At 36.4% G+C, this 144,179-nt stretch overlaps 4 protein-coding genes and 5 non-coding genes across 14 annotated transcripts; 2 read left to right on the forward strand and 7 right to left on the reverse strand.

Annotated features, from left to right (window-relative positions):
* Window positions 1–23,929: 23,929 nt before the first annotated feature.
* LOC120577781 (small nucleolar RNA R71) lies at window positions 23,930–24,036 on the reverse strand. Its single transcript, XR_005643763.1, has one exon. It is a non-coding gene; the product is annotated as a small nucleolar RNA R71 (small nucleolar RNA).
* A 5,742-nt stretch (window positions 24,037–29,778) lies between these two features.
* Window positions 29,779–29,885, reverse strand: LOC120577782 (small nucleolar RNA R71). The gene has a single exon (XR_005643764.1). It is a non-coding gene; the product is annotated as a small nucleolar RNA R71 (small nucleolar RNA).
* A 5,741-nt stretch (window positions 29,886–35,626) lies between these two features.
* LOC120577783 (small nucleolar RNA R71) lies at window positions 35,627–35,733 on the reverse strand. Its single transcript, XR_005643765.1, has one exon. It is a non-coding gene; the product is annotated as a small nucleolar RNA R71 (small nucleolar RNA).
* A 5,736-nt stretch (window positions 35,734–41,469) lies between these two features.
* Window positions 41,470–41,576, reverse strand: LOC120577784 (small nucleolar RNA R71). Its single transcript, XR_005643766.1, has one exon. It is a non-coding gene; the product is annotated as a small nucleolar RNA R71 (small nucleolar RNA).
* Window positions 41,577–57,968: 16,392 nt separating this feature from the next.
* LOC120577498 (pre-mRNA-splicing factor ATP-dependent RNA helicase DEAH10) lies at window positions 57,969–60,502 on the reverse strand. Its single transcript, XM_039829054.1, has 5 exons — window positions 60,426–60,502; window positions 59,565–59,611; window positions 59,397–59,477; window positions 58,774–58,990; window positions 57,969–58,463 (listed from the first exon to the last, which is right to left on the reverse strand). The coding sequence occupies exons 1-5, from the start codon at window positions 60,500–60,502 to the stop codon at window positions 57,971–57,973; spliced, it is 915 nt and encodes a 304-aa protein (XP_039684988.1). The 3' UTR covers window positions 57,969–57,970.
* Window positions 60,503–60,902: 400 nt separating this feature from the next.
* LOC25493504 (F-box protein At4g02760) lies at window positions 60,903–77,348 on the forward strand. The gene is given in 12 exon segments (XM_039829055.1): window positions 60,903–60,920; window positions 62,633–62,823; window positions 62,903–63,013; window positions 63,501–63,586; window positions 74,614–74,735; window positions 75,751–75,815; window positions 75,894–75,966; window positions 76,048–76,110; window positions 76,208–76,272; window positions 76,374–76,448; window positions 76,544–76,756; window positions 77,167–77,348. Coding segments are annotated over 11 exon segments (1,071 nt in total). The 3' UTR covers window positions 76,746–76,756; window positions 77,167–77,348.
* Window positions 77,349–79,500: 2,152 nt separating this feature from the next.
* Window positions 79,501–80,767, reverse strand: LOC120577299 (ubiquinone biosynthesis protein COQ4 homolog, mitochondrial). The gene is made up of 2 exons (XM_039828420.1): window positions 80,483–80,767; window positions 79,501–80,298 (listed from the first exon to the last, which is right to left on the reverse strand). Exons 1-2 carry the CDS (start codon window positions 80,667–80,669, stop codon window positions 79,811–79,813), a joined length of 675 nt encoding a protein of 224 aa, XP_039684354.1. The 5' UTR covers window positions 80,670–80,767; the 3' UTR covers window positions 79,501–79,810.
* A 2,874-nt stretch (window positions 80,768–83,641) lies between these two features.
* Window positions 83,642–95,970, reverse strand: LOC112419119 (pre-mRNA-splicing factor ATP-dependent RNA helicase DEAH10). 6 transcript variants are annotated; one of them, XR_005643525.1, is made up of 16 exons: window positions 95,631–95,970; window positions 95,450–95,496; window positions 95,282–95,362; window positions 94,642–94,858; window positions 93,911–94,331; window positions 93,436–93,639; window positions 92,058–92,218; window positions 91,068–91,253; window positions 89,813–90,044; window positions 89,345–89,544; window positions 89,119–89,253; window positions 88,731–88,893; window positions 86,963–87,006; window positions 85,481–85,977; window positions 84,641–85,347; window positions 83,642–84,538 (listed from the first exon to the last, which is right to left on the reverse strand). XR_005643525.1 is itself a non-coding variant. In XM_039828844.1 (13 exons), the coding sequence occupies exons 1-12, from the start codon at window positions 95,738–95,740 to the stop codon at window positions 88,710–88,712; spliced, it is 2,178 nt and encodes a 725-aa protein (XP_039684778.1). In that variant the 5' UTR covers window positions 95,741–95,969; the 3' UTR covers window positions 87,021–87,383; window positions 88,687–88,709. The 6 variants fall into 6 exon arrangements, 4 of the variants coding, with proteins under 4 accessions (XP_039684778.1, XP_039684776.1, XP_039684779.1 ...); XR_005643524.1 differs by lacking the exon at window positions 86,963–87,006 and having other exon boundaries at window positions 88,687–88,893; window positions 95,631–95,969; XM_039828844.1 differs by lacking the exons at window positions 83,642–84,538; window positions 84,641–85,347; window positions 85,481–85,977; window positions 86,963–87,006 and adding an exon at window positions 87,021–87,383 and having other exon boundaries at window positions 88,687–88,893; window positions 95,631–95,969.
* A 26,714-nt stretch (window positions 95,971–122,684) lies between these two features.
* On the forward strand, window positions 122,685–122,791 carry LOC112419593 (small nucleolar RNA R71). The gene has a single exon (XR_003009718.2). It is a non-coding gene; the product is annotated as a small nucleolar RNA R71 (small nucleolar RNA).
* Window positions 122,792–144,179: the final 21,388 nt, after the last annotated feature.

Genomic DNA, 144,179 nt, shown 5'->3' on the forward strand with positions numbered 1-144,179 from the left:
TTTGTTTTGAATTCCGTTTGACGTCGGTTTAATTAAACCACGTTGTTCCGATTTGTATGACTTTGTTAATCGATGCTAATACAAGAAAACATGCTTTTGATATATATATGTGATATATTTATTAAAGAGAATTTGTTTTGCAAATTCTTACGGCATATACTCAAGAGATATCATGACATTATTTTGAATTTTAAATTCAAGTTAATTTCCTTTTGAATTTGATTCAAGAGGATAATTTGGAATGCAAATATGATAACAATATTTTATTATTTAAATAATAAGAATTAATTAAAATTGATTGATCAAGATCATATATGTGATATATGATTCTGATACGACATCAATATATGTGATATATTGATGATGTCATTCGTTCAATATGTTTTATGAAATTGATTTTGAATTTGTAGACAACTCGTGAGATTGAGCTTCGATATCCGAATATCTGATTCTGGTGAAGCATCAAAGATCCGGTTGTCCATACTGAACAAACAATTGTTAAAACTATTGATGTGTGATTGTCGTATTAGGGTACGTAACTATACAAGAGTTGTATTATTATGGTTGATCAATTATTTTCAAGAAGATTGTTGTGACTTTGAACAATTCGTGAGATTGAGCTTCGATATCCGAATCTGGTGAAGCATCAAAGATCCGGTTGTTCATGCTAAACAAACAATCCTAGAAACTATTTATGTTTAATTTATTTATTCAATTGGAGAAAGGTAGTAAATTTAAAATATGATGATTTTGAAAGAGTTTCAATATCATATATGATTTTGAATTTAGTAATAAAATATTTGCTTAATTTTGGCACCATAATTTGTTTTGGAAACAAATTGGTCACCCAAATAATGCATATTTAATTATAATAATTATTGAGTGTCAATGTTACTATAATTAAGTAAATAAAAATTCTACTTTTTGATTGTTTTTCAAAAGTTGTTTGAAAAGGTAATAAACGATCCCAATGTGATATTGAATTTAGAAGATCATGATTTGAAATAGTTTCAATATCAGATTTGATCTTTTGAATTTATTTAAAAGATTTGCATGATATTAATATAATTTGTTTCTAATTTAAATGTATCATGATTTTGAAAAAGTTTCAAAATCAGATATGATCTTTTAGATTTGGTCCTAATATTTGCATATTTTAATTTTATTTATGACTTGATTGATTTTGAAAATAGTTTCAAAAGGAATATATATATACATATATATGAATCAATTTTATATGACGTATATCTCGGTCAAAATATTATTTTCGAATTTTGACTAATTCTAAAATTGTTTAAATAATTATAAATAGTTATTATTATTTATTTTATGGTATATGGTTATGACCTTAGTTTTCGGCGTTTGTTCATTTATTTAAATATGACCTGCGTGTCATGATTTATTTTATTTAAATATGACCTGCGTGTCGTGATTTGCTTTTATTTATTTTATTTAAATGTTAAATAATGTAAATGCTCAAGTTGAAGAGAAGACAACGCAAAAAGATGATTTTGATGGAGAAACTTTTGAAACTTGCTCGTGGGTCAAAGAATTGTAATAAAGTAGTTTATTTAATTTTTACACGTTAGGAGGTCATAACCATACTACCTAGTTTATTATTTTATGTATGTGATGCATGAAATGTGTGTTTAGATTAGTGCATGTATATTTTAAATATTTTATATATACTTGCTATCTATGAACATGAATGTCATGTATAATATTAGATGTGTGTATAAGATACACATGTCAGTGAGATCAACTTAATTAAAATCCTTCAAATAGAATATGAAGTAAATTATTTTCCAAAGTATAACACACTTCAAGACTAATATCGAAATGTGTAGGTTTCGCCTCCGCGAGGTGCACTTTCTATACTAGTAAGTTGTGGTGCGGTAATTCTATTTACCGACTGTTATTTTGGATCTAACTTAACGTAATTATTTTAATAAGATTAAAATATATATATTTACTTCAAAAGAATATTAAGTTAATTGCTTTCCAAAGGATGACACCCTTCAAGACTAATATCGAAATGTGTAGGTTTCGCCTCCGCGAGATGCACTTTCTATACTAGTAAGTTGCGGTGCGGTAATTTCATTTACCCGACGGTTATTCTTTGGGTCCAACTTAACTAAATTATTTTAATATGATTAAAATAAATTTAGAAGAAATGTTTGGGAACATCTATATGATAGATTAGAGTAAAGAGTTATTCACTCAAATGATTTGAAAATTGTATGAGATACAATTGGAAGGAGTTCCTACCTAAATAACTGAGTTTTGAGTACAGCCCCCGTTGACTTAAAGCAAGGTGAGATATGGATTTCAATCCACTAGAAAATCTTCCAATAAGATTTTCCGATTCAAATGTTGAAGGTCATTTGTTTTGAGTAAAATAGTGGGAGCATATTTAATTAAAGACCTAATTAATTATGTTTTTATATCATGATATAATTTTATTTATTTTTGTATTTAAAATTTCTTCGGCACATACATTTTTTATTATACTGTTAAATGTTCTTATGAAGAACAAAATCTTCAGAAAGAAGTTTCTGAATTGGTACAAAATTAAGAATTATTCTTAAGAATGAGAAAAACTGTTAATGTTATGTAAGAGTCAAAATAGAAGTAAGACTTCTTATTTGCCCATATAGTTATAGAAAGTTAAATTTCCACTTCTGCATCATAAGTATATGATACTTGATGGTTAATCTCATATTTGTTGAAATATAGAGAGTTTTAAAGAAGCGGGACATTAACTATAAGCGAAGTCCACTTACGTCTAGAATGAGACAAATTGTTTCATTGACATAGGAGCTAATGCTTGGACTTAAATTAAACTTAATATGGAACAAAATAATTGTTATTAAATTCCATATAAAATAGAAGCATTAAATCATAAATCTTGTATTGACAAGAGAATGATTGTATAGTTGAATAAAAAGATAAATGTTGTCCTATTATCCAAATAATGTTTTCTATACAAGTGTGCTAATCAAGTAATGGAATTGAGTTTCATGATCTTGATAAGCTGGTCTATAACTTATGAGAAAATAATCAAATGAGATTAGAACCTTTTATATATCATTGGCATTAGTGTTTAGTACAAACAAGTGTGATTCACATTTCCAAAATCCATGGATATGGACTATTGGACTCATTTGATTTTATATCATTTGAAGGATGTGATTCCCACCTTTCAAAATAGATTAGTATACCGGTCACCAAAAAAGGTGAAAGGACACGTAATTTATTTGAGTTTATATACATATGAGATGTATACGGAGAACTAAACATATTTGCTAGATATTGTTTCTATTACTTCATCTGACATTACTAAATCATTTAGTAGATAAGAAAAGTGTATTTGACACGATTCATGAAAAACTTTGAAATTGTTCAAAGATTTCAACAATGAAGTAAAAGGAATAAGTTTGAAAAGTATAAATACTATACGAGTAAGTCGTGATGGTAAATGCTTGATAAATGAGTACAAATAATGATTATTTATATCGTTTTATTTTTGACATGACTCGATCTAAAATAGTTTGATTATAACTCAAAGACTCTTGAAATTAATTAAATTACAGTTATTCTTCACCCACAACAAGTTCTAATTGAGTAATCATAAATGCACCATATTAGATATGCAGGTAAGAGTACCTATTTTTGATTTTATGATAATTTGAGGTTATATGGTTTACTAGATAAACTAAACTTCAAATTAAATGAATGTATACTTGTGGAGGTTCCCTTAGGAAACTAAAGGATACTATTTCTACATCTTCTTCCTTGACAAAAGTTGTTTGTCGCTAGTACTGGAGTATTCCTTTTCAAGGAGTATAACTTTGCAAGAGCTAGTGGGAGTGATGTAGAACTTGAATTAAGTCAAGTACCACAAAATACATGTTTCTCAATGGAACATGAACTAATTCAACAAAGGGTTGTTGGTAAATTGGTAGTTCTAGTAGCACATGATCTAGATGAGTCTGATATGTCATAACACTAGGATGAGAAACATGATTTTGTCATGACTCAACAAGGTGATATGATGCTCATGGAAGATGAGCACCTGACTTACTAGAAGTTCACAAATGACCTGATTTTTGAGAAGTGGCTAGTTGCCATAGGATCTTATAAAGAATCCATGTACACAAACCATATATGGATATTGGTTATATCATCCAAATGAGTATGACTCATAAGATGAATGTGAGTTTTCTTGTAGAAAACTGACATGGATGGTATTATGAATACCTTTAAGATGTGATTGATTGTAGAAAGTTTCATGCAACTCATGATGCAAATCATGACGAAACTATTACATCATCGTAATACTTAAATCTAACGATCCCAATTTGTCATTGTTGTATAATACGAATTCTAGGAGATGGATAACGATGTTGCATTCTTTAATTAGAATGACCTTATATATGTATTTGACATATATGTAGGGTTTCGTTAATCCAAAGGATACTATAAAGGTAAATGTATTACAAAATTTATTTATTAGAGAAATCTTCTCGAAGTTAAAATTTTTATTTTATTAACAAAGTTTTATGAAAACTTTGATTAATAAAGAAATCTTGTGCACATAAGGAGATTAGTGGGAGCATTGAAATTAGTTTGGTGGAGTATGTAGATGACATACTAGTCACCAAAATAATTTATCTACACATGTAAGACATGGTTAGAAAATTATTTTCGATACGTACCAAAATTGATTATAGTGTTCGACACTATGATACCTTCAAGAATATCCTTGGATGTCTTAAAAGACTATAGATTGTTTCTTGAACACAGATGAAAGAAAAATTGTAAATGTGTTACAATGATGTTGACTTTCATATCAGTGTACAGTATATCCAGATCGTAATTTGGAATAAATGTTATGCTAGGATATCAACTATGAAATTTGTAAAAGTACAAGCTTCAAATAGTTGTTGTTTCTATTACAGATGTCAAATATATATGATTTGGATTGTTTAGCTCATAACTGAGTGAACACATGTGTTTCTTGCGTTGCGGATTCCATTGATCTCGTATGAGGTAAAACTGGTTTAAATCTTGCGAGCAGTGAAAACTTGATCTCACCAATGATCCAAATGTATATTTTGACAATTCAATTTCTTTTCTATAGAAGATCGAAAGTGGAAATTGAAAGAAGTATAACCTACCAACATAGGAAAGAGTTCCTTATCTGCTAGTATAGTATCTTGTCAAGAGTGTGCTTGATGCTAACACTTGACAAATAGATATTGAGTTAATATTTGATTGGCTTTTAGTGCTAGTGGGAGATTGCTGGAATAAGCCCTAATAGCCAATCTATATTGATTGGTTTTGGCTTTGTATCATGATATTGATATAAATATATATTGTGAATATATAATAACAAGGCATTTCTTTATTGATTTTGTTTTGTTTCAAAATAATAAAGTCCCTGGAATAGTTAGTCCTTTTAATGGAACATTAAGTATAACTTAATTGTGAGAGCCCATTAAACATAAGGAAACTATTCTCAAAGTATCCGTAGTCAAGCTTTATTGAGAAGTGGGATATCATTAAAGCATAGAGACTATTATGTAGGTAGACTGATGATCACATCTCACAGATCATGGATAAAGAGTTATCAAGTCTTCACATAGATATAAATATTAGGAGTAATATTTATATTGGATTGATCCGCCATGAGAATAGTACATAGTAAAAGTTATGAAAAGTGTCATAAGATATTCTCATAGTGATAGTGGTGTATTCCACCCTTCGACCTGAAACCACTATGTACCCTAGATGTTGGAGTCGAGTGCTTTGTCACCATTCAAACGTTGTCCGTAACAGGATAAATATAAAGTTGGTTGATGGGTACTCCATGAATCATGTTGAGGGACATGAGTGACCTAGATGGAATTTGCCCCTCCTACATAACAGGAGAAATGTCTACGGGCCCAATATTGAACTAGACAAGGATGACACGGTCTATCCCTTGTGTTCAATATAGACATGAGGGCAAAAGGGTAATTATACACATGATCATTATCATAGAAAGGTTTCGTCAGATCACATGACATTCTAGTCACTTGGGTAGTAGTGATGTGTTGCTAGATACCGCTCACTGTTTATAATATTAAATATGTGATTTAATATTATTGCCAACGTTACGGGAACCTATAGGGTCACACACAAAGGACAGATAGATGAGAGAAATAAATAAGTAAGACTTATTTATAAAATAATAAGTGAGACCTATTTATAAAATAATAAGTGAGACTTATTATTAATTAAATAATTAAATATGATTTTATTATTTAATTTACGAAAAATAGAGAAACGCGGTTCACCGTAAGGTACGGTGTATTTAAGTGTTGTCTTGTTGTCCACACAAGTGATTCTATAAATAGAACCCTTGTGTTGAAACATTACTAACCTTTTGTGAGTGCTTAACCTAATTCACAAAAGTTGTGAAACCCTAGCCGCCGCTCGCTAAACATAGTTCTCTCTAAATCTCCGTTGGAATTGGCTAGCACCGGTCATCGGAGAAGTTCTGTTCGTGTGGACTGAGTAGAGGCATCGCTGCTTTGCTTTGCTCGTGATCAGAAATATTTCTTCTACAAAGGTTCTGCTCTTCAAGAGGTAAACACATGAATCTTAAAGTGTTTAAGTTTCTATTTGATTTGTGATTAATGATTTAATCAAGATCCGTTTCAATGGGATTTCTTTCGCAAAGAGAATTAAATTTGAAAAACCCCTCTTAAAATCCCTTCACCCAGTTGGCATTAAGACCTAATGATGACGTTTAATGCAGTCTGTAGAGTTGTTTAAGTTATGTTGATATTAAATGGACATGAACTAATGTATTGTATATTCATGCAAGATATGAAAACTTGATAATGATGCAATTTATGTGCTATTGATATAATGATATCATTTTGTTTATGTGATCTGTTTATGCTGCTTCCGTTATTTAACTTAGTGCATAAGTTTATGATGAAGTTAGCTCCAAATTATTGGATGCATGTTGATATGTTGATTACGATGTCTTTGTTCATAAGTGTCCATGCATAGCATCTCATTGAGCTTAGTCCTCACCACGAATAATAGGAGCTTTGTCCTCCGCACGTTTTTTACGAGCTTTGTCCTCCGCACGATTAAAGTATATTAATACTTATGATGACGATTGGTACCACATGCATATAAGGAGTCTAAGAGCATTGTCGCATTGTCATGATTAAGATGCCTTGTTGATAATGATTGATTACGTGATTATGTGATAGGTGATTATCGAATATGTTATGTTGTTCATGATAATTGGATATATGATTATGTTATAACTGTTTAGCAAATATGCAATGTTGTTAAAGGAATGATTATGATGTTAATTTATGATTCGCAATTACATTGATTAATGTTATTTGATTATGAAATCTCACCCCTTCTGCTTGAAAATGTTGCCCTTCGTATGGGTAACTTGCAGGTGATCGTGCTTAGTGTGCAGTTTGCTTTCGTGAGTTGGCCTTGCCTTCACTGTGTCGTCTAGGTCGCTCTGATACGTAACGGGATGGGGTTATATGCTATAACATGCTTCATTCTTTTACGTGAACTGCTATGATAATTTCGGTGTTGATTAACTCTTTTGAGATACTTTATTGGGGCCTGCGTGCCAAACTGATTTATGACTTATGAACTAATATTCCGCTGCTATGTTAAGATATTATGTGGAAGTCAAATTATTATTTAACTGTTTTGGATTACGTTTTATGTGATATCCCGTTTAAGGTTTTTACTCTGATAAATGTTTAAGAAATTTGTATATTGGGAAAACGGGGTGTTACACTCGGCTATGTAAAATTAGCTTCGACAACATATGTTTAATGATATCAAAATGGGAATACACATAAACGTGAAAAGGCTTTATATAATGCTTGAGTTTTGTACATGAGAAGAATAAACACAAACAAAGTTTTTCACTAGGATGGTATCTTGTTTCAACATCGTTAAGTACTCGACTTAAATAATAAATGGCCCTTTCTGTGCCATATTCATCCTCTTGTGCTAACATACTTCCGATAGTGCCATCTGTCGTTGCTATATATAACTTCATTCTTCTACTCTTCAACAAAGGAGAAAGGACCAGAGGATTTACCAAATAAGACTTGATTTCATCGAAAGCTTTTTGGTGCTCAGGTTCCCATTTGAAAATATCATCTTTCTTCAATCGAAGCAGTGGTGAGAAAGCTTGTGTCTTGCCACTTAGATTTGATATAAATCTTCGGAGAAAGTTGATTTTTCCTAATAGAGACAGTAATTCTTTCTTTGTAGAAGGAGCCTTGGTCTCAATTATTGCTTTGGTTTTGTTCTGGTTGATCTCGATTCCTTTTTTGTGCACAACGAAACCTAAGAAATCACCTGCACAAACCCCAAATGCACATTTTAATGGATTCATTTTCAATCCATATTGCCTCATCCTTTCGAATGATTGGCGCAAATGTTCCAAGTGTCTCTCTTCCGAAGAAGATTTCACTACAATGTCATCTATGTAAACCTGCATAAAATTCTCTATGAAGTCATAGAACATTAAATTCATCGCCCTCTGGTATGTAGCACCAGCATTTTTCAGACCAAATGGCATCACTATCCATTCATAACATCCTAATGCCCCTGGGCATCGAAATGCGGTCTTAGCGATATCTTCTTCGGCAATAAAGATTTGATTATAACCAAAGTACCCATCTAGCATACTCAAGTAATCGAAACCCGCCGCTGAATCTACTAGCATTTCTGCTACCGGCATTGGGTATTCGTCTTTGGGGGTAGCGAGATTTAGATCTCTAAAATCTATGCATACCCTTATGGTTCCATTTTTTTTTTAACTAGAACTAAATTTGCTAGCCAATCCACATACCTCGCAGGCCTGATGAAGCCGCATTTCAACAATCGATCTATTTCTTCTTTGATCTTTGGTAGGATTTGTGGAGCGAACCTACGCGGAATCTGTTTGACTGGCTTTTTATCTTGTCGAATTGGTAATTTTAACTCCACCACTTCTCGTTTCAAACCAGGTATCTCGTTGTAATCCCATGCAAAGCAATCTTTGTATTTTCTCAATAGCTCTGCCATTTGACATTTAAATTTTTCAGGGATTTTGGCACTTACATAAGTAGGTCTTTTAACCGTTCCGTCACCCAAATCAATTTCTTCGAGGGGATCTTGTGCCTTCATTTTCGTGGTGGATCCCATAGGATCCTCTTCGAAGCCCAACGGTTCATCATCATAAATGCAATCCAGTTTCTGGTCTTCGACCTCAATATCTGTTGATCCGTCTTCTAACTTCTCAGTGTTCTTTGACTTTGAAGATTCGGCCTCTCTGGCCGTATGTATCTCTTTTTCGGCCAAGTAGGCCGTAATTTTCTCCCACATATTGGGACCAGACATAATTTCACTTTCTTGCGTCCCCCCCAAGTGGTGAGGTAGCATACTCTGAAGCATTAGGGACAAGGCCATCAGTAACCTTTTTGTATGCTTGGGCTCTAGTTACCAGCGAACCTTCATTATCCAACTGAGCTTCTTGTTGATTGACCATTACAAAATCATGGTCTCTGAATTCTTTTTCCCACACGAACCCTGCCTCTGGTTGCAGCTTCATTGAGTACATTTCATCATTCGAAGCCATCTGTTTGGGTCCTGGAGATATGACTGGGGCTATATGTGCCAGCTGTTTATCGAAATTTCTCTTGGTGATAGTGTTTACTTCAGCCAAGAAATAACTTTGATCAGCTTCGACATTTTCAACTAGCCCATCTTCTTTCCATATGGCAATCCTTTGATGCACCGTAGAGGGAACTGCACCCACACCATGTATCCATTCCATACCCAACAGTACATTGAAGTTTGCTTTCGATGGGACCACCATAAACGTCGTTATTCTTTTGGTGCTGTCCACCATTAATTATAGTTCGATGGCGCCCAAAGAATTTCCTGAAGTGCCTTCATAGTTGGTGAGAATGACATTATGAGGCTTCAAGTCAGAGTCATAGAGTCCAATTTTTCCCAGAAAAGATTGAGGCAGCAAGTTGACGGTGGCTCCACCATCTACTAGTACTTTATTTACCCCTACGCCATTGATCTTGGCCTGAATAAATAAAGGCTTGAGATGCGATTTCATCGAAATATCCGGCTTCTCGAAAACCGCATGTTGTTCTTCTACACAACCATTATTCATGACATAATAGCATAGTGGCTTGTGAGTTGCCATTTCATCGAAAAAGTCACTTTCCACTTCATTAATCTCTGACTGGACATCGTATTCCACATGCAGCATTGAAACCACATTGCAAACTATGTCGAGGCTCGGGTCAGATTCCGTGAAATTTGAAGTCATCTCCTCATCCTCTTTGGAACAATCTTTCTTCAAAATTGACAATGGGGGTGAAATTCTTTCTGTTGCTGGTTTCTTAACCATTTCGAACACAGCTTTCTGCTTATCCTCCGTTTTGTCAATGTTGGTAATGTCTTGTAGAGCTGTTGCTTTTTTCTGGCGCTGATACCTACGCCATTGAGTTCGTGTCATAGGTCGCTTACCTTTGTAATTATTATTATAAGAATACCTGGTAGGCAATTCTGGCACATCGAGTCGAGGAGCAGGAACTTTTCTCTTCTCCCATTTGGTTGGAGGGGCAGAGTAGCCAGACTTTCTTCCTCTTGAAAAGACCCAAGTGTCTGTGTGAGAATTAGCAGACGGATTGAAAGTTCCTCTCCAATTTCTCTTTTGAGAATTTTCAGCAGCGTGGTCTTTGTAAGGGACACCCTTTTTGTTGAAATTAAATTTAGGGCGGTTATCCTTCTTCTTCCCTTTCCACTTTGCCTGTGGCTGAGCACCTTCTATGGCTTTAGCAGCCTCTTTATCGAAGACTGCGCTGCATCTTGGGCAAAGCATGGCATTGGTGTTTGAAATTTTGCAACGATTCAGAAAATCAATTAGATCTTCTTCAGCTTTAGGATATGCCTTTTCAACATTCTTTTGGAGTTGGTCCTCAGTAACCAGGCTGGCATTTTGAACATGGCCTTCAGTAACCATTTCAGTGTCATTAAACACAGCCTCTCTCGATAATAGTTTGCCATCGCTTGGCGCTGCTACATCCACCATGTTTATACCTACTACTTCAGCGTACATAGATTCGGCCTTTTTGGAAGATTTGACATCAGGCTTGCTTGTTGCTTTAGCCTTTTCTCCGAATTTCAGTCTTCCTTCATCGAGAGCCTTCTGCACAGAATCCCTGAAACGAGTACAACGGGATAAGTTATGGCCCAAAAAACCATGAAATTTGCAAAAACCCCTTTTCTTCCTCTGATCCAGAGGGGGAATTTTCATATTATCTGGCACTAAAATTATGCCATCAGCAACTAAAAGATCAAATATTTCTTCACATTTAGACACATCAAAAGTATAAGTTTTTGGGGGATATTTATCATTTTTGGGCTCTTCTGCGTTTTTTCCGTTTGATGGCCTTAACAATTTACAAGTGTAAGGCGGCCCATCTTTTAATTCCGCAAGATTTATTTCGCTATCTTCGACAGAATCGAAACCCCAATCGAATTCTGGTTCACTATCCCCAATTTCGATATAAGCAACTTTTTCTTTCTTAGGGAACCTATATGTCCTGGCTTTTTCAGCCTTGAGTCTTTCCACTTGGCGGACTCTATCTGCTAATTGCGCCATGTCCCTAAGATATTGTGTATCCAATTTCTTTTGGACGGAATAATCTAAGCCACCTGCAGCCATTTCGACCAGTTCGTGTTCTGGCACGGCGGTAAAACATCGGGCTTTGAGGAGTCGAAATCTGTTCAGATAGTCATCTATCGAATCGTGCGTTTTCCGTCTAACATTGGCCAATTCTTTCAAACTAATCTTAGATTGGCCCATGTAAACTTGCTCATGAAACGCTTTCTCCAATTGATTCCAGCTAACTATGGAGTGTGGGGGCAATGTTGTGAACCATGTGAATGCATTCTTCGTCAGAGAACTTGGGAAATATTTCAATTTCAAATTCTCATTATTTGCCAAATCACCGGCCTCCATAATATATCGAGCAACATCCTCAACGGTGGACTCATTCGTTTCCCCAGCAAATTTAGTAAATTTTGGGATTTTATGGTTTCTTGGCATCTCCGTTTCTAAAACGAAATCGGCTAACACGGAAACGAAATTTGGACGGTGTATTCCAGTGTTGAAACCGTTTTGGGCCATCAATGTTTCGACTATATCGGCTATGTTATTATGGCGTCCATAATTATTTCGACGGGCCTGCATAACCACTTGGTCAGCATTTTGGTTTCTATTTACCACTACAGGAATCCTAACGGGCTCTTCTGGTGTTTCAGGCTGTTCATTTTGTGCCTGGTTTTCGAGCACTTGATTAGTCTGTTCTTCGACGGGTGCTTCTCTTGGCCTGGCATTCGCATTTCGCGTAGCCGGCGTAGCGCGCACTTGGGGTGCGCCCAGAAAATCCGCTATCCGCCCCATGTGTCATGACAGGGCTTGGTAACTGCTATTCGTCTCCTGAATCAAAGGGCTAATAACAGTCGCAACTTCTTGTGTCACCATATTAACCATATCATGGTTAGTTTCTGCCATGGTTTGCCTTAACGCATTCATCGAAGCGTTGGTCAACGATTGTTGAGGCGAACTGAATGGGATAAACGCTTGTTGGGTTCTGCCAAACGCTACAGTTTCCCCTTGGTTAGAAAAGGGTGGCGTGATCGTGGTAGTGTGTGAAGTTTGGGTCGAGGAGGTTGGGATACCATAAGACCCTCTTCCATTGTTTCCCAAATTGAGAGACCTCTGAGAAAACATATTTCCCGCAGACTGGGTAGTCTGAGCGGCCGTTATAGCCACCGGGATACTTCTTGAAGTATTATTAGCCATTGTATTCGACGCATTGGCTTGTGATGTTTGCGAGACTACGTTTTCTTCAAGTACGGTCTCTACACGCTCTAACACAGGACCCATATTGCTATTTTGGCCAAGTTGTGTAGACCCTACAGGAATTGCCTGATTGGTCGTTGTTCCTGAAGTAGAAGCAGTGTTTGCTGCTGTTGTGCCAGAAACTATAGAAGGGCGCGTCATTTCAGGAAGTATTTTGTTATTCCTTAAACGCATACACAGTACAGACCAATAAAAAATTTAGAATTGAAAATTTTCAAAATTAAAAACACAAAAGGTCCCACTGGGCGTGCCAATTTGTTTACACTGATTTTTGGTAAACAATCACTGGTTTCAATGATGTTTACTTGCAAGATCGACCAGTAAATCTTAGGAGCATATTGTGTTTTTGTTGTTTGAAAATAAGAGTAATACTTGTTCGTAAAGTATTTTCGATAACGTAAAGACAAGAACAAAAATGTAAAGGAATCGAATTCAATCCATGTTGAATTCAATCGAAGTTCTGTAAATAACAATAATGAAAAGAAGTACCTTGAAAAGACTTGGTAAAACAAGACTTAAATTGCAAAAGTGTTTAAAAGATTGTATTGAATTTGTAAAGACTTAATGAAAGTTGGTACACATATTCATACTTTGCAACTTGTAACTCGTTTGTCGCTTCCATACGGACAGTATTGAGTGTAAGTTTTTAGTATGATTGAATTGTGACCCCTTTTTCCTAAGAAAAACTACTATTTATACAGATAGTCCTATAACTACCTAATCACATCCTTTCGATTCAAAATCGAAACTAGCCGTTCACAAAACTAGTCGTTTGCTAACTGCTTGGTCTTATCCGCAAGACCTGAAAAGCGCGTCGACAACTTCTTTCATCCGTCGAACTAGAAACAACGTCTTTGATTCCTGCTGAAGCACATTTGTATTTTTCGATGGATTTCTTTCTCAAAGCTTCGCCAAAACGGCATGTCACACTACTATACAAAATTTCTTAAATAGGATAAAACAATTTAATAACATCCTTCATAAAACTTCATTAATTTGCAGCGGAATATTCTTCAAAATTAAACTCCATTATCCAACAATAAATCTTGGCACTAGGCCTCAACAATAAACAAAGGCTACATTAACTTGTTCCAAAAATTGATACATAGATAGAAATTAAACTATAAATCCCATCCCACGTATCAGAGTCCTAGACACTTTGAGCCACCACCAACTACTCAGGATCACCTGCAAGTTACCCATAGGAAGGGCAACATTTTCAAGCAGAAGGGGTGAGATTCACAACAAAATATAGGTAAAGAATGCATCAATTGAATCTAACACCCTATCAGATACTTCATCAACAATATTATATAAATATCATCATTTTCCCATATCATCAACAATATTAATTTATAACCCTCTCAACAACATATGCAACCCATCAACACTCCACTAAGACTCCTCTAAACACCCATGCATGTGGTACCAAAAATCAGGGTCGTGACCCACACCGCTGTCGAATGGTTAAAGCATTCTCATCAGGACATAAGTCCTCACCACTAACACCACTTTGAGTAACTAGTACTCCACCACTTTGAACGACCGAGCGTTCCAGAGCCGAAGCTCTCCCACTGTTATGTTTATGCAACTAATCCCCTTGAGTATATCTACATACCAACCAATCTAACATATACATATATATGATTCACCACCCAATTTACATCAGGACATCCAGGGAAGTATATATCAACATACAAGCCATGCTTAATTCAACAATATAAACCATCCAAACAACAACAGAAATCAAACCAACAAAATACTGGGCAGCTCGCCTCGCGAGCACATCTGCTCGCTATGGCGAGCTCAGGAAATCAGGTACTCGCCATGGCGAGTTCGAGGCGAACTCGAGGCGAACAGAAATATGGTGCTCTCGGGAAAAATGATATTTTTCTCACTAAACCAACCATTCTAAGCTCCCTAGTTATCTTTTTAACCTAAAACTTACTCCAGTCACCCTTATAATCATCTAGGTACATAGTACTACCCAAATTACGGCTTATAACAACATTTTAAAAATCCAGATTTTCACAAGGTTACTCGCCATGGCGAGTTGTACCACTCGCGAGGCGAGCTATGAAGTTATTCACTCGCTATGGCGAGCATAGGCTACTCGCGAGGCGAGCGATGAACTTCTGTACGGACAGAATGCAGTTTTTTTCCAAAAATCCCATTTTTCCTCAATTCACTCCCCAAATTAGTTTACAGATATGCAAAGAAAGGTTTTATGCCCTCAGAACCCATTTCTAACCCCAATTCAACGATTCCTAGACTCATAACCCATTAATCAACAAAAACCTAACTTCTCCCAATTCTCACATAAACCTGTTAGAACAAAATCAGAATTCAGAACCTATAAGATTGCGGTAAACCTCACCCTTACCTTAGAATTGCAGAAATAACACAGCAGAAATCGGTTCCTAAGTTCCTCTCCCTTGCTCTTGGCTTTCTCCCAAACTTGTCTGTTTTCACGTAAAACGTTTCTCTGGTTTTTCCTTTCTTAACTCCCAACTTGTAACTCCCCTAATTAGCAAATAACTCCCCACTAACTATATTAATTATAACATAACCCCCCAAACTCTAATTAATTATATTCTCCACTTATTCTAATTATTTAATAAAATAAATCATATAATAAATATATATACACCACATAAATCACCAAAAACCATATAAATGACACCACATAATTAAAATAATTAAATAATGATTAGAGCGTTACAGTTACGGGAAGGTGTTAGGCACCCGCAATGACTATAGTACTCTATAGGAACCGTTTTCCTAGTTTTATGTCTACGCTTTATTTTTAATGTTATTTATTAAAAAAGGAAATTGTTTATGTTAAGAATGGGGGGAGGAGTGTTTGGATTTTTATTTTATTGGACTTGGAGAGGTTTTGACCTCTTGCCTACATACCCTTTTAAGGGATCAAAATTCCATGTAGTTCTCTTTCACAAGTGTTTTTGTGTGCTTCAATTGATTTTAAGTTTTGGAAAATGGTTTTGAAGAAGGGAAAGAGGCCGTAAAGGCATGAGAGGAGAAAATGATGAATGGTTGGTTCAATTATTATTAAAAAAGGTCTAAGTTGGAATTAGAGTTCATTTGAGTTTTTCTTAAGAAAATAAAGGGAAAATTCAATGGAGTTTTGACTCCAAGGTTTATTAGGAAAAAAATTTCAAGTGATGGGATTTACTTATTTTGGAAAATTGATATTTTTCTAAGTATCGCGTTTCCTAAGCATACATCTAAAGCGGTAAATCAACATACAACGTGTGTGCGTGTCGGTGCTTGTGTCGGTGTACATCATTAGAGTCCATTGTCTGTTACATTGGCCCTAGTTTACATTCTATGGTCTTGCAAGAAATTAAAAAGGAAATTGAAACTACCAAAATTTACATGCCAATTTTAACATAGAAATGAATGGTAAAATACCTAAACTATAAGAAATGGAGATGAAATGATAGAATGCTTATGAGGTGAATGAAACAAGAAATAAAATGTTAGTAAAATAAGGTGTAAAATGGTAAGAAAAGTAAGCAAAGAATTACGAGGCGAAACGGTAAAAAATGACAACAATAACCAAAACATGAAAAAAAATACAATACTTGCGACACAAGAAACTAACAAATCACATCAAAAACAGTAAAGTAATTACACAAACAGTAGCATATTCAACACAAAATTGCATATCAATCATCCATGTCATATATCAAAATATTATGAACAAAAATGTGGTAAAAATTGCACAAAATTCCACTAAAAAAAAAAAAAAAACTATCAAAAAAATACACATATATTTCTATCAATTTTTGACATGTAAAAACATCACAAAATTTTAAAAATACATCAAGAAACATATAGGAATTTTTTAGGAATTTTTTGCAAGAAAATTGGACAAGCAGGGGGTTCAGATAGCAAGACAGCAAGGTGCAAATAGCAAGAAATTGACAAGAAACAAAAGGATCTGCGCAGAAGGAGGCCCAAGCCCAAAACCTAAGGCCTGGATACACAGGGAGCGTTGGATTGATCCAGGGGGAAAAACCCTAGATCCAACGCTCAGGATTGCAAGGGATTGGACCGGTCTTGAACCGGTCCGGTCTAGGGGTCTATAAAAGCATGCTAACACCGGTTTAATCATTCTTCTATGTTCTTTATCTCTCTTCTCTCATCCTAGTGAGAGAAGCTCTCGCCTCTCTCTTCCTTTCCTCCGCCGGCTTCTGGATTGAGTGGCCGGAGATGATGAAGTTCGGCCGGAATCTTCATAGATCCGCCGGAAACTTCATCTTCTCCGGCGAGATCTCCAGGTTTCCGGCAACCTCTAATCTCACCAGAACTTCGAAAATTTTACATCAAACTCTTCGTTTCTTTATTCTAAGCACGAATCTGGCATTGGTTTTCACAAATAGAGCTTGAATCAACGTAGATCTAAAAAACTCTTTTACGGTTTTGAAAATATTTTTTAGGTTTTTAGTTTTTTTCGAACGAAACTCTTTGAAACTTTAAAGATCTACATTGATTCGTTCTTGTTATTGTTCTTAAGCAAGAAAGAGGAAGTTTGTGTGTTTACCTGTGGTTTCAATTGGAGATTTTGAGCGAAGATCTCCGGAAACACTTGAACTTGATTCTGTTCGTTGATTTTTTGGATTTGAATCCGAAAATAAATCGGTTCTTCTTCTTCTTCGCTGGTTCAATCTTCTTCGTCTTCTTTCTCTTCTTCTTCTCACTGATTCCTTCGTGATCGGTGCTTGAGTTTGCCAATGGCGAATTCGCACCTTGAATTGCGAAGGAAACCGATTCGATGATGAAGATTCAGTGATGAATCTCTGAGAATTGCGAAAGATTCACTGAATTTGGTATTGAATTGTGGTTCTAGAAATTTAGGGTTTGAGTTTTGTTCTTCACGTTCTTGGTGATTTTATGAGTTTTTGATCTAACTGAATGAAGAGAGAAAACTGTGATTCTGTTTGTTGAGGTGGCGTGTGATGTATGGGTCTATGTGGATTTGTGCACCTTTTATAGGCTGCCATGTGTGATTCCGGATCAATGAGATGGTGACACCTGTTTTTAAACTTACGGACCTTTCTGCAAAATAAGAAAATTGAAGGACTGGACTGCAATTTACAAAAAAGGACCAAAAAATGCAATTTTAAAAAGTGTTGGACTAAAATGCAATTTTAGAAACTGTTTCAGGGACTAAAATGCAATTAAAATAAAATTGGACTAAAATTGGTAAATTGGACAAAACGTAAAGTGAAACCAAAAAATAAAATCAATCAAAAGGACTAAAATGAACCAATTACAAAAATGAGGTATTTTAAAATACATCTCTGTCGAAATTTTGACAGGAAAAGACCAAAATGCCCCTAGGGACTAAACTGACTCAAGCTGACTCAGATGCAATTTTTGAAATGATTTTTAAACAGAAATTCAACAGTGATTTGTACAGACAAGTTAAAAAGGCTCAGAGACAGTTACAAGGACAAAAATGAGTTCCACTGCAGGAAATGACCAAAATACCCTTTTTGTATGATTTTTGAAATAAAATGCAAGAAAAGTAATGCAATGATTCAGAGAGTTTTTCAAATGACTTGTAAGGCAAGAAAGACACTTTGGATAGTTTTACGCAAGAAAATCATGATTGAACATATTTTGAGACAGAGACAGTAAAATAGGCAGATGAAAAGAGAGTAAAGATTCAGAGTAAAACAACAGTAAATTGACAATTATTAGTAGTAGAAAATAAATTTGAATGAGTAGTTTTAGGTCCAAAATCAGGGTATAACAGCTGCCCCTATTTAAGTTTCTTTGTCCGGTGGGTCAAGAGACGGAGTCTTTGGCTTGACGGGACGAAGACACTTAAATATCAACATTTGCACTGTTTTTGGACGTAAAAATACGCTTGCACATTTTCAAATATCATGAACGCCATGCAACATTTGGATTATGAATGCAAGACAAACGAGAGTTGGAACTAACAAAAGATGTCATATCCATTGCGGGACTGATAGACATTGACAAGATAACAGATAACAAGGTAGACAGGAAACTAGAAGCAAATTGACGGGTACAAGCTGCTCTCGGATTGAGCTAGGCACTTAACCGGGAATAAAGGCAGACAGACAGGTGTGAGTTGTTCTTGGATCGAACTGGTCACTCGACCGAAAGCAAAGGCAAATAGACAGGTGCGAGCTTGTTCTTGGATACGAACTGGTTACTCCACCGGAGACAAAAACAAACAAACAGGTGCAAGCTGCTCTTGGATTTGAACTAGCCACTTGACCGAACAGAAACAGATAGACAGGTACAAGCTGTTCCTAGACTTGAACCAGCCACTTGACCGAACAGAAACAAATTCACTAGGGATTAGTTTTTGACAAAATATAGATTGAAACTGACTTGACGTCGATTTGATTTGAAAGGTATAGATTGACCAATATTATTGGCTCACAAGATTTTGACAGAGAACCTGACATGAGTATTGAATTGAGACTTGTTGATATTGGAAATGCAATATGCACGGATGATATAACAGTTTTATTAAATGTATGGGCACGTAATATGCATGATTATGCATGTATGAATGCTTGTAATGCATGACTGTTGGCAGTTTGTAGACACAGTTTCGCAGAGACAGACAAGACATTGGAGTATTGGGCACGTAGTGGCTCGTGCTATATTACACATTCCTGGAAATTCTCTTTGGAGATAACGTCGTTGGGAGACGTATCGGGGCCATGGCTGAGGGCAGGTAGCTATGCAACTTGCTGGGGATAGAATCTCGGAAGACTCTGCTGGGGATAATGTCGTCATTGCTGGGCATTTCAGTGTTGGGTGTACTGTGGATGTCGCATCTGTGGTCAATGCTTTTTGCATGTCATTTTCTCAATTTTTCATTTTTGTTGCATCCCATTTTTGCCTGGATCGCCCTTTCGGGTTTTCGATCCACCGGGGAAATAAATTTTTATCTTTGCCCCATTTTTGCCTGAACCATCCTTTTGGGTTGTCAATCCAGCGGGGTGCTCATTTTTGCCTAAGTCGCCCTTTCGGGTTTTCAACTTAGCGAGCCCATTCATTTTCATGCATTTTCATTCTGTTTTTTCATTCTTGCCATTGACCAAAGACTATCCTGGGGAAGAACCTGCTTGTAACACATATTGAAATAGACATCAACATACACTCGCTCATGCAAGTTTCGTTTGAATGTACCCTGTTGCTTAGGTTTGCTTTCAAAATAGACAAAAACTTTTCAATTTTCAGGATGTTTGTTTCAAGTATTGTCATTATCAAGATAGAAAGAAAATTTTTGTACATAGCTTTGAAAGTAGAAAGAAAGTAGAGTTTCAAACAAAAGCAAAGGCTCAAATTGATGTATAAGACTGGTGGTCAGCCGAAGGCGTGACTCCACGGATTTACAAAGCTTGGAAAATGGTAATTTTATTGGTTGGTGGTACATTGGACATAGTAACCACTACATTTCCTAGAAACTTTGAATTCGCAAGCACCGAAGCTTCTGATGAAGATGGTCATTAACAGCTGCAGATGCCCCAAGGGGATGGTGGTTGGCCAGATATAGTTACTTGCCTTTTGTTTCAATCTCATTTTTGCATGAACCGCCCTTCCGGGTTTTCGGCTCATCGAGACGCTCATTCTTGCCTGAGTTGCGTACAATCTCAGCGAGCTTTTCATATTTTTTTTTTTTTTGTGTCCCTTATTATGCCTGGACCGCCCTTTCGGGTTTTCGATCCACCGGGAAGCGCATTTTTGCCTAGGCCGCCCTTTCGGGTTTTCGACCTACCACGCTGTTCTTTTCATATATCTAGGCAAAGTATTTCTTGACTATATCAGCATTCACAGGATTTGGAAGTTCTACACCATCCATGTGTGTAAGAATTAAAGCACCACCGGAGAAGGCCTTCTTGACAACATAAGGACCTTCGTAGTTAGGTGTCCACTTGCCCCTTGGGTCGGGTTGCTGGCTTATCCTCCTTTTCAATACAAGTTCTCCTTCCTTGAATTCTCGAGGACGGACTTTCTTGTCAAAGGCAGTCTTCATTCTTGCTTGATATGACTGTCCACGAGCCATGGCATCCATACGTTTTTCCTCAATCAAGTTCAACTGATCATACCGGCTTTGGCACCATTCAGCCTCGGATAACTTTGCTTCCATGATCACACGGAGAGATGGGATCTCCACTTCCAAAGGAAGAACTGCTTCCATACCATATACAAGAGAGAAAGGGGTTGCCCCGGTTGAACTGCGCACTGTAGTACGGTAGCCATGCAGAGCATAGGGCAACATCTCATGCCAACCTTTGTAGGTAGTTACCATTTTCTGGACAATCTTCTTGATATTCTTATTGGCTGCCTCTACTGCACCATTCATCTGAGGCCTATAAGGAGAAGAATTATGATGCTCAATTTTGAATTCTTCGCAGAGAGCTTGCACCACATTGTTGTTCAAGTTAGTACCATTGTTGGTAATGATCTTGCTGGGAACACCATATCGACAGATGATGTTGTTCCTGATGAACTTGGCTACCACTTGCTTAGTTACATTGGTATAAGATGCCGCTTCAACCCATTTGGTGAAGTAGTCAATTGCCACTAAGAGGAAACGATGACCGTTTGAACCCTTCGGTTCAATTCTTCCAATCATGTCGATGCCCCACATGGAGAACGGCCATGGGGATGAAATAACATTGAGGGCATGCGGAGGCACATGAATCTTATCAGCATAGATTTGACATTTGTGGCACTTTCTGGCGTGCTGGTAGCAATCATGCTCCATGGTCATCCAGTAGTAACCTGCTCGTAACAACTTCCTTGACATAGTGTGCCCCGTAGCGTGGGTCCCGAAGGTACCGTCATGTACATCATGCATTAACTGCTTGATGAGTCATTTATATACTATTTTAATATGCTTTTTAGTTTAGTTTTATTTAGATTTTATATATTTATATATTAGTATTATTTCCTTTTTAGGATAGTTTACTTTAAATTGCAATTTATTATATTTCAGGGAAGAATATTGGATGGATTGAGTCTTGGAGCAAAAGAAAGGGATTTGGAGCAGATTGGACACGAAAATATGAAGATTGGGAAACAAAATATGTCTCCCACAAGTCAGAAGCCTGGCACGGCCCGTGCTAGCCTTGGCACGGCCGTGCCACCCTCCATAAGACCTTTTGCTGCTTTTGCTTGGGCTCTAAGCTATTCTATTTTAGCGCACAATCTACCGTGGAATATTCTTGGATTATACTTGCTTAGATTTTAAGTCAATTGTGTACTATAAATAGAGTAGCTAGCCATCACAAATATTCATCTTTTCTTGGAATACAATATGTGACAATTGTCTTTCTAATAAAAGTTCATTTTACTTTATTGTTATTTACTTTTATGCTTTCTCTCTTCTTCCCCTTGTCTACGATGAACATTAGTGAGTAGACTTCTCTTGTATTGGGATTGTTGGATAAGTCTAATGACATAATCCTAATCAAACCAAGCTTTAAACCTTAATCTTATGTAACCCTAATTCCTTATCTAAATTCACCGCTTTAACATGGATCAACCATTATCAAACTGTGGAAACGAAAGTGGAGGGTTTGATAATTGTTTATCCATCATCTCAAATATCAATTCATAAAACGAAAGTGGAGCTTTGATATTCGAACAAGTGAATTTAGACAAGGATTGCAAAGTCAGCGAAATAGGCTTTGCAATCTTTGAGACATATAGTTTCGATCTTCAAGGGAACTAATAACAATCAAGTCAGCGAAATAGGCTTGGTTGTTAGAGGAACCAAAATCTAATAGTAATCAAGTCAGCGAAATAGGCTTGGTTGCTAGAGGAACAAAAGAGAAACTGTCTTGAGAAATTAGGTCTAACATAAAGTTATAAGTTTAATAGTTTGGTTTGAGAAGGACTTGTCGTTAGGATGAACCAATAACCCCAAGGCTTTTATCTTTTATTATTATTTTCTTTTAAATATATAAAAATACAACTTTCTACCTTATAAACCTTTAGTCTAATCATTATCTAAAGTTAATTGAATTCATAACTCCCTGTCGGAACGATACTCTTTTCATACTACTTCGGTAAGACCGTGCACTTGCGGTTTTATCCCATCAAGTTTTTGGCGCCGCTGCCGGGGAGTTATTGTAATTTGATTAACTTTTCAATAGTGTTTAGTCTTAAAAAAAAAAAAAAAAAAAGTTATATAAGTAAATAAAATATATTTATATATAAAAAAAATTATTTCTTTTTCTTATCTTTTTATTTTTTATATATTTATCTCTCTCTCTCTATATATATATATAAAAAACAAAAAACAAAAAAATATATATATATATATATATTTATATATAAAATATATCTCTCTCTCTCTCTCTCCATAAATAAAAAAAAAACATATATATATATATTTTCTTTCCTTTTCTTATCTCTTTATTTTTTTATATATATATATAAAATATCTCTCCCTCCCTTTCTACTTATTTATTTTTTTTATTATTATTATTATTTTTTATTTTCTATCTTTAACCGTTTTGATTTCAGGCATGACTTAAAGAAGATAATAATGATATGGATGAGAAACGTGCTCTTAAAGAGTATGGAATCACATCTTCAGATGAGCCGTACGATGCTATTGTATACCCAACGGTTGAGGATATTAAATTTGAAATAAAGCCTGCACTTATTTACCTGGTGCAGCAAAATCAATTTTTCGGATCACCCACTGAGGATCCGAATTTTCATATTTCAACTTTTCTAAGACTCAGTGGAACTTTGAAGGCAAACCAAGAGGCCGTAAGGCTGCACCTCTTTCCTTTCTCTTTGAGGGATAGAGCTAGTGCTTGGTTTCATTCATTGAAAATTGGTTCTATAATTTCATGGGACCAAATGAGAAAGGCATTCCTTTCCCAATTCTTTCCCCATAGTAAAACTGCTCAATTAAGGAGTCAAATCACACAATTCACTCAAAAAGATGGTGAATCTCTTTACAATGCGTGGGAGAGTTTCAAAGAAATGCTTAGGCTTTGCCCCCATCATGGTTTTGAGAATTGGCTTATTATCCACACTTTTTATAATGGTCTTTTGTTTTCCACAAAAATGAATGTTGATGCAGCTGCAGGTGGAGCTTTGATGAATAAAACTTACACAGGAGCCTATGATTTGATCGAGAACATGACATACAACCACTATCAGTGGACAAGTGAGAGAGTTATCACTGAAGGTACTCCTCCACCCGCTAAAAAAGAGGCAGGTATGTGCCAAGTTTCTACCCTTGATCATCTATCTGCTAAGGTGGACACACTTCTTCAAAAATTTGATAAATTAACTGTAAGTGTCGTCACACCTGCTCTTGTTTCACCACCTTGTGAATTTTGTGGAATACTTGACCATACTGGTGTTGAATGCCAACTAGGTAGTGTTGCTAAAAGTCCCGAGCAAAATTTTTATACCTTTGGACAACAAACAACACCACCCGTTTATGCAAGCAACGAAAGAGTCCCTCAGAAATCCAGCTTGGAAATTTTACTAGAAAAACATGCTATGGAGCAATCCAAGCAATTTCAAGAACTTAAAAATCAAACTGGATCTTTGAATGACTCTTTTGTCAAGCTTACATCTAAAGTGGACTCCATTGCTACTCACACTAGAATGCTAGAAACTCAAATCTCTCAAGTAGCCCAAAAAGCAGCTACTTCATCTCAAACCCCCGAAGTCTTTCCAGGTCAAACTGAAGCCAACCCCAAAGACCTTATAAATGCTATTCAACTTAGGGACGGTAAGCAGTTAGAGGACCCCATTATGAAAACTAAGACAATTGAGGGTGAGATAGAGAGTGAAAAGCAACAAGGTGAGGAAGTCATAGGAGAGAGTGATAAGCCAATCGTTTCACCACCTTATAAACTCAAAATCCATGTCCCACAAAGGCTTGTTAAGCCTAACCTCATAGTGAATGAGAGTTTTTCCACCCCTTGTGTGATTGTTGAGAGTGAAACCATTGAAAAAGCTATGTGTAATTTGGGAGAGAATCTTAGGTTGATGCCACTATCCCTTTGGGAAAGATTGGGTATTGGGTAGAGAAACCTTCTAATCGTCAAGCTAATGACTCTAAAAGAGCGCTTCGTGGGAGGCAACCCACGGGTTTAATTGCTTTTATTTTGTTTGTTTTTTTGTTGTTTTAATTTATTTTGTAGGTATTTGTCCAAAAATGATGCGAAAAATGAAGAAAATTGAGCCTTGCATGTCCAGAAGCTTGGCACGGCCAGTGCCAGTGATGGCACCGCCGTGCCTGTAACCTAGCCATACTTCATCAACTTCCAGAGAGTTGGCACGGCCCGTGCCTGTACTGGCACGGCCGTGCCATGGTCCCAGACCCTCTTTTACCATTTTTTTTCACTTTTCTTCTTCTTCCTTCATTCTCAAACACAAACTACCCTCATCCTTCAAATTCCCTCTCTAAACCTCCATAACATCAACATTTAAACCTCCATATCTATCTCCATTCATCATTCCAAACATTTACCACCAATCAAAACCAACAATCATCCATTCAAACACCAAATTCTACACTATTTAACCCTAACCCAAAAACCAAAAAAAAATTCTTCACCAATCTCCATCATTAAACTCATCAACCTCACTTAAACCCCAACCCATCACTAAACCAACCTTTCCAAACCAAAACCTTACCAAACCATAACCTTCCCTAAAACCCAAACCAAGTTAACTAGGTCAATGACATAAAAAAGGCAAGGAGATTGAAAGCTCTAGAAGTGGTGCAAAGAAAGAGAAAGCAACATCCAAGAACCATGGCATCCATTTTAAAGATGACAAGCAAAGGAGTAGGTCTAAAGCTCTTATCTCTCAATCTATTTATGCTTGACGATACACTGATAATAATGCTATGGATAGACTAGGAAAGAGGTAGGGACTGATGAGGAATGATGAGCTATTTATGAGAAATGCTTTATAACCACCATGTTAACATTTGCTATTACTTGCTTGATTATCTTGTTTCAATTGATAAAAAGAAAACCGGATGATAAGGGTAATATAATGGTAGATGGAATCATCACTTTTATTGCTAAGAAGTTTGGGGTGAGTATGAATCAAGGGATCAAGAGGATATATGAGAACTATTATCTAAACTTTTATACTACTTTGTCATTCCTTAAAACCCATGACCCTACTCACAATTACCAATATGCATGGAGAATCATTAGAGCTAATTGTTTGATTATTCTACCTAATTCGGACATTACTAATCCGGAGGTGGTGGAAAATTTGCTTTATGTTGGTACTAACCCACAGGTACAAAATGATGGTGATGATGGTGGTGATGAAGAGGAGGTAGGTGCAAACTTGCACCATTAACAAGAAGCCAGTGGAAACTATAATGATGAATGGTAGGCATTGATGCAAACCGAAGTTCAAAGAACATGCACCGAGCAACAAAGACAAGGTGTTGAAATGATCGGGCTAAGAAAAGATGTCCTAAGGGGCAATCAAATAAATGAATAAAACAATCAAATGTTCCGATACATGATGCAACATCTTCACCTCCAAGGTCCACCTTAAGGACTTCAATAAAATTGTGAGCTCTCCTCTTCCTTTACTCTTCTCTACTTCTCTTCTTTCTTCATCCTCTTCTTCTTTTTCTTCTTCTTCTTCTTCTTCTTTTGAATCATTGAGGACAATGCTTCTCCTAAGTGTGGGGGGAGCCTAATAAAGTGTCTTTAGTCGTAGTGTTTCCAAACTCCCTTGAACTTTATTCTTTTGTTTTGTTTTATTGTAAAAGGCATGGTTAAGTAGCTAATTTTTATTGAAAATATCATGACACAAAAATTTTCATTGTCTCCTCTTATTTTGTTGATTCTTGTACATGAAAGCAAACTCTTGTGTTTTAAGTCTTCTTGATATACCCACATATTGTTTTAAAGTGAATAAAATTCTCCAATGAGAAAAACAGAAAGTTGCTTCCCTTGAGTAAATGTATGAATAGGTATTTTAAGGAAACGCGTTTTAATCTTAGTGGTGCATTAACCTTTAAAGATTCTCAAAATGCCAGTAGTATAAGTTAGTATAAGGGAGTTCATAAAAAGCCAAAAAGCCAAATAAATTCCAAGATCTCATCATTGAATCTAGATTGGGGAAGGAGGTAGGCCCTCCGACTTCCTACGTGAAGATGATTGTTATCTTGAGGAAAAACTTTAAAACGCATCATTGAATCTAGATTGGGGAAGGGGGTAGGCCCTCCGACTTCCTAGGTGAAAATGATGTTTTAAGGGATACCATTGAATCTAGATTGGGGAAGGGGGTAGGCCCTCCGACCTCCTACGTGAAGATGTTGTTCCTTAAATAAAGAACTTAAAATGTGCAAATGGCAAAGAACAAAGATTCTCAAATACTCCCATCTCTCTTATATGAATTATAGAAGGAATCTTTCTTGGTTGGTTTAGTGCTAAGATTAGACCATGTTTCCTCATAATGCCTATCTTATACAGGAGCAAGAAAAGGGTTGGACTTCACACACACACTCACTTGAAACTTGATCGTTGGGTTGAATAAAAATTACAAGAAATGCTTGAGTTTGTGATTAGTGTACATTTGGGATTTCAGCCCTTGAGGAGACATGTGCTTTAATTGAATTGTCATTTGATATAACTGTTGGTGCTACTATGTTTATGCCTTTTGCTTGAGGACAAGCAAAGATTCAAGTGTGGGGGAGTTTGATGAGTCATTTATATACTATTTTAATATGCTTTTTAGTTTAGTTTTATTTAGATTTTATATATTTTTATATTAGTATTATTTCCTTTTTAGGATAGTTTACTTTAAATTGCAATTTATTATATTTCAGGGAAGAATATTGGATGGATTGAGTCTTGGAGCAAAAGAAAGGGATTTGGAGCAGATTGGACACGAAAATATGAAGATTGGGAAACAAAATATGTCTCCCACAAGTCAGAAGCCTGGCACGGCCCGTGCTAGCCTTGGCACGGCCGTGCCACCCTCCATAAGACCTTTTGCTGCTTTTGCTTGGGCTCTAAGCTATTCTATTTTAGCGCACAATCTACCGTGGAATATTCTTGGATTATACTTGCTTAGATTTTAAGTCAATTGTGTACTATAAATAGAGTAGCTAGCCATCACAAATATTCATCTTTTCTTGGAATACAATATGTGACAATTGTCTTTCTAATAAAAGTTCATTTTACTTTATTGTTATTTACTTTTATGCTTTCTCTCTTCTTCCCCTTGTCTACGATGAACATTAGTGAGTAGACTTCTCTTGTATTGGGATTGTTGGATAAGTCTAATGACATAATCCTAATCAAACCAAGCTTTAAACCTTAATCTTATGTAACCCTAATTCCTTATCTAAATTCACCGCTTTAACATGGATCAACCATTATCAAACTGTGGAAACGAAAGTGGAGGGTTTGATAATTGTTTATCCATCATCTCAAATATCAATTCATAAAACGAAAGTGGAGCTTTGATATTCGAACAAGTGAATTTAGACAAGGATTGCAAAGTCAGCGAAATAGGCTTTGCAATCTTTGAGACATATAGTTTCGATCTTCAAGGGAACTAATAACAATCAAGTCAGCGAAATAGGCTTGGTTGTTAGAGGAACCAAAATCTAATAGTAATCAAGTCAGCGAAATAGGCTTGGTTGCTAGAGGAACAAAAGAGAAACTGTCTTGAGAAATTAGGTCTAACATAAAGTTATAAGTTTAATAGTTTGGTTTGAGAAGGACTTGTCGTTAGGATGAACCAATAACCCCAAGGCTTTTATCTTTTATTATTATTTTCTTTTAAATATATAAAAATACAACTTTCTACCTTATAAACCTTTAGTCTAATCATTATCTAAAGTTAATTGAATTCATAACTCCCTGTCGGAACGATACTCTTTTCATACTACTTCGGTAAGACCGTGCACTTGCGGTTTTATCCCATCAAGTTTTTGGCGCCGCTGCCGGGGAGTTATTGTAATTTGATTAACTTTTCAATAGTGTTTAGTCTTAAAAAAAAAAAAAAAAAGTTATATAAGTAAATAAAATATATTTATATATAAAAAAAAAATTATTTCTTTTTCTTATCTTTTTATTTTTTATATATTTATCTCTCTCTCTCTCTATATATATATAAAAAAAACAAAAAACAAAAAATATATATATATATATATTTATATATAAAATATATCTCTCTCTCTCTCTCTCCATAAATAAAAAAAAAACATATATATATATATTTTCTTTCCTTTTCTTATCTCTTTATTTTTTTATATATATATATAAAATATCTCTCCCTCCCTTTCTACTTATTTATTTTTTTTATTATTATTATTATTTTTTATTTTCTATCTTTAACCGTTTTGATTTCAGGCATGACTTAAAGAAGATAATAATGATATGGATGAGAAACGTGCTCTTAAAGAGTATGGAATCACATCTTCAGATGAGCCGTACGATGCTATTGTATACCCAACGGTTGAGGATATTAAATTTGAAATAAAGCCTGCACTTATTTACCTGGTGCAGCAAAATCAATTTTTCGGATCACCCACTGAGGATCCGAATTTTCATATTTCAACTTTTCTAAGACTCAGTGGAACTTTGAAGGCAAACCAAGAGGCCGTAAGGCTGCACCTCTTTCCTTTCTCTTTGAGGGATAGAGCTAGTGCTTGGTTTCATTCATTGAAAATTGGTTCTATAATTTCATGGGACCAAATGAGAAAGGCATTCCTTTCCCAATTCTTTCCCCATAGTAAAACTGCTCAATTAAGGAGTCAAATCACACAATTCACTCAAAAAGATGGTGAATCTCTTTACAATGCGTGGGAGAGTTTCAAAGAAATGCTTAGGCTTTGCCCCCATCATGGTTTTGAGAATTGGCTTATTATCCACACTTTTTATAATGGTCTTTTGTTTTCCACAAAAATGAATGTTGATGCAGCTGCAGGTGGAGCTTTGATGAATAAAACTTACACAGGAGCCTATGATTTGATCGAGAACATGACATACAACCACTATCAGTGGACAAGTGAGAGAGTTATCACTGAAGGTACTCCTCCACCCGCTAAAAAAGAGGCAGGTATGTGCCAAGTTTCTACCCTTGATCATCTATCTGCTAAGGTGGACACACTTCTTCAAAAATTTGATAAATTAACTGTAAGTGTCGTCACACCTGCTCTTGTTTCACCACCTTGTGAATTTTGTGGAATACTTGACCATACTGGTGTTGAATGCCAACTAGGTAGTGTTGCTAAAAGTCCCGAGCAAAATTTTTATACCTTTGGACAACAAACAACACCACCCGTTTATGCAAGCAACGAAAGAGTCCCTCAGAAATCCAGCTTGGAAATTTTACTAGAAAAACATGCTATGGAGCAATCCAAGCAATTTCAAGAACTTAAAAATCAAACTGGATCTTTGAATGACTCTTTTGTCAAGCTTACATCTAAAGTGGACTCCATTGCTACTCACACTAGAATGCTAGAAACTCAAATCTCTCAAGTAGCCCAAAAAGTAGCTACTTCATCTCAAACCCCCGAAGTCTTTCCAGGTCAAACTGAAGCCAACCCCAAAGACCTTATAAATGCTATTCAACTTAGGGACGGTAAGCAGTTAGAGGACCCCATTATGAAAACTAAGACAATTGAGGGTGAGATAGAGAGTGAAAAGCAACAAGGTGAGGAAGTCATAGGAGAGAGTGATAAGCCAATCGTTTCACCACCTTATAAACTCAAAATCCATGTCCCACAAAGGCTTGTTAAGCCTAACCTCATAGTGAATGAGAGTTTTTCCACCCCTTGTGTGATTGTTGAGAGTGAAACCATTGAAAAAGCTATGTGTAATTTGGGAGAGAATCTTAGGTTGATGCCACTATCCCTTTGGGAAAGATTGGGTATTGGGTAGAGAAACCTTCTAATCGTCAAGCTAATGACTCTAAAAGAGCGCTTCGTGGGAGGCAACCCACGGGTTTAATTGCTTTTATTTTGTTTGTTTTTTTGTTGTTTTAATTTATTTTGTAGGTATTTGTCCAAAAATGATGCGAAAAATGAAGAAAATTGAGCCTTGCATGTCCAGAAGCTTGGCACGGCCAGTGCCAGTGATGGCACCGCCGTGCCTGTAACCTAGCCATACTTCATCAACTTCCAGAGAGTTGGCACGGCCCGTGCCTGTACTGGCACGGCCGTGCCATGGTCCCAGACCCTCTTTTACCATTTTTTTTCACTTTTCTTCTTCTTCCTTCATTCTCAAACACAAACTACCCTCATCCTTCAAATTCCCTCTCTAAACCTCCATAACATCAACATTTAAACCTCCATATCTATCTCCATTCATCATTCCAAACATTTACCACCAATCAAAACCAACAATCATCCATTCAAACACCAAATTCTACACTATTTAACCCTAACCCAAAAACCAAAAAAAAATTCTTCACCAATCTCCATCATTAAACTCATCAACCTCACTTAAACCCCAACCCATCACTAAACCAACCTTTCCAAACCAAAACCTTACCAAACCATAACCTTCCCTAAAACCCAAACCAAGTTAACTAGGTCAATGACATAAAAAAGGCAAGGAGATTGAAAGCTCTAGAAGTGGTGCAAAGAAAGAGAAAGCAACATCCAAGAACCATGGCATCCATTTTAAAGATGACAAGCAAAGGAGTAGGTCTAAAGCTCTTATCTCTCAATCTATTTATGCTTGACGATACACTGATAATAATGCTATGGATAGACTAGGAAAGAGGTAGGGACTGATGAGGAATGATGAGCTATTTATGAGAAATGCTTTATAACCACCATGTTAACATTTGCTATTACTTGCTTGATTATCTTGTTTCAATTGATAAAAAGAAAACCGGATGATAAGGGTAATATAATGGTAGATGGAATCATCACTTTTATTGCTAAGAAGTTTGGGGTGAGTATGAATCAAGGGATCAAGAGGATAGATGAGAACTATTATCTAAACTTTTATACTACTTTGTCATTCCTTAAAACCCATGACCCTACTCACAATTACCAATATGCATGGAGAATCATTAGAGCTAATTGTTTGATTATTCTACCTAATTCGGACATTACTAATCCGGAGGTGGTGGAAAATTTGCTTTATGTTGGTACTAACCCACAGGTACAAAATGATGGTGATGATGGTGGTGATGAAGAGGAGGTAGGTGCAAACTTGCACCATTAACAAGAAGCCAGTGGAAACTATAATGATGAATGGTAGGCATTGATGCAAACCGAAGTTCAAAGAACATGCACCGAGCAACAAAGACAAGGTGTTGAAATGATCGGGCTAAGAAAAGATGTCCTAAGGGGCAATCAAATAAATGAATAAAACAATCAAATGTTCCGATACATGATGCAACATCTTCACCTCCAAGGTCCACCTTAAGGACTTCAATAAAATTGTGAGCTCTCCTCTTCCTTTACTCTTCTCTACTTCTCTTCTTTCTTCATCCTCTTCTTCTTTTTCTTCTTCTTCTTCTTCTTCTTTTGAATCATTGAGGACAATGCTTCTCCTAAGTGTGGGGGGAGCCTAATAAAGTGTCTTTAGTCGTAGTGTTTCCAAACTCCCTTGAACTTTATTCTTTTGTTTTGTTTTATTGTAAAAGGCATGGTTAAGTAGCTAATTTTTATTGAAAATATCATGACACAAAAATTTTCATTGTCTCCTCTTATTTTGTTGATTCTTGTACATGAAAGCAAACTCTTGTGTTTTAAGTCTTCTTGATATACCCACATATTGTTTTAAAGTGAATAAAATTCTCCAATGAGAAAAACACAAAGTTGCTTCCCTTGAGTAAATGTATGAATAGGTATTTTAAGGAAACGCGTTTTAATCTTAGTGGTGCATTAACCTTTAAAGATTCTCAAAATGCCAGTAGTATAAGTTAGTATAAGGGAGTTCATAAAAAGCCAAAAAGCCAAATAAATTCCAAGATCTCATCATTGAATCTAGATTGGGGAAGGAGGTAGGCCCTCCGACTTCCTACGTGAAGATGATTGTTATCTTGAGGAAAAACTTTAAAACGCATCATTGAATCTAGATTGGGGAAGGGGGTAGGCCCTCCGACTTCCTAGGTGAAAATGATGTTTTAAGGGATACCATTGAATCTAGATTGGGGAAGGGGGTAGGCCCTCCGACCTCCTACGTGAAGATGTTGTTCCTTAAATAAAGAACTTAAAATGTGCAAATGGCAAAGAACAAAGATTCTCAAATACTCCCATCTCTCTTATATGAATTATAGAAGGAATCTTTCTTGGTTGGTTTAGTGCTAAGATTAGACCATGTTTCCTCATAATGCCTATCTTATACAGGAGCAAGAAAAGGGTTGGACTTCACACACACACTCACTTGAAACTTGATCGTTGGGTTGAATAAAAATTACAAGAAATGCTTGAGTTTGTGATTAGTGTACATTTGGGATTTCAGCCCTTGAGGAGACATGTGCTTTAATTGAATTGTCATTTGATATAACTGTTGGTGCTACTATGTTTATGCCTTTTGCTTGAGGACAAGCAAAGATTCAAGTGTGGGGGAGTTTGATGAGTCATTTATATACTATTTTAATATGCTTTTTAGTTTAGTTTTATTTAGATTTTATATATTTTTATATTAGTATTATTTCCTTTTTAGGATAGTTTACTTTAAATTGCAATTTATTATATTTCAGGGAAGAATATTGGATGGATTGAGTCTTGGAGCAAAAGAAAGGGATTTGGAGCAGATTGGACACGAAAATATGAAGATTGGGAAACAAAATATGTCTCCCACAAGTCAGAAGCCTGGCACGGCCCGTGCTAGCCTTGGCACGGCCGTGCCACCCTCCATAAGACCTTTTGCTGCTTTTGCTTGGGCTCTAAGCTATTCTATTTTAGCGCACAATCTACCGTGGAATATTCTTGGATTATACTTGCTTAGATTTTAAGTCAATTGTGTACTATAAATAGAGTAGCTAGCCATCACAAATATTCATCTTTTCTTGGAATACAATATGTGATAATTGTCTTTCTAATAAAAGTTCATTTTACTTTATTGTTATTTACTTTTATGCTTTCTCTCTTCTTCCCCTTGTCTACGATGAACATTAGTGAGTAGACTTCTCTTGTATTGGGATTGTTGGATAAGTCTAATGACATAATCCTAATCAAACCAAGCTTTAAACCTTAATCTTATGTAACCCTAATTCCTTATCTAAATTCACCGCTTTAACATGGATCAACCATTATCAAACTGTGGAAACGAAAGTGGAGGGTTTGATAATTGTTTATCCATCATCTCAAATATCAATTCATAAAACGAAAGTGGAGCTTTGATATTCGAACAAGTGAATTTAGACAAGGATTGCAAAGTCAGCGAAATAGGCTTTGCAATCTTTGAGACATATAGTTTTGATCTTCAAGGGAACTAATAACAATCAAGTCAGCGAAATAGGCTTGGTTGTTAGAGGAACCAAAATCTAATAGTAATCAAGTCAGCGAAATAGGCTTGGTTGCTAGAGGAACAAAAGAGAAACTGTCTTGAGAAATTAGGTCTAACATAAAGTTATAAGTTTAATAGTTTGGTTTGAGAAGGACTTGTCGTTAGGATGAACCAATAACCCCAAGGCTTTTATCTTTTATTATTATTTTCTTTTAAATATATAAAAATACAACTTTCTACCTTATAAACCTTTAGTCTAATCATTATCTAAAGTTAATTGAATTCATAACTCCCTGTCGGAACGATACTCTTTTCATACTACTTCGGTAAGACCGTGCACTTGCGGTTTTATCCCATCAAGTTTTTGGCGCCGCTGCCGGGGAGTTATTGTAATTTGATTAACTTTTCAATAGTGTTTAGTCTTAAAAAAAAAAAAAAAAAAGTTATATAAGTAAATAAAATATATTTATATATAAAAAAAAATTATTTCTTTTTCTTATCTTTTTATTTTTTATATATTTATCTCTCTCTCTCTATATATATATATAAAAAACAAAAAACAAAAAAATATATATATATATATATTTATATATAAAATATATCTCTCTCTCTCTCTCTCCATAAATAAAAAAAAAACATATATATATATATTTTCTTTCCTTTTCTTATCTCTTTATTTTTTTATATATATATATAAAATATCTCTCCCTCCCTTTCTACTTATTTATTTTTTTTATTATTATTATTATTTTTTATTTTCTATCTTTAACCGTTTTGATTTCAGGCATGACTTAAAGAAGATAATAATGATATGGATGAGAAACGTGCTCTTAAAGAGTATGGAATCACATCTTCAGATGAGCCGTACGATGCTATTGTATACCCAACGGTTGAGGATATTAAATTTGAAATAAAGCCTGCACTTATTTACCTGGTGCAGCAAAATCAATTTTTCGGATCACCCACTGAGGATCCGAATTTTCATATTTCAACTTTTCTAAGACTCAGTGGAACTTTGAAGGCAAACCAAGAGGCCGTAAGGCTGCACCTCTTTCCTTTCTCTTTGAGGGATAGAGCTAGTGCTTGGTTTCATTCATTGAAAATTGGTTCTATAATTTCATGGGACCAAATGAGAAAGGCATTCCTTTCCCAATTCTTTCCCCATAGTAAAACTGCTCAATTAAGGAGTCAAATCACACAATTCACTCAAAAAGATGGTGAATCTCTTTACAATGCGTGGGAGAGTTTCAAAGAAATGCTTAGGCTTTGCCCCCATCATGGTTTTGAGAATTGGCTTATTATCCACACTTTTTATAATGGTCTTTTGTTTTCCACAAAAATGAATGTTGATGCAGCTGCAGGTGGAGCTTTGATGAATAAAACTTACACAGGAGCCTATGATTTGATCGAGAACATGACATACAACCACTATCAGTGGACAAGTGAGAGAGTTATCACTGAAGGTACTCCTCCACCCGCTAAAAAAGAGGCAGGTATGTGCCAAGTTTCTACCCTTGATCATCTATCTGCTAAGGTGGACACACTTCTTCAAAAATTTGATAAATTAACTGTAAGTGTCGTCACACCTGCTCTTGTTTCACCACCTTGTGAATTTTGTGGAATACTTGACCATACTGGTGTTGAATGCCAACTAGGTAGTGTTGCTAAAAGTCCCGAGCAAAATTTTTATACCTTTGGACAACAAACAACACCACCCGTTTATGCAAGCAACGAAAGAGTCCCTCAGAAATCCAGCTTGGAAATTTTACTAGAAAAACATGCTATGGAGCAATCCAAGCAATTTCAAGAACTTAAAAATCAAACTGGATCTTTGAATGACTCTTTTGTCAAGCTTACATCTAAAGTGGACTCCATTGCTACTCACACTAGAATGCTAGAAACTCAAATCTCTCAAGTAGCCCAAAAAGTAGCTACTTCATCTCAAACCCCCGAAGTCTTTCCAGGTCAAACTGAAGCCAACCCCAAAGACCTTATAAATGCTATTCAACTTAGGGACGGTAAGCAGTTAGAGGACCCCATTATGAAAACTAAGACAATTGAGGGTGAGATAGAGAGTGAAAAGCAACAAGGTGAGGAAGTCATAGGAGAGAGTGATAAGCCAATCGTTTCACCACCTTATAAACTCAAAATCCATGTCCCACAAAGGCTTGTTAAGCCTAACCTCATAGTGAATGAGAGTTTTTCCACCCCTTGTGTGATTGTTGAGAGTGAAACCATTGAAAAAGCTATGTGTAATTTGGGAGAGAATCTTAGGTTGATGCCACTATCCCTTTGGGAAAGATTGGGTATTGGGTAGAGAAACCTTCTAATCGTCAAGCTAATGACTCTAAAAGAGCGCTTCGTGGGAGGCAACCCACGGGTTTAATTGCTTTTATTTTGTTTGTTTTTTTGTTGTTTTAATTTATTTTGTAGGTATTTGTCCAAAAATGATGCGAAAAATGAAGAAAATTGAGCCTTGCATGTCCAGAAGCTTGGCACGGCCAGTGCCAGTGATGGCACCGCCGTGCCTGTAACCTAGCCATACTTCATCAACTTCCAGAGAGTTGGCACGGCCCGTGCCTGTACTGGCACGGCCGTGCCATGGTCCCAGACCCTCTTTTACCATTTTTTTTCACTTTTCTTCTTCTTCCTTCATTCTCAAACACAAACTACCCTCATCCTTCAAATTCCCTCTCTAAACCTCCATAACATCAACATTTAAACCTCCATATCTATCTCCATTCATCATTCCAAACATTTACCACCAATCAAAACCAACAATCATCCATTCAAACACCAAATTCTACACTATTTAACCCTAACCCAAAAACCAAAAAAAAATTCTTCACCAATCTCCATCATTAAACTCATCAACCTCACTTAAACCCCAACCCATCACTAAACCAACCTTTCCAAACCAAAACCTTACCAAACCATAACCTTCCCTAAAACCCAAACCAAGTTAACTAGGTCAATGACATAAAAAAGGCAAGGAGATTGAAAGCTCTAGAAGTGGTGCAAAGAAAGAGAAAGCAACATCCAAGAACCATGGCATCCATTTTAAAGATGACAAGCAAAGGAGTAGGTCTAAAGCTCTTATCTCTCAATCTATTTATGCTTGACGATACACTGATAATAATGCTATGGATAGACTAGGAAAGAGGTAGGGACTGATGAGGAATGATGAGCTATTTATGAGAAATGCTTTATAACCACCATGTTAACATTTGCTATTACTTGCTTGATTATCTTGTTTCAATTGATAAAAAGAAAACCGGATGATAAGGGTAATATAATGGTAGATGGAATCATCACTTTTATTGCTAAGAAGTTTGGGGTGAGTATGAATCAAGGGATCAAGAGGATAGATGAGAACTATTATCTAAACTTTTATACTACTTTGTCATTCCTTAAAACCCATGACCCTACTCACAATTACCAATATGCATGGAGAATCATTAGAGCTAATTGTTTGATTATTCTACCTAATTCGGACATTACTAATCCGGAGGTGGTGGAAAATTTGCTTTATGTTGGTACTAACCCACAGGTACAAAATGATGGTGATGATGGTGGTGATGAAGAGGAGGTAGGTGCAAACTTGCACCATTAACAAGAAGCCAGTGGAAACTATAATGATGAATGGTAGGCATTGATGCAAACCGAAGTTCAAAGAACATGCACCGAGCAACAAAGACAAGGTGTTGAAATGATCGGGCTAAGAAAAGATGTCCTAAGGGGCAATCAAATAAATGAATAAAACAATCAAATGTTCCGATACATGATGCAACATCTTCACCTCCAAGGTCCACCTTAAGGACTTCAATAAAATTGTGAGCTCTCCTCTTCCTTTACTCTTCTCTACTTCTCTTCTTTCTTCATCCTCTTCTTCTTTTTCTTCTTCTTCTTCTTCTTCTTTTGAATCATTGAGGACAATGCTTCTCCTAAGTGTGGGGGGAGCCTAATAAAGTGTCTTTAGTCGTAGTGTTTCCAAACTCCCTTGAACTTTATTCTTTTGTTTTGTTTTATTGTAAAAGGCATGGTTAAGTAGCTAATTTTTATTGAAAATATCATGACACAAAAATTTTCATTGTCTCCTCTTATTTTGTTGATTCTTGTACATGAAAGCAAACTCTTGTGTTTTAAGTCTTCTTGATATACCCACATATTGTTTTAAAGTGAATAAAATTCTCCAATGAGAAAAACACAAAGTTGCTTCCCTTGAGTAAATGTATGAATAGGTATTTTAAGGAAACGCGTTTTAATCTTAGTGGTGCATTAACCTTTAAAGATTCTCAAAATGCCAGTAGTATAAGTTAGTATAAGGGAGTTCATAAAAAGCCAAAAAGCCAAATAAATTCCAAGATCTCATCATTGAATCTAGATTGGGGAAGGAGGTAGGCCCTCCGACTTCCTACGTGAAGATGATTGTTATCTTGAGGAAAAACTTTAAAACGCATCATTGAATCTAGATTGGGGAAGGGGGTAGGCCCTCCGACTTCCTAGGTGAAAATGATGTTTTAAGGGATACCATTGAATCTAGATTGGGGAAGGGGGTAGGCCCTCCGACCTCCTACGTGAAGATGTTGTTCCTTAAATAAAGAACTTAAAATGTGCAAATGGCAAAGAACAAAGATTCTCAAATACTCCCATCTCTCTTATATGAATTATAGAAGGAATCTTTCTTGGTTGGTTTAGTGCTAAGATTAGACCATGTTTCCTCATAATGCCTATCTTATACAGGAGCAAGAAAAGGGTTGGACTTCACACACACACTCACTTGAAACTTGATCGTTGGGTTGAATAAAAATTACAAGAAATGCTTGAGTTTGTGATTAGTGTACATTTGGGATTTCAGCCCTTGAGGAGACATGTGCTTTAATTGAATTGTCATTTGATATAACTGTTGGTGCTACTATGTTTATGCCTTTTGCTTGAGGACAAGCAAAGATTCAAGTGTGGGGGAGTTTGATGAGTCATTTATATACTATTTTAATATGCTTTTTAGTTTAGTTTTATTTAGATTTTATATATTTTTATATTAGTATTATTTCCTTTTTAGGATAGTTTACTTTAAATTGCAATTTATTATATTTCAGGGAAGAATATTGGATGGATTGAGTCTTGGAGCAAAAGAAAGGGATTTGGAGCAGATTGGACACGAAAATATGAAGATTGGGAAACAAAATATGTCTCCCACAAGTCAGAAGCCTGGCACGGCCCGTGCTAGCCTTGGCACGGCCGTGCCACCCTCCATAAGACCTTTTGCTGCTTTTGCTTGGGCTCTAAGCTATTCTATTTTAGCGCACAATCTACCGTGGAATATTCTTGGATTATACTTGCTTAGATTTTAAGTCAATTGTGTACTATAAATAGAGTAGCTAGCCATCACAAATATTCATCTTTTCTTGGAATACAATATGTGATAATTGTCTTTCTAATAAAAGTTCATTTTACTTTATTGTTATTTACTTTTATGCTTTCTCTCTTCTTCCCCTTGTCTACGATGAACATTAGTGAGTAGACTTCTCTTGTATTGGGATTGTTGGATAAGTCTAATGACATAATCCTAATCAAACCAAGCTTTAAACCTTAATCTTATGTAACCCTAATTCCTTATCTAAATTCACCGCTTTAACATGGATCAACCATTATCAAACTGTGGAAACGAAAGTGGAGGGTTTGATAATTGTTTATCCATCATCTCAAATATCAATTCATAAAACGAAAGTGGAGCTTTGATATTCGAACAAGTGAATTTAGACAAGGATTGCAAAGTCAGCGAAATAGGCTTTGCAATCTTTGAGACATATAGTTTTGATCTTCAAGGGAACTAATAACAATCAAGTCAGCGAAATAGGCTTGGTTGTTAGAGGAACCAAAATCTAATAGTAATCAAGTCAGCGAAATAGGCTTGGTTGCTAGAGGAACAAAAGAGAAACTGTCTTGAGAAATTAGGTCTAACATAAAGTTATAAGTTTAATAGTTTGGTTTGAGAAGGACTTGTCGTTAGGATGAACCAATAACCCCAAGGCTTTTATCTTTTATTATTATTTTCTTTTAAATATATAAAAATACAACTTTCTACCTTATAAACCTTTAGTCTAATCATTATCTAAAGTTAATTGAATTCATAACTCCCTGTCGGAACGATACTCTTTTCATACTACTTCGGTAAGACCGTGCACTTGCGGTTTTATCCCATCAAGTTTTTGGCGCCGCTGCCGGGGAGTTATTGTAATTTGATTAACTTTTCAATAGTGTTTAGTCTTAAAAAAAAAAAAAAAAAAAGTTATATAAGTAAATAAAATATATTTATATATAAAAAAAATTATTTCTTTTCTTATCTTTTTATTTTTATATATTTATCTCTCTCTCTCTATATATATATATAAAAAACAAAAAACAAAAAATATATATATATATATTTATATATAAAATATATCTCTCTCTCTCTCTCTCCATAAATAAAAAAAAAACATATATATATATATTTTCTTTCCTTTTCTTATCTCTTTATTTTTTTATATATATATATAAAATATCTCTCCCTCCCTTTCTACTTATTTATTTTTTTTATTATTATTATTATTTTTTATTTTCTATCTTTAACCGTTTTGATTTCAGGCATGACTTAAAGAAGATAATAATGATATGGATGAGAAACGTGCTCTTAAAGAGTATGGAATCACATCTTCAGATGAGCCGTACGATGCTATTGTATACCCAACGGTTGAGGATATTAAATTTGAAATAAAGCCTGCACTTATTTACCTGGTGCAGCAAAATCAATTTTTCGGATCACCCACTGAGGATCCGAATTTTCATATTTCAACTTTTCTAAGACTCAGTGGAACTTTGAAGGCAAACCAAGAGGCCGTAAGGCTGCACCTCTTTCCTTTCTCTTTGAGGGATAGAGCTAGTGCTTGGTTTCATTCATTGAAAATTGGTTCTATAATTTCATGGGACCAAATGAGAAAGGCATTCCTTTCCCAATTCTTTCCCCATAGTAAAACTGCTCAATTAAGGAGTCAAATCACACAATTCACTCAAAAAGATGGTGAATCTCTTTACAATGCGTGGGAGAGTTTCAAAGAAATGCTTAGGCTTTGCCCCCATCATGGTTTTGAGAATTGGCTTATTATCCACACTTTTTATAATGGTCTTTTGTTTTCCACAAAAATGAATGTTGATGCAGCTGCAGGTGGAGCTTTGATGAATAAAACTTACACAGGAGCCTATGATTTGATCGAGAACATGACATACAACCACTATCAGTGGACAAGTGAGAGAGTTATCACTGAAGGTACTCCTCCACCCGCTAAAAAAGAGGCAGGTATGTGCCAAGTTTCTACCCTTGATCATCTATCTGCTAAGGTGGACACACTTCTTCAAAAATTTGATAAATTAACTGTAAGTGTCGTCACACCTGCTCTTGTTTCACCACCTTGTGAATTTTGTGGAATACTTGACCATACTGGTGTTGAATGCCAACTAGGTAGTGTTGCTAAAAGTCCCGAGCAAAATTTTTATACCTTTGGACAACAAACAACACCACCCGTTTATGCAAGCAACGAAAGAGTCCCTCAGAAATCCAGCTTGGAAATTTTACTAGAAAAACATGCTATGGAGCAATCCAAGCAATTTCAAGAACTTAAAAATCAAACTGGATCTTTGAATGACTCTATTGTCAAGCTTACATCTAAAGTGGACTCCATTGCTACTCACACTAGAATGCTAGAAACTCAAATCTCTCAAGTAGCCCAAAAAGTAGCTACTTCATCTCAAACCCCCGAAGTCTTTCCAGGTCAAACTGAAGCCAACCCCAAAGACCTTATAAATGCTATTCAACTTAGGGACGGTAAGCAGTTAGAGGACCCCATTATGAAAACTAAGACAATTGAGGGTGAGATAGAGAGTGAAAAGCAACAAGGTGAGGAAGTCATAGGAGAGAGTGATAAGCCAATCGTTTCACCACCTTATAAACTCAAAATCCATGTCCCACAAAGGCTTGTTAAGCCTAACCTCATAGGGAATGAGAGTTTTTCCACCCCTTGTGTGATTGTTGAGAGTGAAACCATTGAAAAAGCTATGTGTAATTTGGGAGAGAATCTTAGGTTGATGCCACTATCCCTTTGGGAAAGATTGGGTATTGGGTAGAGAAACCTTCTAATCGTCAAGCTAATGACTCTAAAAGAGCGCTTCGTGGGAGGCAACCCACGGGTTTAATTGCTTTTATTTTGTTTGTTTTTTTGTTGTTTTAATTTATTTTGTAGGTATTTGTCCAAAAATGATGCGAAAAATGAAGAAAATTGAGCCTTGCATGTCCAGAAGCTTGGCACGGCCAGTGCCAGTGATGGCACCGCCGTGCCTGTAACCTAGCCATACTTCATCAACTTCCAGAGAGTTGGCACGGCCCGTGCCTGTACTGGCACGGCCGTGCCATGGTCCCAGACCCTCTTTTACCATTTTTTTTCACTTTTCTTCTTCTTCCTTCATTCTCAAACACAAACTACCCTCATCCTTCAAATTCCCTCTCTAAACCTCCATAACATCAACATTTAAACCTCCATATCTATCTCCATTCATCATTCCAAACATTTACCACCAATCAAAACCAACAATCATCCATTCAAACACCAAATTCTACACTATTTAACCCTAACCCAAAAACCAAAAAAAAATTCTTCACCAATCTCCATCATTAAACTCATCAACCTCACTTAAACCCCAACCCATCACTAAACCAACCTTTCCAAACCAAAACCTTACCAAACCATAACCTTCCCTAAAACCCAAACCAAGTTAACTAGGTCAATGACATAAAAAAGGCAAGGAGATTGAAAGCTCTAGAAGTGGTGCAAAGAAAGAGAAAGCAACATCCAAGAACCATGGCATCCATTTTAAAGATGACAAGCAAAGGAGTAGGTCTAAAGCTCTTATCTCTCAATCTATTTATGCTTGACGATACACTGATAATAATGCTATGGATAGACTAGGAAAGAGGTAGGGACTGATGAGGAATGATGAGCTATTTATGAGAAATGCTTTATAACCACCATGTTAACATTTGCTATTACTTGCTTGATTATCTTGTTTCAATTGATAAAAAGAAAACCGGATGATAAGGGTAATATAATGGTAGATGGAATCATCACTTTTATTGCTAAGAAGTTTGGGGTGAGTATGAATCAAGGGATCAAGAGGATAGATGAGAACTATTATCTAAACTTTTATACTACTTTGTCATTCCTTAAAACCCATGACCCTACTCACAATTACCAATATGCATGGAGAATCATTAGAGCTAATTGTTTGATTATTCTACCTAATTCGGACATTACTAATCCGGAGGTGGTGGAAAATTTGCTTTATGTTGGTACTAACCCACAGGTACAAAATGATGGTGATGATGGTGGTGATGAAGAGGAGGTAGGTGCAAACTTGCACCATTAACAAGAAGCCAGTGGAAACTATAATGATGAATGGTAGGCATTGATGCAAACCGAAGTTCAAAGAACATGCACCGAGCAACAAAGACAAGGTGTTGAAATGATCGGGCTAAGAAAAGATGTCCTAAGGGGCAATCAAATAAATGAATAAAACAATCAAATGTTCCGATACATGATGCAACATCTTCACCTCCAAGGTCCACCTTAAGGACTTCAATAAAATTGTGAGCTCTCCTCTTCCTTTACTCTTCTCTACTTCTCTTCTTTCTTCATCCTCTTCTTCTTCTTCTTCTTCTTCTTCTTCTTCTTTTGAATCATTGAGGACAATGCTTCTCCTAAGTGTGGGGGGAGCCTAATAAAGTGTCTTTAGTCGTAGTGTTTCCAAACTCCCTTGAACTTTATTCTTTTGTTTTGTTTTATTGTAAAAGGCATGGTTAAGTAGCTAATTTTTATTGAAAATATCATGACACAAAAATTTTCATTGTCTCCTCTTATTTTGTTGATTCTTGTACATGAAAGCAAACTCTTGTGTTTTAAGTCTTCTTGATATACCCACATATTGTTTTAAAGTGAATAAAATTCTCCAATGAGAAAAACACAAAGTTGCTTCCCTTGAGTAAATGTATGAATAGGTATTTTAAGGAAACGCGTTTTAATCTTAGTGGTGCATTAACCTTTAAAGATTCTCAAAATGCCAGTAGTATAAGTTAGTATAAGGGAGTTCATAAAAAGCCAAAAAGCCAAATAAATTCCAAGATCTCATCATTGAATCTAGATTGGGGAAGGAGGTAGGCCCTCCGACTTCCTACGTGAAGATGATTGTTATCTTGAGGAAAAACTTTAAAACGCATCATTGAATCTAGATTGGGGAAGGGGGTAGGCCCTCCGACTTCCTAGGTGAAAATGATGTTTTAAGGGATACCATTGAATCTAGATTGGGGAAGGGGGTAGGCCCTCCGACCTCCTACGTGAAGATGTTGTTCCTTAAATAAAGAACTTAAAATGTGCAAATGGCAAAGAACAAAGATTCTCAAATACTCCCATCTCTCTTATATGAATTATAGAAGGAATCTTTCTTGGTTGGTTTAGTGCTAAGATTAGACCATGTTTCCTCATAATGCCTATCTTATACAGGAGCAAGAAAAGGGTTGGACTTCACACACACACTCACTTGAAACTTGATCGTTGGGTTGAATAAAAATTACAAGAAATGCTTGAGTTTGTGATTAGTGTACATTTGGGATTTCAGCCCTTGAGGAGACATGTGCTTTAATTGAATTGTCATTTGATATAACTGTTGGTGCTACTATGTTTATGCCTTTTGCTTGAGGACAAGCAAAGATTCAAGTGTGGGGGAGTTTGATGAGTCATTTATATACTATTTTAATATGCTTTTTAGTTTAGTTTTATTTAGATTTTATATATTTTTATATTAGTATTATTTCCTTTTTAGGATAGTTTACTTTAAATTGCAATTTATTATATTTCAGGGAAGAATATTGGATGGATTGAGTCTTGGAGCAAAAGAAAGGGATTTGGAGCAGATTGGACACGAAAATATGAAGATTGGGAAACAAAATATGTCTCCCACAAGTCAGAAGCCTGGCACGGCCCGTGCTAGCCTTGGCACGGCCGTGCCACCCTCCATAAGACCTTTTGCTGCTTTTGCTTGGGCTCTAAGCTATTCTATTTTAGCGCACAATCTACCGTGGAATATTCTTGGATTATACTTGCTTAGATTTTAAGTCAATTGTGTACTATAAATAGAGTAGCTAGCCATCACAAATATTCATCTTTTCTTGGAATACAATATGTGACAATTGTCTTTCTAATAAAAGTTCATTTTACTTTATTGTTATTTACTTTTATGCTTTCTCTCTTCTTCCCCTTGTCTACGATGAACATTAGTGAGTAGACTTCTCTTGTATTGGGATTGTTGGATAAGTCTAATGACATAATCCTAATCAAACCAAGCTTTAAACCTTAATCTTATGTAACCCTAATTCCTTATCTAAATTCACCGCTTTAACATGGATCAACCATTATCAAACTGTGGAAACGAAAGTGGAGGGTTTGATAATTGTTTATCCATCATCTCAAATATCAATTCATAAAACGAAAGTGGAGCTTCGATATTCGAACAAGTGAATTTAGACAAGGATTGCAAAGTCAGCGAAATAGGCTTTGCAATCTTTGAGACATATAGTTTCGATCTTCAAGGGAACTAATAACAATCAAGTCAGCGAAATAGGCTTGGTTGTTAGAGGAACCAAAATCTAATAGTAATCAAGTCAGCGAAATAGGCTTGGTTGCTAGAGGAACAAAAGAGAAACTGTCTTGAGAAATTAGGTCTAACATAAAGTTATAAGTTTAATAGTTTGGTTTGAGAAGGACTTGTCGTTAGGATGAACCAATAACCCCAAGGCTTTTATCTTTTATTATTATTTTCTTTTAAATATATAAAAATACAACTTTCTACCTTATAAACCTTTAGTCTAATCATTATCTAAAGTTAATTGAATTCATAACTCCCTGTCGGAACGATACTCTTTTCATACTACTTCGGTAAGACCGTGCACTTGCGGTTTTATCCCATCACTGCTCTGCTTCGTGTTCATCAACACATCTTAACAATACCATGTCGTAGTTTCTCTTGTACAAAATGTCCCCATCTAATAAGAACCTACTAGCCAATCTTCTCAGAGTCTTCTTGTCTTTGTTGGAAGCACCCGGTGGATACTCACGGCTTAGCAAGAACTGCTTGATGTCGTAATACTAGGGTTTATTGTCAACCACATTTTCGTCAGCCCGACTGATCATATCTTCAATAGTAAACACATGAGAAGGTCTTTCTAGGCGTTGCACTTTGATTATTGGCACATCATTCCAATGGTTTACTCGAAACATAGAGGATAGAGTAGCGAGAGCATCAGCCATTTGATTCTCATCCCGAGGGATATGGTGCAATTCGACCTTTGTAAAATATGTCAGCAAACGTCTCGCGTAATCACGTTAAGGAATCAGCTTGGCATGGTGGGTCTCCCATTCACCCTTTATCTGGTTGATGACAAGTGCAGAATCTCCATAGATGTCGAGGTGTTTGATTCTCATGTCAATTGCTTCCTCGATCCCAAAGATACATGCTTCCTACTCAGCCATATTGTTTGTACATTCGAACAGGATCCGGGCGGTAAAAGGAATATGATGCCCCTGCGGAGATACAATGACTGCCCCGATTCCTTTACCATAAGCATTCACAGCACCATCAAAGACTAATCCCCACTTGCTATTGGGATTTGGACCTTCACCAATCAACGGTTCATCGCAATCTTTTGATTTCAAATACATGATCTCTTCATTGGGGAAATCGAACTTAGTCGGCTGATACTCATCGAGCGGTTGATAGGCAAGGTGATCAGCAAGGATGCTACCTTTGATTGCCTTTTGAATTTTGAACACAATATCATATTCAGACAAGAGCATCTGCCAGCGTGCAATCTTCCCAGTAACAGCAGCTTTCTCAAAGATATACTTTATCGGATCCATTCTGGATATCAACCAAGTTGTATGATTCACCAAATAATGACGCAGGTGTTTGGCGGCCCAGGCCAGAGCACAACAAGTCTTTTCAAGCATCGTATACCGAGTTTCACAGTCGGTGAACTTCTTGCTCAGATAGTAGATAGCATGTTCTTTCTTTCCAGTCTCATCTTGTTGACCAAGTACGCATCCCACAGATTCATTAAACACTGACAAATACATAATCAAAGGCCTTCCTTCCACGGGTGGGACAAGGATAGGTGGTTCCAGCAGGTAATTCTTGATGCTATCAAAAGATCCTTGGCATTCATCGTTCCATACAATAGGCTGATTCTTCCTGAGTAGCTTGAAGAACGGCCCGCAGGTTGCGGTCATATGAGATATGAATCGGGAGATGTAATTCAATCGCCCGAGGAAACCTCTGACTTGTTTCTCGGTCAGTGGAGCTGGCATTTCTCGGATGGCCCGGACTTTATCAGGGTCGACTTCAATGCCCTTTTGGCTGACAATGAAGCCTAGTAACTTTCTAGATCTGACGCCGAACGTACATTTGTTAGGGTTCAATCGAAGCTTGTACTTTTTCAACCTTTCGAACATTTTTGTCAAGTATTCGACATGTTGCTCCTCATCTTTTGACTTCACAATCATATCGTCCACATATATTTCGACTTCTTTGTGAATCATGTCATGAAACAGAGTAGTCATTCCTCTTTGGTAGGTAGCACCAGCATTTATTAGGCCGAACGGCATCACTTTGTAGCAGAAAGTACCCATGGGGTGATAAAAGACGTCTTTTCTCTATCTTCAGGGGACATTTTGATCTGATTGTAACCGGAGAAGCCATCCATGAAGGAGAACACCTTGGACTGAGCAGTATTGTCAACAATCACATCAATATGAGGTAATGGGAAGTTGTCTTTTGGACTGGCTTTGTTCAGGTCTCTGAAGTCAACACACATCCGGACTTTTCCATCCTTTTTTGGCACAGGTACAATATTGGCAATCCATTCAGGATACTCGACTGTCATGAGAAACCCGCATCAATCTACTTTTGAACCTCACTCTTAATCTTGAGAGCCATATCTGGATGAGTCCTTCTCAATTTCTGCCTGACGGGAGGACATTCAGGCTTCGTTGGGATCCGATGTTCCACAATCTTAGGATCTAGACCTGGCATATCTTCGTACGACCATGCAAAAATATTCGGGTATTCTTGGAGGAGCTGGATGATCTTCTTTTTAACCCCTTCCTCTAGAGCAGCACCGACCTTGATCTCTCGCTTGTTCTCCTCGGTACCTAGGTTGATAAACTCAATCTCTTCCTAGTGAGGCTGAATGGCTTTCTTTTCTTGCTCGAGCAGTCGAGTGATCTCATATGGTATGTCATCATCTTTCTCATCCTCGGCTTCATACACCGGGAATTCAAAATTCGGAGGAAACGTAGGGTTACTGTGTCCAACGGGTTTAACATGGCTTAATCTGCGTAAAATGGTTGGACGATTTTAGAAAGAGGTTTTTTATGCAGATTTTTGAAATTAATAAGAAAATACAGATGTTTTGGTTTTTTCTGGCATTACCATTATTTCCAAGGAAAAAGCACTAAAAATAAAAGTCGTGAAAGAAACGACGATTTTTATTAATAACGGCGATGCCGAAACAAACATGCCCTTACAGAAAATATCACTTTCGCTTTGGGCAGAGCGAGAGGATTGTTATTTTGAAAAACAAAACACTTAAGCAACAAGACACATTACTCGAAAACATGCATGATTGAAGGAATGTCGATGGCATCCCAATCTCTCGCAATGCCTCCTGGTATAACAAACACAGGCCTAGGGCCAAATCCAGTCGCCTCTTCAGTAATTGCATTGAGAAACCTAGCACTATGGAAAGTTCCTGTGGAGGCACCTGAAGTTGGGGAAAACCCGAGACCTTCTTTGTGCTTATTCTCGCGGAGTTGTATTAACTTGCCCCAGCCAGCAGCCTGTCCTTCCTGAACAGCCTTCTGAGCGTCTTTTAAAGAAGCCATAGCAGTCCCAGTCTTCTTAGGCTCTGTACCTTCAATAGTCAAACCTTGAAAGGCAGTTCCTTCAGCAAATCCAGCTTCAATGCAAGAGAAAGATGACAGCTGGCTAACCAAATATGCCTCTTTTCCATGGACTGTAACAAGCTTTCCATTCTTTACAAACTTCAATTTCTGATGCAGGGTAGAGGTTACTGCGCCAGCATCGTGTATCCATGGTCTTCCCAGGAGACAGCTATAAGAAGCATTGATGTCCATGACCTGGAATATGATCAGAAAGGTTTCAGGACCGATAGTCATTGGCAGATCTATCTCCCCAAGAACATTCTTACGGGATCCGTCAAAGGCTTTTACCAGAAAAGTACTTCTCCTCAAAAGAGTCTTCCGATAGCTCAACTGATCCAGAGTCGATTTAGGCATCACATTCAGGGATGAGCCGGTGTCCACCAACACGTTTGCTAGCATGTCGGATATGCAATTCCCAGAGATATGTAAAGCCAGTTTGTGATATTTTCCTACTTCAGGCAGCTCCTCCTCACTGAACCACAGGTTATTGCAAGCAGTAATATTTCCAACTATGCTGCCGAAGCGATCCACGGTGACCTCATGATCAACATAGGCTTGTTCCAACACTTTTAACAGAGTATTCCTATGGGCTTCGGAACTCAGGAGTAGTGACAGGACAGATATCTTTGATGCGGTTTGCAGCAGCTGATCCACAATCTTGTAGTCACTTCTCTTGATTAACCTCAAGATCTCATCCAGATTGGACTCCTCTATAGACTGGCTTGGTAGGCTCGCATCCTTAGTAACAGGAGAAACATCGGTCAAAGTTGCTTTGTCAATGGGTGGGGTGGTAGGTGTAGCTGTTTTCTTTTGGAACAACGGTGGACGGACCCTTCCGCTTCTCAGCGCTGCTGTAGTTCCTTCGGCGATGTTGCTCACCATGGCCAAGGATGCCAGAGGCACTTCTACTCCGTTCTCAATCATGGTAGCATTGTACTTGTAAGGGATAGCCTTTTCTGAAGTATAAGGTACTGGTCCGGGCAGCCTTATCACTAGAGGCTCAACATTCTCTTTCGAAGGCATGCTCTTGACGGGCGGATCAAGAAAGACTGGCACAATCACACAGACATCGCTGACAGTCAAATAATTTTCGTTCATCAAGCTCTGGATGTCATTTCGAACAACGTGGCAACCTAAAGGATTACGGAAGCATTCCGGGCAACTGGCATGATCATGGTCAAACAAAGAGGCTTGGCATAGCTTGATGTGTAGTGGCACCAGAGGAGTTGCAACATTACGAACATTAAGTCTGGGAGCTTCCTCATATACCTCAATCATGTTCATAGCAGCGTGATTCGGAAGAGGATTGTCGAGGACATGAGGGACATTATTCTCAAAGGTCAACTTTCCCTGATCAATGAGCTTTTTCACAATGTACTTGAAAGCATAGCATCCTTCAACATCATGACCCAGAGCACCTTGATGGAAATCACACTTGAGGTCGGAACGGAACCTAGGAGGCAACGGATCAGGTAGAGGCTTGCCCTGTCTGGTTGTGCAGTGCCCTCTGAGAAGTTGAGTCGGGAGTAACTCTGCATATAGCATTGGTATCGGAGGAAAGGTAGGTCTAGCTTGTTGCTGCTGTTGCTGTTGAGCTGGTGGCTGTTGTTGCATTTGCTGAACGACGGCATTAACGGGTACCTGAGGTTGACCCGACGGCAAAGGATACTGATGATAGAATGGTGGAAAGAAGGGATGCTGAGAGTATTGCGTATACGGGTACGGCGGAGGTAACTGGGCACATTAATAGGGGCAACAGTAGCCATGGATTGACCAGCTCCGGCAGATACCATCCCTACTTCTGTTTCTTTCTTCTTATGATGACCGTTACCGTACCTCTTTGATGCATTTACGGAGGATTCAACTTTCTCGAATACAATAATGCCTTATCTGACAGCTTCTTCTAGACGAGTCCCCATGGTGACCATCTCAGAGAAGTTATTTGGAGCAGCAATGATCATTCTTTCGACATAATCCTTTTTCAAAGTCTTCAGGAATGTCTGAGTCATCTCTTCTTCATCAAGAGCGGGAGTGATGCGGGCAGCTTCCCCCCTCCATCTCTGTGCATACTCGCGGAAGCTTTCATCTTTCTTTTGGGAGAGGGATCTGAGAAATTCCCTGTTTGGTTTCAACCTGGTATTAAACCCAAAGTGGCTTTTGGAAGCAGCGGCTAATTCATCAAAGGTATGAACGTCATCTTTGCTCAAGCTAGTATACCATTCTGCAGCGTCTTCCATTAAGCTATCTTGGAAGCAGTGAATCATGAGCGAATCATTGTCTGAGTAGTTACCCATCTTTCGGACATACTTGATAATGTGGTTCTGGGGACAAGTCAGCCCATTGTATCGGTCGAACTCTAGGACCTTGAACTTCTTGGGGACGTCCACCTTTGGTACCAAGCAAAGATCATGAGTGTTAACAATATCACTACTTCCCCGGTTAGCTTTGATTTCACGACGGAGTTCTTTAGCAAGTTCCTCCATCCTTTCTTCCATGGTTCTAATCACGGGGATGCTTCCGTGATGCGCGTTGATGTTAACACCTTGAGATATGGCATGCATAATGGGCTTAGTGACAGTGGCCGTTGCTTGAGTCAAAGTAGTATTGACAGAGGCCAAGTTCGCCCCAAGAATCGGGCCACTGTTAGCGGTACCAGAAGTGCCTGCTGCAGTACTAGGAGTGAAAAACGGTGGAAGTCCATAAGGAAACCCAGTTGGCATAGCGAAGCGAGCGTCAGTAGATGCAGTTGGGATCACACTTGTAGCTATAGGGATAGCTTTGGCTACAGGGATAGCTGTGGCTGATTGTTCTTGGGCGGCTAGCAGAGCAGTCATGGTGTCGTTGGCCTTGGCCAATTCCTCCCTCAGAGAAGGTAACTCGGTACGGAGCTGAGCATTTTCTTCTTCCATAGCTACCAAATTCTTCTTTCTGTATGATCTAGTCCGATGGATTCTGTCAGGTTCGTAGACTTTCCGAGCACGAGCCACCTTTCAAACTGTGGCAGAAGAACCAGGAGGCAGTGAGCACTTGGAAACCTTTTGTGACTGATGAATGATGCATATGATGCATGATATGTACAAATGCAAATGCAAAAAGCTTTTTTTTTTTGTCATCGAAGGGTTTTTCAGACAAATTAGGAACTTTGTAAACAATATTAAACAAGCAAAGCAAAACGAAGTTTTTACAAGGTGAATCCCTTTGAAGTACTAAGCCAAGGGAAGACTTTAAAATTTTAGCAATACAGGCAAATAAAACTCTCAAGCATAGGAAGTGGTGGGATGATCCTCGGACTCTGAATCTGAACCGCAGTATCTAGCGTAGAAATCACGTCGTCCTCTAGCTCTCTTGGAGTCCCGCATAAGCAACTCATCTTTTTCTTCAAGTTCCCTTCGGACCTTAGCCAACTCTTTCTTCAACATTAGGTTTTCATGAGTTTTTTGCTCATCCTTACCATCCAAAGTCATGATTAGATTCTCAGCTTCATTGTATCGGACTTTCCACATCTGCTTCTCACGACTCTCCATGGCTAGATGCTCCTGATACATCTCCTGAGTTGTGGGGGGTAGAGGTAAAGGTATAGATGGAGCAGATGCAGACACATGTCTCATAGCAGGGTAGGCATACCAATCTCTTCAGCTTAATCTATTACCCACTGAGTATAGGCCTCATGAGCAATACCGGATCTCACACCCAAATGTTTCACATTCTTCCTACGAACTTTGGACCAAGCGTCTATGAAAGCCTCCCTTTGTCCGGTGGGGGCATTCGAATAGTAGAAGAATTCTGGAGATGTAGCAAGATTAATGGGCTTTGCCTTCATTGGGAACCCAAATTGTCTCATAGCAAGTTCAAGATTGTAGTTGATTCCCCCACGGGTACCAAGAAGAGGTACATTGAGAAAATCCCCACAACCGGTAATGATTTCCTTAACCTGAGCGGCGGGAGTGAGCCAGACCACCTCATTAGGAGTGAGGGCCATAATCCGTTGTGAGTAAGACCAATTCTCCGAGTTGTCATGGAAAGAACTCGGAAGGTGAGAAATAAACCACCTATATAGGAGAGGTACGCAGCAAAGGATGTACCCACGACCTTTGAGAGTTCGATCATGGATAGCGTGGTATGTGTCAGCTAGCAAGGTAGGAACCAGATTCTTGGAATGGAAGATCTCAATAGCATTCATATCCACAAAGTTGTCGAGATTCGAAAAGAGAATGAGCCCATAGATAAGTAATGCAAGAATAGCCTCGAGTGTGTCTTGACAAGTGGTTTTGAGATTAGCCCGCTCAAGTAGATACTTTGAGGTGAACCCTCAGATGTGAGACTTGGTAGTAAGATGATTGGAGACATCGAAAGTCTTGAGATAGAGGTCTTTAGCAATAACCAAAGGAGTAAGAGAAGTCCCGGGACCGGTGAAAGGCGTTTTCTCAGCTATAGGTGAATCTAACAAGTAGGAATAAGCCTCAAGAGTAGGGACTAACTGGAAATCCGGGAGAGTGAAGCAACGGAAGCTCGGGTCATAGAATTGCACTAGAGTGTGCACTAGCTTCTCTTCAACATTGGTCCGGAGAATAGTAAGCAAACCACCATATCGGAGTCGGAAACCTGTTTGATTCATAACCTTGAGTGCCAATTCTCTCAAACTAACCAAATCAACCTCCTTGAACTTGTAGGAATTAGTCTTCTTCATACCTGTAATGTTTACAAAGTTTTTAATTTGCCTAATCCTTCGATGAATGCATGAAAAAAATTATGCATGAATGCGTGTATGCATGATTTTTTTTTTTTCAATTATGGGGAAAACAAGGTGGGTTGAGATTCATGGTCAAGGAGCCACGGGTGGACACGGTGTCCGGTAAAACTAAGGCTTAGGATAATAGTAACCAAGGTTCTAATTAAGTTCCCAAACTGCAACCTCTCCTACGTATATCATGGTATCACGGGACAACGTCCGTTCCATGTTTATTCGCAAGAAGGTCTAGTTTGAGTGTAGTATCGCGTGACGACTAAAACTTGAGACAACACTCAATTTAGCCACCGCACTACATCCTAAAAAAGGCCAGGGATGGGTTTGGTAACTACGGTCCATAGCATCGTCGAACAATTGAAAGCAAAGTGCCTAAGCATGACAACACACGCCGACAACATCGCCTCCAAAATGCCTCAGCTATGTGAGATTGATCGCATAACCCAATACACGAGGCAACCCTCAGATCGAATTGTCGATTATATCTCTACCTATTCATAAGTTCACTCAGCCCGGGTATAGGACTTTGATATTCTCACCCCACACGTTAAATGAAAATAAACAAGTATTCACATATATAAGCAATAAAACAAAGCGTAAACATAAACTACGGAAAACTAGGTGTGACCCGCTTAAATAAAATCCCCAGTGAAGTCGCCATTTCTGTTATCACGATTTTGGGGTATCAAGTCATTAATTAGGCTTGAACCTTTCAATCTTTGATATTCTCTATTTTTTCTTGGGAAGGGCAAAATTGAGAAAACCCTTAGAAATTCTAAGTTCGGGGGTCGTTTTCGTTACGGGAAGGTGTTAGGCACCCGCAATGACTATAGTACTCTATAGGAACCGTTTTCCTAGTTTTATGTCTACGCTTTATTTTTAATGCTATTTATTAAAAAAGGAAATTGTTTATGTTAAGAATGGGGGGAGGAGTGTTTGGATTTTTATTTTATTGGACTTGGAGAGGTTTTGACCTCTTGCCTACATACCCTTTTAAGGGATCAAAATTCCATGTAGTTCTCTTTTACAAGTGTTTTTGTGTGCTTCAATTGATTTTAAGTTTTGGAAAATGGTTTTGAAGAAGAGAAAGAGGTCGTAAAGGCATGAGAGGAGAAAATGGTGAATGGTTGGTTCAATTATTATTAAAAAATGTCTAAGTTGGAATTAGAGTTCATTTGAGTTTTTCTTAAGAAAATAAAGGGAAAATTCAATGGAGTTTTGACTCCAAGGTTTATTAGGAAAAAAATTTCAAGTGATGGGATTTACTTATTTTGGAAAATTGATATTTTTCTAAGTATCGCGTTTCCTAAGCATACATCTAAAGCGGTAAATCAACATACAACGTGTGTGCGTGTCGGTGCTTGTGTCGGTGTACATCATTAGAGTCCATTGTCGTTACATTGGCCCTAGTTTACATTCTATGGTCTTGCAAGAAATTAAAAAGGAAATTGAAACTACCAAAATTTACATGCCAATTTTAACATAGAAATGAATGGTAAAATACCTAAACTATAAGAAATGGAGATGAAATGATAGAATGCTTATGAGGTGAATGAAACAAGAAATAAAATGTTAGTAAAATAAGGTGTAAAATGGTAAGAAAAGTAAGCAAAGAATTACGAGGCGAAACGGTAAAAAATGACAACAATAACCAAAACATGAAAAGAAATACAATACTTGCAACACAAGAAACTAACAAATCACATCAAAAACAGTAAAGTAATTACACAAACAGTAGCATATTCAACACAAAATTGCATATCAATCATCCATGTCATATATCAAAATATTATGAACAAAAATGTGGTAAAAATTGCACAAAATTCCACTAAAAAAAAAAACTATCAAAAAAATACACATATATTTCTATCAATTTTTGACATGTAAAAACATCACAAAAATATTAAAAATACATCAAGAAACATATAGGAATTTTTTAGGAATTTTTTGCAAGAAAATTGGACAAGCAGGGGGTTCAGATAGCAAGACAGCAAGGTGCAAATAGCAAGAAATTGACAAGAAACAAAAGGATTGCGCAAAAGGAGGCCCAAGCCCAAAACCTAAGGCCTGGATACAGAGGGAGCGTTGGATTGATCCAGGGGGAAAAACCCTAGATCCAACGCTCAGGATTGCAAGGGATTGGACCGGTCTTGAACCGGTCCGGTCTAGGGGTCTATAAAAGCATGCTAACACCGGTTTAATCATTCTTCTATGTTCTTTCTCTCTCTTCTCTCATCCTAGTGAGAGAAGCTCTCGCCTCTCTCTTCCTTTCCTCCGCCGGCTTCTGGATTGAGCGGCCGGAGATGATGAAGTTCGGCCGGAATCTTCATAGATCCGCCGGAAACTTCATCTTCTCCGGCGAGATCTCCAGGTTTCCGGCAACCTCTAATCTCACCAGAACTTCGAAAATTTTACATCAAACTCTTCGTTTATTTATTCTAAGCACGAATCTGGCATTGGTTTTCACAAATAGAGCTTGAATCAACGTAGATCTAAAAAACTCTTTTACGGTTTTGAAAATATTTTTTAGGTTTTTAGTTTTTTTCGAACGAAACTCTTTGAAACTTTAAAGATCTACATTGATTCGTTCTTGTTATTGTTCTTAAGCAAGAAAGAGGAAGTTTGTGTGTTTACCTGTGGTTTCAATTGGAGATTTTGAGCGAAGATCTCCGGAAACACTTGAACTTGATTCTGTTTGTTGATTTTTTGGATTTGAATCCGAAAATAAATCGGTTCTTCTTCTTCTTCGCTGGTTCAATCTTCTTCGTCTTCTTTCTCTTCTTCTTCTCACTGATTCCTTCGTGATCGGTGCTTGAGTTTGCCAATGGCGAATTCGCACCTTGAATTGCGAAGGAAACCAATTCGATGATGAAGATTCAGTGATGAATCTCTGAGAATTGCGAAAGATTCCCTGAATTTGGTATTGAATTGTGGTTCTGGAAATTTAGGGTTTGAGTTTTGTTCTTCACGTTCTTGGTGATTTTCTGAGTTTTTGATCTAACTGAATGTAGAGAGAAAACTGTGATTCTGTTTGTTGAGGTGGCGTGTGATGTATGGGTCTCTGTGGATTTGTGCACCTTTTATAGGCTGCCATGTGTGATTCCGGATCAATGAGATGGTGACACCTGTTTTTGAACTGACTTAGATGCAATTTTTGAAATGACTTTTAAACAGAAATTCAACAGTGATTTGTACAGACAAGTTAAAAAGACTCAGAGACAGTTACAAGGACAAAAATGGGTTCCACTGCAGGAAATGACCAAAATACCCTTTTTGTATGATTTTTGAAATAAAATGCAAGAAAAGTAATGCAATGATTCAGAGAGTTTTTCAAATGACTTGCAAGGCAAGAAAGACACTTTGGATAGTTTTACGCAAGAAAATCATGATTGAACATATTTTGAGACTGAGATAGTAAAATAGGCAGATGAAAAGAGAGTAAAGATTCAGAGTAAAACAACAGTAAATTGACAATTATTAGTAGTAGAAAATAAATTTGAATGAGTATTTTTAGGTCCAAAATCAGGGTATAACAATATGAACTTAACTTCTCAGCCATCGCCGCGATGTTATAATCTAATCTGTGTGTCAGTGTGTGTATTAACAGCAGTATGGCTGAATGACTGATGCAATGCACAAACATGTACCATAAATGCATACACAGAATTACTGTCCTAAGACTGAGGGGCATTAGGATCTAAGGTGTCTTACAATAAAATAAGTTAAACCACGTTATTAAATTCTTACATGCACTGATTAAACCAATGACCTGGAAAATCGTTATCAAGGCAGCATCTACATAATCTGTTTCTGGATGACGAGTATAAAATACATCCACAGGAAACTGTCTCCCTTGGATGTGAACAGCTTTGGCACCACCAAAGTACTCAGAGAAGGTGCGAGCATCAAGACTTGCAGACATGATGATTAACTTCAATGGAGAACTCTTTTTGTGGTGGTCTTTTCTAAGAGAACTTCCATTCTGGCCATTATCTTTATCCAACAACATGAAACCATTTGTATTCTTGTTCTCATTATTAAGGTTCCGACCATCTTTGATAGAATTTGACCGAGCAAGTTGCACATTTTTTAGCAAGCCCATCAAGACATCAGTGTGGACAGTTCTCTCGTGTGCTTCATCGACAATTATAACAGAATACTTAGAAAGATAAGGATCCAACAATGCCTCCCTGTAAACACAAGTAGAAAATGCTTATTAACTTTACCATAAGAAAAACAGTACTTACAAATACAAACCATGAAAAAGAAAATATTTAATCTGAAACCTCCTTAACTACTTCAAATCTTGTAACTATCTCAAACCTGCATCAACGACGGGGAAGGGGATGTTACTCACCCGTCGTTAAATACAATTGATTTAAAAAAAAGTGGTATGCTATTTTTTATAGTCTGACATCAAGAATGAAAGAAAAAAAAAATTAGAGTATCATGTCTTGATAGGAAACACTCCCAGAAATCAAAGCTACAAAAAAGTTGTACCTCAGAAGCAACCCATCTGTCATATATTTGATCCTTGTTGAGTTGGAAGTAGAATCATCAAATCTAACAGAGTACCCAACCTTTTGGCCCAACTCACAACCACATTCTTCAGCAACACGCTTGGCCACAGTGATAGCAGCAACACGTCTCGGCTGAGTTATCCCAACAACTTTCCCGTCGTGGCAAAATCCAGCATGAAATAAAAATTGTGGAATCTCTACACAATACAATGCAATAAACATAAATACAGCAAGAATCTGCTCTCTCTAAACTTCCTTTTTTCGTTTCTTCTCTTAAAAACCTAAGGCATGTTTGAATAAACAGCTAAATTAAGTGTGTATCACATAAGCACTTATCATACAACATAAATTATTTTTAAAACAAAAGATAAAACAAAGCCAAATTGTTTTCATATAAGCTATAAGCTGTTTTCATAATCTATCCTAGAGAACTTATGGAAATAAGCTAAAAACAGCTTATGAACATGTTATTTGTTGTTTTCATAAAAACTCTCAAACATTCTCACAACTCACAAGTGCTTATGCGAGTAAATCCAAACATACCCTAAACTATAAACGATATGATCATAAACACGTTAATTAATAGGATAAGATGTAACCTACGTGTAGTTTTTCCACTTCCAGTTTCACCAACAACAATCAAAATATCATTCTTGTGAACCTCTTCAATTAATCTCTTCTCAACTACAATAAAAACAATGCCAGCGGTCACACATGATAAATATGAAAGTAAGAACATTCAAAACACAAAAAATCAAACAAATTAAATACCCGAAGCAATAGGAAGTGACTTTCTCTGCTCTATAATCTTCTGTCTTCTGTAATAAAATTAACAAATTAGAATCAAACAAAAAATAAACTAAAACCCAATTTTTAGTTAGATTTATTTTAATTACTTTTATTATGTGTTTGTGTATGATTAATTGTGATTGTGTGTATTTTATTGTCATCGGGTGCATTTACATGGATTACCGTATTAGAAAGGTATTTTGGTCATTTGGCGGGTAAGGGTAAAATGGTAATTTTGGTGAGAATTATTTTCATATTAAGTGAGAACCCTTATTTTACTAAGTTCTAGTGTAGTGATTAGTTTTTACTGTTAGTGACCGTTGGTTATGTTTTACCGTTGTTAGTAATTACCGTATAGTGCATAGAATTATGTTAGAATGGGTTAAGCCCACTAGGGTCTAGAATTGAGCCCAATTGAGTTGTAGCATACCTAAACCTAAACTTGGAGAGAAATTCATTCATTCATTTCATTTCACAAAGTTAGAGAGAGGTAGAGAGAGAAAGTGGGTGAAAGGAAGAACAAGGGTTAGCAAAGGGGGAAAACTTGAAGATTGGAGAATTAAGAGCTAAAGTGAAGCTCAAGTTTGAATTGATCATAACCTAAGGTAAGGGGGTTAGTCTTCATCATAATCATAATTGTTTGTTTGCAATTTTTCTTGGTTTGTATGAAAAAGTGCTTAATTGAGTGAGAATTCATATGAACCCAATCTCTAACTTTCGTGCTCTTGTTTTGGTGATAAGTTTGAGTATGTTAATTGAATGATAAATGAATTGTTGGTGATGAAATAACATGTTCATAATGTATGAAAATGGGTTGTTGTGAAATTATGCTTAATTGATGACTTATGACATGTTGTTGTGGAATTGGGATGTGAATCAAGTTTCAATTGATGTTGTTGCTGAGATATGTTGTTGATCATGAATTATGGCTTGGGTGTTCATATATCATGATTGTTGTTGAGAAAATGAGTTGTTGTTGGTGGTTTTGTAAAATGAGTTGATAAAGAAGAAGTTTGATTTTGATGATGTTGAATGAGATAAGGAAGTTGTTAGAATGAATTAGGATGGTATGATTTTCTGTTTTAATCACTTGGTTTTGGAGAGAAATCGTTTTGGGAAGAAAACGAGTTTTTGAGTAAAAGTGGTTTTTAAGTGCTTTTGCAAAATAAGTCATTTTGGGATGAGTTTGATTAAGTTGTTTTAATGTTTAAATGTCATGTTTTCAAGTGTGGTATGTATGGTCTAAGTGTTAGGAATGCATTGGCAAAAACGAAGCTGAAATCGGATTCGAAACAAGATTTTATGCGCAAAAACGTAAAAATGCATTTTGCTGTCCTGGTGAGGTGACACGACCGTGCGTCCAGATGGCACGTCCGTGTCAGTTTCTCCTGTAAAGGGAGCATGACCGTGCGTCCTGATGACACGACCGTGTCAGTTCTGCAGAATTCTGAAACCTCGTTTTTCGTGTTTTTGTGTACTTTTAAGCATGTCAATGGATTCCAAACACCTAAACTTATTCAATCAATTTATAATTAAACTTCTAAGAGTATCATAGCTTAATTCTAACTTGGTTTTGTTTTGAAAATGAATTGGTTTTACAATATGGAAGAAAGGATATGAACTTGTCTATGAAGTTTTGTTACAAGTCGGTGTGGTGACTCGTTTATATGGTTAAGTGAAATTGTATGAATGATTGATATGTTAATGCCATCTTACTTAGGATGTAGTGGATGTTGGATAGATGAAACTATTTGTGATAGTTGATGTTGTATAACATTGTAGATTATTGATGATCATGTTGATGTGATGATGATGAATGATATGATTTAATTGTGTGTGGGCATGTTTTCTTGATAATGCAATGTTGTGGAGATAATCAATATAATTGGGTGTTGTTCTATATATTGAGGTTGAGATTGTGAATTGTTGTCGCATTATCGAGTCCTTATACATGTCCATGCATCATAGTCGATGTTGCTGTAAAAGGGTTGAGCTCTTTTACTTCGAGATTAGTGTAAGGCAGGTGTGAGTCTTACATACGATGTGCAAGTGGCATCGAAAGGTGACGACCTTGTTGAGATTTGGTACCACATGCATTTATATGTCAATAAGTGCATATCATAGCATGAATCCTATGTGAAATATGTGATTGGTGATGAAATGAGATGAATGAATGTTGATAATGATTGTTCAATGATTGATATTGTGAATGAATATTTGTGAATTGATAATTGTTCATGAAATATGATTAATGATTGTGCATGGCTTATGATTGGTGATTGTTCATGATGTATATGATCGGTGATTGTTCATGATGTATATGATTGGTGATTGTGTATGAACAACTGTGAATTGATATTTGCTCATGATACATATAATTAGTGATTATTCATGATACAAGTAATTGGTGATTGTTTATGAAATGTGATTAATGATTATTCATGATAAATGTGATTGGTGATTGTGAATGAATAATTGTAAATTGATAATTGTTCATATGCTTGATGAATATTGATGTGAGATATCGGGGTGTGATGTAAGTATTAATGTGTAATTATTACTGATCAGGTGCATGATGTTTAAATTGAAATATCCATGTTAACTGTTATTTAGATTATGATAATGTAATACTTACCCCCAGTGGATCTGTTATGGACCGCCTGCCTATCTGTATGGATGGGTAGACGTTGTACAGGTTTAGATGCTTGGTGAGTATTGTGCTTGGTGGATATCGAGAGCTTTCTCTGATATCGGTGTTTAGATGTTTAGTCGGCTCTGATCTAGGCTTAGTTGTGTCGGTCTAGATTATCTTTTACTTTGGTTTTTGTTATGTTTGGAGATGACCCGTTTGTTGGGATTTTTGATGCATCTATGTTGATGTAATTTATTGATTCATAACATGTATACTTGGATTTACTCTGGTTTATATTCCGCTGCGATTGTTGAGGTTTATATACATGTTTATTGGTTTTTGAATTTTGAATGTGGCGTAGCCTCTATTTCTTGAATAAATGTATTATTCGCATGTTTAATTGCTTTAATAGAAATAGGAGTGTTACATTGTCCCTGTTACTGCTTGTCCTCTTGGATTTTGTCAACCATCGGTTTTTACAGTCAGAAAAGCTATTGTAGAGGCACCCAACTATTCATGGAATGATAAGAGGTCTCGTCAAGGGAGAGAATCATCAATTCTTACAAGATGATGTTTAAGCCCTTTAAGTGGGGATGGTGGTGCACCAGGGTATGTTTCTCATGGACTTCAATGTTAAGTACTTTTCAGTGATTTGGTTAGAATTTCCTCTTAAATTCTATTTCTGTAGGGCTCTTTTGAGAAAGTTACACCTGTACAATATTGAGAGAATGGACAACACGTCTCTCTGTTGTGCATTGTCAGCGTGCCCTTCTCTCCTTGCTCTGGAAATTGTTGGAATGTAAGTTAATTTACTTCAACTCTCTGTTCTTTCCTTTCTTTTCGTCATTACTTATAAGCGTTTCCCACTGCTAGTTATTTATGGATATGAAGATGTTACTGTTCAAACATGAAGAAAATGGAACTCTTTCTTTATGTTGAGTTTAATTTCTCATTATCTGGAATATGGACTATTAATTTCCATATGCCATAGGCTGGCAATTATTTTTGCTGTAAGCCTCCATGACTTCAATTTTGGCTCTCTTTTAAGCTCTGATATGGATATGATGTATATGCATATTTATTTTTAATAATGAAAGGTGTATTTTACTATTTTATAGTTTTTTGTTTCATTTGCAACATGTAATTATTGTTGCTCGTAAGTCTTTAGCATTTGATGTGTATATGTATCCCTGTCTCCTCATGTTTTCTGGTAGTTCATTTCTTTAGAAAGAGAACGTTGCTTCTAATGTATTTATTGATGGTAATTTTGCTTTGCTAACTTCCAGTCATGTTGAGCTGAGGCAAACATTAATGTCAGTAAGTGCTAACTGTCACTTAATTGAGCGTTTGTTTTTCGAGTCTTCCAGAACAGGTATGTCATTTTCTCAACCGTACTTTTCCTTTGAGCACACTTTGTGTAACACTCCGTTTTCCCAATATTTAAAAATCCTTAAAACATAACATTTATCAGAGTAAACATCAAACAACGGGATATCACATATATCGTAATCCAACAGTTAAATAACAATTTAACCAATATCTTAAACGTTGCAGCGGAAAATCATAATCATAATTCATAAAACGTTTTGGCACGTAGGCCCCATCAAATAGTTCATAATCATAATCCATAACATTATAAAAACAACTTAATAGTCACGTAATAGAATGAAGCATGTATAAACATAAACCCCATCCCGTTACGTATCAGAGCGACCTAGACGACACAGTGAAGGCAAGGCCAACTCACGAAAGCAAACTGCACACTAAGCACGATCACCTGCAAATTACCCATACGAAGGGCAACATTTTCAAGCAGAAGGGGTGAGATTTCATAATCAAATAACATTAATCAATGCAATTGCGAATCATAAATTAACATCATAATCATCCTTAAATAACATTGCATAATTGCTAAACAGTTATAACATAATCATTTATCACATAATCACGTAATCAATCATTATCAACAAGGCATCTCAATCATGACAATGCGACAATGCTCTTAGACTCCTTATATGCATGTGGTACCCATCGTCATCATAAGTATTAATATACTTTAATCGTGCGGAGGACAAAGCTCCTATAAAACGTGCGGAGGACAAAACTCCTATTATTCGTGGTGAGGACTAAGCTCAATGAGATGCTATGCATGGACACTTATGAATAAAAACATCGTAATCAACATATCAACATGCATCCAATAATTTGGAGCTAACTTCATCATAAACTTATGCACTTAGTTAAATAACGGAAGCAGCATAAACAGGTCACATAAACAAGATGATATCATTATGTCATTAGCTTATAAATATCAGGAATATCAACCTTCGTATCTTGCATGAATATACAATACACTAGTTCATGTCCATTTAATATCAACATAACTTAAACAACTCTACAGACTGCATTAAACGTCATCATTATGTCTTATTACCAACTAGGGGTTCGCTCTTGATCAACACGTGCGACACAGATCGCACAAACACTCAAGCAAGTACATTCTGGTTGTACTCGCGAGGCGAGAGTTCTTACTCGCCATGGCGAGTACCACTCATCTCCCAAACTAATGTTGTTCTGGGTTCCCTCTGATCCTACATTCATTCCTAATCAATACTAGGTATGTTCAGGCACTCTATGGCATCCAAGGTCCAACTAAAAATGTCGAAACACAAAATATGACATGCACTCTGCCTAGGCTCGCGAGGCGAGAAAGGGTTGTTCGCCATGGCGAGCTGCATCACACAACTCGCGAGGCGAAGGGCATTGCTCGCCATGGCGAGTTGCACCAAACAACTCGCGAGGCGAAGGGAAAGGGCTCGCGTGGCGAGCGATGAAGTTCATCCCTCGCGAGGCGAGGATCATCACTCGCCGTGGTGAGCGATGAACAGAAGCACGGGCAGACTAAGGGTTTTCTCGAAAATCCATCAAACAACATGGTTCAAAGCCTAATTTTGATTCCATAATCCATCCTAAACATGTTCTAAGGTTAAAGGACGGTTTCTACATCAATCTAAACAGGTTTTACCGTTTGATCATCAATTTTTAGGGTTTTGACTTAATTTCCATACTTTTCTAAATCAATCCTAACTTTGTCATTTAATCATCAGAATTACAGCAATCAACGTTATTGAATTATTAGTCTCACCCTTACCTTGTATGAAGAAAATCGCAGCACTCTCCCTTGGTTCCTCTAGACTTGGCTTTTTCTCCCTTTTCTCCAAAAACGTACGTACAACAAATGTTTTCTAAAACTAGGTCTAGCCTTTTTATATCTCCTCTTAATTACTTATCTTATCTCACTTTCTCCCCCAAAACTATCTAAAATATCAAAACAGCCCTCAACTAAATATTTTATATTATTTTCAAATCTTTATTCTATTTAACAATAAAATAAATCTCATATCCTTATCAAATCCTCCAAAACTCATAACTTATCACGTCATCAATCAAATCACTAAATTTACCACAAATCATCAAAACATATCAAAATCATGCATATACTATATAATTATAATATAATTGCCTAAACTCGATTAAATAAACGATTAAGCGAAAGTTGTAACACCCCGTTTCCCAACATAAAAATTTCGCATAAATAATCAGAGTTTTTCAACATAAACGGAAAGTCACATTCTTTTCTTAAAATCATAAACTGAATAAATAACTATTTATCCTTTAAAATTCAAATACAAGATCTTTAATACTTCGCAGCGGAATTTATTTCAATAACTAAAACAGTCTTTGGCATGAAGGCCTCTTCATAAATGTCTCATAAAAATCCAATCTAAAAACATAGTCATAAATCTTCAAAAACAATACGTAAGGAATAGAAAAGCAATAACAAAGTTCCCATCCCGTTACGTATCAGAGCACCTAAGACACACGAGAAGGAAAGCTCACACGACATCAACTATTCTTGGTTACCTGTTAGTTACCCATGGTGGGCAAACAGAAGGGGTGAGATTTCACAAACAATAATATTAAGCATATAATTCATCAATTACATTTAACAACATAAGCATCATCAATCATATTTAACAACTCATAGACAACATCATGTAATCATCATAATATTCATCATAGATAATAATATATCATAATTCACTTCTTTAATAGTTCATATAAAGAATCACAGCTTTAATTTCATGATTTAACAACTTAACAACTCGACAACTTGATAACTTGACAACTTAACCTCTTGACCTATGCAACTTAATCTTCTAATCATGAATGTGGTACCAATCTTTGAGCGTAAATAGGCTCCAGGGCATCAAGCCCTCAACTTTATTTGAGCGTAAAAAGGCTCCCAGGGCATCAAGCCCCCAACAATGAAATGCTAATGCATGGACTCGACCTCTTAACATCTTAAATCGACAACCTCTTATATAATCCAATAATTTGGAACTTCATCATCTTAATCAACTTAGACCGACTCATGCAGCTTAGTTAAATAACAACAGCAACACAACAGTATACAAAAACAGCATGACATAATAATATCAAATGCAAGTCAACAACGTCTCAATTATTCACATATAATTCAAGTAATGCATATACAATTATATCACAGTATAACAACATCAAATAATAATCAACATCTTAAAACATCATATATACATATAACACTTCATCAATCATGGACAATATCGTATTCACAACATATACATTCATATATTAATTCATCAATCATATTCAATTATTCACTGTGACCTACGTGCAGTAATTTGACTATAACTCTAGTTCTATACATCCTTTTGAAGTCAAACCAACGGCATTAGAAAGCTAACATTTATACCTACAACTTTCGTGTTTACACCTAAGACCAATTCTGTACCAATCAATACCAGTTTTCATTTCAAATTCGGACAAAGTTGTGCTGAAATTCATAAAAATTCACTAAGACCTCCTTGGAGTATTTTCATCATAACTCCTAAACAAAAACTCATTTTTACGCCAAATCAAAGCCATTGGAAAGCTAACAAAATTATCTACAACTTTCATTTTTACACCAAAACCCAGTTCAAAACGGAAACGTGTAAAAATGACGCAAGAACATGAAACAGAAGATGCTGTCACTGTGCAGCTCTCGGGAAAAACCAATTTTTCACCCAAAAATCCCAATTTTGACTTTCCCAATGCCCAAATTTGTCTAAACATTTATATAGATCAAAAGAAACTCAAAATCATATAAAACTTGACCAAAAATATTATTTTAGAAAATCATCAATTAACCACTTTTAACCCTAATTCCCAAATTCTCAAAAACGAAAACCTACAACATGTTGAATCCAATTTTCAGAATCAATGACTTAAGATTATTGAATGTTAGTCCCACCCTTACCTTATAGATGAAAATCGCAGCACTCCTAGGTCTTCCCCCTCCTCTCGGCTTTTTCTCCCTTTTCTCCAAAATTGATCGTACGTTATGTTTTTTTCTAAACTAGGTTTCTCCTATTTATAACCCTTTTTCTATTTTATCTTATTTCTCTTTCTCCCCCAAAACTCTCTAAAATCTCATAACAAACTCTCAACTCAATCTTATTTCTATTTTCAAATCTTAATCTATTAAATAACAACATAAGCCACTTAATAAATCACATAATCAAATAAATATATTTTAAACTCCTCTTCTTAATAAATTTTAGACTCAATTAAATAAATCTAATAATTCAAAGAGGGCGTTACAAAAGTGGGCGTTACAACTCTCCCCCACTTAAAAGAATTTCGTCCTCGAAAATTTACCTCGAGCAAACAATTCTGGATAAGACTCCAGCATCTTACTCTCAAGCTCCCACGTCAAGCTTTCACCAGTCGTTCCTGTCCAAACGACTCTCACGAGAAGTATCTCCTTGCCTCTCAACGTCTTCACTTTACGATCATCAATCCTCACCGGTAAAGTCTCTACCGTAAGGTTGTCTCTAACTTGCACATCGTCACTTTGGATTACATGAGATGGATCTGGAACATACTTTCGAAGTTGCGACACATGGAAAACGTTGTGCAAATTCGAAAGATGCGGCGGTAAACCCACTCGGTAAGCCACCGTTCCAACTCTTTCCAATATCTGATACGGACCAATGAACTTCGGGGTCAACTTCTTTGACTTCAAAGCACGTCCTACACCAGTCATAGGAGTGACTCTTAAAAAACGTGGTCTCCTTCTTGAAACTCAAGATCTTTTCTACGCTTATCATGATAACTCTTTTGTCGATTCTGCGACGCCTTCATTTTCTCTTGGATCATCCGAACTTTCTCAGTAGTTTGCTGAACAATCTCTGGTCCTAAGACCACTCTTTCACCTGACTCAAACCAGCACAACGGGGTTCTGCATCTCCGACCATATAAAGCCTCGAAAGATGCAATTCCAATACTTGAATGATAACTATTATTGTATGTGAACTCGATCAACGGAAGATGACTATCCCAAGTTCCTCCTTGCTCAAGAACACAAATTCTCAACAAATCCTCTAGCGACTGAATTGTCCTCTCTGACTGACCATCTGTTTGTGGATGATACGCCGAACTCAACCTCAACTTCGAACCCAAAGCCTCTTGCAAACTTTTCCAAAATCTAGAAGTAAATCTTGGATCTCTATCTGACACAATGCTCGAAGGAACACCATGCAACTTCACAATCTCCTTGATATAAATCTCTGCCAACTGGGCAACGGGGAAACTAATATTTATCGGTAGAAAATGAGCCGACTTCGTCAATCTATCAACAATAACCCAAATTGCATCGTTCCCTCTAGGAGTATTTGGCAAACTCGTCACAAAATCCATGGATATACTATCCCATTTCCATTCTGGCACGTCTAAAGGTACCATCATCCCAGCAGGTTTCTGATGCTCAACTTTCGACTTCTGACAAACTAAACAGGAATACACAAACTGTGCCACATCTCGTTTCAAACCAGACCACCAGAAAATCTTCTTTAAATCATGATACATCTTCGTAGCTCCCGGATGAATACTCAAGCTACTTCTATGACTCTCTTCAAGAATCATCTTCTTAATCTCTTCATTGTCTGGGATACAAATTCTTCCTCGGAATCTCAACACACCTTGATTGTCGATTTTAAAATCACTGTCTTCAGTCTGATCTCTAGCAACCAACAAGTCCACAAACTTTACATCAACTTTCTGTGCTTCCTTGATATTTTTCAGAAATTCACTATCAATCTTCAGCATACCCAGTTTCACACTCTAAGGTGACCATTCGCAAACCAAACTCATATCTCTAAACTGTTCAAGCAATTCGAACTCTCTGACCATCATAGCGGACATATGCAATGTCTTCCTACTCAAGGCATCTGCAACAACATTAGCTTTAACTGGATGATAATTCAAACCAAAGTCATAATCTTTCAACAATTCAAGCCATCTTCGCTGTCTCATATTCAATTCCTTCTGATCGAACAAATACTTCAAACTCTTGTGATCACTAAACACCTCAAATCTCGAACCATACAAGTAATGTCTCCATATCTTCAATACAAAGACTACGGCCGCCAACTCGAGATCATGCGTAGGATAATTCTTCTCATGGATTCTCAACTGTCTTGAAGCATAAGCTACCACTTTACCTTCTTGCATAAGTACACCTCCTAAACCCAACTTGGACGCATCACAATATACCACAAAAGGTTCATCAGACTTCGGCAGAATTAACACTGGAGCAGTCGTCAAACACTTCTTCAATTCACCGAAACTGTTCTCACAATGAACGTCCCACACAAAAGTTTTACCTTTACAAGTCAACTGCGTTAGCAGAAGAGCTAACTTAGAAAACCCTTCAATAAACCTTCTATAGTAACCAGCTAAACCCAAGAAACTTCTAATCTCAGTAACTGACTTAGGAGTCTCCCACTGTGATATCGCTTCAACTTTAGACGGATCCACTGCAATTCCATCACCAGAAATAACATGGCCTAGAAAACTCACTTCTTTCAACCAGAATTCACACTTAGACAATTTAGCATAAAGCTTCTTCTCTTTCAACACTTGCAAAACAATCTTCAGATGCTCAGCATGTTCTTCTTCAGTCTTGGAGTAAATCAAAATATCGTCGATAAACACAACCACAAACCGATCCAAAAATGCATGGAAGATGCGATTCATATACTCCATAAACACTCCAGGTGCATTGGTAACACCAAAAGGCATAACTTTATATTCATAGTGACCATAACGCGTTCTGAAAGCTGTCTTCTGCATATCTTCATCCTTTACTTTAATCTGGTGATAACCTGACCTCAAATCAATCTTGCTAAAAACACGTGCACCCACTAGCTGATCCATCAAATCATCAATTCTCGGAAGTGGATACATATTCTTGATAGTTACCTTGTTCAACTGTCGATAATCAATACATAGCCTCATACTACCATCTTTCTTCTTTACTAACAAAACCGGCGCTCCCCAGGGTGAAACACTCGGTCTAACAAACTTCTTCTCAAGCAAGTCTTCCAACTGTTTCTTCAACTCAGATAACTCAGAAGCAGACATACGATAAGGTGTCATCGAGACCGGCTTCGTTCCAGGGACAAGATCAATAGAAAACTCAACTTCTCTCTCTGGAGGCACATCAGGAATCTCATCTGGAAAAACTTCAGGAAATTCACACACCACCGGTAACCTATCAATCACTGCTTGATTCTCAATAGATAAAGTAGCCATTAACGAAAACATCAAGATATCGTCGCGTTCCAGTTGCTTCAGCTGCTTAGTAGATAAAAACTCCGCACCACTTTCCTCTTCGACGGAAGAGAAATGCACTGACTTGCTAAAACAATTAATAAGAACGTGGTTGTACTCTAACCAGTTCATACCCAGAATCACATCCATACCGCTCAAAGGTAGACAAACTAAATCCATTTCGAAATCACGACCAAACATAGACAAAGGACATTTCAAACATACGAGAGAAGTAGTCACCGAACCCTTAGCTGGAGTTTCGACAACCATCTCTCCATTCATATCAGACAAATCAAGACCCAAAGCAGAAACACAATCGAAAGCAATAAAACAATGCGTAGCACCAGTATCAATAATAGCAACTAAAGGAGTATTATTAATATAGCAAGTACCTCTGATCAAACGATCCTCGTTCTCTGTCTGAGTACCAGTCAAAGCAAAGACTCTACCAGTAGTCGGCGCCCTCTTAGGCTGAGTACACTGTGAACTAATGTGACCCTCTCCGTTGCAATTAAAGCACACAATGTCCGCACGATTGCAATCAGCTACAACATGACCTTTCTTGCCACACCGGACACACTTCTTGATTTCCTCAGGGCAGACGTTGCTTTTGTGGCCTTTCTCACCACAATTGAAACACACAATCTCTGCAGCATCCTTCTTCTTAGGCCGCCTAACATCGACCATCTTCTGTTTCCCTTTATCAGCAGGGGCACTGTACGGCTTAGGACGACTCTGCTGTCCCTTGCCCTTCCTCTCATTCACTATCTTGTAGTGAGCCTTGGTATCCTCTTCATAGATCCTGCAGCTGTTGACCAAATCCTGGAAAACTCTAATCTGTTGGTATCCAATCGCCCTCTTGATGTCGGGCCTCAAACTGTTCTCGAACTTGATGCATCTCAAGAACTCAGCATTCTCAGCATTATAGTGCGGGTAGAACTTTGACAGCTCCACGAACTTGGCAGCATACTCTGTCACAGACATGTTTCCTTGTTTCAACTCAAGGAACTCGATCTCCTTCTTCCCGCGAACATCTTCCAGAAGTATCTTCTCAGGAACTCTCTCCTGAAAACAGCCCAAGTCACAACAGCTCCCTCCTGCCCAAGGGTAGGCAGAAGAGCAACCCACCAGTCATCAACTTCCTCGGCTAGCTGATGAGTATCAAACCGCACCTTCTGATCTTCAGTGCACTGCATAACCCGGAAAATCCTCTCAATCTCCTTAAGCCACGTCTGGGCTCCATCAGGGTCATAACGTCCTTTGAAAGTCGGAGGGTTCTTCTTCATGAACGTCTCCAACATCCTAGCTTCAGCGTTCGCACCAGCATTTGCGTTAGGTTGTTGTCCCACAGCTTGGGCAACAGCTTGTAGAGCAGCAGCTAACGCAGCATCGTTTCTTCCAGCCATTTCCGAGATTCTTCAAAAGTAGCAACAACAACATAAGATAGTAATATAAATATTACTAAGACTCGACACGACTCTCTAATTGACCGGACGGACCGACCTGCTCTGATACCAATTGTAACACCCCGTTTTCCCAATATTTAAAAATCCTTAAAACATAACATTTATCAGAGTAAACATCAAACAACGGGATATCACATATATCGTAATCCAACAGTTAAATAACAATTTAACCAATATCTTAAACGTTGCAGCGGAAAATCATAATCATAATTCATAAAACGTTTTGGCACGTAGGCCCCATCAAATAGTTCATAATCATAATCCATAACATTATAAAAACAACATAATAGTCACGTAATAGAATGAAGCATGTATAAACATAAACCCCGTCCCGTTACGTATCAGAGCGACCTAGACGACACAGTGAAGGCAAGGCCAACTCACGAAAGCAAACTGCACACTAAGCACGATCACCTGCAAGTTACCCATACGAAGGGCAACATTTTCAAGCAGAAGGGTTGAGATTTCATAATCAAATAACATTAATCAATGCAATTGCGAATCATAAATTAACATCATAATCATCCTTAAATAACATTGCATAATTGCTAAACAGTTATAACATAATCATTTATCACATAATCACGTAATCAATCATTATCAACAAGGCATCTCAATCATGACAATGCGACAATGCTCTTAGACTCCTTATATGCATGTGGTACCAATCGTCATCATAAGTATTAATATACTTTAATCGTGCGGAGGACAAAGCTCCTATAAAACGTGCGGAGGACAAAGATCCTATTATTCGTGGTGAGGACTAAGCTCAATGAGATGCTATGCATGGACACTTATGAATAAAAACATCGTAATCAACATATCAACATGCATCCAATAATTTGGAGCTAACTTCATCATAAACTTATGCACTTAGTTAAATAACGGAAGCAGCATAAACAGGTCACATAAACAAGATGATATCATTATGTCATTAGCTTATAAATATCAGGAATATCAACCTTCGTATCTTGCATGAATATACAATACACTAGTTCATGTCCATTTAATATCAACATAACTTAAACAACTCTACAGACTGCATTAAACGTCATCATTATGTCTTATTACCAACTAGGGGTTCGCTCTTGATCAACACGTGCGACACAGATCGCACAAACACTCAAGCAAGTACATTCTGGTTGTACTCGCGAGGCGAGAGTTCTTACTCGCCACGAGTACCACTCATCTCCCAAACTAATGTTGTTCTGGGTTCCCTCTGATCCTACATTCATTCCTAATCAATACTAGGTATGTTCAGGCACTCTATGGCATCCAAGGTCCAACTAAAAATGTCGAAACACAAAATATGACATGCACTCTGCCTAGGCTCGCGAGGCGAGAAAGGGTTGTTCGCCATGGCGAGCTGCATCACACAACTCGCGAGGCGAAGGGCATTGCTCGCCATGGCGAGTTGCACCAAACAACTCGCGAGGCGAAGGGAAAGGGCTCGCGTGGCGAGCGATGAAGTTCATCACTCGCGAGGCGAGGATCATCACTCGCCGTGGCGAGCGATGAACAGAAGCACGGGCAGACTAAGGGTTTTCTCGAAAATCCATCAAACAACATGGTTCAAAGCCTAATTTTGATTCCATAATCCATCCTAAACATGTTCTAAGGTTAAAAGACGGTTTCTACATCAATCTAAACAGGTTTTACCGTTTGATCATCAATTTTTAGGGTTTTGACCTAATTTCCAAACTTTTCTAAATCAATCCTAACTTTGTCATTTAATCATCAGAATTACAGCAATCAACGTTATTGAATTATTAGTCTCACCCTTACCTTGTATGAAGAAAATCGCAGCACTCTCCCTTGGTTCCTCTAGACTTGGCTTTTTCTCCCTTTTCTCCAAAAACGTACGTACAACAAATGTTTTCTAAAACTAGGTCTAGCCTTTTTATATCCCCTCTTAATTACTTATCTTATCTCACTTTCTCCCCCAAAACTATCTAAAATATCAAAACAGCCCTCAACTAAATATTTTATATTATTTTCAAATCTTTATTCTATTTAACAATAAAATAAATCTCATATCCTTATCAAATCCTCCAAAACTCATAACTTATCACGTCATCAATCAAATCACTAAATTTACCACAAATCATCAAAACATATCAAAATCATGCATATACTATATAATTATAATATAATTGCCTAAACTCGATTAAATAAACGATTAAGCGAAAGTGGGCGTTACACTTTGTATCCCTGCTTATCTCAATTTAATCATCAGGTAGAGATGACAGCTTGAAAACACAAACCTGTTCCGAGCTAGTAAACAATTGTCCTCATCTAACTTCTTTATCTCTTCGAGGGTTTAAGCTACATGATTGTAAAGTTCGTATACTTGTTAAGGTATGTTTTTAGTTTCTAGTGTTTGTTTTAAGTTCTCATTTCCAACAGTTTCTGCACTGTGTACCCATTGGAGGTTTTGATGAACTGTGGCGGTGTCTTGGTATGTTAGAAACAAGTCACACATTGGGTAGAATAGAGAAGGCTAAATTGTTTACAAGGAAAAGAAGATCTAGAATCCATTGGCTGGTTCAAATTCTTGGTTTGACCATTGAAGCCTAGTCCATAAAACTCCACCAACTGGCCCATGCAATAAAATTCTAACATGTTAATATTGGGAGTTTCTACCTTTTAAATATATTTGTTGAAATAGACCCTCTGGTTTCAAATATAAACAACAAAAATCACAAGTTTGGTGGTCCAAAATATAAGCAAAATTCATTGAAATGTGCTCTATTTAATGATATCATTGTTCGGATGGAGAACATTTTGCAGAGTATATTTATATTTAGATTACACCAATAAAGTTAAAAGACTTACTAATAGGCGTAAATTATTTTTGTTACTTGTATTCGAAGCTGGAGGGGGTATATTTTCCCACCAATATATTACGTTGATGTCTACATTATACTTAAGTTCGTTGAGGCGTCTGTGAGGGAAAAGCCGGCGGACTCAATTTGTTTTTTTTGTTGTCATTTTTGCACTTTTCTGATGTGAGTTTTATAATCTACTGATTTCTTTTCACCTTTTAATAGCTGGTATGCAAATTCAATTTGTCTGAATAATATTTTTGCAATGGCACACACATGTGTCCAGAAATTGCCTCAAGCCAAATTAGGAAGGAGATAGTAAATTACTTTATTTTCCCTTTCCTCATTTGAACCAAAGAGTATCAGAGGAAAGCAGTGGCAAATATATCTTCTTGATATCTACTTATGTGGTATTTAAAGCTAGAGTTTCTGTTTTAATGTTTGTGCCATTAATACTAGAAAATTACTTTGTATTCTAATAATTCTTATTTTTATCCGAGTAAAAGTAAAGCCCCATATTTTGTAGTAATTTCAAATTGCATTTGCAGGGATTTCGGAAACTGCAATATGTTGATTTTTCATCATCATATTCAATCACAGGAAGTTTCTTGAAGTTAGTTATTTCTTACAATACTTTGAAAGAGCCCTTCAGATTTTATACGTCAAAAAATATAAAACTTTGATTTTTCAGGAACCTTGGAGGCTGCAATGGTGGGAATTTCCTCGAGGTCTTAATTTTAAGGGATTGCATGCATCTCAAAGAGGTGGGGGTTATAATAGATTTCTGGTGGATTCCATATTTTATTTCCAAAACTGTCTCTGAAATGCTGATAATTCATGGGCAGATCGAAGTTGCCAGGTTGTTGATAGCGGTTCTTGAAGGAGAATTCAAATTGCTTAAACATCTTGTGGGTACATGGAAATGTTTACATTGCTAAAAATGAGAGTAGAGTTTCTTCTCGATTCTCAATTTTGATTTAATTTCTCACTCGTGCCATTAAACAGGACATATCCAATAGGGAAGGCTTAGCATGTGAAGCTGACTGGTATCGCAGGTGCTACAACTCTACGTAAATGACTATCATTTATTGATGTGATTCTTTTAACTTTCTGAATGACTGTTTTCGTTTCTTTGTGTATTTAATTACATATTTGTGGTTATATGTTGCAGTATTATGCCTATAAAGCAGGTTTTGGAAGCAAGGCCTGGTATGCGTGTGGTGGCGGAATATCCATCAGAAGGAAGGTTAGATATTCTTTCGAATAGGGTCGAGGGCTTTTTGTTTCAAAAATCGTCATTCTGAAAGTTGCTAATTTTTATCTTGCTGGATTGTGTTGCAGCTACGTCTAGACATGTGATACTGACATGAATAGTGATATAAGTCTGTTATCACAATTTAGCAACCACACGTCAGATGGATCAATTTTTATGAGTACATCTGAAAGCAGCTACTACAGCGATCATGTTAGTGGCAATGAGGAAGGACAAGATGCGGTGATTTACGGGGAAAGTTCAGATGAGGAGAACAATCTGAACCTGTAACCAATTTTCATGTACATCATTAATTGAAAAGGGCAATAATCTATTGAAGTTGGTTGCTACTCTATCTTTTTCTATTTACATATGTTTGTGTGGAAAATGACGGATTTACAGAAATAGATATATGGTGCCCTTGGGTTGACCTATGGTAGAAAGCTTTTGTAGATGATTGTGAAAGAATAGATGCATGGTGTTCTGATCTTTTGGTGAATGTCATGGTTGACATGTGACAAATAGGCATATTTTTTTATCTTTCTTTTAAGTAGTAAATCTGTTGGAAATTAGAGATATGGATGAATTTAAAAGTTAGGTCCAGAAGCTTGTTTTCCTTGTGATTCAATGTTTCTTAGTAGCCATTTCATCAGTTTTGTTCAACTCTTGCGTTTCCTGATATTTGTTATTTGTTTTAAAATTTATCCACTAGGGGAGCAGTAGGGGAAGAAGGATATATGCGGAAGAAGGATGTGTCGGTCACCAGGATCAATGTCAACTGCGGACCTTGGATCTTCTCAACTTTAATTTTGCACTTCACCGACTCTCTTGAGTTCATCATTGTGGAGTTTGTAGCAATTTTGTTATTGCTCTTGAATTCCATATTTGCAAAATGTACATGGCCGCTCCATCCCATTCCACCCCCTAAAAGAGAGGTGGATTTTCCATATAACATGGGAGTTAGAGGGTCTCTCTTATTGACACTAGCTGTCTATTTTGCATAATAAAATATAATAAAAATTATTTGTTTACATTATCAGCATAGCATTCATTCCGAACAAAATTAATGCTAACTGATTTTTTCAGGTATTATTGGTGGTAACGAAGTTTTGATCATGCGATCACATGAACTGTTCATTTATCTTTGGACAGTTTAATCTCAATTGCCTAAAGAAATGTTACTTACTATCTAGCACGGTGTTTAATCTCAATTGTCTAAAGAAATTTTACTGCTTTTTATCTAGCACGATCTATCAACATCAGTTAAATGAAACGTATTCCATGTAATTAATTGTGAACACACTTTTTTCCCTGGCAATCAACAAATGAGCTAATTACATCCACGGTTCACCTTCTACACGTTGGAGAAGAAAGCTAGTCATGCGAATAATCTCTGACACATTATCAAATGCACAAAACTTGGTTTCCAGTCAAGTAATAGCTGGTGAAATCTTTCCCTAGTGTGGCTGTCATGACTATGACAGATTTTAATACTTTACTAATGTGTGTTTGTTTCCACGTTTAAAACCAATTAACACATGATGTTAATATTAAGACATTGTCTGTGTCATTCTGTGTTCATCTCAAGTTTACTTTGTATCTTGTATAACTTTCACGCACATAGAAATCGTAGAACATCCACTGTATTCGACATCAAAATTTCAATGTCAAAACACCATTTTTCATGGAATACATCAATGTAAGTGTTTAAAACCACACATAGAAATCATAGAACATCCACCGTATTCGACATCAAAATTTTAATGTCAAAAAACCATTTTTTCATAAAATCCATCAATGTATAAGCAGTAAAATGATGACATCGTTAATTGTTTAGCAAACATTTAAAAAATTCTATCATTATATATTTCAAAACGTTGAAGGAAAATCAATATCTACATATTACAATTCTAACGTGTCTTCACATATTAATTTGGAGTAATGCTAACAACACTCTCTTTTAAACATTCTCTCTAATACTCACTCTCTTATTGGTTTAAATCATTGTGGGTCTACACTTTGAAGATTGAACCAACACAAAGTGGTGGGACATACATTGATTTCATCTAATAAAAGAGTTGGTGTTAAAGAGAGTATTTAAAAGTGAGTGTTGCTAGCATTCCTCATTAATTTGTTTCTTCAACACTACCTGTACAAAATGCAATCAAAAATATATATTTTTTATGCATGTGATCAAACACCAATTTTACAATTTATCTCACACCATTTTGATTTTTTTTTTTTGATAAAACACCATCGTGCAATAAAAAATATATAATTTTTAACACCATTTTAACAGGGGCAGCAGTTAATTTTTAGTGAATAAAAGCTAAAATCATTTCCCCCGGAAAAAAAAAACTAATATCATTCAATAATTAGTAGCAAAATAATGTGGTGGGGACAGCTGCCCTGATTTTTGTATAAGGTGGACCCATCACTGATACTCATCACCAAAATCAGTCCTAGTTTTTACCCAGACAAACGACATGGGTGATGAATCACTTGAGCCTGATAACTCTTGAATGATATTTTTCTTGTTTTTAAATGTTTCGGGAGATAAAGGTTGCTTTTTAGAATAAAAAGTAATTAGAGGAACCAAAAGACCAACGTTACAAATGAACCATTTACAAAAGCTAAAAAAAGAAAAAAAAGAATGAATATGAGTGGTGACATAATGATCATGATTATTTGTTGTTTTATATAGTTCAGGTAACAATTGACATCAAGGGAATTTTTAAAAAAGCAATTGACATGAGGGGTATTTGATTGAAATTTTAAAACACAAAACATGCCCCTACTATCCACTAAAACGATTTTAAGCGTGCTTTTAGATTTTCAAGCTACCATCACATTTGCATCTCTGGTGTGTCTGTCCACACTCCATACTCAAACTGCATTGTGAAACTGAGCCAAAACCTGACACGCCAGTGAGTCAGTGACTCCTGTGACGGTGAGCCGTTGCTATGCCATGCTCTTCCGCGAGTGCAGCACGATCCAGCACTTTTGACAGCCACGGTATAGTTATAGATAAGATTTCGTCCAGATATAGGCAATCATCCTTTCAATAACTGGTCATACATGAAATCCATTGGCTACAATTATATTGGTTGAAGAATCACTATAGGAAATGTGGATTATAAAACTGAACACAGCCTGTGTTCGTAAGTCTATTTAAATTGATCATGATATACAAGTCACTGATAAAATCCAACCTATATAAAAGTCACTAACTAAAATATTGGAGATAGATTTTGCACTGGATATTATTAAAAAACAAAATATGATTGCACTATTCTACCATCAGCTATAATAACCAGAAAAATAAACATAAACTCATAAACTCGGAAAGCATTGAGTCAAGGAATAGCTGGAACAGGAATAATTCCCAATTTTCTGCGAACATCTTCCAAATCTTGATGAAAATGCTGCTCATAATATACACACATGAGATCATTGCACTGTGTGCCAGCACGAACAGCCCAGGGGAAGTAGTGCTGATAAAACAATTTTCTTTGTTTTTCACTGAATCTTGTTGTGCCTCCTAAAACAGACATGACACACATAGGAAGATGCATCTGCTCAAACTCAATTACCTTTAGCGCTGACTCCCCAATCAAGTTAGTAGGAAGGTCAAAAAAGGTATGCCAGAAGTCATGGACTTCACGAGCTCGCATGGCAACATAGGCCAACTCATCTGTATCCATGAAGCGCACAGGAGGTCGATCATCTGGTGAAAAATTCCTGGATCCCATAAATCTAGCATAGGCAGCACCAAATGTATTAGCTGGCAGGTCCCAAGCATGTCCTACATTCGTAGATACAACACGAGGGCGCTCCAAAAGTACTGCCTGTCAAACAAGGTAAGGTTGTAAAAGCAAATGCATTGGTATTAGTGATGACTATCTATAACCCCTTTAATCTGAAGAATGAAGCAATAATCATCCTTGTAGAATTTTTAAATTCCAAAAGAAAACAAACATGTTGTTGAAAGAATAAAAGAACATGAAAATAACTAAAAATTGGAGAACCGAGCCTTCCTTCAGGGGAAGATTTCATCCTTTGAAGAACCCTTTGAAAGGCAGGCTTTCTAGTTGTTTCACCAAGAGCTGCTATCAAATCAGCTCTTCGTGGATCCAAAAGTGCTCCAACTGCAGAACCTAATGTCACAGCTGTCTTCTGCCATGTCTTCAGCTTGATTAAACCGCCTCCCACCATTCCAAATGATTTGTAAAATCTGATTCATTCACGGAATTCAATCACAATTGTTAACATCGAATTTAGGGTTTTGTGAATTTAAATTGAAGAAGAAGAAGAAGAAGAAGAAGAGATCGATTGAATCAGTTTACCTGTGTTGAGAGAAGCGAGGAGATTGAAAAAGGGTTTTGTTTTATACACGTCAAAATTGTAAATGAAGAAGAAAACGAAGAATAGAAGAGAAGAAATAGATTGAATTTAAGAATTTTTGTTTTTCTTTTAAAATAATTTTGTCTTTTTAAATTATTAATAAAAAACAATTATTATTATTATTTTCTTTTTTTTTAATTATAAATTACGTGTAATATTTTTTTACGCGTGGCATCTAAAAAAAATTAAAAAATAAAAAGTAAAAGTCACGTTAGTGTCACATCAGAAATTCTGCTAACTCAAATTGCTTAGGGGCAATCGTGAAGAATCTTTATTTTATTAGGACCAAATCTATTCTTTTTACAAAGGACAAAACCAAAAGTGTCATATATTGCTGGGGTAAAGCACCATTAACCTTTTAAATTAAAAGCCAGTGTGATACATCAACGTTTTTGTCAAATCATATGAGATCAAAGTCCAAAACAATTTTTTTTATACTAGAGGGTTGAAATCCAGGTGGCGTTTAGCATGAGAACGGGTGTTAGTTTTAGAGTAAAAAGATTATAAAAGAGGAATGTGGAGCTGTCATGATAATAATCCATCATTGTTATACAAAGAGATTGAGTTAAACTTGAGTTATGAGAAGAATGCTGAAATGGGTCGTTTGCCTGTAGCATTCATGATGGATGATAGAAAATAGTAGTATTCTTTGTGTTGATGGGGAAAGGGTACAGGAGTAAAGAGACAAGCATGTGAATCAGTTTTTTATTCCAGCAAGGAGATGAAATAGTAAAAAACATAAAATGGAATAAAATAAGTAATAAGATTTTTTATTTATTTTTAACTAGCAGGTTGAAACCACCACCTGCCATTAATGGTCCCACTTTCCCATGGTGGGAAAAAAGAATCCGTTCGTAGGTTAAACGTTACCTGAAATCCAATCATATGTGATACATCGCCTTTTACTTTCACTCCCATTTCTCTACTCCATCACTTTGTTACCTCACATTGTTGGCTTCCGATACAGCTCCCTCCGACTGAGCTATGTAACAGCCCGATTTTTAGCTAGATTTATTTTAATTATTTTTATTATGTGTTTTATATGTTTATGTGTAATTAATCATCATTGGGTGCATTTTCATGGGTTTTCGTATTAGAAGGATATTTTCATTAAAAGTACACAATTTTAATGAAAGAAGGAAATATTAAAATAATTAAAAGTACACAATTTTAATGCTTCGCCCGGGACACGAAAAGTTTTAGGACCGACCATCGTGCTTGTATGTCCCTTTTTTTTAACTAGAGGTGGGATGTAGACGAAATCCTACTGTAACATTCTCATTCTCTCCCTCATATCATATATCAATTCACCAATCCTATTTCTGGTGAAATCTTCCAAAATGTAGGTGGGGATGGGGAGGTCGTCCCAACAAACATTAAATTGAACAGTTAAGACTATAGTTCACCAATTTGTCACCACAATGATTTCATGCACTATAAATTTGAGAGTATGAAATTCATGCTTTTGAGTAAGCGGAGAGTTAGACTAAAACTATACACATTGAGAAATCATTTCATAACATAAACATAATATAAACTCAGTATAATTAACCATTTCTTAACAGAAAATAAAAGTGTTTAATATAGAATCAAGACCAATGTAGATTTGCAATTACATTAAAAGTTAATGTGATGCGTGTGGCTATTGTATTCAATTGACTATAGTTCAAAATATATTAGTTGTTGTATATTTATCTACTTTTTTTCCTATCATTAAATAGCTTGGGAATTTGACACTGTAAATTGCTGTTAGTGAATAATTTAAAACCCTAAAATAAAGAAGGCGCATGATTCATGAATAAAAACATTAGATGGTTAATATGACTTATTTTTTTCTTTTGGATCCTTTACTTCATGCACATATATGTTTAACACAAGTTCATTATATGAGAATTTAATATGATCAAACTGCACTATGTTTCAAATTTAAATTAATCGAAGTTGCGTTCTGCATCGCCTCATACTCAGCCCATCATAGAAATATATGTAAGATACTCCCTCCGTGTCAAAATATAAGCAAAAATCACTTTTTAGGTTCATTCATTTAATGATTATGTGGTCCATATTATGAACCACATACATCATTAAATGAATGAACCTAAAAAGTGAATTTTGCTTATATTTTGATACGGAGGGAGTATGTGTGTGATTAAACAAATATTAATCGAAGCTAAATTGTTCGCACCCCCTAATCCGGGGTCCTCGATCCGCCGTTGTGCATGTGATTCGATAGCATACCATGGTATGTAGCATACATCAATTGTTAAACTCTTCAAAAGAGTTTGAAATATGCTTGTTAGTAATGAATTCATAGTAGTTACTGAAATATGCTTGGTGAACATGATTCAGAACGTGAATATATTAGCTGGACCTTGTGATTAATGTGAGGCAATGCCTCTAGTGTGGTTTTCCAAAGGAAAATAAGTAAGAATTCTGCTTTCACTCTGTACATTTTGCTCAGGTCCTGCAGGCATGCCCAAAATATCCATGCGTTAGTTAACTAACGCAAGTGTAAATGTATGCGTTAGTTAACTAATGTTGTGCAACTTAAGTATCGCAAGTGTAAATCACTGCGTGAGTTAACTTGCGCAACCATTAACACATGCGTGAGTTAACTCGCGCACCGTCTGTGCATACAACCAGAAGAGGCAGAAACATCTATTTTCCCTATTTTTTGCAATCCTTCTTTCATACATTCATTCAAGCAAACATTTTTCATCATTCATTCAAGCATTCATTCAATCAAGCATTAAGTCATAAGTATATTATGAAAAATAACGGAATAAAACACGGAATAAAATAACGAATAATGTCATAAAAACGCTAAAAAGCGCAAGTGTTATAGGATTACAACCAAATCCAACAAAATGTCATACAAAAAAAACTACACAAGTCATAAAAGCTACACAAGTCATACTGTCCATCCCGTGGACTCCTACTCCTCCTCCGCAGAGCCTGCACCAGCATGCTCCACTCAGACTGTATGCCCTGCATCAAGCGCATAATCTCCTCTGGATTATGAAACACAGCAGGATGTCCCATTGCACCATCCACTCTGGCTCTGATATTGTTGATGATCTGGTATGGGTCTGGAGGATGTCTGACCCACTGCTACTTAACAATAACCTCCTCATAAGGAGGGACAGGACGAGGAGGGGCAGCAGCTGCATAGTCAGGAATGGCCGCAGGGGGGTTCACAATAGGATGTGATACTCTAATGAATCATCTCATGTACCCCCTAGTATGAGCCCACGGCTGGTTATCCGGAACCGGATGACCCCTATCCTGATGGCTGAGGACATGTAGAGCAAACTCCATGAAGGCCTGAGCCACATCATTCGCCGCAATAAGCTCAATGTCTGTAGAAGCCCTGAGAATAGTCGACATACCCATACTGCCTAAGAACCGGCTCTGGCAAGTTACGGACCATCCTGTCGCTGCCGGCCATGATCCATCCGGAGTACTAGCATATGTCCTGAAAGGGCGTGATGTCGTCGTCTCTCGTACGGCCTCCAGGTGACATGTGAATGGTCCAACGAATCGATGACAGCTCTGTAGTGTCCAGGATTAGAAAAGCCCCTTGAAGGTTTCCATTCACTCACAAGTGGGGAAACAGCAGGGTCGTAGGCATCATCATCAATCCTCGGAATAATGTTCGAGAAGTGCGCCAAAGTCCATCCCTGCAAACACAGAAAAAAAATATTTATATCACCGCAAGAATTATACAAACAACTAAACATTTACGATTCAATAAGTAAAAAAGAAGGAAAAACAAATATTACCACAAGCAATGTCATGGAACCACCATAGGAGGCCACAGATGAGTCGGAGGTAAGAGATAGATGCTCATATAGGAAAGCAAGTCCCATCCCACCCCATGACCAGCTGTCCAACTCGTCCATATCTTGCATAGCAATCAGCCAAAGATGATTAATGTTTTTGCTGTTCTTCCCGGAAAAAATGGTCCAGCCAAGCAAGAGTAACAGAAATGCCTTAATACAGGCCAGCCTAACTTCAGCTCGCTCGTCTTGCTCCTTCTATGTGTCATTCACAAGCAGCTGGTTACACCTATTCAAGAGTTCCTCGTAGCACCTCTTCAGTACACCAAAACTGACGTGAGCAGCACCCTGTTTTGTCATCTCCTTAGCGGCAGCCTCCTCTGTAAACAGTAGGTCCATCTGCATCATCTCTAGCCCCTCCTCACGGGTAAACTCTCTATCGGGAAGGAGCCTCCCAGTGATGGGGAAGCCCAGGAGACACGCCACACCATCTAGTGGGATGGTCATCTCCCCACACCATCTATGGTCATCGCACAAACAAACCCGTGAGAGATGTTCTCGTACCCACTAGTCAGGAGGGGAGTAAGACCAGACATATTCACTTCTAACCAAAATCACTCGTTTTGTTCCCCCGGCATAGGCAATGTCAAGTTTTTAAGGCTCAGTTTCTTCTCGTGCAAGATACCTTTCACCCTATGTTTTCTTCGAAACTGAAATACAAAAACAAAAAACAACAAACAACACCGTTAATTAAATAATAAGTAAATCAAACATTAAATATATGCTAACATAAATTTTAATTCTAACATTAAATAAGTAAAATAATAATTAAATTATACGTACATCGGCATCGACCCAGACCCTGCATGCCACATGTCCACCAAAGTGAGGTAAAAGCGTCACCTCTGAAAACGATCCCCACCATCATGTTGCTGAGGCTGCTCAATATCATCCTGCTGTTGAGGCTCCTCAATACCAGGCTGCTCATGATGATCCTCATATTGATGCTGCTGAAAGGCATCAAACTGATACAATTGAGGCTAAGGCTCCTGAAAATGATAGGTCTGATCCTGCGCCTGCTCATACACCTGATAATCCTGCTGATACTGTGTCGGGTTCACTGCCTGGGATGGACCCGTCTGTGACGTTGACCCCCCTGCAGCATCAACTCTAGCAAGTCTCGTTCCTCCACCTCTCCCTCGACCAGCCATAGGAGGGCGTAATGCTTGTTTCTCCCTTCGTGCACTACCGGTAGGGGCAGGCCTCCCTGCCCTTAAGTCTGTCACTCCTATCCTAAGGCGGCTCAGGCGGTCTCTGAGACGTATTCCTCTGAGGCATATCTGCACAACATTTAACATACTACAAATTAAATGATACATTTTCACACTGACATTGTCATTTCGAACAAGTCAACACTAAAATTCCAACAATGTCATTTCAATCCGTAAACTACCACATTGCAGTCAAACATATTATAATCAATATTAACAAACCATATTCTAACTAATTTGATAATTCACAATCCAAAAAAACAAAATAATTACCATTGAGACATTTTACCAAACACATAGTGTGCAATTTTCAAACAACTAGGTAATCTAACAATTTGTGAACCCTAAACTACCACATTGTACTCTAAACAACAATTGCTAAGTTAATTCATCACTAACAATCATCAAAACTAACATGCAAGCAAAATTTATAAAAACCTAAAATTTCTACAAATAAAATGGAATTAAGTAGGGTAATCATCACTTGATATTTTGGAAGAAATTGGCTTTGAATGGCGCAAGAATGATGAAAATCGGATATGGGGGGAAAAAATTCGAAGTTGGAAAGTTTAGGAAATGAGGGAAATGTGTTTTTGTATTGCTGATATGTGACTTAAGTAACGCTGCGCAAGTTAACTCACGCACCGCATTTTAAGTCACGCATAGGACTCAACGTGCGCATGTTAAGTCACGCAGCGTAACTTAACTTGCGCAAGGGTGATTTGGGCTATGCTGCAGGGCGCGAGTGAAAACTGCAGGGGGAGAGCAAAATTCAATAAGTAAAATACAGAAGTAGCATCAACTCAACATGGCACGATAAATCCTAGACTTTTCATAGTTGTTTAATTGTGCATTTTCATGGTAAATGTTGAAAAGAAATTTCTCACACTTCAAGCCTAAAAATACATTTCGGTTCAAAATCATGATTTTGGTTCGATATTCCATAACTAAAATAAAGTTAATATGATTTTGGTTAATATATAATCAAGACCAATATATATTTGCAATTACATTAAAAAGAAAAACATATCAAAATAACAATAATCTTAATTACCTGTGTAAAGCCCCATCAAGAACTTAATTCTGCATAGCATAAAACTGAGGAGCCAGTGGTTACATTGAAGAGTCCAACCTCTATTGCAAACTTCCCAAATGCCAGCAACCAACTCCAAATGGTGGCAGCAAGTGAGCTTAAATATTAGTTTATTATCCGATTCAATTATATCAATAGTTCATTTATAAGGTTTGGTATATTTTTTGTTGACTTTTTTATTTTATTTTTCCATATCAGAGCTGCGTGCCACACTGGTTTACTTTGATTGAGGGATACAAATAAGGACCGTCTGGTTTAGATCAATGGCTGAGATCATTCAATTGATGTATAATCTAGACTGTCCGATCTAATATCAACAGCTTTGATGTATTACAGCATGAAACTGCGTGCTTTCTGCATCACCAAATCCTTCAAATATCACCTAATGTAAGAGAAAAGAAAATACAGTATTGAAACTTTGAAACTGCCATGGAGGGTATGCAAATATGCAGATTTCAAAAAATGATTTTTCAGATCAATCACACAATTCATATAATTCATTGACATCTACTGGAAAATTGCCAACTCATCATCTATTTCTTTTCCCTCAAAATTTTTAAGGTAAGATTAAATATACAATGTCATAGTCTGTGTGTTCAGTTACATAGTTTAAACCACCACTACAACGAGGTTCTCAACCGTAAGATGAGATGCATCCTTCCATAAACGTAGTTGCGTTCTTGAATCTCAGTACCCTAAGCTGCTCAAGAGAAAATAAGGTGGCAACAATTCAGCAAAGGGGGCCTGTCATTGGAGTACTTGGTGACATCTCCATTTTTAGACATCAATGGTTACAAAATACAAAAGACATGCTCCTTAAAGAAAGTTTTTGTCACTGAAAGCCACAGATGCTACCTCTGCAAACAGTGGTCGGACATAATCTGAAGCTTGCACCTATCTGTTCCAACATATAAATGCCCTTCAATTATTTCAACCCCTAAATTTATGAAGAAAGAATAGAGAAAATTTTGCAATTATTCCAGCAGAATTTATTTTTGGGGGTACAGGGATGCTAGCTAGCTCATGCAACTATATTATATTTCATAACAAGATTTAACACACAGCAATTTGATTTACATGAAATTACTGTTTTATTGAACTGAAACTGTTTCTAGGCAGAAAGCAGAACCATTATACTATTGCAAGGGGTGAGATCATCTCTAGATAGTTTTCTGGTGTTCTAGCTGTGTAACAGCTATAATCAGGCACGTGAAAAATAGAGTGCCACATGTGCAGGTTAAGCCAATACTGGGTGCAGGATAACAATAATATAAATTCCCAGAATCTGTTATTAACAGATCAGAAAATTGTAATACACAATTCAAATATATGAAAATATGAGCGATTCTCTCAATCTCCCTCCCTCCCTCCCTCCCTCCCTCCCCCTCCCTCCCTCCCTCCCTCCCTCCCTCCCCCTCTCTCTCTCTCTCTCTCTCTCTCTCTCTCTCTCTGAACATATATGCTTCTTTAATTAAAGATAATTACAACTTTTGCCCCTTCCACCATAAAAAAAAAATAAAGATGAATTTTCGATTACATTCAGATCAATAATGAAGACGGTGATAGAGGATCACATGAAGTCATGGACGCAAAATAAAATTTGCGCATAATACATATTCAAAAACCACCCAACAGGGTCAAGACCAAAAAGAAAAACATATCAAAATAACAATAATCTTAATTACCTGTGTAAAGCCCCATCAAGAACTTAATTCTGCATAGCATAAAACTGAGGAGCCAGTTCAGTTAACCATAGGTTGTCAACTCTGGTTAAATCACGGACATACTTGTTATTAGTTTGAATCAGTTCATTAAATATTATGCACTCTGGTTTCTTCCTGAACAATACAGACGAAGGATGGATCTGCACCACCTGACCACTTGCCAAAGCCCTGTTGTGTGAAGAAGCAGTAAGAGTCTTTTTTTATCATAAAAGTATAAGTAAAAACAAAAAAGCAAAATATTATAAGAGTGTATATGCATGTAAGGTCAGGACTCCAATTAGCGAATCATAATTACCAATGAAAAATTTCAAAACTAAACGATATTTTCATGTAATGATTCCAATTAGATGGCCTAATGGGCCTGCCCAAGAATTTTGAAGTTAAAATGGATACCTGTAGGTTCCATCTGGCTGCTTCACAGCTGCATTGAGGAAAAAGGAAGCAACAAGGCATCTGCGAAATTGAAGCATATCTTCTCCACAAGAAGCAAGTTTCAGACCCATTTGTTGAACATGTCCTTGAATCTGCCTGAAAAAGGCGTTTCAGAAATTAGAATGCATAAAATGTCTTGAGGATATTATAGATGCCTTGAAATAAAGTTTAAGCACAATAAAACAACCTGTGAATGTCACGAGCATGTCTAAGAGAACGGCTATTGATAAAATTTTCTTTGCACCATTTTCTAAAATCCTTTTCATTTTTCATTTTATTAATTTCGATAGTTCTCTTCTCCAATAAATCAGTAGCTGCTCTAAACACATTAATCAGAGTGATGTGGTCTCCCTCTGGACTTGCAAAGCTCTTAGCTGCAGTTCTTGCCTGGCCATAAATCAGAGAAGCACAATAAGTTAAGTGTAGAGAAGACAAGTTGACGTCAAATGAAGACTAGAATTTTCATACGGTCATTACCAATCGCATATAGTTAAACCATCCGTATGATATTTTTCAAATATTTTGTTAAACGGTGAATATACCAATAGAGTGGCATAGCACATAATCAATGATTCATGCACGTATTTACGTTTCACCAAAATAGAACAATAGAATATGATAGGAATGGATTACAATCCGAATTCACTCTTCAAACCTCTTCATACTTGTCGCGCGGAAAATAAAATATGGATTCCGCAGAAAGCATTGCAACAGCTATCAACATCTCTTCCAAGCAGTTAAACTGACTTGCTAAAATAAGAGCTTTGGCATAAACTGGGTCCAAGGGAAGTCGGGCCATTTGACGTCCAACTGGATCAGATAGTTGACAGTCATCTGTCAAAGCACCTAACAAAAATAGCTGCTCCAATGATTTTACTATAGCTGTCCTGTTAAAACATGTGACAGGTACAAGCTTTGAGTAATATGTTGCTCGGTGATATACTTTTCGAAAACACAGAAAGAAACGAAGAACTCTATAAAAATGTTCGTAATTTAGTTCTGGAGTACAATGCATGAGACAACTGACATCAAAGAAACTGAGTCAATAGAGGTTTCAAATATTTGAACTCACTACTGATTGCCTTGTGTGCAAGGTTGAAAACCAGTAAGTCGAACATACGTGTTTAATAACTCAGGTAAATGTATTTTCTCCATTCAGTCCAAAACATTTCTCGGAAGCCCACTTTTAATATTTTGTAGTTTTCAGGTACATAGAAATTATATTTATAGATTCATTTTAAGGTACAAGTTCATGGTCCAAGCAAGGTTTTATTTAGTGCTGTCTATGTATTTTTCTTAGTTTCTTTATCAGTATACAAATATTCCTAAAAATATTTCTGCATTAATAATATATATGACACTTTTATTGATTTTTGGTTATTTGTCAATATAAATGTCATGTCATTCTTATTCTTTCTGTATAGGAATACAATATAGTCAGACCTCAATATTTTTATTTTTCATGACAGAAAATTTGAATTGAAGCACCTAATATTCAAATGGATTTTTATCTCCAGTTTAGATCACATTACAACAAAAAGAAATTAAAGGATAATCAAAAGGACCTATATAGGTTGAAGGAATCATCTTGGTAGAGAGATAATAGCATCTTTTCAAGTGACTTAAAAATCCTTTTAAAAGATAAGCAGAAGGTGGAAAGAAAAGCTTTCAGGACATGCATATTTTAAACAGGCTTCATTAGTCTGCAGACCCCTGTAGTTTCATGAATTTTCAAATAGTTTCTTTCAGAACACTAATTTTTTTTCAAGTATAAGAACCTATTTAAAAACAAAGTGAAACTTTAAAATCTACATAGTAACTTGGCCTTAAAAATATAAGCAATCAGAACTTATCCACAAATATGCATAAGTAGGGAAGTTGTCAAACCAAAATTTTGATAAGGTTCTCACCTTGAAGGTTTCTCAATGAAATCGAACCCTAATATGTCGTCAACACCCAAAGCCTTAAGCTGCAAAATGACATTAGAAAGGTTGCAACGCTTAATTTCCGGCATTGTTGAATCCTCAAGTTTCTCAAATTCATTTTCTGGATATAGCCGAAAGCATTTTCCAGGTCCTTCACGCCCTGCACGCCCACTGTTACCAAAATGCAGATAATCAATTTGCACTACTCTTCTAGCAAAATCAAACTAAATATATTACTTATGTTGCATAATAAGAAGGTTAAGATAGATGAGTGGACACACACGACACTATGAAGGAAAGTTTGCTAGATAAAAGATAGTCCAATGGTTAAAGGTAGAGCGAGACCATGAAAAACTATAGGCCAAACCATCAAGAGAGATTTAGAAGTAGGGAATCTATTTCTGAACTTATCACAAGATAGGGAACTACGGTGGCATTCGACTCATATAGCCGACCCCAACTAGTGGGATAAGGTTTTATTATTGTTGTTGTAATGCCTCGGTATGTGTAATAAAAAAAACAAGTTCTAGAAGTAATGATGGTAGATTCACATTTCCAAAGTCTTTGTTAAGAAAATACATGTTTTTGAGGGAAATCAATGGTTTTGATTATGGTGTCATTTAAATTATGGCATCATTTGACTCATAGCCGCCCACAACTAGTGGGATAAGGTTTTAGTTAATTGTTGTTGTTATGCCAAGCCATGTTTAACAAAAAAGAAGTTCTAGAAATAATGATGCTGGATTCACATTTCAAAGACCTTAGTTAAGAAAATACACATTTTTTGAGGAAAATCAAAGGTCATCAACAAACTCAACTTGAAATGAGAAAGGAAGTCATTCTCAGTTAAACTGAACCAAACTTGTTTAATTTTCATTACATTAACTAAATTAATTCAACCAACAATTGCAGCAGCAATTAAACATGAAACAGAATCAAATATTAAACAGATTGAAACATAATCCAGTACCATACCTTCTTTGCAATGCCTGAGACTTGGATGTAGGTACTACAATTAAAGATTCCATGCCTTTTCCAGGATCATAGGAACGCGCTTTTACAAGTCCAGGATCAATTACATACTTGATTCCAGGAATCGTAATTGATGTCTCGGCAATATTAGTTGCCAATATCACCTAACAGAACAAGAAAGTGCCAAGTTGAATAAAATTTAAGACATGTGATTACCTGCTATGATAAATATCAGAGGTTACTTTGAATATAAAGTAGCTCACATTAAAGGCTTGATTGGTGTTATTGTTATTCACAGGCTCAAACTAAAAAGGTGACACTCTACTATGGGAAAAAAATATGGTCCTACTCCTAGCAGACACTGTTTTGTATAAGGATTGTTGCCAGTTCAGATGGCATAGTTCCAAAAGGAGTATAGGTGATGGTGACATATTACATGATGAAGGTTATAACTTATAAGTAAAGGAAAATCATAGGTTGGTATACATAGATACTGGTAGGTGCATTTCGGTAAGTGTGACGGTATAAAAAACAATACATATAGTACATTACAACCAAAGTGATCCAATGATAGAAGCAACAAAGCAAATAATGACGTTGGAAGAAAAAAAATGTTAGTTCTGAATTTGACATCAGAGGAATTGGACCACAATGGCAACGCTGTCAAACGATAGAGAGTAGAGGTAACAAATCATGAATGTAAATGGAAGATGTTGAGAAACTTCCTATTAATTTATAGCGATATGAGGAAGAGCAGGGGACAGTATAGGAAATACATTGTATCTGAATAACTAACCAAGAAGAGACAGGAAGGGGGAGTTATAACTCATAAATACGGGTGGAACTAGAAAGTAGCGAGTTTGTGGGGGTTGTAGAATTTGGAAGTTGCAGGTACTTGAAACCGGAGGCTGATGTATCCACCAATTTGATATATTGGCCATCGTGCATATTGTTATCAACTCAAGAACCACTTTTTTGCAATTTTCAGTTTTTCGATCTTACTTTTTCTACTTTCGATACCAGTTCTAACAGAAGATGATCATTATATAAGTCTAACGTGTCTAAGAGAACTTCCAATGATGAAACTTCCATATAACAAAATATGCAATATTAAAGCACGAGCATATGTTCTAAACACGCTGAGGCACTAAATGAGGCAACCGGGAACCAGCATTTACTTTATAAATTAATAACATCGTCATAGGAAACAGAGTGCTTCAAGAGAATAAATAAAAACCTAGATGGAAATGTCAACTGTTTAAATTAAATAAAAAAATAACGATTGGATAAATTAAACTTATTTTCCTGATTTTTCTATAAAATTCTATGCAGAAGTAATACGATAATTTAACAAAGGATAATATGCATAGCTACAGGATACCTTATGAAACCCAGATGGAGCCGGTGCAAAGGCTCGCATTTGCTGCTCAGATGGAAGAGCTGCATATATTGGCACAACTTGAAGCCTCTGATATTCTTGAGGTAACTTTGAAAGTCGCTCCTTGATAAGCCTTTCAACAGCATCAATCTCTTCTTGCCCAGTCAGAAATACTAGTATATCACCAGGAGCCTCATCTTGATGAACCTATAACATCAAAGACACAAGACTTTAAATGACAATAATATGAACTTAACTTCTCAGCCATCGCCGCGATGTTATAATCTAATCTGTGTGTCGGTGTGTGTATTAACAGCAGTATGGCTGAATGACTGATGCAATGCACAAACATGTACCATAAATGCATACACAGAATTACTGTCCTAAGACTGAGGTGCATTAGGATCTAAGGTCTCTTACAATAAAATAAGTTAAACCACGTTATTAAATTATTACATGCACTGATTAAACCAATGACCTGGAAAATCGTTATCAAGGCAGCATCTACATAATCTGTTTTTGGATGACGAGTATAAAATATATCCACAGGAAACTGTCTCCCTTGGATGTGAACAGCTTTGGCACCACCAAAGTACTCAGAGAAGGTGCGAGCATCAAGACTTGCAGACATGATGATTAACTTCAATGGAGAACTCTTTTTGCGGTGGTCTTTTCTAAGAGAACTTCCATTCTGGCCATTATCTTTATCCAACAACATGAAACCATTTGTATTCTTGTTCTCATTATTAAGGTTCCGACCATCTTTGATAGAATTTGACCGAGCAAGTTGCACATTTTTTAGCAAGCCCATCAAGACATCAGTGTGGACAGTTCTCTCGTGTGCTTCATCGACAATTATAACAGAATACTTAGAAAGATAAGGATCCAACAATGCCTCCCTGTAAACACAAGTAAAAAATGCTTATTAACTTTACCATAAGAAAAACAGTCCTTACAAATACAAACCATGAAAAAGAAAATATTTAATCTGAAACCTCCTTAACTACTTCAAATCGTGTAACTATCTCAAACCTGCATCAACGACGGGGAAGGGGATGTTACTCACCCGTCGTTGAATACAATTGATTTAAAAAAAGTGGTATGCTATTTTTTATAGTCTGACATCAAGAATGAAAGAAAAAAAAAAATTAGAGTATCATGTCTTGATAGGAAACACTCCCAGAAATCAAAGCTACAAAAAAGTTGTACCTCAGAAGCAACCCATCTGTCATATATTTGATCCTTGTTGAGTTGGAAGTAGAATCATCAAATCTAACAGAGTACCCAACCTTTTGGCCCAACTCACAACCACATTCTTCAGCAACACGCTTGGCCACAGTGATAGCAGCAACACGTCTCGGCTGAGTTATCCCAACAACTTTCCCGTCGTGGCAAAATCCAGCATGAAATAAAAATTGTGGAATCTCTACACAGTACAATGCAATAAACATAAACACAGCAAGAATCTGCTATCTCTAAAATTCCTTTTTTCGTTCCTTCTCTTAAAAACCTAATGCATGTTTGAATAAACAGCTAAATTAAGTGTGTATCACATAAGCATTTATCATACAACATAAATTATTTTTAAAACAAAGATAAAACAAAGCCAAATTGTTTTCATATAAGCTATAAGCTGTTTTCATAATCTATCCTAGAGAACTTATGGAAATAAGCTAAAAACAGCTTATGAACATGTTATTTGTTGTTTTCATAAAAACTCTCAAACATTCTCACAACTCACAAGTGCTTATGCGAGTAAATAAGCTCAGATAAGTAAATCCAAACATACCCTAAACTATAAACGATATGATCATAAACACGTTGATTAATAGGATAAGATGTAACCTACGTGTAGTTTTTCCACTTCCAGTTTCACCAACAACAATCAAAATATCATTCTTCTGAACCTCTTCAATTAATCTCTTCTCAACTACAATAAAAACAATGCCAGCGGTCACACATGATAAATATGAAAGTAAGAACATTCAAAACACAAAAAATCAAACAAATTAAATACCTGAAGCAATAGGAAGTGACTTTCTCTGCTCTATAATCTTCTGTCTCCTGTAATAAAATTAACAAATTAGAATCAAACAAAAAATAAACTAAAACCCAATTCAAAATTGTGTTTTTCTGCTACCCTTTTGAGCATGAGTTGAAAAAGAGTGAAAATTGAAATGAATTAGGAAAAGTAATACCGGGGAGAGGAATGGGTTTGGTTATTCCGATTGGCGTTGGCATTGGCATTGGGTTGGTAATTTCGACGAGCCACAAAAGGCTTGTTACGATCTCTCTGACCAAACACCATGAGTAGTTTGCCAGAGTTAACAAAGGAAGAAGCAAGTGAGATAGTATCAAATTAATTTCTTCAACAGAAGCGTCGTGCGAGCCGGCAACGACGGAGGAGGTGGGGAGTGTTTCAGGCAGCGGTGGTGCTGAGAAGTATGAAAGACAGAGAGATGTATGCTCGCCGCTCGGAGCTGTGCTGTCGACTCACCAGGTGAAGGAATAGGTTAGAAATTAGTTAATATATGAAACTATTAGAATGAGAGGTCCCTAACATCAGTCGGATGTCTGGGATGGTCTGCACGTATCCGTACTGCCTCAAAACCCTCTCGGGCAAGTGACGGTACACCCTACGGACACCGCACATAATCCACCCAGAATACCAGAAAACCTCCTCGAAGTCCTGGATCTCTCTGTGCTCCTCGTACGGCCCCCAGCATACATCATCTAACTGTATACGATCAAGTAGTGACCGATACGTGATCCCCTCCCCATGACCCCACCTCGCTACAACCGGATAGTTTTCCACGTAGTCAGTGTTGGGATCAACACTGTAAAACCCTGAAAAATGCGCCAAAAACCATGCCTGCACAAACCAAACAAATAACATTTATAAATTATTACGCACGGAAAAATATAACAAAAAAGTAAAAGTTAACAAAAAAATAAAGTTAACATAAATATAAAATTTAAGTTTTCTTACAGTGAGCAGTGTCACGCTCCCCCCAAGAGCTCTGTCTCCAGGCCTAGATGCATCAGCTAACTCGCCGTATAGGTAGGCGAGGGTCATACCTCCCCAGGAATAATTACGCATCCCTGCGTAGCCGTCCTCCATGGTCGTCAAATATATCAACTCGATGCGCTTGTTGCTTCTATCGCCAAACAACAAGCATCCGACCAAGTAGAGAAGGTAACATCGGACGTAGTAAGTCCTAACCCTCGCCAGCTCCTCAAGCTCCTCCGGATCCTCCGTACCAGCCAATAAGTTGGCCCTACCAAGGTACGTGGTATAGAAGTCCCTCAGCCTCGGGTAGCTAATGTACCCACCGTACTCCTGACCGCAAATCTTTTCAGCCTCATGCTGCAACACACCCAGATACGTCATAAGCAGTGCCGCTCCCTCATGCTTCAGCATCTTCTTCCCATGACTCAACATCCGCCCCTCAATAGGAAGATGTGTGAGACATGCGACATCATCCAATGTCACAGTCATCTCCCCCATGAGCATGTGAAAGGTGCTGGTCTCAGGATGCCACCTCTCGCATAAAGTCATCAGCAGGGCATGAGGCACGGTGGAGTACCCCAAGTAAACCAAGTCATGTAGCCCACTCTGCTTAAGCGGATCCCAAAACCAATTCTCATTCCCGTTAGGGCGTCCGAGAGTGAGAATCTTGACCCCATGATTAATCGGTTTAAGCACGCGGAGCTTACGAACCTGAAATAATAGAAAAATAAATATGGTTTAAACAAAAACACATATAAAGAAAACAATTAAACATAAAAAATAGAATTAAAAAAAACATATAAAAGTGTATATAATAATTAAACAAACACACATTTAAAGAAAATAATTAAACATAAAGAAAAAGAATTAAAAAAAACACATATAAAAGTGGATATAATAATTAAACAAACACACATTAAAAGAAAATAATTAAACATAAAAAATAGAATTAAAAAAAAACACATATAAAAGTGGATATAATAATTAAACAAACACACATTTAAATTAAAGAAAATATTTTAACATAAAGAAAAAACAATTAAAAAAAATACACTTACATTATTTGAATTATACCAGAGTGGCAACGCCACATGACCGGCATAAGAGTGGAGCAAGGACAAGTCAGCCGGTCCACCAGGAAAGGGAGGGTCCACAGGTAACACCTCTGGTGCAGCAGCTGCTGCAATGTCATCCTCGTCTCCTGCATCATGCTGCTGTGGTATATGATCATGGTCATATCCACCATCAGTCACATCATGCTGTACCTGATCCTGATAGTTCAGGTACTCCACCCCAGTTTGGTCAACAGGCTGTGACGGGTCAACAACCTGTGACTCCTCAGGCTGTGTAGCCTGAGAGCTTCCTGAGCCATCTCCCCTCCGACCTCTACCCCTCTTTGGGATGTGGCCGCTCTGCCTCTCCCTCCGGTGGCTCTGAGTCATCGCACGCCTACCACCAATCATCTTAGATGGATCAATGGGGTCCTGATCGGCCATATCTACAAAAAAAAAAAATTAACATCATTTCCATAACCTAATCAAACACATTAAACCTAAACTAAACATAAACAAAATTAAACTCATTAAAAGTACAACAATGAACATCATTTCCATAACCTAAAATCATTTAATATAATCATCATTACAATAAAATTTATGTCTATCATTTTCATAATAACCTAAACATCATTCAATAATCAACATACACTTAATCATTTCTATACAACTAAATTATTTGTGTCCATCATAATTCTCGTAACCTAAACTAACTAAAAAATCAAAATACACTTAACCAAACTATAATTAACATCATTTCTACCATTTCCATAACTAAACTAACTAAATAATCACTAAATTGTCATTGGTTTAACCATAGAGATTGAAGTGAACTTTTGTTGTTCTTAAGAACTTTTATGAAAAATGCGTCAAGTGGTGATTTTTGTTGAAATGATGTTTTGGTTCAAGTTTTATATGGTTTTGAGTCTTTTTTTATGTGTATAAATGTTTAGACAAACTTTGGGATCAAATTTGGGCTCAGGGGATTCAAAATTGGGATTTTGGGGTGGAAAATGGAGTTTTCCCGAGAGCTATCTATCATAACTCGCCATGGTGAGTGAATCTACTCGCCGCGGTGTGTTGCTCTCTGACAGCATGCCCTGTTTCATGTTTTTGCGTCTTTTTCACACGTTTCTGTTTTGAATCGGCCTTTGGTGTAAACATGAACGTTTTAGATATTTTTATTAGCTTTCCAATGGCTTTGGTTTGACTTGAATATGATTTTTGGTTTTTGAGGTATGATGAAAACACTCTAAGTAGGTCTTAGTGAAATTTTATGAAAATTCCGCACAACTATTTCTAATTCAACCCAAAACTTATGGATTGTCTCGAAACTTCAAAGCTTGTGTACTATGAGTTCAATTAAGGTGTTTAAGAGTATTTAACCTATGTTGTGATGGATCTAACTTGGTTTGACGTGAATAACTTTGTTGGATGATGAATTATTATATGAATGTATATGTTGATGAATATGATGTTTTTCATGATTGATGAATTATTATATGAATATATATATTGATGAATATGATGTCATATGATGTTGTTCATGATTGATGAATTATTATATGAATGTATATGTTGATGAATATGATATTATGATGCAAAGCTATTGTTGTTGTTGTTGCCGCTGTTGTCGTCAATGTCATTAAAGTTGTAAGTTGTGGTCGATGTCGTTGAAGTTGTTGGTTGTTGTTGCATTTGTTGTTGAGTCCATGCAGAATCATTAAAGTTGAGGGCTTGATGCTCTGGAATGTATAATCATTCGTATTAAAGTTTGGGGATTGATGCTCTGGAATGTATAATCATTCCTATTAAAGTTGAGGGCTTGATGCTCTGGAATGTATAATCATTCCTATTAAAGTTGAGGGATTGATGCTTTGGAATGTATAATCATTCATATTAAAGTTGAGGGCTTGATGCTCTGGAATATATAATCATTCATATTAAAGTTGAGCGCTTGATGCTCTGATTGGTACCACATGGATATTGCATTGTCAAGTTGATGTTGTCGTTGCATTGTTCAAGTTGATGTTGTTGTCGTTGCATTGTCGTTGATGTCGAGTTGTCGGTGTCGTCGTCGTGTTGTCAAGTTGTCGAAATAATTGATGAATTGTAGTTGAAATTATGTAAACTATTGTTGATGATGATTTTCTGTTGTTTTATGTTGATAAATTCTCTTATCTAAATTATTGTTTATTAGTATTGCTAATGATGAATAGATGTTGTTATATGTTGTTAAATTCTTTTATAGAATATATGCTTATTATTATTGACTGTGAAATCTCACCCCTTCTGTTTGAATGTTGCCTCTACGTGGGAACGTGCAGATAACCAGGAGTAACCGCTGATATGAGTTGATTGCTTGTGTCATCTTAGGAGTCGCTCTGATACGTAACGGGATGGGGATATTTGTATTGTTTTCCATTTGTTACGTATTATTATGAATTATGTTGATGAACCATTTGAAATGGAATTTTTAAGAAGTTGTTTATGTTGAGGTCGTAGTGTCAATTTGTTGAATAATGAAATGTTTTTTCGCTGCGATGTATTTTGAATGATTGATAAAAGATGTTTTAAATAAATAGTCATTTTACTCTATTTATCTTTTAAAGTAGTGTGACATCCTGTTTGAGTTGAATACTATTGATAAAAGATGTTTTATATTCTGCATGTTGGAAAAACGGGGTGTTACATAGGCGCCCGGTGAAGCTTGCATTGCTTTAGGTTCTTGTTTTAATGATGTTAGGTTATAGAAATTTATAGTTCTGAGATGATGTTTATTAGTAGTTTTATTTATTGGTTGTTTTGTACTTAACAATATAGCATAAAATCTTGTTAAAGCACTCATAAATCCATGTCTCATCATGTTTCATGTGTTCCTCGTGTCTTGCATACCATTTTTGCATGTAAAACTCTTTTTCCAAGCCTTTGAATCGATTCACACTAACTTGAATCGTATCACTAGAAGTCATTGTCTTAGGGTGAGTAGTTTCATGAATATTTGAATCTTTTTTCATGACTGAATTGATTCAAATTAGGTTTAATCATATCAAGGAAACTCTATGACTTGTGAGTGAATTAATTCAAATTAGTTTGAATTGTTTCAACCTTCATCCTGGGTCTTTTGAATCGATTCATTTTTGGTCTAATGTGTTTTAATCTTCATAGCATCTTCATTACCATCAGGCTTGTCTTTTCGCTGTCTGAATCAATTCACACATTTCGTGAATCAATTGAACATGTTTTTGGCCGAATTTTTTTGCTCTGGCATCCTTTTCTATATATAGTCACTTCCTCATAACACTATCTATAGTCTCCAAATTTCATTATTCATGCATTCTTCAATATTAAACACTTTTTCTTAGAATCACTTTGTTCTTTGAGTCATAGATTGGTAGAGTGCTATAAGGATTGTAAGTTGGTTCATTCTAGGAAATTGATTGGGTAAATCAAGGTTCTAAAGTGAAGTGAATAATCTCATTTCACCTCCAAAGGTCTAGGGGGTTCTTTTTAAAGTTCTTGTGTTCAAGGGGAACTAATTGCTGGACGGAGCATCAAAGAGTTCGAGTTAAGAACTTCAAGGGTTGCACAGGTGATTGAAGATTCGAAGACATCAAGAAGCACTAATTTCAAAGGTTATTTGAAGATTGGGGGTGTTATTCCATAGGAATTGAAGAATTAAGGTAGTTTTAAGGAATTTTTGTAATCACATTGTAATCAAACATTCAATATTCTATTGGAAGTCCTTGGTGGAGATGTTTTCCATCAAGAAGAGTGGAGGTTGTTGGAACAAAATGTGTTTATCATTGTCTCTCTGAGATTTGATTATAACAATATATTAAAAGATCAATTAGATATGCTAATATTTGTTCAAGTGTGCATGACCAAACTAAAATTAAGTCTTAAAACAAGTTATTGGTTCTTGAAGAATAGTTGAGAGAAAAAGAATTGTCAAGATAAGCTTTGTTGCAAGTCAGAGTCTAAAGACATCAGAGTCTGAAGACCATCAGAAGTTGACTATCAGAATATGAAGTCACCAGAGTCTGAAGTGAAGAACCTGAAGTCATTTAAATTGGTTATTTGAAGACACAAGTGTGTAGAAGGAATATAAAACTAGAGCAACGACTATTTCAAAGGAAATAGAAGGCATTGAATGCTTATCCAAAGAGAAAGGACAGTGGAAGGACAATAGTATAATTGTACAGCTACTACTCCAATATAAGGAATGAAAGGACAGAGGAATGACATAATACAATTGTACAACCTCTACTACTCCAACATATCATGCACACAGTACTACTACAATTGTGTCTCTGGTGGTTAATTCTCCATACAAGGAATGGTTTTCAAATTATTTCTTCCTAGGACATTAACCAAATCAAACAACATACCATTAGTGATTGATCAAGATTCTACAACGACTCTTTGATGCACTGACACCTCTACAACGTCTCTTTCATACCTTTATATAAATGAATGAAGACTTGAAGATTAAGATAGACTCTACAACATTTTAAACTGTGTCAAAACTCTGCTGAAATTGTTGTGCATCAAACACTTAAAAACCTTCATATCTTAGAAATTCTAGAGTCGTAAGAGATTGATTTGTTTTGTATTCTGAACACCACTTATTGTATATCAAGTGTTTAAACCAAACTTATTTATGTGTAATTTGTTTGTTTGGAAGTCTCTTGCTTTTGTGTTTGAGCATAGGAAATCTCTTGGTTGTGTGCTTGAGTATTTTAAGTCTCTAGCTTGTGTGCTTGAGCATTTTTAATCAAATTAGATTATAGTGAAAATCTCCTTGGAAGTGCAAGGGGGACTGGACTACTTCCGGATTGTGGAAGGAAACAGGATAATTTTCTTTGTGTCTTTATCTTCTCTCTATCTATGTTTACTTTATCTGCTGCATTAAACTCTAAACATTGTTACAGACTCTGGTCTCTGGACTTTGTTTAAAAATAAGAAAAAGTTAACACAATTCAACCCCCCTTCTTGTGTTTTTCACACCTTCAGTTGGTACCAGAGATTCGATTTTGTTGTTCTAGCACTTAACAGTGTAACAGAAATGATCTGAGAAAAACATGTTTACTCAAGGTTTCAGACTCTAGTCTTTAGACTTCAGTTTCTGAAGAAAAACTATGTAGCATCTGATCATCTGAAAAAGATTCTAAGGAGCTTACCTGCTAAGTGGAGACCTAAGGTGATAACCATTGAGGAAGCTAAGGATATAAACACTGTAAGTCTTGAAGATCTCATAAGTGATGAGATAAAACCGCAAGTGCACGGTCTTACCGAAGTAGTATGAAAAGCGTATCGTTCCGATAGGGAGTAGTTCAATTTAATTAACCTTTAGAGATGATTAGAAGAGAAGAGAATTGTAAGTTGGGGGTTTTCAAACGGTTGAAAATTAATATAATAAAAGGAGCCTTGGGATCGTTGGTTTCATCTAAATAACAAGTCATTCTCAAACAAAAACTATAAGCTTATAATGTTATGTTAGACCTAATTTCTCAAGACAGTTTCTCTTATGTTCCTCTAGCAACCAAGCCTATTTCGCTGACTTGATTACTATCAGATTTTGGTTCCTCTAACAACCAAGCCTGTTTCACTGACTTGATTGTTATTAGTTCCTTTGAAGATCGAAACTATATGTCTCAAAGTCTCAAAGATTGCAAAGCCTATTTCGCTGACTTTGCAATCCTTGTCTGAATTCACTTGTTCGAATATCAAAGCTCCACTTTCGTTTTATGAATTGATATTTGGAATAATGGATAAACAATTATCAAACCCTCGACTTTCGTTTCCACAGTTTGATAATGGTTGATCCATGTTAAGACGGTGAATTCCGATAAGAAATTAGGGTTACATAAGATTAAGGCTTAGGGTTTGGTTTGATTAGGATTATGTCATTTAGACTTATCCAACAATCCAAAGACAAGGAGAAGTCTACTCACTCATGTTCATCGTAGACATGGGGGAGAAGAGAGAAAGCATAAAGGTAAATGACGAGAAAATAAAGGAAAAGAAAAGAACTTTAATTAGAAAAGCAATTGTCACTTATTGAATTCCAAGTAAAGATGAATATTTGTGATGGATGGCTACTCTATTTATAGCATTTGTTCGACTTAAAATCTAAGCTATTACATTCGGGCTAAATATAGAGTAGCTTAAAATCTAAGCAAAAGCAGCAAAAGTGACTCTGGAGGGTGGCACGGCCGTGCCAAGGTTAGCACGGGCCGTGCCAAGCTTCTGACATGGGGGAGACATATTTTTGTCTCTCAATCTTCATATTTTTGCATCCAATCGGCTCCAAGTCCCTTTCTTTTGCTCCAAGACTCAATCCATCCAATATTCATTCCTGAAATAAAATAAAATGCAATTTAAAGTAAACTATCCTAAAAAGGAAATAATACTAACATAAAATAAAATAAAATCTAAATAAAACTAAACTAAAAAGCATATTAAAATAGTCAATAAATGACTCATCAATAAGCTCTCTCAAATGTCATGAGATAGGGCTCAATGAACAAGAACCTGTTAGAAAGCTAAAATCTATTGCAAGGAAAGTCTTCAAAAGCTCTCAAAGCTAATGGATCTGAAGATGAATCTCCAGCTGGAGGTTCTGAAGAAGATCTAGAAGTTGAAGAGATGAATATGATCTCCAATAGACTTTAGTTTTTGGCTAGGAAGAACAAGAAGTTCTTCAGCAGAGGCAGTAGTTATAAAAGGTTCAAGAAAAGAAGATCAGAAAGGATGCTTCAACTGCAAGAAACTTGGTCACTTCATTGCTGATTGTCCAATGAATCAAGAAGATCTAGACAATGAATCAGGGTCTGAGAAAGATGAAGTTGAAGATGAAGCAAACGTGGTTGTGGGATTAGTAGATACTATGGCTTAAGATACAGATCTGGAACAGACTCTAAGGATAAAAATAAGGTATACTCTAAATAACTAGATCTGAACTTATTGATTCTGTCAAAGAGATTCTTAGTCATTTTAAAACCAAATCCAAAGAGTTAAAAGAGTTAAAAGGAAGATATGTAGATTTGTTAAAACTACATCAAACAACTATTTTGGATATGGAAAATATAGAAGCTGAAAATAGATATTTTAAGCAAATGACTGATAAGTGGTCTAAGAAACCCTTACGCGAGCAAGATATTTCACTTCAGGAGTCTATTGTGACAGGTATTGATAGAAGCAAAGTAGCCTCTATGATTTATAATGTCAGAAGGAACAAGGGAAAAGGAATTGGCTTCAATGAAGAGTTTGGTAAACCAATACTACTCATCCACCTTGTTTTGACTGTATTGAGAAAGATTTAAATGCTTACTTTGTGTCAGAAGCTGATAAAACGGAAGTTGTAATCCAGTCAAAACCTGAAGCTTCTGATTCTAAGACTATGAACATTTCGAAGTCAAAGAATCCTATGTCTAAGGTTGTGAACAACTCTAAATCTAAGACTTTACAGATTCAGATTCTGAAGAGACCAAAACCTAAATCTGAAGTTCTTATGAACTCAGAGTCTGGAGTCTCAAAGTCTAAGGATCAGAGAAGTAAAACAAATGTAGCTTAATGGAATTTAAGAGCAAATGGTGTATGTAACGCCCACTTTCGTTTAATCGTTATTTAATCGAGTTTAGGCGATTATATTATATTTATATAATATATGTATGATTTTGATATGTTTTGATAAATTGTGGTGATTTTGATGATTTGATCGATGACGTGTTAAGTTATGAGTATTGAAGGATTTGATTATGATATGAGATTTATTTTATTGTTAAATAAAATAAAGATTTGAAAAATATTTAGTTGAGGGCTGTTTTGATATTTTAGATAGTTTTGGGGGAGAAAGTGAGATAAGATAAGTTATTAGAAAGAGGTATAAATAGGAGAAGACCTAATATTTTAGAAACTGATTGTACGTGAAAACTTTTGGAAAAGGGAGAAAAAGCTTAGAAGGGAGAAGAGCATAGAGAGAGCTGCGATTTCTTCATAACCAGGTAAGGGTGAGACTAATAATTCAATAATGTTAATTACTGTAATTCTGATGATTAGTTGACCAAGTTAGGATTGATTTAGAGAAGTTTTGGAATTAGGTCAAAACCCTAAAAATTGAGAATAAACGGTAAAACTTGTTTAGATTGATGTAAGAATTGTCCTGTAACCTTAGAACATGTTTAGGATGAATTCTGGAATCAAAACCAAGCTTAGAACCATGTGAAACGTCGGATTTTTGTGATTTTAGGAAGCCTGGCCGTAGCGACATTCATCGCTCGCCACGGCGAGCTACGATCCTCGCCTCGCGAGTGATGAAGATTCATCGCTCGCCACGCGAGTCTTTCCCCTTCGCCTCGCGAGTTGTCTGGTGCAACTCGCCATGGCGAGCAACCTTTCCTCGCCTCGCGAGCTTAGGCAGAGTGCATGTCATATTTTGTATTTTTGACTTTTTAGTTGGACCTTGAGTGCCTTTAAGTGCCTAGACATACCTAGTATTGGTTAGGAATGATTTTAGGACAGGATTGAACCCAGAACAACATCAGTTTGGGAGATTAGTGTTACTCGCCATGGCGAGTAAGAACTCTCGCCTCGCGAGTACAACCAGAAGGTAGTTGTTTGAGTGTTTGTGCGATCTGTGTCGCATGTGTTGATCAAGAGTGAACCCCTAATTAGCATTGAGACCTAGTGATGATGTTTACTGCAGCCTGTAGAGTTGTTTAAGACTATATTGATATTAATTGAGTATGAACTAATGTATTGTATATTCATGCAAGATGTGAAAACTTGATAATGATGCAATTTATGTGCTATTGATATAATGATATCATTTTGTTTATGTGATCTGTTTATGCTGCTTCCGTTGTTTAACTAAGTGCATAAGTATATGATGAAGTTTAGCTCCAAATTATTGGATGCATGTTGATAAGTCGATTACGTTGTTTTGTTCATATGTGTCCATGCATAGCATAACATTGAGCTTTGTCCTCACCACGAAAATTAGGAGCTTTGTCCTCCGCACGTTTTATAGGAGCTTTGTCCTCCGCACGATTAAAGTATATTAATACTTATGATGACGATTGGTACCACATGCATATAAGGAGTCTAAGAGCATTGTCACATTGTCATGATTAAGATGCCTTGTTGATAATGATTGAATATGTGATTACGTGATAAGTGTTATTTGATATGTTATGATATTCCTAATTATTGAACAAACGATTACGTGATAACTGTTTAGCAATTATGCAAAGTTAATAATGGAATGATTATGTTGTTAATTTATGATTCTCAATTACATTGATTAATGTTATTGTATTATGAAATCTCACCCCTTCTGCTTGAAAATGTTGCCCTTCGTATGGGTAACTTGCAGGTGATCGTGCTTAGTGTGCAGTTGCCGTCGTGAGTGGCCTTGCCTTCACTGTGTCGTCTAGGTCGCTCTGATACGTAACGGGATGGGGTTATATGCTATAACATGCTTCATTCTCTTACGTGGATAATATGTTATTTTCATTATGTTATGGATTATGAACTATTTTTGATGGGGCCTACGTGCCAAACTGATTTATGACTTTTGAATTAAATATTCCGCTGCTATGTTAAAGATATTGTGAAGGTTAAATTATTATTTAACTGTTTATGGATTACGTTTCTATGTGATATCCCGTTTATGGTTTTTACTCTGATAATTGTTTATGAAATTTGTATATTGGGAAAACGGGGTGTTACAGTGTAAGCCTAACATAAGCCACATAACTTCAACCACAAGGCACAAAAGAAGACTAAACCTTTCAGGACTAACCATAAAGGACAGTGGCGGAGCCCTTCATGGGCTGGGGTGGACCACGGCCCACCCGGAAAAATTAAAAAATCAACGATTATAGGTCTATTTTGCGAGATTTTATGCAATTTTGTGTCGGTTTTAGGTTTCGGCTGATCCAAATTCCCGCAAATTGGTGTAGTGGCCCACCCAAAAAATTTAAATAATTCAATTGAAGGTCTAATTTGAGAGACTTTAAACAATTTTTCAATAGTTAATTTTAGTGGTCCACCCTGACATTTTTTTCTGGCTCCGCCACTTATAAAGGACCCATAAAGATATGTTTGCCTAAGCTTGAAATTCTTGATGCTGCAAATATGCTTAAGGGGAAAGGAAAAGCATAGATGATGGTCCCTGGACAGTGGTTTCACACGAAACATGACAGGAGAAAAGTCTATGTTTCTAAGCCTAACAATGAAAGAGGGAGGAACTTTGGGATTTGAAGGAAATCAGATTGGCAAAATAATTGGTATGAGAACTATTGATAACTCTTCTATCTCTATTAATAATGTGTGGTTTGTTGATGGACTTTGACATAACCTGCTTAGCATTAGTAAGTTTTGTGATAGTAGTTATGATGTGATGTTTGATAAGAGCTACTGCACAATGATCAACTAGAATGCCAAATTCATAGTGTTCAAAGGTAAAGAAAGAACAATGTTTATAAAATCAATTTTTCAGAATTGACCGATCAGAAGGTAATTTGTCTTCTATCAACGAGTGATAAGAAATGGTTGTGGCACAGAAGATTGAGACATGCTAACTGGAGATTAATCTCTAAGCTTAGTAAGTTATGTTGGTATATATGGCTATTAAGTTGCTAATCTTGAGGGGGGGGGGGGGGGGGGGGGGGGTGAATAGATTTTTGAAAATATTTCGGAGTTTATTAAAATTAAAGTTGTAGAAGTTGCATTGTCGTTGTCGTTGAGTTGTCATTTATCAATGAGTTATAAAAAAGGAAATATGTGAAATATTAATATTTATTAATCGTTGTTGTTTATGTTGTTATAAGATGATGTTTATGATGCGAAATATATGATGTTATTGTTGAGGCAAAATACCTAATTAATTTTAAAGATAATAAACTTTAATGATTAAGGATTAAATGGACTTTGATTAATTCCTTGGTATTTAACTTGTGCTCTTGAGTGTTTTTACTAAGACAGGAACAAGGTTTGAATCATACCAAGATGCATGAAATCAAAGGACATTGAATCCATGAACTAATTCTGAAGTTCATAAAGTTAGTTCAGAATGTTGATCAGAGAGTTGATCAGAACATTCTGATGATAGTTCAGAAGGTTGTTCATAAGCAACCCAGATTCATCAAGAACGGGAAGAACATGCAAGTACACTTGACATGAATAAAAGGTCCAGAAAAGTACATCTGCATGGATCTATCAACAAATAAAGGCATGGACAAGGAACTATGTCAAAAGGATCTTTAATGTTCATCTAAGACTATGAACATTAAAGTACTAGGAATATTCCAATGAGAATATTATCCTAGATGATGCATTCACTGCACTTCAGTTGTGTCTTACTGTTAGGTTTGATTACATTAAAAGTTAAGTCTTACAAATAAACCTAAAGTAAGAACAAATGGAACATTTTGAAGATCAGAATGTTCACTTCTGCACATGCTTCCAGCAATGAACAGTGTAGTTGGTGGAAAGATGAAAAAGCTAGCAAAAGGAGATCTTGCATAAGAGGTAACGTGTCCTCTGATATGAATCAAGAAAATCTCCTTAAGCATGGGCCTGAATATGCAAATCCACTATCCTCTCTCTCCTGCACGAAGTCCAAGACAGATTTGGTAACTTTATCCTACTTTTCAAGCAACTTTTGATGCATATGGAGAAGTAACTTTTTAAGGATAAAACCTGAAGAAATCTCATGTCACGTATTGGATGAACCCAGAAACTCATCAAACATTCATCAATGATGAACCCAGATGAAGAACATCATGAATATCAAACATTCTGATGAAGAACACACAACATTCTGATGTTCATCTTGGGAACTCAACAACATTCTGATGTTCAAAATGTTCACCCAAATTTTCAAGTAAAAAGATTGTGGGACCCAGGACATGTGGCATAACACCATCGGTCACCTTACAACGGCTATATGAGCCCAAAAACTCTATAAATAGAGATCAAAGACTCGGCATTACTTGCACCACTGCATAGCATACAAGAAAACAACAAAGATCGTTTGAAGCTCTTGCAAATTGAAATTGATCAATCTCTAAGGCTCTTGTTTCCTTAGTGCACATCAATACTCTTTGTTATCTCTTTTAAAGATAACTTCTTCTTCCTCCTCTGTTTGATTCTCAAACATTCAAACTCCACACAAATTGCAAAGCATACAAGAAAAACAACTTGAGGTTGTTTTGAAGCTTTAACATTTGAATTTATCATCACTGAAGATTCTTTAATATCTTCTTGTAGTGTAAATCAATTCTTTCTGTTTTCTCTTTAAAGATAACACTTCCTTCCTTTCTTCTCTTGTCTGATTTCAATCATCCATGCTTCAAACATCTTGTAAAGTCTCATCTAACTTTAGGGGTACTAAAGTGTTAGTTTGAGCTAAATGTGCAAAAGTCTAAGTGGGTAACTTAGCAAGAAGAAAAGAAAGTCTCATCTAGCTTTAGGGGTACTAAAGTGTTAGTTTGAGCATAAGGAGCAAAAGTCTAAGTGGGTAACTTAGCAAGAAGAAAAACAAATCTCATCTAGCTTTAAGGGTACTAAAGTGTTAGTTTGAGCTGAGTTTGTAAAAGTCTAAGTGGTTAACTTAGCAACAAGGTGCAAGCCTGCTGAGGCTTAGAGAATACAGAGTTGTAAGTGTTCAGGTGAACACATATTGTAAGGTGCAGGATTTGAGAGGTTATCTCAAGCATTATAGTGGAAACTCTCACAAGATTGTGAGGAGTGGACTAACCCACATTGGGGAACGACTATAAATTCTCTGTGTGTTGATTCTCTCTTCCCTATACTCTTTACTTATTGCATACACAACACACACAAACACATTCACTTTATTAAACTGTTTTTGCACTCAGACATCATAACGTTCTGAAGTATACTTTTAACTTAACCATTCCAAGTTTCAACTTGAGAATCAATTTTAAGTTACAGGTTTAATTTTTAAAGGGTCACAATTCAAAGCCCCCCTTCCTTGTGACTATTTTATCTACTTCAGTTATAAGATGATGTTGTTATATGATGATGTTTATGATTTGATTATTATCTGTTATATGATGTTGTATATAATGTGATGAATATGAAGTTAATGATGATTAGAAGTTGGTTGAGTTATTAATGAAGTATTATAAGAAGAGTTAATGTTATTAATTGATGAAGTTTAAGTTGTTAAATGCTTTTGATGAATTATATGCTTATTAAATGTGAAATCTCACCCCTTCTGCTTGGAAATGTTGCCCTTACAATTGGGTAACTTCCAGGTAATCAAGATTAGCTGTTGAAGTGAGTGACTCTCTCACGTGTCGTCTTAGGATAGCTCTGATACGTAACGGGATGAGGATCTTACTTGTTTTCCATGTGTTACGTGATTGATATGATTTTATGTTGAAGAACCATCTAGATTGGATTTTAATAAGTTGTCTATGTTGAGGCCGTTGTGCCATTACGATGTTAATTTAATGTTTTCCGCCGCATTGATATTGAAATTGATGACATGAGATTATTGAAATAAATAGTAACTTTACTATATTTATATTTGAAAGAAGTGTAGCATCCTGTTTTAGTTGTTTTACTCTGATTTATGCAAAAAATTCAAATTGGGAAAATGGGGTGTTACAGAGAGAGAGAGAGAGAGAGAGAGAGAGAGAGCGAGAACACCGGTGTTTATAGTAGTTCACCCTTGTTCGTCTTCACTAAGGGCTACCTCTACTATACTTGATGAAGTACACCTTCACTAAGGTCATCCACTATGTATCAAAAGTTGATTAGAATGTTTACAAGAGTTCCTTCAAATTAAATCCCTAATTTTTCAACTCCTATGTAAAACACTTCCCCAAACTTCAAGTACCCCTTGAATTTGGTGGTTCTTGAATCTTCGGATCCTTGAATTACCCGTGCATTCCTTCGAACTCTTCACTCGAGTCTTCAATACTACGTCTGGTAAACGAACCCTTTCGACTTCAAGAATGGTTAGAAAGACCCCTAATTCCTTTGGAGGTGGAATAAGATTATTCACTTCCTTTGAAGCCTTGATGATTAATCCCAACCAATCTTCTTGAGAGAACCAACTTACAATCCCTACTAGCACCCTAGAGAATCTATGCACTCAAAGAACAAAGTGGTTATAAGAAAAAGTGTTTAATCTTGAAGAAAGTATGAAAAATATGTTTTTGAGACCTAGAGAGAATAGATGCAAATGATTCAATAATCTTGGAGTTGAGAGGAAAAAATATATATAGTTGAAGAAAAAATGACTAAATTTTCGCACAAAAACAACTGTCTGAATCGATTCATTTAATATATGAATTGATTCAAACCATGTAACAAGATGACTAAATTTTGGTTGTGAAAGTTTGATGTCTGTATTTATGGCACCAGCGAATTGACTTTTGTATCGTTTTTAAGTGATTCTCTTTTGCACACCTTGTGCGAGATTACTCACTTCTGGTTATAAAATTCATTTTGGCTTGTTCAAAAAAAAAAGATGACACGTATCAAATCGAAAATTAGCCGACTCAAATAGCCCAGAAGATGTTTGATACGATTCAAACTGAGTTTGAATCGATTCAAACAATGTCAGAGAGTTTGATAAATCGTTTCAAACATAAGTGATACGATTCATGTATGAATCGATTCAATACATAGGTGATACGATTTATACAAGTCAGAGAGTAACCTTTTTGTTTTAAAATCCGAGTGAATCGATTCAAACATTGTTTGATACAATTCGTTCAAAGTCAGAGAGCATTGACAACTTATCTAGGACACAAGAAAAGCAATTTTGAAGAGAGATAAGTTGAGATACTTTGATCAAGAGTTCTAGACTCAATAGGGTGCTTTGTACAATCTAAAAGCTAGTCAACAACAATTAAATTAATAAACAATGAGAAACGATAGATCTATAAGACTGAAGGCACAAGACATCATCAAAACCTATAGGCTTCATTCTCCTCCTTTCTGATGATGTCAAAAGAGGATATGTTTATAACAAGCTTCCTTTTGTGTTGTAATACAGCTCCCCTAGAAACTTATAGCATATAGGAGGCATAATAGCATATGGGAGGAAAGACTTATGGCAGCATCAAAATACATAGACATAATCATATCATAAGCAAAATAGCATACCACATAAATCATATCATAAGCAAAATAGCATACCAATTAAAGTAACATCACCAACCCAAATCACCTCATAAGAAAAATAAGCATATATAAGTAACATATCCTGCCTTCTCCCCCTTTGATAACATAAAAAAAGGATAGTGAAAAAAAAAGAGCCACAATAGGTCAAAGTAGTAAAGAGCATGAGAAATAGAGCCACAACAGGCTAAAAAGGTATTTAGACAAAGGTATCAAAATAGAAATGGTATAAAATGTATGAGTGAAAAAGATGAACTTCAATGCATCCATTAGGCTTCATTTGTTGGGTCAAGGGGTTCAGCAACATCATTATCTTCAAGAAAAAAGTCACTAGTTGTGGCAGCAAGGTTGGTGTTCCACCTATGAAATTGTTCATCTTGATCATTGAACCTTTGTTTCATGAAGGCCCTAAGATCACAAATACTAGCTAACACTTGACTCATTCCAACACTTTGAGATTCATCTCCTTGTTGAGTTTCAACATCCTTCGGGTCATAATCCGGATCACTATCTCCTTCAACTTCTTCCATGTCTGCATCTCATTCTAAGTCTTCATTGTTTAGGCTTTCTCTCATTGCATAAACCTCTTCAATAGAAGAATCAGCCGGAATAACAATATCATCATAAAACCAGAAATTTCCATTATCATAATACCAATTGCTTCTACCATCTTGATAATAGTGCATCTTGTTGACAACACCAATGTCAAGACCACTTCTTGAGTTAGGTTTGGTTAAGAGGGTGTCATTTGATTGAACACCATTTGAACTAAGAACGCAACCTAGGAAGGAAGGATGTGGTAATCTCTTAGAATTATCCAGGTTGTAAGACACCATCCTATTTCAGAAAAATAGAGGCCAATTGACTAAAGTTCTATTCTTGATCAACCACATTAACCTTAAGTCAAGATCATCAATCCTACCAAAATTTTCTTGCTTGCATAAAATGATCCTGGCAATAGTGAAGTATCCTGTCATTGCATTTTAGCTGCATAACGCTAAAACTGGAATGATCTAGGGGAACAATGCATGATTTTGATAGACTTTGCACAAAGGCAATTTTTTCATAGTTAACAAATGTGCTATCACTTTCAATGTTCACGCCCTCACAAACCAGTCCAGTAAGATTAGTCCAACTACTAGGTGATAAAGAGACATCATGATTCTTGAATTGACACATAAAGCTAACACCATCATCTAGTCTTTCAGCTACACAGTAAAATGCTTTTACTTGTGATGAATCATATGCATTTTTCAACTCAAGAAATCTTCCTAAATTTTGAAATACCAATAACTCTTTGAAACCAAACCCAAATCTGTCTATATCATCAATATTGCAGAAGAATTGACTAGTAGTAAACCTTAGAGAGTGATAAGACTTTAAATACCTGTTATATTCTTCCACAGATAGCAGATCCTCAACCAATATACCGGCCAATCTGTCTTGAGCAAGTTGGACACCACCACCTGTGTTCTTCCTCTGCCCCTTCTAGTTCTTGTACCAGGTTTAGGACCCATTGATTGATTAATTTGAGTGAGTGATGGAAAGGTTTTTGTGAAATTACGGTAATTGAGGTTTATGGGCCGTGTTCAAAGGAGAAGAAGAGGTAAGGTTTGTGATTGAAATGAATGGGCAGGATGCAAAGAAGTTTATCAGATTTTACGCGTATGAATCGATTCAAAATTTTTAATGATACGATTCATTATGAATCGATTCATTTTAAAATGTGAATTAAAAGTGAATTGATTCAAAAAGAAATTTTTTCATGAATGCACATTTAGAGATAATAACAACACATGGAACATCTAAACACATCCTAAACAAGAGCATGTAGAAAATCGCAATTGACATACAAGCAAACATGCAAAATACAACACAAAAAGAAAATAGCATGCAAATGATGAAAATATGAACACAAACACTTGACTCATGAGATAGTCAAGTATAACATAAGAGAAAGATGATAACCCAATGGAGGGATAAAGAGAGGTTTTCAAGGAGAGATCAACACAAGTTGAATCTCCAAGAAACTTTTACCTATTACCAATAAAACTTACTCCCTTGCTAGAGTAATTCAATATGAAATGATGATTGAGAAGCCACTTGTTATCAACCAACATGATAAGACAATGGAGAGGTTAAGTATTCAAAGTCCTCGAGTACATCTTCATCACACTTTTACTCATGATGTCCTTAAGAGATAAGGAGCTTATTATGGAGCATCATCCTTGACTTGCTTCACTCATCATCAAACCTACACACATTAGAACATAACAAACCTTTCCCAATCTTTCGGGAGTAAGTGAAAAACAAGGAATACCAACATTGATTTGTGAGATATAAGATGTACTTAAGAGTGTGAAAGTTACAACGAGATTACATCTTACTATTAGTGTCTTGGACAACCTAGAGGGACAAAGATCCTTCAAAGTTACAAGACACATTTACACAAATCAATTAGGATTCCTTTGGCTTCCAACACAAGTTGGAGCCTTTGGATTAATTTCACAACAAGTAACTTAAGGCACCCACATCATCACCCCTTTAGGAACTTCAACTCTACTAATGTGGCAATGAGGTGTGGTGTGGCCACTTATACCAAAATAATGACACTTAATTGTAGGAACATAATTTTTGCTATGATACTTGTTTTTCCTTACATAAGAGTACTTAATGTAAGGTCTTTTAAAAGGAGTTCTTTCATCTTTTGGATTCATAGCAAAAGTCATGGTACCTTTTGAGACATGCTCTAGTTCTTATTTAGAGAGTTTATCTCTTCTTGAAGATTAGGGCAAATCTCACAACTAGCAAAGTCCATCCAATTATTGATGAGATAAAACCGCAAGTGCACGGTCTTACCGAAGTAGTATAAAAGAGTATCGTTCCGACAGGGAGTAGTTCAATTTAATTAACCTTTAGAGATGATTAGAAGAGAGAAGAGATTGTAGATTGGGGTTTTTAAACGGTTAAAAGCAATATAATAAAAGAGCCTTGGGATCGTTGGTTTCATCTAAATAACAAGTCCTTCTCAAACCAAAACCATAAGCTTATAATGTTACGTTAGACCTAATTTCTCAAGACAGTTTCTCTTAAGTTCCTCTAGCAACCAAGCCTATTTCGCTGACTTGATTACTATTGGATTTTGGTTCCTCTAACAACCAAGCCTATTTCGCTGACTTGATTGTTATTAGTTCCCTTGAAGATCGAAACTATATGTCTCAAAGATTGCAAAGCCTATTTCGCTGACTTTGCAATCCTTGTCTGAATTCACTTGTTCGAATATCAAAGCTCCACTTTCGTTTTATGAATTGATATTTGGAATAATGGACGAACAATTATCAAACCCTCCACTTTCGTTTCCACAGTTTGATAATGGTTAATCCATGTTAAGACGGTGAATTCAGATAAGAAACTAGGGTTACATAAGATTAAGGCTTAGGGCTTGGTTTGATTAGGATTATGTCATTTAGACTTATCCAACAATCCCAAGACAAGAAGAAGTCTACTCACTCATGTTCATCGTAGACATGGGGGAGAAGAGAGAAAACATGAAAGTAAAAGACAGGAAAATAAAGGAAAGGAAAAGAACTTTATTGAAAAGCAATTGTCACTTATTGTATTCCAAGTAAAGATGAATAATTAGTGATGGCTAGCTACTCTATTTATAGTACACAATTGACTTAAAATCTAAGCAAGTATATTCCTAGAATATTCCTCGGTAGATTGTGCGCCAAAATAGAATAGCTTGGAGTCAAAGCAAAAGCAGCAAAAGGCATCTGGAGGGTGGCACGGCCATGCCAAGGCTAGCACGGGCCGTGCCAAGCTTCTGACTTGTGGGAGATATATTTTGTTTCCCAATCTTCATGTTTTTGTGTCCAATCTGCTCCAAATCCCTTTCTTTTGCTCCAAGACTCTCTCCATCCAATATTCTTCCCTGAAATATAATAAATTGCATTTTAAAGTAAACTATCCTAAAAAGGAAATAATACTTAATATAAAATCTAATTAAAACTAAACTAAAAAGCATATTAAAATAACATATAAATGACTCATCAAACTCCCCCATACTTGAATCTTTGCTTGTCCTCAAGCAAAAGGCATAAACATAGTAGCATCAACAGTTAAATCAAATGACAATTAATTAAAGCACATGTCTCCTCAAGGGCTTAAATCCCAAAATGTACACTAATCACAAACTCAAGTATTTCTTGAAATCTTTATTCTACCCAACAATCAAGTTCCAAGTGAGTGTGTGTGTGAAGTCCAACCCTTTTCTTGCTCCTGTATAAGATAGGTATAATGAGGAAACATGGTCTAATCCTAGCACTAAACTAACCAAGAAAAATTCCTTCAACAATTCATATAAGAGAGATGGGAGTTTTTGAGAATCTTTGTTCTTTTGCCAAATGCACATTTTAAGTTCTTTATTTAAGGAACAACATTTTCACGTAGGAGGTCGGAGGGCTTACCCCTTTCCCCAATCTAGATTCAATGGTATTCCTTAAAACATCGTCTTCACGTAGGAAGTCGGAGGGCCTACCTCCTTCCCCAATCTAGTTTCAACAATGCTTTTTAAAGTTTTTCTCAAGATAACAATCACCTTCACGTAGGAAGTCGGAGGGCCTACCTCCTTCCCCAATCTAGATTCAGTGATGAGATCTTGGAATTATTTGGCTTTTTGGCTTTTTATGATCTCCCTTATACTCACTTATACTACTGGCGCTTTGAGAATTTTTAAAGGTTAATGCACCACTAAGATTAGAACGCGTTTCCTAAAAATACCTATTCATACATTTACTCAAGGGAAGCAACTTTGTGTTTTTCTCATTGGAGAATTTTATTCACTTTGAAACAAGATGTGGTTATATCAAGAAGACTTAAAACACAAGAGTTTGCTTTCATGTACAAGAATCAACAAAATAAGAGGAGACAGTGAAAATTTTTGTGTCATGATTCTTTTTCAATAAAAATTAGCTACTTAATCATGCCTTTTACAATAAAACAAAACAAAAGAATAAAGTTTAAGGGAGTTTGGAAACACTACGACTAAAGACACTTAATTAGGCTCCCCCCACACTTAGGAGAAGCATTGTCCTCAATGATTCAAATGATAGAAACGAAAGAAATAAGGAAAAAGTGAGAAAGGGTGCGGAAAGCTCACAATTTGTCGAAATTTTAAACTCCGGAGGCCTTCAGGTTGGCACGGCCGTGCCAGATGTAGCACGGGCCGTGCCATCATTCTGCCAACTTTATTGAAGATGTGGTTGTGTTTCTTGGCACGGCCGTGCCAAGTCAAGCACGGGCCGTGCCACCTTTCTGGTTCTTGGAACTTTGATTTTCTTGCGTTTCTTAATCAATCTCGGACACTTACCTACAAAATAAAGAGAAATAACAGAAAACAAAGAAAGCAATTAAATTGGTGGGTTGCCTCCCACGAAACGCTCTTTTAACGTCACTAGCTTGACGAAGGTGAGGATGAAAATCCTTAAGGTGGGTCACTAAGGGTGAAATCAGCCACTACTTCATTTACTTCTCCGGTATTATAGATTTTAAGCCGTTGGCCATTAACCGTGAAGGATCCTGTTTCTTCAGAAAAGATTTCAATCGCCCCATAAGGGTAGACTGTGCGAACTTGGAAAGGACCGGACCATCGTGATCGCAGTTTACCTGGAAAGAGCTTTAGCCTAGAGTAAAAGAGCAGCACAAGGTCACCACTTTTGAAGTGCCTTTTGATGATTTTCTTGTCATGCCAGGTCTTAGTTCTCTCTTTGTAAATGCGGGCATTCTCATAGGCATCCATCCTAAGTTCTTCTAGCTCGTTTAATTGAAGTTTTCTTTTGTCACCGGCTAAATTGGGATCTAAGTTGAGGTTTCTAATTGCCCAATAGGCCTTATGCTCGAGCTCAACAGGAAGGTGACAAGATTTCCCATAGACAGGTTTAAAAGGGGTCATCCCAATGGGGGTTTTATAAGCCGTTCGATAGGCCCAAAGGGCATCGTCAAGCTTATTTGACCAATCTGTTCTAGAGGTGGAAACAGTTTTTTCAAGGATAGCTTTTATTTGTCTGTTTGAGACCTCCACTTGTCCGCTAGTTTGGGGGTGATAGGGTGTCGCAATTTTGTGCCTCACTCCAAGTTTTTGCAAAAGTTTTTCAAAATGTCTTGAAATGAAGTGAGACCCTCCATCGCTTATCACAACTCGTGGCACTCCGAATCTAGGGAAAATGACTTTCTTAAACATTTTTATAACCACCTGTGCATCATTAGTGGGGGAAGCAATGACCTCAACCCATTTGGACACATAGTCAACGGCTACTAATATGTACTGATTCCCAAAAGAGGAAGGGAAAGGTCCCATAAAGTCAATACCCCAAACATCAAAAATTTCCACTTCAAGGATGTTATTCAAAGGCATTTCATTTCTTTTAGTGATGCTACCGGTGCGTTGACATTTGTCACATTTAGAGATAAAGAGATGCACATCTTTGAAAAGTGATGGCCAACAGAAACCAGAATGAAGAATTTTGAAAGAAGTCTTTTGTGTACTGGCGTGGCAGCCATAAGAAGAGGAGTGACAATGAGTTAGAATACTACTTACCTCGTTTTCAGGAATGCATCGCCTAAAAATCCCATATGAGCCTCTTCTGAAGAGGTAGGGTTCGTCCCAATAGTAGTGCTTGAGATCATTGAAGAATTTCTTCTTTTGTTGGTAGTTTAACTCGGGCGGTAGTACTACTGCTGCAAGAAAGTTAACAAAATCTGCATACCAAGGTGCGTCAGTTTGTGCCAATAAGAATAGTTGGTCATCTGGGAATAACTCATCCTTATTGGTCTCCCGAAGTCGGGACAAGTGGTCAGCGACAACATTTTCTACGCCCTTTTTATCTTTTATTTCAAGGTCAAATTCTTGGAGGAGCAAAATCCATCGGATCAATCTCGGTTTGGCATCTTTTTTGTTTAGCAAGTATTTTATGGCCGAGTGATCTGTATAAACAATGATTTTTGATCCCACCAAGTATTGCCGAAATTTGTCAATGGTGTAGACAACTGCTAGCAATTCTTTTTCTGTCGTGGCATAGTTTACCTGTGCCCCATCTAGGGTCTTACTGGCATAGTATATGGCATGCATCTTTTTGTCCTTTCTTTGACCTAATACTGCCCCAACCGCATAGTCGCTTGCATCACACATTATTTCAAAAGGCAAGTTCCAATCTGGTGGTTGTATGATTGGGGCGGTAATTAGTGCTTCCTTCAACCTGCAAAATGCCTGCAAACAAGAATCATCAAAGGTGAAGTCTGCATCTTTGAGAAGCAGGCTGGTTAGTGGCTTAGTGATTGATGAGAAATCTTTGATGAAACGACGGTAGAACCCTGCATGTCCTAGGAAACTTCTAATTTCTTTGACTGAGGTGGGAGGTAGCATTTTTTCAATAATTTCGATTTTTGCTTTGTCTACCTCTATACCTCTGTCGGAAACCAAGTGTCCTAGGACAATTCCTTCTCTTACCATGAAGTGACATTTCTCCCAATTTAAGACTAGGTTCACCTGTTCACATCTTTCCAAAACTTTTTCAAGGTTAGTCAAACAATCATCAAAATTAGAACCATGCACAGAAAAATCATCCATAAAGACTTCCATTATTTTTTCAACGAAGTCAGAAAAAATAGACATCATGCATCTTTGAAAAGTAGCAGGGGCATTACAGAGACCAAAAGGCATTCTTCTATAGGCAAAGGTCCCGAAGGGACATGTAAAAGTTGTCTTTTCTTGGTCATTAGGGTGAATGGGTATTTGGAAAAATCCAGAATAGCCATCTAGGTAACAAAAATGTGAATGCTTAGCTAACCTTTCTAACATTTGGTCTATAAAAGGGAGAGGGAAGTGATCTTTACGGGTTGCTTTATTAAGCTTCCTATAGTCAATACACATTCTCCAACCGGTGACGGTTCTAGTGGCAATGGATTCATTTTTATCATTTTTAATAACTGTGAGACCACCCTTCTTTGGTACAACTTGCACGGGGCTAACCCATTTGGAGTCAGAAATTGGATAAATAACACCTGCATCTAGGAGTTTTAAGACTTCCTTTTTCACAACCTCTTTCATATTGGGATTTAGTCTTCTTTGGTGTTCAATGGAGGGTTTATAGTCTTCTTCAAGAAGTATCCTATGCGTGCATAATGAAGGATTTATTCCTTTAATGTCATCAATGGTGTAACCTATGGCTTTAGGATATTTCTTGAGGACATAAAGCAATTTTTCAGTTTCTACTTCATCGAGACTTGCATTTACAATAACAGGATAAGTGGAGTTAGGGCCCAAGAATTCATACCTTAGATTTGATGGAAGTGTTTTGAGTTCTACTTTCGGTGCCTCCTTGGGTAGAAGTGTTGGTTCTTCTTTTACTAACTCCTCCACACTTAGACCTTTCATTGGAAGAGTTCTATCTAACAGTTCTTCATAAGCCTTTGCCTCTCCTTCCAGTTTTGTACCTGCATTGTTAACCAAGCATACTTCCAGACCATCATGTGCAGTTGATGCTAAAGAGCATTCTTTCACGCAATGGTCGATTATGTCTATCATGCAACAAGAGTCCTTAATGGAGGGACCTTTCATTAGTTTAGCAAGTTCAAATTCAACAGTTTCCTTACCTACATTGAAGGCAAGCTTACCCTTTTTTACATCAATGATAGCTCCTGCAGTGGCAAGGAAAGGTCTTCCCAAAAGAATTGGTACTTGGTTGTCTTCTTCCATTTCCATCACAACACAATCGGCGGGGATATATACCTCTCCTACCTTAACGGGGACATCTTCTATGATTCCAGCTGGATACTTAACAGAACGGTCTGCTAGTTGTAGGGTCATCCTTGTTGATTTAAGTTCCCCTATTCCCAACCTCTCATAAAGTGATAAGGGCATTAGGCTGACACTGGCTCCTAGATCGCACATAGCTTTCTTCACAACTTCCGACCCTATGACACAAGGTATGGAAAAACTACCTGGATCTTTAAGCTTTGGTGGCAATTTATTTTGGATGATGGCACTACATTCTTCTGTAAGGTTAACCGTCTCACTTTCCTCAATCTTTCTTTTTTTAGAGAGGATTTCTTTCAAAAATTTAGCATATGTGGGCATTTGGGTTAGGACCTCGGTAAATGGCACATCAATATATATCTTGTTCATCATCTCTATGAACTTTTTGAATTTCTCATCTAGCTTTGATTTGGCAAACCTTTGAGGGAAGGGGATTTTTGGCTTAAAGGGAGGTGGCGTGTTTTCCTCAACTCGTGGTTCCTCTCTTTCTGCTCTGGTTTCCCTAGATGGTGGTTCGCGGATTTCTCTCTCACTGTTATCGGTCTCGGTTCTCCTTATGGGGTCTTCGAGTGGCTTACCACTCCTAAGTGTGACAGCATTCATTTTATTGGGGTGGTTAACCTTACGAACTACCTGGGAGAGTTGAGTTTCAGAAATTTTGTTGTGAGAGGAGATAGAGTCTATCTTTGTTGTGAGAGTAGCAAGAGAGTTGTTCAAAAGTCTAGTTTGGTCCTTGAGCTCTTGGAGCTGTTCGGATTGTTTAAGAAAATAGTTTTCCATTAAAAGTTCAATGTGAGATTTTTGAACAACTCTTTGGCCATTCTGAACAAAATTTAACTGCTCAACACTACTTAGTTTGCAATCGGTGTTAGAATGACTAGATAGGCCACATGCTTCACAAGGAGGTGAGAAGGTAGGTGTGCTCATGCGATCAAGTCTTTGAGATAATACATTCACCTTGGTAGATAAATAGTCAATGGAAGAGGTTTCATCCATACCTGCCTCTTTTTTAGAGGGCGAAGGATCGATGGTTGCTTTTTCTTCTGTCCATTGAAAGAGGTTTAGAGCCATGTTCTCAATTAACGCATAAGCTGTTGTGAAGTCTTTGTTCATTAGGGCACCACCTGCAGCTGCATCAATAGTCAATTTAGTGCTAGATGTTAGACCATTATAAAAGGTGTGGATGATTAACCATTTTTCTAGACCGTGATGGGGACAACGTCTAAGTATTTCTTTAAAACGTTCCCACACATCGAAAAGAGATTCCCCATTCTTTTGAGTAAATTGGTAAAGCTTTCCCCTAAGTTGGGCAGTTTTGGATGGGGGAAAGAAACGACAAAGGAATTCTCTCCTCAGTTGGTCCCATGAGGTAATGGAACCAGGTTTCAAAGAATTGAACCAATTGCTGGCTTTATCTTTTAGAGAAAAAGGGAAGAGATGTAGCCTGACGGTTTCTTGGTCGTCTTTGCAAGTTACACTAAGTCTCCAAAAGGTTGAGATATGTAAATTTGGGTCCTCGGAAGGTGATCCAGAGAACTGGTTTTGTTGCACCAGAATTAGTAGTGCAGGTTTTATTTTGAAGTTGCTACCTTGAACTGTTGGGTAGACTATAATAGTGCATGGCTCATCCGAAGAAGGGATCGAATACTCCTTAAGAGTGCGTTCCTCAGCCATGTTATCTATTATCTTTAAGCCACCCGAATCAAGTGTAGGAAAAAGAAGAAGGGAAGAAGAGGGGAGAGAAAAGAGTTCTAATCACAAAGAAAGAATTAATTAAATTAGTTTACTCCCCGGCAGCGGCGCCAAAAACTTGATGAGATAAAACCGCAAGTGCACGGTCTTACCGAAGTAGTATAAAAGAGTATCGTTCCGACAGGGAGTAGTTCAATTTAATTAACCTTTAGAGATGATTAGAAGAGAGAAGAGATTGTAGATTGGGGGTTTTTAAACGGTTAAAAGCAATATAATAAAAGAGCCTTGGGATCGTTGGTTTCATCTAAATAACAAGTCCTTCTCAAACCAAAACCATAAGCTTATAATGTTACGTTAGACCTAATTTCTCAAGACAGTTTCTCTTAAGTTCCTCTAGCAACCAAGCCTATTTCGCTGACTTGATTGTTATTAGTTCCCTTGAAGATCGAAACTATATGTCTCAAAGATTGCAAAGCCTATTTCGCTGACTTTGCAATCCTTGTCTGAATTCACTTGTTCGAATATCAAAGCTCCACTTTCGTTTTATGAATTGATATTTGGAATAATGGACGAACAATTATCAAACCCTCCACTTTCGTTTCCACAGTTTGATAATGGTTAATCCATGTTAAGACGGTGAATTCAGATAAGAAACTAGGGTTACATAAGATTAAGGCTTAGGGCTTGGTTTGATTAGGATTATGTCATTTAGACTTATCCAACAATCCCAAGACAAGAAGAAGTCTACTCACTCATGTTCATCGTAGACATGGGGGAGAAGAGAGAAAGCATGAAAGTAAAAGACAGGAAAATAAAGGAAAGGAAAAGAACTTTATTGAAAAGCAATTGTCACTTATTGTATTCCAAGTAAAGATGAATATTTAGTGATGGCTAGCTACTCTATTTATAGTACACAATTGACTTAAAATCTAAGCAAGTATATTCCTAGAATATTCCTCAGTAGATTGTGCGCCAAAATAGAATAGCTTGGAGTCAAAGCAAAAGCAGCAAAAGGCATCTGGAGGGTGGCACGGGCCGTGCCAAGCTTCTGACTTGTGGGAGATATATTTTGTTTCCCAATCTTCATGTTTTTGTGTCCAATCTGCTCCAAATCCCTTTCTTTTGCTCCAAGACTCTCTCCATCCAATATTCTTCCCTGAAATATAATAAATTGCATTTTAAAGTAAACTATCCTAAAAAGGAAATAATACTTAATATAAAATTATATAAAATCTAATTAAAACTAAACTAAAAAGCATATTAAAATAACATATAAATGACTCATCAATTATCATATTTGGCTGACTTTGTTTTAGGTGACTCAATTGTGGGACTTACAATTTTCTCATTAACAAGTAAAGAATGTCATCTCTTAAACTTTCAAATTCTTCCTTAAGTTTAGAAATTTCGGATTCTAATTTCAAAATAGTTTTCTTTTGAGCAATTAGCTTGTCAAAAGAATTTAGAGATTCGACATGCATTTCCTCAATGAAATCTTGTAGGTCCTTATAGGTGGGTTTAAAATTGGAGTAAGAATCAGAATCGGAGTCCGAGAAGATTACCTCATTTTTAGCTTTCTTTGTTTGACCCATGATGCATAGGTCATCTTCATCCTTGTTTTCGACATCACTAGTATTGGAGGTAACTTCATCTTCGTCCCAAGAAATGTAGGCTGTAACCCCCTCTTTGAATTATTTGATTTATTTGATTGTTTAATAGGTTTAGAATATATTTATATGATTATGTGATTTATTAAGTGGCTTATTTTAGTATTTATGTGATTTAAATGATTATTTGGTGTGTCGTTATTTTATTAAGTAGTCTTATTTTATTATTTAATAGAATGAGTCTTGAAAATAGAAATAAGATTAAGACTGTGGGGCTGTTTTGAGAATTTAGAGAGTTTAGTGGATTAAGTGGAAATAAGATAAAATAGATGGGAAGAGATAAATAGGAGAAACTAGGTTTAAAATTATTTTTCACGTACAACCAATTTTGGAGAAAAGGGAGAAAACAAGAGAAGCGGAGAACCAAGAGGGAGAGAGACTGCCAATCATCTAATCTAAGGTTAGGGTGGGACTAACCTTCAATAATTCTGAGTATATGATTCTGAAAATTGGATTTAATAGGTGGTAGGTTGTAGTTCAGGAAATTTGGGAATTAGGTTTAGAAGTTGTAATTGGTTGTTTTAATTGTAGAATTGATTGTTCGAATTAAGATGTTAATGAAGTTAGGGTTGTGAAAAGAAGTTAGAGTTTTGAAAAGAAGTTAGGGTTTTGAATTGCATTTTGATTGTTGAAAGTGTAGGTAATCCAATGAATTAACATATGAATTGATGTTCAGGTTGTAGAATAATCATAGGTTAAGTTTCCTAACAAATTTGGGAGTTTGTGTTTGAGTCTAGTGAATTAAGAGTGATTCTTAAGTGAACAACGCATTGTTAAACTGATTTTTGAACTGGTATGAAACTCAAAATCGACCGCCGAGTTTCCAAAATCGACCACCGATTTCTGAGCTGATTTTCTAGCTTTTGTTCGACGAAAATCGGCCCACGATTTGTCAAAATCGGCCACCGATTTTCTGTCAGGCAAATCTGGAAATATTTGCAATTTTAACCCTTTTCTGTTTTGAATTTGCTTTCGGTGTAAACATGAAAGTTTTAGATAATTTTGTTAGCTTTCCAATGGCTTTGGTTTGACTTGAAAATGATTTTTAGTTTTTGAGATATGATGAAAATACTCCAAGGAGGTCTTAGTGAAACCTTATGAAAATTCAGCATAACCGTTTCTAAGTTAATCCAAAACTTATGGGATAATTCCAACCCTCAAAACTAGAAGTACTATGAGTTTAATTAGGGTGTTTAAGAGTATTTAACCCATGCTGTGAGTTGATCCTTGGGGTAGGAATGGAGGTTGAATATAATATTACTGATGATCTGTGAAGCTGTTATAATATGATTTAATGTGGATAATAATGTAATATATTTGTATACGCATTATGTGAATTATATAAGATGTTTAAGTTGATGTTGATTATCATTTGATGTTGTTATATCTTGAGATGTTTACGTGCTGCCTATGTTGCTGTTGTTGGTTATGTGAAATATTTATATGCCTTATGTGGAAAATATATGATGTTTAAGTTGTTGGTGTTTTTCATTAATATTGTTATGTTGCAAATTGCTTGTATTGTTTATATTGCTGTTGCATATTGATTAAGTTGCAGGTGTTGGTCTAAGTTGTAAATTTGTCTGTTGTCTTTCCAAAGTGTTCCAAAGTATTGGAGTCTTAAGTTGTTAATGTTGTCTAAGTTGTTGAAGTTGTTGAAGTCGTAGTTGAAGTTGTTGTTGGTGACTGTTTATGTTCAGGTGTTTTGTGAGAGGTGGTGTACTCTTACGTTGTTGTTTTATAAGAGGTGGTGTACTCTTACGTTGTTGTTCTATAAGAGGTGGTGTACTCTTACGTTGTTGTTTTATAAGAGGTGGTGTACTCTTACGTTGTTCTTTTATAAGAGGTGGTGTACTCTTACATTGTTGTTTTATAAGAGGTGGTGTACTCTTATTTTGTTGTTTTGCGAGAGGTGGTGTACTCTTACGTGGTCGTATTATAAGAGGTGGTGTACTCTCACGTAGCTGATTGTCAGGTTGACGTTGTCATCGTCGAATCATTGAAGTCGTTGTTAATGACAAACCATGGAATATTCATGATTATGTTGTCGTTTATGTCATTATAAGATGATGATTATGTTGTTGTTTATGTCATTATAAGATGATGATTATGTTGTTGTTTATATTGGTTATGAGTTAATGATAATTAGAAGTGAATTAGACTATTAATGAAGCACTATATGAAGAATTATTATTATTAATTAACAATGTTTATGTTGTTTAATTTAATTGTTGAATTATATGCTTAATATTATTGTTTGTGAAATCTCACCTCTTCTGCTTGGAAATGTTGCTCTTCGTATGAGTAACTTGCAGGTGATCGAGTTTAAGCTGTTGTTAGATTGCTGTCGTGAGTGGACTATCTCTCACGTGTGTCTTTAGGTGCTCTGTGTAACACCCTGTTTTCCCAACATATTAATTTCATAAATATTATCAGAGTATTCACATAAACGGAATGTCACATTCTTTTCTTAAAATCGTAAATTGAATAAATAACTATTTATCCTTTAAAATTCAATAATAAAATCTTTAATACTTCGCAGCGGAATTTATTCAATAACTAAAACAGTCTTTGGCACGAAGGCCTCTTCATAAATGTCTCATGAAAAAATTCAATCTAATAACATAGTCATAAATCTTCAAAAACAATAGGTAAGGAATAGAAAAGCATGCAACAAGTTCCCATCCCGTTACGTATCAGAACACCTAAGACACACGAGAGAGAAAGCTCACACGACATCAACTATTCTTGGTTACATGCAAGTTACTCATACGAAGAGCAACATTTCCAAGCAGAAGGGGTGAGATTTCACAAAACAATAATATCAAGCATATAATTCAATAATTATATTTAACAACATAAATAACTTCATCTATTAGTAATAATAATTCTTCATGTAATAATTCTTAATAGTTCAACCAACTTCTAATCATCATTTCATAATAACATAACAACACAACTTAATCATCACTTAATAATAATAATCATATACAACATGACATAATCATCACTTAATGATAATAATCATATAAACAAACAACATATTCAATCTTAATCATAATCATATAAATAAACAACATATTCATCATCTTATATTGATATAACAACAACATAAACAACAATGATTAATAAATAGTAATACTTCACTTAGTTCTTTATTAACAACTCATTGAAAAATGACAACTCAACGACAACGACAACACAACTTCTACAACTTATCAACTCGACAACTCGACAACTCGACAACTTGACTATGCAACTTAATCTTCTAACCATGCATGTGGTACCAATCCAAGGCATCAAGCCCCCAACGTATTTGAGCGTAAATAGGCTCCCAGGGCATCAAGCCCTCAACTTTATTTGAGCGTAAAAAGGCTCCCAGGGCATCAAGCCCTCAACTTAATTGAGCAAAGGCTCTAGGGCATCAAGCCCCCAACAATGAAATGCTAATACATGGACTTGACCTCTTAACATCTTAAATCGACAACCTCTTATATAATCCAATAATTTGGAACTTCATCATCTTAATCAACTTAGACCGACTCATGCAGCTTAATTAAATAACAACAACAACACAACAGTATACAAAAACAACATGACATAATAATATCAAATGCAAGTCAACGTCTCAATTATTCACATATAATTCAAGTAATGCATATACAATTATATCACAATATAAAAACATCTTAAAACATCATATATACACATAACACTTCATCAATCATGGACAATATCGTATTCACAACATATACATTCATATACTAATTCATCAATCATATTCAATTATTCACTGTGACCCACGTGCAGTAATTTGACTATAACTAAGTTCTATAAATCCTTTTGAAGTCAAACCAATGACATTAGAAAGCTAACATTCAAACCTACAACATTCATGTTTACACCTAAGACTAATTCTGTACCAATCAATACCAGTTTTCATTTCAAATTCGGACAAAGTTGTGCTGAAATTCTTAAAAATTCACTGTGACCTACGTGTAGTAATTTGACCATAACTCAATTTCTATAAATCGTTTTGACGTTAGACCAACGGCATCAGAAAGCTAACATCCATACCTACAACTTTTGTGTTTACACCTAAGACCAATTCTGTAGCAATCAATACCAGTTTTCATTTCAAATTCGGACAAAGTTGTGCTGAAATTCATAAAAATTCACTGTGACCTACGTGCAGTAATTTGACCATAACTCAAGTTCTATAAATTCTTTGGACGTCAAACGAACGGCATTAGAAAACTAACATCCATAACTACAACTTTCGTGTTTACACCTAAGACCAATTCTATACCAATCAATACCAGTTTTCATTTCAAATTCGAGGGAGAGATGAAAAGAAAAATCAGAAAAAGCAACCTATATTATTCAACTTCACTTTCATTCAAAATCATCACAGTCATCACTCTTAACCCTAATTCTCAAATTCTCAAAAACTAAACCTACAACATGTTAAATAAAATTTTCAAAATCATAGACTCAAGATTATTGAATGTTAGTCCCACCCTTACCTTATAATTCAAAATTGCCGCTTTCTAGGTCTTTCTCCCTTCTCTTGGCTTTTTCTCCCTTTTCTCCAAAATTGATCGTACGTTATGTTTTTTTTTCTAAACTAGGTTTCTCCTATTTATAACCCTTTATTCTATTTTATCTTATTTCTCTTTCTCCCCAAAACTCTCAAATCTCATAACAACCCTTAAACTCAATATTTTTTTTTTCAAATCTTATTCTATTAAATAATATAATAAGCGACCTAATAAATCATATAATCATATAATATATTCTAAACTCTTCTTAATAAATTCTAGACTCAATCAAACAATTAAATAAAACAAATAATTCAAAGAGGGCGTTACACTCTGATACGTAACGGGATGAGAACTTTGTTGCATGCTTTTCTATTCCTTACGTATTACTTTATGAAGTTTATGACTATGTTTTTAGACTGGATTTCTATGTGTCATACCCCAAATTTGGACCATTTAAAATCTTTTTTGTCCATATTTTGAAATAGTCCACATTCTCTTCTATTCGTTTTTTTTACCATTTAAAACTCGCGTTTTTCTTCTTTAATCATTTAAAAACTTTTATCTGCATTTTTATAACTTTTTGAGCGCATTTTATAGTCTTGTTAGTCATAATAATCAAGTCATTTTAAAAGGTTTAATCATATTTTAAAAATCGTGTTCTTTTAATCATTTCAGACAAAATTTCGGCAGGGAGGATACTTTGAAGTACCTCATGTCAGATTTCGAAGGGACTTTTTTTTTTTATTATTATTAATTAATATTTTATTGTTATTTTATTTGTCATTTTTTATTTTTCCGTTTTTTGTTTCTTATTATTTGTTAAGTCTTTATCCCCAAGTCTCCAACAGGGGTATTTTGGTCTTTGATCTGTACCAGAGCCAACCCTATTTTGTCACTACAAATACACTGTCCAATCATTAGAGAGAGGAGGCTGCACTGTTCACACACTTACACACCAATCATCCGCAACCGCACAGTCAAAGTCACAAACCCTAATTTCTTTATCTTTCATGATATTCCAGATCTAAACCCCAATTTCTCATGAACAACACAAGAACATCATAGCAATTTCACCATAAAATTCCAGAATCTTTCAAAACCAAATCACTAACCAAACACAAATTCATAATCACAAAAAATGATTTCTTTTTCAAAGCAACAAATTCTCAACAGTAGAATTCGAATCTGCCGTATACCATAACAAACTCAACATTACAAATCCATTGCTACTGTTCATAACACCGTAAACCGAATCAAAATCGACGAAAAGGAGAAGCGAATCGGAGCCGGTTTCGAACCTTCAAGGACGAACTGGAGAGGAATCCGAAACGATCTAAAAGGAGAAGGTTCAACAAAGCCGAGACACAAAGGAGCAGATCGGAATTCAAGTAAGCGAATCGGAGAAGAGGACGAGAAATCCGAAACGGATCAGAACCGCACAGAGGAGGTAAGAAGGTAATTTTCTTTTACTTTTAGGTCTAGATCTAGGCCGACTGGTGTTCTATTTTAAAATTCTAAGTTCGGATTCGGACTCTATACAAAAAAGGATTTCTAGAGGTATATTTTGTTTTGAAAAAAAAGGAGTTTAAAACTCCGGCGCGGTGGTGCCACCACCGGCGACCGTGCCGGAAAACTTTTCTCGCCGGAGAAGACGATGTAGGGGGCGGCGCTGCAACTCTGTTTTTAGAGAGAAGTGTGAGCAAAATTTTTAGAGAGAAGTGTGGTTTTGTTTGTTATGTTTCTTCCATTGTTTTCTTCCTTTTATATGCTGCTCCTATTATGTTCTATCTGGTGCGTTAGCACCTTACGTCCTCATCATGTGCGCTCAATGCTAGGCCGTTAGATCGTAGATCTAACGGCCGATGATGCACTCCTTTCCTTTAAGTGTTTTTTCTGTTTTTTTAACCCTTGGATCATTTGATCTAATGGCTGTGATGAGATCTTGGGATTCAGATCTGGACCTCTGGATTCATCCAACGGTCCAGATTAGATCCTGCTGAGCCAATATTTTTTTTTTCTTATTTTTAATTGTCTTTATTTTTAAATACTGTTTTTTACACTTTTTGACATTTTTGTGTTTAGAAAAAATTCCAAAAATATTGTTCTCACCATTTTAATTTTCTCTAATTTTTAAAAATCTATCCTATTTGTTTTCTTTTAAATTTTTTTGTTTATTTCTTATATGATGATCTTAATTGTTGCTTGTCTTAATTCCTTGCTTTTTATTACTTATGTCTCATTCACCATGATAGTTCTTATGCTTACTAACGATTTAATTTTTGTTTTGAATCATAGCATGCACATTTAATTTTATCATCATTTTGTTTTGTCATTGATTTAGTGTGTATAAATAGGGAATTGATGTAATTTTATTTCTTGCATTTTTATTTTGGCATAAAGGCCTTAGGGTTGTATTTAGGAATTGATGTAATAATGTAGGTAACACAAGCACCGACACTTGCACCGACACTACCACAATATATTTACCGCTTTCCGCTCGTTCTTTTTACGACGCTACGTTTAGTTTTCACCGTTAGTTTAGAAAAACCATTTTCTCAAAAAATCAAATATGCACAACTTCAAAATCATTTTCTTAATAACATTTTTCCTTTATTTTCTTAATCAAACTCTCAATCAATTTTAATTCAACTTCAATCATTTTCAAAATTTAAAATCAATCAACCTCACTCATTTTTTTTATCTCATGCCTTGAGGCCTCTTTCTCTTCTTAAAACCCATTTTCAAAAATCTTAAAATCAACCTAACCCACCAAAGAAATTTTTGTGTGGAACTACGTCGGTTTTGATCCCTTTCCCAAAAGGGTACGTAGGCAGAGGACTTGTCCTTCCAAATCAAATAAAAACAACCAAAAACATACTTCTTCTCCCTCCATTCTTTTACTTAGATTTTTAGGTAATAATTTTTCAAGTAAGCAAATGAATTTAGCACAAGATAATCTAGGTAAGCGGTTCCTTCGGAGTACCGAAGTCGTTTAGGGTGCTTAACACCTTCCCTATTCGAAACCAACCCCCGAATCCAAAGTCTCGATAAGGGTTTTTACTCATTTTTTCCCTTCCCACGAATAAAAATTGAGAGTTCAAAGATTGACGATTCAAATCAATTAATGGTTTGATATCCGAAAATCAGGGAGCACACTATGAGATATTTATGATGAGGCCTTCATGCCAAAGACTACTATTTTTAGATGTTGAAATAAATTCCGCTGCGAAGTTTTGAATATTTATGTTGATTAAACTTTGAAGAAAAATTAGTTAATTATTCCATTTATGATTTTTAAGAAGTGTGACATTCCGTTTATGTGGATTACTCTGATTATTTAAATGAAATTTTTATGTTGGGAAAACGGGGTGTTACATAGGCCCTTATTCCTCTTGAGTTTTGATTGGCTCTGGATCTTCCTCTTTCTTTAGCAAGTTCCAGACATTCATTCTTGTAGTGACCTACTTTGCCACAACCACAACGACTAACCACTTTCTCATCGTTATCCGATTCTCTTCCTTTCATTGAGGCCTTCCTAAAGTTCACTAGATTCTTGTCATTGTGCTTTAACCCATTCCTTTTGATGTAACGGTTGTACCGCCTAACAAACATGCTCATTTCCTATTCATTTATACCATCATCATCGGATTCATCATCATTTTTAACCGAAGAGGTAGAGACGGACGAGGTGGTGCTTAAGGCAATTGACTTCCTCTCCTTCTTATTTGAATCATCTTCACTTGTCTTGAAGCGATTGATCTAATGCTCATGTTCCTTTAATTTGCTAAAGAGTGTAATCATACTTTGAGCATTGAGATTTTGTCATTCCTTGATAGCGGGAACTTTGGGATGTCATTCCTTTTTCATACATGTCAAAATTTTATTAGTACAATCTTGGTTTGAAATTGTCTTACCAAGGTTTTGCAATTTGTTTACAATATGAGTGAATCTCATTTGCCTGGAAGAGATGGTTTCACCATCTTTTGTAACACCCTATTTAATTATTTGATTATTTTATTGAGTTTAGAGTATATTTATATGACTTATGTGATTTGTAACGCCCACTTTTAATTAATCAATTATTTAATTGAGTCTAGACGAGTTATATTTTATTTATATAATATATGTGTGATTTATGATGATTTAGATGATTTAGATGATTTACGATGATTTTAGATGATTGATGTGATGTGATGATTTTTATGAGGAGATGAGACTTATTTTGTTGTTTAATAAAATAAGATTTGAAAATAAAATAAAATATTTAGTTAGGGGCTGTTTTGAGATTTTAGAGAGTTTTGGGGGAGAAAGAGAAATAAGATAAGATATTAGGAAGAGATATAAAAAGGAAAGACTTAGGTTTTTAGAAACACTTTGTACGTACGATCAAACTTTGGAAAAAGGAGGAAAAAGCCAAAGAAGGGAGAAGACTAAGGAGAGGCTGCGATTTCTTCAAATTAAGGTAAGGGTGAGACTAACTTTGCAATTTTATTAATCATGTAATCCATCTAGTTGTATATAGCAAGAAATAGGATTGAATTGGAGAAGTCGAGAGTTAGGTCAAATCCTTAGAATTGATGATTAAACGGTTAAAATTGGTTAGATTGATGTAGAAACTATCCTTTGACCTTAGATTATGAATAGGATGAATTATGGAATTGAAATTAGGCTTAAAACCTTGTGAGTTGTTGAATTTTCGTGAAAAACTGCATTCTTCCCGAGCCTAGATTCATCGCTCGCCCTCGCGAACGATGATCCTCGCCTTGTGAGGGATGAAGTTCATCACTCGCCACGCGAGCCATTTTCCCTCGCCTTGCGAGTTGCATGTCGTAGCTCGCCACATCAAACAACCTTACTCGCCATAGCGAGCATGACCAGAGAGCATGTTGAATTCTGTATTTTTGACTTTTGAGTTGAACCTTAGATGTTTTTGAGTGCCTAAATATGTTTATTAAAGATTAAATGATAACTTAGAATGAGATTGAACCTGGTTTAGCTTAGAACAACTTTAGTTGGGAATCTGGCTTGTACTCGCCATGGCGAGCAGATGCTCTCTCCTCGCGAGCACTTCCAGAACTGTGTGCAAGTGAGGATGTTGCGATCTGTGTCGCATAATTTGATTAGAGATGGATCCCTGGGTAGTAAAGAAACCTATACAAGAAGTTAACTGCAATCTGTGAAGCTGTTATGAAATGTTAATGTTGAATATGATGTAAGATGATGTTTAATTGCATTGCTTGAAATGTTAATGAATGAATGATTGAGATGATGCTTGCTTTTATTTGATATCTTTATATGATGTCATAATGTTGTTGTGATCTGCCTATGCTGCTATTGTTATTTAACCAAGTTGCATGAGTCAATATAAGATGATTAAGATGATGTTGAACCTCCAAATTATTGGATACATAAGAGATGATGATTAAGATGTTTTAAGAGATCGAGTCCATGCATTAGCATACATATGTTGGGGGCTCATGCCCTGGAGCTTAGTACTCAACACGATGGAGCTTTAGCTCAAATTAGCGATGGGAGCTTATGCCCTGGAAGTATATTAATACTCAAATAACGTTGGGGGCTTATGTCCTGAATTGGTACCACATGCATATAAGAGGTCTAAGTTGCATTGTTGCATAGTCGAGTCAATGATGAATGATGTTAAGATGCTATGAGATTTATGATGCTTTAATGAAGTGATTACTTAATATATTATCAACTATGACGCTATGATGTTTAAGATGTTTATGTTGAAGATTATGTTGTTAAATATGATTGTTGAATTACATTGATTAATATTATTGTTTCGTGAAATCTCACCCCTTATGCTTGGAAATGTTGCTCTTCGTATGAGTAACTTACAGGTGATCGAGCTTAGAGTGGCGTGTTGCTGTCGTGAGTGACGTGTTCCTCACTGAGTCCTTAGGTTGCTCTGATACGTAACGGGATGGGGTTTTTGATTGCATGCTTCCTTTCCTTTACGTATTTGACTATGATATTTATGCTTTGAGTTGTTTAACTGAGATATTATGATGAGGCCTGCGTGCCAAACTTATTTATGGTTGATGACATAATTCCGCTGCTATTTTGTTGAAAGTTAAATTGTTATTTGACTATTTACGATTATGTTTAAATGTGATATCCCGTTTATAATGTTTACTCTGATAATTGTTAAGAAATTTTTATGCTGGGAAAACGGGGTGTTACATGATTTATATGATTATGTAATGTGTGGTTGATTTATTAAGTGACTTATTTTATTATTTAATAGAATAAGATTTGAAAATAAAATAAGATTAAGTTGTGGGGGCTGTTTTGGAAATTAGAAGAGTTTAGTGGAATAAGTGGAAATAAGATAATGAGGGTTGAGGAAATAAATAGGAGAGAATAGAGTTATAATAGTTTTTACGTGAAACAAGTTTTTGGAGAAAAAGGGAGAAAACAAGAGAAGAAAAGAACCTAAGAGGAGAAGCTTGGAATCGATTAACCTAAGGTAAGGGTGGGACTAACCTTCTTTAATTCTAAGTTGTATAATTCTGAGAGTTGGATTTAACATGTTGTAGGATGTAGTTTTGAGGATTTAAGAATTAGGTTAAAAGTGGATAATCGATCAATTAAGAGGAGAAACCTGTTAAATTGATGTAGAATTAGTGTCCAGACCTTAGACTATTCATAGAACAATGATTAGAATCAGTTTTAAGGTTAGAACCATTGAATTGGATGAGTTTTGAGAAAATATGCAATTATGCCCGAGCTGACATTCATCGCTCGCCATAGCGAGTAACTGATCTCGCCTCGCGAGGGATGAACTTCATCGCTCGCCATGCGAGTAAAACCCCTCGCCTCGCGAGTGACCCTAGTTGTTGCTCGCCATAACGAGTGACCTAGTGAGAAAAACATGAATTTGTGAATTAATGTTAGAGGTCAAGTTTTAGATGGTTTTGAGTGCCTTAACTTGTTTAGGAATGATTAGGCAAGTTTTTAGATTAAATCTGGGCATAGGGAAGTTATAGAATGGGATTTTGCTGTTTTTCATGTGTTACATATTTATTTATAATTTTATGTTGAAGAATTGTTTAAACTGGATTTTAATAAGTTGTTTAAGTTGAGGTCGTTGTGCCAACACGATGTTGAATTTAAATGTTTTCCGCTGCATTGAGATTTAAATTGATGACATGAGTTGATTGAATAAATAGTAACTTTACTATATTTATATTTGAAAGTGTAGCATCCTGTTTAGTTGTTTACTCTGATTTATGCAAAAAAATTCAAGTTGGGAAAACGAGGTGTTACAATTGGTATCATAGCAGGTTGGTTCGTCCGACCAAGTAGATGAGTCGTATAGTGTTGAGTAACAGTTGTAATACTGTCTTATGTTGTCTTGATTGTTGTTGATGTTGTGTAGAAATCTAAGATGGCTGGAAGAAATGACGTTGCTATTGCTGCTGCATTGGAAGTTGTGGCTCAACTTGTGGGGCAACAGCCTAATGTTGGTGCTGGTGGAGAAGTTAGAATGTTAGAGACTTTTATGAGGAATCATCCACCTACTTTCAAAGGAAGGTATGACCCTGATGGAGCTCAGACGTGGCTCAAAGAAGTTGAAAGAATGTAATGAAGTTCAGAAAGTGCGCTTTGGTACGCACATGCTAGCAGAGGAAGCTGATGATTGGTGGGTTAGTATTCAACCTGTCTTAGAGCACGGAGGTGGAGTTGTTACCTGGGCTGTGTTTAGGAGAGAGTTCCTGAACAGATACTTTCCGGAAGATGTTCGTGGGAAGAAAGAGATTGAGTTTCTTGAGCGGAAGCAGGGTAATATGTTAGTGACTGAGTATGCTGCAAAGTTTGTGGAGCTGGCTAAGTTTTATCCGCAATACACTGCTGAGACTGCTGAGTTCTCCAAGTGCATCAAATTTGAGAATGGCTTGTGTGTTTGAGATCAAGAGGGCCATTGGATACCAAAAGGTCCAAAACTAACCTCCAGCAACTCATCAAGCAAAGCAAATTACTCTTGCACGTCGTCTACCCATTGACAAGAATAATGCATACGGTCAACCAATTGCCTATCATTTCGGGACTTTTATAATGTTTTCTATATTTGAGTCAGTAATTTTAGTTTTTCCAAAACATAGCAATTTGAAGGGGATTTTGAAGTAATTAACGAAGAAATCATGCAAATCGGAAAATCAAGAACAACCGAAGAATTGTGAAGATTCAAGAGACAAGAAGAAAGATTCAAGAGGCCTCAGAAGACTTACAAGTGGGAGGAATTATGTTCACAAAGTACCGAGGCAAGTTATTTGAAGACGAAGACCTAAAAACGACAGAAAATAAGAGATTGGACCCGAAAGGAAGACAAATGCGCCTAGGACATGAAAAATACTTTTCATCAGCCTAGGGCATTACCCACGCGCCTAGGGCATGCATGGAGAAATGCACTATGTGCCCTGTGCATCAGTCATGCGCCCCGTGCATGCAAAAAGTCGGGGCACGGTTATCTTTTCATGCTTCCATTTTGGATAAAGCCCGCACTTTTAGCCCAAACTCAGGTAGAAACTCTCCCTATAAATACTAGCCTTCCTCATTCATAATTTCTCGTTCAGAACTGGAGCAATTCAAGAGGAAGGCAACTTTGGAGCTTCGGGAGAGTTTTAATCTTCTCCTTAATTTTCTAGGGTATGTTTTTATCTTTAGTAATTTTTTTTAGTTATTATGTCTAACTAAATTATTTTAGGTTAGAGTTCGAAGATGAACCTCTGTATATTTTTTTTGGATATTTATTTAATTTAATTTGTCGTTATTTATTTTATTTATGATTTTGTCCATTATAGAGATTTATTAGATTATAATCTTTATTTATGTGAGAGGTGCAACCCTAGATTAGGTACTTAGGTTGTGATAGGACCTAACATTATTATCACTAATTAGATGCTTATATCTTGATATTTATATCCCTTTACTGATAACTATCTGTCTAGGAAGTAAGTGATTATTAATTAGCCAAGGATACCATATGAATTGTGATGAACACTATTTTGAGAAAATTGTTCATATTTGACTTTTAATTATGAATTGATAAAAGTTGCTTGCTGAAAGATTAATTAAAGGCACAAAACACAAGAAATGAACTAAAAATATTGTTAATGAAAAGGTGTGCCAAAAAGAAACGAAAATCATGTATTGGGATTAATTTTGACAATGATTTGAGTTGAAAATGAGAATTTGGTTTTGAATTGGTGTTTAGGCTGATTTGTGGTTTCAAACAAGAATTGGAATGCAGAGTTTAGGGACGCCACACTTTCTAATCCTAGAAAATGATAAGTCTATGGAATGAAGATCACCACAAGAAAGGATTCTTGATATGATCAATACAAGGTCCAATCCAGAACCTAAAGAGCAATTACTCACTTTTTTTAACAAAAATTAACTTGTCTTTTATTCAATTTTCGTGTCCTATATATAGGTAGGAGGGACACTTGCTGAATTACAAAGAAAAATGCAAATAACTCTTAGGATTCCTTCAGCCAAATTAATCTATCATTATTTCCTATGGCTGAAGTAAATTAACATGAATACAAGAAATGGTTACAAGACAAATCAATGAATGAGGGTGGCTGGTCTTGATGATCATGATGATGGACGTGAATTTGATGATGATGGTGGTTTCATATGCTGAAATGAAATGCCTTCATTGTCTCATTGAAGTCTTGTCCCTTTCCTCTTCAATTCTTGCATTCTTTCCTCCTTCAGATTAAATGCTCTTTAATGCCTTGTTTTTCTTTTGTCTTCAGCACTCCTTTGCACGAAATAAACACACAAAACATTCCATTCAAAGCTTTGGAAGCTTTAAAATGGATTAAACACACAAAATAACCATACTTAGTGTTTTTGGGCCAAAATTGGTCTCTTACACTTTTTATTACAACATAACAAGAACAACTAAATAAAATGGGCAGCAAGAGATGCGCCCCACGTCTCCTCCAATGGTTTGATGCACATGACCATTTTATCCTCCATGCTTTCTAGTGTAGGTTTGGACTCCAAGACTTTTACCACCAATTGAGTTAGGGCCTCCTTAGCTTTCTTGGTTCTCGACCTTGTCATTGGTCCTCCTAGCCCTTGAATTGAAGCACTTGTGTCATGGACAACCATGCTCTCATCAAATTGTTGACCCTAGAAATAGGTACCCAGTGGCTAGAACTCATTGAGTCGTGTGGTGCATTACCGAAGTTAGAAATTAACTAGTTAGTAATTAGGGAAACAAGCACCTAGATATCCGACTTAGAGCTATAACCTAGTAAGACCATTCTCTTGAAACCCTTAGTAAGGTAGACGTAGATTAGGGCTGCCTGTTTGTAGAAGTACTAAGTAAGCTTAGAGAGAGTGTGATATGAGTGTCCTAAGATTCATAGATGGGCAGACCTAAGGGAACCTTGGCCTTCATTGCATTGGGAAACATTAGAAAGCCAATTTAAGTTTATGTTTCAATTACCTTTGAACTAGCAAGACCCCGCACGTAAGGATCATCGTGCGATCAGCAGGTGCAGTTAGCCATCGAAGGGAAATGCCTAATTACGTACGTAGTGGCTAAAACCCATTGGGTCAGGTGGTGCCCTACCTATTTAGGAAACTCCCAACGGCCTTATCACTTCAATAGTCACCAAGAGATAAATAAACGCGACATTTAGATTACATATTATCTAACAATAAATATCCAGAGGGGATTCGAAGAATCCTAACCGCTGCTTACTTTTCTGCAACCAAAACAGGTAAATTCGCTCTGTTGCAAACAGATAAAAATTGCAACTCACTTTTATACTGTCAAAACTTACAAAAATAATTAACAAGAATTGTTCGGACGAAAGGACAATCCATGTGGATACGATACTCTACATACTAACTTTATTATTTAATGAAAACGACTGGTACACTTGCCATTGTGCAATTACGTTAATCAATACAATACTACAAACACTATATATCAGCAACATTAAAAGTAGCACTTATATCATACTCACCGGGTAACTCAAGCTTGTATGCATTGCCATTGATCCTTTCTAGCACTTGAAATGGTCCGTCACCCCTTGGTTGAAGTTTTGACTTCCTTTGTTTAGGAAACCTTTCTTTCCTCATATGCACCCAAACCCAATCACCGGGTTCAAAAATCACCCTCTTCCTTCCTTTGTTTGCATTTTTAGCATACCCTTCATTTTTCTTTTCAATTTGCAACTTCACTTGCTCATGCATTTTCTTCACAAACTCAGCTTTGTCTTTTCCATCTTTATGCTTCAAAAAAGAACTGTTAGGCATAGGTAACAAATCAAGTGGAGTTAGTGGGTTAAAACGATAAACAACTTCAAATGGTGACATTTTTGTAGTACTATGAACCACACGATTGTAAGCAAATTCCACGTGGGGTAAACATTCTTCCCACATTCTCAAATTTCTAGTAAGAACACTTCTAAGAAGAGTAGATAGAGTTCTATTTACTACCTCAGTTTGACCATCTGTTTGAGGGTGACAAGTTGTTGAGAATAGTAACTTTGTTCCAATCTTACCCCACAAGGTCCTCCAAAAGTGACTTAAAATTTTTTTGTCACGATCTGAAACTATGTTCCTTGGAACTCCATGAATGCGCACAATCTCCTTGAAAAACAAATCAGCCATATCGCTTGCATCATCTACCTTTTTGCATGTAATGAAATGTGCCATCTTGGAAAACCTATCAACAACAACAAAAATAGAATCTTTCCCATTCTTTGTTCTAGGTAAACCCAAAACAAAATCCATGGAAATGTCAACCCAAGGAAATTCAGGAGTTGGTAATGGTGTATAAAGACCATGAGGCAAAACTTTTAATTTGGCCTTTTTACACACTATGCATCTTTCACACAACTTTTGGACATCAGTTTTCATATGTGGCCAATAAAAATGCTCTTGCAGCAACTCTAAAGTTTTAACAACCCCAAAGTGTCCCATTAATCCCCCCTCATGCGCCTCTTTTAAAAGCAAAGTTCTTATGGAACATTTTGGCACACATAATCTTTTTTCTTTAAATAAATAACCATTGTGCCTAAAATATCCATTAATGGCAGTATGTTCACAAGCTAAAAATTTTGATGAAAAATCAATATCACTTTCATATAAACTCTTAATTTGCTCAAGTCCAAAAACTTTAGTTTCAAGAGTGGAGAGTAAGGCATACCTTCTTGAAAGTGCATCTGCAACCACATTAGCTTTACCTCTTTTGTGTTTGATCACATATGGGAATTGTTCAAGAAACTCAACCCACTTGGCATGTCTCTTGTTCAACTTACCTTGCCCTTTTAAATGTTTCAAAGATTCATGGTCACTATGAATGACAAATTCTTTGGGCAGTAGGTAATGTTGCCAAGTTTGCAATGATCTAAACAAAGCATACAATTCCTTATCATAAGTGGAGTAATTAAGGGAAGCACCCTTTAACTTCTCACTAAAATAAGCAATTGGATGTCCTTCTTGCATCAAAACAGCCCCAATTCCAACATTAGAAGCATCACATTCAATTTCAAAAGATTTGGAAAAATTTGGTAATGCTAAAATTGGTGCTTTGGTGAGTTTTTCTTGAAGTGCAGCAAAAGCTTGCTCTTGTTTCTCACCCCATTTAAAAACAACATTTTTCTTAACAATCTCATTAAGAGGTGCAGCAATGGTGCTAAAATCTTTCACAAACCTCCTATAGAAACTTGCTAAACCATGGAAACTTCTTACCTCACTTACATTTTTGGGTGGTGGCCAATCCTTGATTGCTCTTACCTTTTCTTCATCCACATGGATTCCCTTGGAGCTTACAACAAAACCTAAAAAAATTACATGATCCGTGCAAAAGACACATTTTTCCAAATTTGCAAACAAATGTTCTTTTCTTAAAACTTCTAAAACAACCCTTAAATGACCACAATGTTCCTCTAAATTTTTGCTATATATCAAGATATCATCAAAATACACAACAACAAATTTTCCCAAAAATTCCCTCAAGACATGGTTCATGAGTCTCATAAAAGTACTTGGTGCATTAGTTAAACCAAACGGCATAACCATCCACTCATACAAACCATATTTTGTTTTAAAAGCAGTTTTCCATTCATCCCCCTCCCTAATTCTTATTTGGTGATAGCCACTTTTCAAATCAATTTTAGAAAATAAACATGCACCAAACAATTCATCAAGTAAGTCATCTAGCCTAGGGATTGGATGTCTATACTTAATGGTAATATTGCTAACAGCCCTACAATCAGTGCACATTCTCCAACTACCATCATTTTTTGGAACTAAAATAACAGGGACAGCACAAGGACTTAAACTTTCTCTTACCCATCCTTTACTTACCAATTCAGCAACTTGACTTTGAATTTCTTGTGTTTGTTGGGGATTGCTTCGGTAGGCTGGACGATTTGGTAAAGATGCTCCTGGAATGAGGTCAATGTGATGTTCAATACCTCTTAAAGGTGGCAGCCCATTTGGTATCTCTTTAGGGAACAAAGCCTCAAACTCCTGCAAAAGCGATTCAACACAACTTGGAGATTTTTGAGTGTTAGTAAACAAAACCACCTCTTTGCAAAATAGCAAATATAGGGGCTGTTTGGTGACAATGGCATTTTTTATTTCTTCTTTTTTTGCCATGAAACTTTCTTTCTTTTCTTTTTCTGTTTCTTTTTCTTTTCTTTCTTTTTCTTTTTCTTGCGCATATTTTTCTTTTGCTTGCGCATATTTTTCTTTCATTTTCTTTTGATCTTCTCTTACATCATTAGGACTCAATGGTGCAAGAATAATTTTTTTTCCAAAGTGCATAAAAGAATACTTATTACTTCGGCCATCATGTTGCACTCCTCTATCAAATTGCCATGGTCTTCCTAGCAACAAATGACAAGCCTCCATTGGTACTACATCACACACAACAACATCTTCATACTTCCCAATTTTAAAACAAACCTCTACTTGTTTGTCAACAAGCATTTCTACACTTTCACTAAGCCATTGAAGTTTGTAAGGCCTAGGGTGAGGTCTTGTTTCTAATTCTAATTTACCCACCATGTGTGCACTAGCAACATTAGTACAACTACCTCCATCAATAATTAGAGAACATACCTTTCCTTGCACTAAGCATCTTGTATGGAAAAGGCTTTCCCTTTGATTTGATTCTTCCTCCTTAGCTTGGTTTCCCAACATCCTCCTAATCATGAGAAATTCACCATTTTCACCATCCTCCTCTTCTTCCCCTCCTTCATCATTCACGACATACTCCTCCTCCTCAAGGTCCTCATTCTCTTCAATTAACATAGTTCTCTTTGTTGGACATTGAGAAGCTATGTGTCCTTTACCTTGGCACTTGAAACACGTAACAATCTTGTTAGTAGAAACATTTTGGGATGAAGTAATGTTTTTACCTTTAGGATCACTCGCGACCTCCTTAGGTGAAGAGGTACCCTCCTTCTTTTGCTTGTCCTTCCAACTTGAAGAATTGAAAGAAGAAGTTGAGCTTCTTCTCAATTGACCCTTCCTTTTGAGTTGTTGTTCAACCTTGATGGCTTGATGGACTAATTCCTCCAAAGACATGTAATGATGCAGCTCCACAATGTCACTAATGTCACGGTTAAGTCCATGAATGTACCTAGTCATGGTTGCTTCGTGATCTTCCACCACATTGGCTCTAATCTTTGCCACCTCCATCTCCTTGGAAAAATCTTCAACACTTTTAGAACCTTGAGTGAGTCTTTGTAATTTGTTGTGCAAATCCCTATGGTAATAGGATGGCACAAA

Source organism: Medicago truncatula, chromosome 8, assembly GCF_003473485.1.
Source record: "Medicago truncatula cultivar Jemalong A17 chromosome 8, MtrunA17r5.0-ANR, whole genome shotgun sequence".
Taxonomy (NCBI): domain Eukaryota; kingdom Viridiplantae; phylum Streptophyta; class Magnoliopsida; order Fabales; family Fabaceae; genus Medicago; species Medicago truncatula.

Excerpts from the sequence above, each read along its gene's own strand:
- LOC120577498 (XM_039829054.1), bottom strand. The coding sequence starts at position 60,502 with ATGATCAACAACATATCTCAGCAACAACATCAATTGAAACTTGATTCA. Across the intron at positions 59,612-60,425 it reads TCCACAACAACATGTCATAA|AAGACAGAAGATTATAGAGC; the intron begins GTCATCAATTAA and ends ATTTTATTACAG. Across the intron at positions 59,478-59,564 it reads GTCACTTCCTATTGCTTCGG|TTGAGAAGAGATTAATTGAA; the intron begins GTATTTAATTTG and ends TTTTTATTGTAG.
- LOC120577299 (XM_039828420.1), bottom strand. The coding sequence starts at position 80,669 with ATGGTGGGAGGCGGTTTAATCAAGCTGAAGACATGGCAGAAGACAGCT. Across the intron at positions 80,299-80,482 it reads TTCCCCTGAAGGAAGGCTCG|TACTTTTGGAGCGCCCTCGT; the intron begins GTTCTCCAATTT and ends TTTGACAGGCAG.
- LOC112419119 (XM_039828844.1), bottom strand. The coding sequence starts at position 95,740 with ATGGTGTTTGGTCAGAGAGATCGTAACAAGCCTTTTGTGGCTCGTCGA. Across the intron at positions 94,859-95,281 it reads TGGAAGTGGAAAAACTACAC|AGATTCCACAATTTTTATTT; the intron begins GTAGGTTACATC and ends TGTACTGTGTAG. Across the intron at positions 89,254-89,344 it reads CATGCTCGTGACATTCACAG|GCAGATTCAAGGACATGTTC; the intron begins GTTGTTTTATTG and ends CGCCTTTTTCAG.